This window comes from Schistocerca serialis, chromosome 8, assembly GCF_023864345.2.
Source record: "Schistocerca serialis cubense isolate TAMUIC-IGC-003099 chromosome 8, iqSchSeri2.2, whole genome shotgun sequence".
In the NCBI taxonomy this organism is placed as follows: Eukaryota; Metazoa; Arthropoda; class Insecta; order Orthoptera; family Acrididae; genus Schistocerca; species Schistocerca serialis.
In genome coordinates this window covers 563,452,710-563,596,888 of record NC_064645.1, presented here as the reverse complement: position 1 = coordinate 563,596,888, position 144,179 = coordinate 563,452,710, and the positions used below count along the sequence as shown (strand labels likewise).

Below are 144,179 nucleotides of genomic sequence, written 5' to 3'. Positions count from 1 at the left end.
TTACAGCTTCTCACATGTACATTTTACAAGTTTAACATGAAAATGTTACTCAGCACAGGATGTGGTCTGTTACTGGTGCTGTTGTGACTCGCCGATCTTTCAAAGTGCCGCCGCGCAGTTAGTTACGTGCGTCCTCTACATGCGGCGCTGTCTGCCAGCCATGGAGCAGCAGCCCCACCTAAGCGGCCAGCCAGCCAGCGACCGCTAGACTCGGAGTCAATTATGATTTGACTGTTAAAGTGTACACACGTCTTACTCTGTTTACTTCATCTGTGACTTACATGTATTGCGTCTTCCTTGAAATACATTTGTTGAACTTGAAGGTATAACAATTGGCGACGAGGATGGGATTTTTCTTTTCCATCGTTGACCCACATGTTTCCATGGCTACTTTAGAGCAACTATTGCAAGGTCTCATAGAACAGCAAACACTTCTCACAAATGCGATTCGTGATTTCGTCGCGGCATCAAATTCGGGGCGTCTCTCGTCGTTGTCTCTACTTCCTTTTCCTCCTTACGACAAGACGGCGGAAGACTGGTCTGATTACGAAAAACGTCTTCGACAGCACTTCTTGGCTTTTCATGTCGCGGACGAACAAACATATAAGTCTCTGTTCCTTTCATGGATTTCACCTCAAATGTATCGATCGGTTGCTGTCGCAGTTGGCTCCTTTGAAAGCTCCTGCGTCTTTGTCCTTTGCTGAAATGTGCTCACTTATGTCCATCTATTTTCAAAAGCAAACGCATGTGGTAGCCTCTCGTGTTGCCTTTTGTCGTTGTCAAGAACAACCGAATCAATCCTATCGCGCTTGGGCTGCTGAACTTCACGGCCTCAGTAGAAAGTGTCAGTTTGTTACTGAAGTTCACAAAGAATCCTACGCCGATTCCATGGTACGGGATGCTAATATCCGATCGGCGCCCGACAAAGAAGTTAGGCAACGTGCCCTTCAGTTGGCAAATCCGACTGTAGATGAAGTCCTATCCATCGCTAAGTCTTTTGAAATTTCTCGCGCTGCTGGAGCGCAAATAGAGGCATGGGGCGACGTCGGGGAAATACAACCTCTGTGCGATGTTGACGAAGCGTGCGGCGCGTCCCCGCCGGCCGACGTGGCCGCAGTACGCTCCCAAGCGCAGCCTAAGCCTAACCGTAAACAAACCTCTAAGAAACTGCAGCAAACCCCACGGCAACTTCCTTCATGTTCGCGGTGTTTTACGAAACATTCACGAGAACATTGTTCACAACGTTGGGCCGTGTGTCACAAATGCAAAAAAAGGGGTCATGTGTCATCCATTTGCAAATCCGACCGCATACATGATGTTCATGAACATGACGCTGATTCTGTGTTGTCTGTCAATTGTACTTCTTCCCTTTCAGGGAAGTTATTCCTCACTGTCCAAATACTTGGTCGAGATGTTCGCATGCAGGTTGATACTGGTTCTGCTGCCACTATCATCAATTCTCAGACATATCTTCAGTTGGGTTCTCCAGTCCTGTCACTAGGCAATTACGGACTTACAATAAACAGGAGATTTCTCTCTTGGAACAATTTGATGCTGAGGTATCTTACAAATTTGTCGTTTGCACTGTTCCCATATTTGTGGTCGACCATAGTAACTCGGAGAATCTTTTTGGTTTCGATGCCTTTCGCGTTTTTGGGTTCTCCATAGATGACTCTGTTAATATCGTCTCTGATGCTATTCCTTATGCTCAACTGGATTCCTTGTCGACGACATTTTCGTCCCTTTTTTCTCCTGGGTTAGGCTATGCCTCGACCTGAAGAATTGTTCACTAAACTTGCTGGAGGCCAGTATTCTTCTAAACTTGACCTGTCAGAAGCTTATCAACTTCCTCTCGACGCTGCTGCCCAGCAGTTTCTGGTCCTTAACACGCCTTTCGGCCTGTATCAATACCAACGATTGCCATTCGGGGTTGCCAGCGCCCCTGCTCTCTTTCAGCGATTCTTGGAACAATTATTGCTCACTGTCCCTGGGTGCATAAATTACCGGATGACATTGTTGTCACTGGCTCCACCACTGACGAACATCTTCAAAATCTCTGCACATTTTTTCATGTCTTACAGACTGCCGGTCTTAAGTGTAATCTTCAGAAATCAAAATTTTTTCAGGCATCTATCACGTACTTGGGGTTTCAACTCTCTCGGGAAGGTATTCGTCCGCTTCAGCAAACTGTTGCTGCGATCGATGCCCTTCCTCGCCCTACATCTGTTAAGGAACTGCAGGCCTTCTTGCGGAAAATAGCATACTATCACAAGTTTTTACCGTCTGCTGCTTCGGTGGCTCAGCCGTTGCATCGCCTGTTGCATAAAAACGAGCCTTTTCACTGGTACGAGTCATGCGATGCAGCTTTCCATAAATTGAAGACTATGCTGAAACAGGCCCCGTGCCTGGCTACTTGTGGAACTGGCCAACATCTTGTTCTTGCCACGGACGCCTCTCAATACAGGCTTGGTGCAGTCCTTGTGCACAGTTTCTCTGACGGTTCTGAACAACCCATTGCTTATGCCTCCAAAACGCTCACGGATGCCCAACAAAAGTATTCGCAAATTGAAAAAGAAGCTTTGGCCATTATTTATGCTCTTCATAAGTTTGGTGTTTTTCTCTATGGCTCCAAATTTCATCTTGTTATGGATCACAAACCACTTGTTTCCTTGTTTCAACCAGCAACGTCACTTCCCGACAAGGCTGAACACCGCCTCCAGTGTTGGGCTCTTTACTTGTCTCGTTTCAATTATGAGATTCATTTCCGGCCGACGGCTCAACATGCAAATGCTGATGCACTGTCTCGCCTTCCCATGGGTCCTGATCTGGCATTTGATAGGGACGAACTTTTGTGTTTCCACCAGGATGTTGCCGAGCAGCGGGTTGTGGACGGGTTCCCCATCACCGGGGATCGGCTGGCGACTGCTACGGGATCTGACCCTACCGTCTTCTGGGTTTTACGCTGTATTCCGAAGGGTTGGCCAGATCGTCTGTCTGCTAAGACTTCTGATCCGTTCCGGAACTACTATGCTTTGCGTTACCGCCTCACAGCTAGGGATGCTGTTATCCTCCTTTCCACTGAAAATGCTTCTTCGCGTGTTGTGGTACCTGCGTCTTTGCATGCTTCGGTCTTGCGCCTCCTTCACCAAGGGCACTGGGGTGTGTCTCGCACAAAATCTCTGTCGCGCTGTCATGTGTACTGGCCCGGCATCGACTCTGAAATCACACACATGATCACTGCCTGCAGCCCTTGTGCGTCACAGGCCGCCGCCCCAAAGTCATCTTTGTCACCGTGGCCTTTGCCTGAGAAACCCTGGGAGCATATTCATGCTCACTTCACAGGACCTTTTTTAGGTACTTTTTGGCTTCTCGTTATTGACGCTTACTCTAACTTTCCTTTCATTGTTCGTTGCACGTCGCCTACCACCGCGGCAGCCACCAATGCTCTAGCTCGCATTTTCTCTTTGTAAGGCCTTCTGTCTACTCTTGTTACTGATAATGGTCCACAATTTGCCTCCTCCGATTTTGCGGATTTTTGTGCCCATCATGGCGTCATGCATGTCACGGCCCCTCCGTTCCATTCACAGTCAAACGGTGAGGCTGAACAACTGGTCCGCACATTTAAGCCTCAGATGCAGAAACTCCTGACTTCTTCTGCTGCTGATGATGAGCTTCTCCAATTTCTGGCTTCTTACCGTTTCACCCCCATGGGTGACCACAGCCCGGCCGAGCTCTTACATGGCCGACAGCCCCGCACGCTACTTCATCTTCTGCGGCCTTCCACCTCACGGCTGCGGGTGCCTTCGCTTGGCCGGTTCATCGCCGACGACCTTGTATGGGTAAGGGGATATGGCAGGCAGCCAAAATGGAGTCCTGGCCGCATCTTACTACACTGTGGCCAATGCCTGTATGAAATCCAGATGGACATGGGTGTTGCAGTGCATCATTTGGAGCAGCTTTGGCCTCGTGTGCCAGCAACGCCTGTTCCGGATGCCACTACACCACCTTCGGCTCTACCTGACACTCGGGATACTGGAATCTCTCATTACTCACAACGCAGTCCTCTCACCATCATATCGGTGCCAGCACAAGAACTGACGCCACCAGGAGATGTGCCCATCCAGGAACCAGATGACCATCATCTGTCGGAGCAACTCTACTCGCCTCCTTCTCCTACGGATGTGGACACATCACCCATGTCTCCTGTTATAACAATCGGACTTGCCGCAATGGGCAGATTGGTGCACGGGGCCCCAGCAGATTCGACCCCCATGTCTCCTGTCATCTCGACCCTTTATCATTGGGGACACTTCCGTCCGTATGGGAAGCATCCTCCTCGAGACTTTACGGCCAGTCAAACAACACCTATGGACGTTAGCAATCTACAGGCCACCTCCATAAAGACCTGTGCAAAAACTTCAAAATTGGAGAAAAGTGTTGTGACTCGCTGATCTTTCAAAGTGCTGCCGCACAGTTACGCGCGTCCTCTACATGCGGCGCTGTCTGCCAGCCGTGCAGCAGCACTGCCACCTAAGCGGCCAGCCAGCCAGCGGCCGCTAGACTCGGACTCAGTTATGATTTGACTGTTAAAGTGTACACACGTCTTACTCTGTTTACTTCATCTGTGACTTTCATGTATTGCGTCTTCCTTGAAATATATTTGTTCAACTTAAAGTTATAACAGGTGCTGATAGACATTTCTGGTGACCTAGCAACATGAGGTCCTCTTGGGGATTTGGTGATAACAGATCATTGGAATCATTGCGTGTGTTAGAAAGGATACTGGGAGAAAGGATACTGCGGAGACATGGCTTAGCCACGGCCTGGGAGATGTTAACAGAATGAGATTTTCACTCTGCAGTGGAGTTTGTGCTGATAAGAAACTTCCTGGCAGATTAAAATTGTTTGCCGGACCGAGACTTGAACTCTGGACCTTTGCCTTTCGTGGGCAAGTGCTCTACCAGCTGAGGTACCCAAGCACGACTCATGACCTGTCCTCACAGCTTCTTTGGGCAGAAGAGCTTCTGTGAAGTTTGGAAAGTAGGAGATGAGATACCAGCAGAACTGATGCTGTGAGGATGGGCCATGAGTCGTGCATGTGTAGCTCAGTTGTTAGAGCACTTGCCCACGAAAGCCAAAGGTCCCGAGTTCGAGTCTGCATCCTTTTCCTTGCACAATCACTTATACAATTAATATTGAAGTCACCGCATATAACTAACTTTTTGTATTTCCTGTAAAGTGAACCAAGAACCTCCTCTAGCTTTAGCAAAAGTGTTGTGAAATCGGCGTCTGGGGATCTATAAATAACAACAGTTAGAAGTTTATCTCCATTAAATTTAACCACACCTGCACAACATTCAAACACCTTTTCAGTGCAGTACTTTGAAACATCAATTGACTCAAATGGGATGCCGTTTTTCACATACATGGCTACTCCCCCACACCGCAAAGAGCTCCTCGAAAAGCTGCCAGCCAATCTGTATCCTGGTAAAGGAAGCCTCTGAATTGTCTCCTAATTTAAGAAGTGTTCAGATATACCAATAATTTCAGAGTCAACATCTATAAGCAGTTCACTAACTTTATCTCTAATACCTTGTATATTTTGATGAAATATACTAATTCCCTCATTACTCGGATACCTAAGCTTTGTCAAAAGTGGTTCCTTTGTTAGAGAGACTTCCCTTAAGCAGGAATACCTATCAGCTGACTTTAATCTAAAAAACGTGCAGCTCTAACACCCACTGCTGCAGGAATTTTCCCATGAGTGATCCCACCACCCTCACCTATGCTGTCATCTATAAGCTTTGCCAATCTCCCCTTCCCATACCTGTTGAGGTGCAGGCCATGTCTAGTGAAACCCGTCCTGCTGATAGACTCCACCAACACCACTGAAATGTGACCCATGCTTTCTGTCATCAGCGCACCCCCAAGTCTCATGTTATTATGCCTGATGGTTGTATTAAGATGAGGCCGATCGTAACGCTGAAACAGTTCCACGAAATGCACATTCGTGTTGCCAGTCTGAGTGGCTATCTTTTCCAGGTCACCATCTATGTCATACTCCCCATCCCTATCAATACTATTACCAGCCCCACACACGATCACTACCTCATCCTCTTTAGTAAAATCCCTACATAACCCCCCTATGTTAACAGTCACCTGACCCAATCCTGCATTAGGCTTCACAATGCTGGTGACCTGGTACTCACTCCCCAACACTTCCTGCAACTGCTGGCCTACACCTCTGCCATGAGAACTACCTAACAGCAGAACCTTCTTCTTCCTCTTCGACTTTGCAACTGTCCTAGCCACCGTAACTGCTGAGGTCTGCTGCATACTTCCTACATCTACAGCTACTAGAAATTCCTCTCCACTAGACTCTGACAGTTGGTCATATTATTGCATACACCAATAGTAAAACTATCTGAAAATGTCAGTCATAAACTGCACCTTGTATTCCTGCTGATAGAACTGCTAAGGGGAAATTTGGCTGCTGTCTTTTTGGCAGAAACCTGTGGTAAGATGGTGGTGGTCAGTGAATACCATAAAGACACATTCTTCAGCGATGGGGGAGAAGGATTCTATCACCTCAAACATAGCAAGGAGCTCATTGTAATATGTGGCCCAAAGCTCCTGCAGCTAGGTTCATAGAAGAAAATGCCAGTGGCTACCATGAACCTTCAACACATTGCTGAAAAACAGCACCAATGGCAGATTGCAGGGGGATAGACATGTGGGGGGTGGCTAGAAGGGCAGCATTGGAGAGGTCTTGTTTTGTTAAATCAAAGCTGTCTGTTATTTGCACTGTGCAGAGTACAAGTCTGTTGCCTCTAGTGCTTGTAAGCCAGGTGCATTCCTCAGGTGACATTGATAGAAATTTGCAATTCCAAGGAATCTTCAGTGTTCTTTGAATGATTTGAGGCATGACTATTTGGCAACGTTACAAATCTTCTAATGCAGTGTCCCAGGAAGTTGATCTACAGAAAACCAAAAGCACACTTTTCAAGGTTGATAATCACTCCCATCCTCTGGAGGTCATTGCACGAGTAGATGAGGGTATCACCCAAGTATGCAAAGTGACCTGAGGTGCTTCACAGAATGTTATTGAGGAAGTGGTGCCAGGTCTGGATGGCATTGCAGAATCCAAACGACATAAAAATGCTTTTGAATAGACTGAAAGGCATGATTATCACTGTCGTTTCCATATCTCTGGGGTGACCGGAATTTGTGTGAATGTATTAGTGCAGTCTGCCATGCTGAACACAATTCTACCCAACAGGTTGTCACCGTAGCTGTGCTATAGAGGATCCAGATAACAGTTTGGAACTGCCTGGTGTTGAGGATGCACAAGTCACCGCAAGGGTGCTGAGTTCTATCCCTTTTGGAAACTAGGTGCAAGGCAGAGGCCCATGGGCTCTTTGAGGGGAGCAACACCCCATCAGTGATGGCTACCTCGGTTTTGGCCTTTGTGGCCCAGTGGAATAGTGGAAAGAGGCAGGGTTGGCAAGAAATCAGGGGTCCCAGAATCATTGCAGTGTGGTGCAGTGTATCATGGTGTACATCTTGGGGGAGGGGGGGGGGGAGGGGATTGCTGGAACAGCAAATAAGAAGGGGAAATTCAACAAGGAAGTTGGCAGAGGGGCCAGATTAGGAGAGTTGTTTGATGGAGCAAAGATTAGTGGAGTAAGACTGACATGGAATGGAATGGTGGGAGGTGGCATCGACAATATTGTTTTGCCAGGTCAAGAAGAAGGATACAGTGTGAAATAAAATCAGTGCCAAGGATGAGGTCCACACTGTCAGCCACAGTCAAAGTCCATGGGAAGCCTCTGCCAAGGCCTAGGATGATGGGTTGGGTGTGGGAGTAGCAGTTTGTGACTGCTGAGCCATTAGCTGCAGTGGGGAGTAGGGAAGAAGGTGAATGGTGGCCAGCAAAGGGCAATAACTGGTAAGGGAACATGGATAGGTCTGAATCAGTGTCAAGGAGGTAGGGTATCAAGGAGAGTGGGTCACCAGAGTGTATTATCCTTTGAAGTCTCTGGCAGTTAGCCTTAACCCTTTAACTGCTCTTGAGGTGTTAAAAGTGCGCACCTTTGTACCTGTCCCTGTGTGCTCTGAATGTGTTTACGCATGCCACCATTCAGAGCACACAGGGACAGGTACAAAGGCGCACATGTTAACACATCCAGAGCAGTTAAAAGGTTAATAAACAACATTACTCAAAGTCAGTTGTTGAAAGAAAATCAGTCAGAGCAATAAAACTTTGTGCAATGTGATGCCAGCACAGGATTAGAAAAGCAACAAATAATGAAGAGAATTAAAAGACCATGCTGTAAGAAAATGGAATTATACACAACGTTTATGATGAGAACACGTAAGTGACTGCTTTCTCATTATAAGGAATGTTTCCTTATGTGGTAGACTCAAATTAATGTGACTCACAGTTGGTGTGGTATGAATGGATTTTTCAACAGAATGTCATGGTTTGAGTACTCTCAAGGCTGGATTCCAAGCCTTACTTAGCTGGAAACTGCTGTATTTATCATGTAGATGAGTCTCAAAAGATGCTTCTAAATACAATCCCAGAACCTATTGGCCTGTTTTAACAACTTGGTCCTGTGTTGGTTGCTCCTGCAAAGGAAAATATATATAGATCACACAATTCAAATGATGCAGGAAATATATCCATGGCACAAGCTTTACATAGTTAAAGAACAGCCAATAAATTCAGATCTCCAAGCAATACAACATGAATTATAGTGGGAGCAAATTCTTAAAACAAGTGGAAACATTTCATGATTTTACCCATCAGGCTACATGATGAGCTGATAAATAAAGACAATAGATTCTAGCTAAAAAGAAAAAAAAGTCTGAGTTCTGCAGAAATGTAGGACAATGGGATGCCGCACTAACCATATGAATTATCTTAGAAGATAGGATGAAAAAAGGCAAACCTACATTTATAGCATTTAACGATTTAGAGAAAGCTTTTGACAATGTTGATTAGAAGACATTCTTTGAAACTCTGAGGGTAGTAGGAGTAAAATTCGGGGAGCATAAAGCTGTCTACAACTTGAACAGAAAATAAACTGCAGCTATAAGAGTCAAATGGAGTGAGACATGGTTGAAGCCTCTAATTCCATTGTTATTCAATCTGTACATTGAGCAAACAGTAAAGGAAACCAAGGAAAAATTTGGAAACGGAATTAAGGTTCATGGAATAGAAATAAAAACTTTGTGATTTGCTGATGGTATTGTAATTCCATCAGAGACAGCATAGGACTTTGAAGAGCAGCCAAATGGAATGGATAGTTTCTTGAAAAGAGGTTTTAAGATGAATATCAATAAAACTAAAACAATGGTGATGGAATGTAGTCAAATTAAATTGGTTGATGCTGATAGAATTAGATTAGGAAATGAGACACTAAAAGTAGAAGACCAGTTTTGCTATCTGGGCACCAAAAGAACTGATGATGGACAAAGTAGAAAAGATATAAAATGCAGACTTGCAACTCCAAGAAAAGCATTTCTGAGAAAAAGAAATTTGTTGACATCCATCTTCTTCCTCTTTACATACACCTGTATAAATTGAAGACCCTCACGGGGGTTTCTATCTGTCTGTTCAGGATAACCTGAGCAACCGCTATAGCGATTCTGATCCAATTTTCACTAATAGATAGCTCAATTTATGGTGAAGGTTTATGTATACAATTTACACACATTTTGTGAAAATTAGCTGAACCATGTGAAAATGATGGCAATGCCTCTATCAGTGAATGGCAGAACTCCTTGAAATCATGCATACATAGAGCATTGGCTGCCTGGTTGCAACAAATGGCCAGTATGAGCTACAGCTGCTGGGAGGCCAGTGTGAGCTAATGCCAACTTCCTAAATGACTTGTGATGCAGGACATAACAGATATTAATCTTACAAGCTTCAATGCCATGAGCATTCACTCCAAACTCCTGTTAAATATGGAACACATAACAGTAGTGTCTCCTAAGAACTTTATTGGGGTGTACTGCTTTAATCATTTAAGTTACATGAAAGTTATGGTACTCAGTTATGTATTATTGTTATTTATATTTTTATTATAATTCTATGCAGTGGACAGTAGACAGAATTATTTCTGTGCCAGACAATTCAAAGAATTATAAATACTTAGTGCTACTCATGCAAAGCCCAGGCAGGTCACTACTCAAACATAAATTTAAGTGGTAGGAAGTGTTTTCTGAAGGTATTTGTATGGAGGTAGCTTTGTACAAAAGTGAAACATGGACAATAAGAAGTTCAGAAAAGAAGAGAGCAGAAGATTCTGAAATGGGTTGCTACAAAAGAATGTTGATAATTAGTTGGCTAGATTGAATAACAAATAAGGCGGTACGAAACTGCATTGGAGTAAAAAGAACTTTCTGGCACAACTTGCCTAAAAGAAAGGATTGGTTGAGAGGACATATCCTGAGGCATCAAGAAATCATCTGTTTGGAAATGGAGGGAAGTTTGGGGAATAAAAATTGGAAATGGAGACCAAGGCTCGATCACAGTAAGCGGGTTCAAAATGGATACACACTGCTGTAGTTATGCAGGGATGAAGAGGTTTGCACAGCATAAACTGCCACAGAAAGTTGCATCTTCAGTTTGAAGACCTCAACAGCAACACCTTCAGCTCAACAAATAGGGCTTATAATCCTCCTATGAAACACATGTTCAGTGAGATCTAACAGAGATGCAATTAATACCATTTCCCCATCAATCTTGGTGATTGCAGAGATGTGGTATGAGCCTAACTTCCGAATTAGATCCTCCTTATGCAGCATAATTCCAGAAGACCAGATTGATGGGAAGGATGACACTACCTCATTCATCCACAAATTGAAAGCATACTAGCAATTAACAACAATGTGTACACTGTAAATATGATCACCATTGTAGCTCATGATAGCACACATAAAACCACTACCTGGCTAACTCACAAGTGTTTCATTATACTGTCGACTGAAATAAGTCACAGTGCAGAAAATTTTCTCACAGATTCAGGCACCTTACTTATGGTGATCGTAATGCTCACGTTACAGCATGGAGGTGCTAGGCAACAGACTGAAGTGATGTGGCACACTTCCATTAACAGAAGACCTACATCTTGCATAGTTAAATGGCATTTCACCCACAATGATAGCACCACTATATCAGATAAACTCAGTGATAATAAATAATGCCAAATAAGACTTCACTTACTGCAAAGGTAGGCAGAAAACAGGTAATCTTGGAACAACAAGTACCGGTAAAATTGAATTGTATGCCGACAGACAAGGACGAAATGTAGCCACTGAATTTTGGTGAACAAGCAGTCAGAATTTTAATTTTAATTGTACAATAAAACCAGCAGCAAAATTCAGTGCTGCTACATCAATGAGTCAAGAAAAAATTTCCTCATTGAGAAAAAAGGACTTTTCCATCCTCCTGGCAGGATCAAATGATGTTGCTAGGAACAAAAAAAACGATCTCTTAATCTCACTAAAAAGAAAACTGTATGAGCTGAGAGGAACAAATGTTATTGTTTTTTCAGTGCCACACCATTACGGCTTGATAGAATGGTCTTGTGTAAATAAAGAAATTGAAACTGCAAATAAAGAGATGCAAAATATTTGCAAGCAGTTTGAAAATGTAACATTTGTGAACATCAGCAATTTAGGGAAAAGATTTCACTCAGCACACAGTTCTCATCTAAATTTACTTGGAAAAAATGTAATAGTAACAAAAATTTTAGAACTAGTAAATAAAATCTCAAATGTGCAGTGTGATGATAGAAAAGTCATACCTCTCATGGACAGGAAGTGTGTGTTACCTGGAGACTCGAATGTGAAATCTGCTGTCAGTGAAGCTACACCTCTCCAAGAGAAATGTGAAATTTTATTAATGCAAGTGAACACAAATATTAACTATTGACAGAAAGGCACAGCAGTTGTGGAACAACAAACACCAGAAATAAGTGAAACAGCACCAGTACCATCATTATCATCAGAAGCAGCAACAATAGCAACAGCAACAGCAACAAGAACAGCAGCATCAGTAGCAGAACCAGCAACAACTGGAGCAGCAACACAGCAATGCTTAAGGAGTAGCCAAAGGAAAAATACATCTGTGTCATTCAGTGACAATTTTTTATGGTTTCAAGCCAAGAAGAAAATAAAAATATGAAAAACCAGCCTGCTAACTCACAGATAAGTCACAGCAACATCTTATTTTTAAACATTCAGGGTCTTGAAAGTAAAGTTGAAATTCTGTAGGAGTCATTGCCACAGAATAAGTATTCTTTCTTATGTCTATCTGAACATTGGCTTAAACCAGAACAAATACAATACTATATACCAGAAGCTCATAAACATGGAAACAGTTTTTGCACATCTCAGTACTATAATGGTGGTACTGTTATCTATGTTTCAAATGAAATAGAGTGTAGAGCACTAGATCTTAGTTGGGATGTGTAGAGAAACACTTTGAAATTACTTGGATCATATGTGATATAATGAAACTTATCATAGTATGTATCTACCGTTCCCCTGACTCAGATGATAAAACTTCTTTAGATAATTTAGACAATGTACTCTGCTACATAATGAAATGGAAACAATACGTAACTGTAATTGGGGGAGACTTTAATTCAAGCTTTGATGTAACATGTAACAAACCCAGTGTAAATACGTTACTGAATCTGCTAAGGCAGCACAACTTCCATCATGTAAATTCAGAACCAAGAAGACTAAAAGTGTGCTTGGATAATGCTTTTGTCAACTGTGCTCATGATATGTACTCCACCAAGGTAAAGGAATTTGTTTTCTCAGACCACTCCATGTTAACAGAAGGGTTAAGACATTTTATAAAAGGGGATGAGAGCAAGGCTGTACAAAAGTTAACAAAATCTAATACCTTAATATTAACACAACACGATCTCAGAAAACTAACACACCAGCTGAGCATAACAAACTGGGACAAATTATTTCAAAACTGTGATTCCAGTGCCCAAACAGTTTATGAAACATCCCACAATTACTTAACAGGTACTTTAAAACCCCACCTTGTTCAAAAGAAATATCATAAAACAAGAAAGGGTAAATTGTGGTACACCAAAGAACTGGAGAAGCGCCTTGCCAAAGTAAACAGTTCTAATGAAATTAAGGATCTTGAAAAAACCACTAAGAAACTGTAGAAGAAAGAGTTACAATTGGCAAAACAAAGATACAACACAAATCTATTAAACAATAACCGAGCGAGGTGGTGCAGTGGTTAGCACACTGGACCCGCATTCGGGAGGACGACGGTTCAATCCCGCGTCCGGCCATCCGACGGTTCAATCCTGCGTCCGGCCATCCTGATTTAGGTTTTCCGTGATTTCCCTAGATCATTTCAGGTAAATGCCGGGATGGTTCCTCTCAAAGGGCACGGCCAATTTCCTTCCCCATCCTTCCCTAATCCGAGCTTGTGCTCCGTCTCTAATGACCTCGTTGTCGACGGGACGTTAAACCCTAATCTCCTCCTCCTCCTCCTCTTAAACAATAGTAAAAGCCAATGCAAAACAGCCTGGTCAGTAATTAATACTGTTAAGGGTGAAGTCAGAAACTCTGACAAGACAGTCCCCATACCAGCAGATACATTCAACAAATATTTTGTAAGCTGTGCTGATGATATCAAAAAGTTGATCAGTAAACACAATGTAACATGTATAGATTATCTATAGAGTGCAAACATAAATCATAATAGGGCCAGATCATCACCGAAACACTTTAAAGAGGTATGCCAACATGAAGTTCTTAAAATAGTCAAAGAAATGAAAAATTCATACAGTACAGATATTTTTAATATGTCAGACAATCTATTGAAAGAAATCATACATTACATTACAGCACCATTAACATATTATATAAACCTGTGTCTTATATAAGGGGTTTTTCCTGATCCTCTCGAACTATCCAAGGTGTCTCCAGTCTTTAAGAAGGGTATCAAATCAGGTCCTGCAAACTACAGACCAATTTCACTAATTCCAGTACTAGGAAAAGTCTTTGAAGGCATAATATATCAGCAGATGTACGAGTACCTAGAACTAAATGATATGTTAGGTGCACCACAGTTTGGTTACAGAAAAAGAAAGTCAGCTATACATGCCATCGGGCTCTTAGTCAGAGACATTTTAGCAGCATTTGAGGACCATGCTCACACACAGGTAACATCATGTGATCTGAGCAAAGCCTTTGACTGTGTTGACCACTCACTTTTGCTCTCTGGACATGAGTACTAGGGAATATGTGATAAAAGTTTAAAACTCATCAAATCATACCTCAATAAAAGGAAACAGGTGGTGAGTTCAGGAAGTCGTCTGTCAAACACACTCGAGGTTCAACACAGAGTGCCACAGGGATCTAAATTGGGACCACTTCTCTTGCTTGTACACATAAATGACTTATCAGGAAATATAAATGTAAAGATGTATATGTAAGCAGATGATACAACTTTTCTATCTGTAAACAATGTATTTGATAACCTTGTAAGTGATATGAAATCGGCAAAAGAAAATGCAACATCATGGTTAAATGCAAATGGTCTGCTATTAAATGAGGAAAAGACCCAGAATATGTGGTTCAGTCTATCAAAGACTACAAAAATAGAAAAACAAAAGACAAAGTTTTTACATATCATACTTGACAACAATCTAACTTGGAACTCTCAAGTTGATCACATAGTGGTTAGGTTGTCAAGAGTTATATATTTGTAGAAGAGACTGATGTGTTGTGTGACATTGAGCACACAAGGACAGTGTATTTTGCCTTTTTTCAATCTGTTTTATGGTATGGGTTAATACTCTGGGAAAACAGCAGAAAAATAAATGAAATTATGGTGATCCAGAAGAAAGCAACAGAGTAATGGCTAAGGTACATAATAGAACACATTGTAAACTATTGTTCATTAAATATAGAATTTTAACAGTTATTAATTTATATATTCTTGACAGCATTAACTACATACTTGCTGAACTACCTAAATTAAGTGTAACAAATCAATGGCATGACTACTGTACAGGAATCTCTACTTCTCCGCTGTTGCCACAAAATAGATTAGCTAAAACTTACAATAGTCATAAGTATATGGCAATTAAAGTATATAACTAATTGTCTAAGAGTGCATCAATAAGGTCTGACAAATTATTGAAAGAAAATGTACATAACTTCTTGTTAACTAATCCATTCTATTCATTAGAAGAATTTTTAGAAGTTCCCAATATCAACTTAAATATGTAAAAATTTATTTTGTAAAATTAATAGGTTAAGTGAACTGACAAAGTCTATTGCATGTAATATAGCTGAATGACCAATAAAGAATCTGAATCTGGTTAATATTTCCATCTGTTCTCCATATCTAGTTCTGATATGTGACTGGGGAGACTTGAAAAGCTCACATGGTCACATCATTATCACTTCCTGAATAACTCTGATGATGAACTCACCTCCCCCACTCCAGATACCTTGGCCAGGCAATTAGAAAAGTGACAAAGCTAAGTATGAAGGTTATTTGATACAGTGGAACCTCGGACAGCAAGCATAATTCATTCCAGAATCTTACTCATAGTGCAAAACACTCATTAAGCAAAACAATTTAACCCCTATAAATTAATGTGAAATACAATAATGCATTCCATGCAGAAAAAGTACTAAAAGTTTTATCTTATTCATGCCATTTATTCAAAGAAAATTATACATACAGTATTATGCACTTTATTATTCATGATACACAGCTTATTATTTTTTTATTTGGAAGCTATTTATTGTCATTTGTTTCTGTCAATGCTTCAACGCGTGGCAAAAGTGCAACACAGCATTATCATCAAATACATTTGTAGTGCACGTAGCCAATACTTTATTGGGGTGATGATTTTTAATGTACAATGCAACCAATTCCCATGCTTTCAGCATTTCTCTTATTGCACCAGAAGATTTCTGCTTTGCTGTTACCCTCACCCTCCTCCTCCTCTGAAGAACTCCTGTCCACAACTTTCTGTTGTGAAAGACACTGCAACTGCATAAGCTCTTCGGTGATCATTTCTTGGCAGTGATCTTCCACAAGCTCATCAATATCATTGTTATCCACTTCTAGTCCCATGCTCTTAGCCAGAGACACGATCTCATTGACTAAACACTCCATAGGTACTGACTCAAATGCCTCAGAGTCACATTGGACAATGCACTCTGGCCAAAGCTTCTTCCAAGCAGAAGTGAGACTTCTCTTTGTAACCCCTTCGCATGCCTTTGCAATCATCTTGACGCAGGCTACAATGTTGAAATGATATTTATTTTTATTTATTTATTTATTTATTGTTCCGTGGGACCAAATTAAGGAGAAGTCTCCATGGTCATGGAATGAGTCAATACATGAAATTATAACACGATAGTAGAAACAAATAAAATGAAATATAAAAAACATATTCAGGCAACAAGTCGTAAGTTTAAATAAAGAAAATCAACAATGTAACACTGGAATTTGCTTAATTTTTTAGCTCTTCCAGTAGCTCCTCGACAGAATAGGAGTGAGCCATGAGGAAACTCTTCAGTTTAGACTTAAAAGACTTTGGGCTACTGCTAAGATTTTTGAGTTCTTGTGGTAGCTTATTGAAAATGGATGTAGCAGAATACTGCACTCCTTTCTGCACAAGAGTCAAGGAAGTGCATTCCACATGCAGATTTGATTTCTGCCTAGTATTAACCGAGTGAAAGCTGCTAACTCTTGGGAATAAGCTAGTATTGCTAACAAAAAACGACATTAAAGAAAATATATACTGTGAGGGCAATGTCAGAATAACCAGACTATTGAATAGGGGTCGACAAGAGGTTCTCAAACTTACACCACATATAGCTCGAACAGCCCGTTTTCGAGCCAAAAATACCCATTTTGAATCAGAAGAATTACCCCAAAAACTAATACCATATGACATAAGCGTATGAAAATATGCAAAGTAGACTAGTTTTTGTGTTGAACTGTCACTTATTTCAGATACTGTTCTAATGGTAAATAAAGCAGCATTTAGTTTCTGAACAAGATTTTGAACATGGGTTTTTCCACAACAGCTTACTATCTATCCGAATGCCTAGGAACTTGAACTGTTCCGTCTCGCTTATAATATGCCCATTCTGTCTGATCACAATATCGGTTCTTGTTGAATTGTGAGTTAGAAACTGTAAAAACTGAGTCTTACTGTGATTTCGCATGAAATTATTTTCCGCAAGCCACAAACTTATTTCATGAACTACATTATTTGATAATGTTTCAATATTACACACAAGATCCTTCACTACCAAGCTGGTGTCATCAGCAAACAGAAATATTTTTAAATCACCTGTAATACTAGAAGGCATATCATTTATATAAATAAGAAACAGCAGTGACTCCAGCACCGACCCTTGGGGAACGCCCCACTTAACAGTGCCCCATTGCGGCTGAACATCACTACCACTCTCAGTATTGTGGAGAATTACCTTCTGCTTTCTGTTCTTAATGTAAGAGGTGAACCAATTGTAAGCTACTCCCCTTACTCCATAATGATCCAATTTCTGCAGTAATATTTTGTTGTCAACACAGTCAAAAGCCTTCGTTAAATCAAAGAAAATACCTAGCATTCGCAACCTTTTATTTAATCCGTCCAAAACCTCACAGACAAAAGAGAATATAGCATTTTCAGTGGTTAAACCATTTCTAAAACCAAACTGTACATTTGACAACAAATTATGTGAATTTAAATGCTCCAGTAACCTTTTATATACAACCTTCTCGATAACTTCAGCAAACTCTGATGGCATAGAAATAGGTCTATAATTGTCAACATTATCCCTGTCTCCCTTTTTATAAAGTGGCTTCATTACCGAGTACTTTAATTGGTCAGGAAACCGACCACTCCTAAAAGAAAAGTTACAGATATGGCTAAGTACTGGGCTAACATACATAGAACAATACTTCAGTATTCTGCTAGATACCCCATCATATCCATGAGAGTTCTTGGTCTTTAGTGATTTAATTATTAACTCAATCTCCCACTTGTCAGTATCACAGAGGAGCATTTCAGGGAACAGTCTCGGAACACTTTTTTCTACAAGCGCTATATGATTCCCTGTTGGGATTAGGTTTCTATTTAGTTGACCTACTGTATTCAGAAAGTGATTATTAAATACTGTACATATATGTGACTTATCAGTAACATGGACATTCCCACTATGCACTGATTCTATATCCTTGACTTGTCTCTGCAAGCTAGCCACTTCCTTTACGACTGACCATATGGTTTTAATTTTATCATGAGACTTAGCTATTCTATCTGCATACCACATACATTTTGCCTTCCTAATAACTTTTTTAAGCACCTTACAATACTGTTTGTTATGGGCTGCTGCATTTAGATTTTGACTGTTTCTAACGTTTTGATATAATTGCCACTTTGTTCTACAGGATACTCTCATCCCTCCAGTCAGCCACCCAGGCTACCTGTTTGTGCTAGTACCGTTTTGAATGTTCTAATGGAAAGCAACTTTCAAAGAGCACGACAAAAGTCTTGAGGAAAGCATTATATTTATCGTCTACTGTATCAGCACTATAAACATCTTGCCACTCTTGTACCTTGATAAGGTTTACAAAGGTCTCTACAGCAACTGGATCAGCTTTCCTTCACAGTTGATAACTATATTTAACATGTGTTGCAGCACAAAAATCTTTTAGAGTTAAAATTTGTCCGTCATGATCTGAAAGGCCATTCACCTTTTTGCTAACAGAATGCCCTTCTAGTAATGAGGAATGAACAAAAATGTTGTCTATGGTTGTTCTACTGTTCCCTTGCACTCTTGTTGGAAAGAATACAGTTTGCATAAGATTATATGAATGAAGGAGGTCTACCAGCATCCTTTTCCTTGCACAATCACTTATACAATTAATATTGAAGTCACCACATATAACAAATTTTTGTATTTCCTATAAAGTGAACCAAGAACCTCCTCTAGCTTTAGCAAAAATGTTGTGAAATCGGAGTCTGGGGATCTATAAATAACAACAGTTAGAAGTTTAACTCCACTAAATTTAACCACACCTGCACAACATTCAAACACCTTTTCAGTACAGTACTTTGAAACATCAATTGACTCAAATGGGATACCATTTTTCACATACATGGCTACTCCCCCAAACTGCAAAGAGCTCCTAGAAAAGCTGCCAGCCAACCTGTATCCTGGTAAAGGAAGCCTCTGAATTATCTCCTTATTTAAAAAGTGTTCAGATATACCAGTAATTTCAGAGTCAACATCTATAAGCAGTTCACTAACTTTATCTCTAATACCTTTCTGAAACTCTCTCAGAGTGAGATTGGCAGCTTCAGTCAACTCAAGGCAATGCTTGAAGAGTGATTTAGTGCAGATCTTTGTAATCTGTTGGTCCATAGGCTGGAATAACAGAGTTGTGTTGGGAGGCAGAAATTGGATCTTGATGAACTGAAAGTCTTCGAGGAGGTGGTCCTGTAGGCCTGGAGATTGGGAAGGAGTTTTGTCCATAACAAGCAAGACATGGAGTGGCAGATTCATATCAAGCAAATATTTTTTCACCAAAGGACCAAACGCTTCATCGATACAATCACAAAAAAGATTGCATGTCACCCAAGCCTTGTTGTTGGACCACCACATCGCATTTAACCTGCTCTTCTGTGCTTTACACTTCTTGATGGCTCGTGGAGTTTCTGAATAGTAAACAAGCAATGGTTCAATTTTCAAATTACCACTCGCAATTCACAGAATAGCAATGTGAGATAGTTTTTCATTGGTCTGTGACCAGGCAATGCATTCTCCTCTGCTGTTACAAAGATACGTTTAAGCATCTTTTACCAGAATAGATCCATCTCATCACAATTAAAAACCTGTTGTGACAGATAACACTCAGAATCTATAAGCATCTTGAAGTTGCTAATGAAGTTCTCTGCTGCCTTTGTGTTTGAGCTGGCTGCTTCACCATGCCTCACAATGCTGTGGATGCCAATTCTTATCTTAAGCTTCTTGAACCACCTACAGCTTCCCTTAAACACTTCTTAGGCCACTGATGACCCTCGTGTCTTCTTAACAAGACCAGCAAAAATCATTCTCACCTTCTCACAAATTATTTTCTCATTAATAGTGTCATGTTGCAATTGCTTTTCATTTATCCATATAAGAAGCAACCTTTCGTCATTATCCAGAATATGAAACCATTGTTTATATACTTTAGATACTCTTGTAACTCCCTCTGAAGCATCTATCTCCTTAATCTTGTCCTTGGATGGTTCATTGATTTGGTGGAGGGGATCAAACAACATGCTCATTGGTCAAATCAGATTGGAGAAGGATGGGGAAGGAAGTCAGCCATGCCCTTTTAAAGGAACCATACCAGCAATCGCCTGAAGTGAATTAAAGAAATCATGGAAATCCAAATTAGGATAGCCAGATGCAGGTTTGAACCATTGTTCTCCTGAATGCGAGTCCAGTATGCTAACCAGTGCGCCACCTCACTCGGTCATTGTTATAACTGTGAGTGACCGACGAGCAGTGCACGGTAGAGAATGGAGATACAAAGCCACCAGGCAGCTGCGGGAGGTATCGCCAGCAACAAACAGACAGGACAGATGAACAAGTAGAGGACAACAGACACTACAATCAACCAGGACACAACATGAGGTAAGCAAGCAAGAACTGAGGAGATAAACACAGTGAGACAACAACAATGCAGGAACACCCCAAACAACAGTATGAATCTCAACACATGGAACTGGAATGCAGTAGGCCGAGATGCACACGCAAACTATGGCGAGTACCTGACCGCCAGGGTAGTGCCATGCAGCTGCCTAAATACATGACTGTGAGAAATGTGATTGGCTGTGGACTTCGTGTGGTATGGAGAGTGGCTTGCTTGCATGGCGAGGCTCACGGCGCAGGCGCACGCCAGAGCACAGAGACCCCTAGTGGGTAGCCAGGTCCATCCCTTCTGGTGCACATTCAACTTCCACACCTTCCAACCTTGTTCTACAGGATAGTGCAAACAGTTGATGTAGACTGATTGTATGTGTGTGCTAAATTAGCAATGCTCACACCAAGTTTGAGTTTTTCAGTGATTTCACGTTTCATTTCTAAGGTCATTTTCTTTCTCTTACGGTCATCTTCTTGTGGCTTTATCCTCAGGGACATTTCTAAGAAGGTTACTAAAATTTGCACATGAGAAACACTGTGTGAACACAAGTTTAGAAAAATGTGTGATCACAAGTTGCACGAAGATGGTAGCAGAAAGAGAGCTAAACCCAGCCTGCTGTATGTACTTAAGACATTGTTCATATGCTGTTGCCAATAATGGAGGGTGTTCATATTGTTGAACATTTCCCCCATTATGTGCGAGCGGCTGGTGATGTCACACTGAATCATCGTCACTCATCATGTGAACCATCACTCATTAAGCAAGTCATTTGTTTACAATTTCTTTTGTTCATTATGCAAACTGCACATTGTGGGAGGGCTCATTAAGAAAGGTTCCACTGTATGGGTAAAAGAGTAAATGACCACCTTCTTGAGTGTATGGCGTATTATTGGTTCATGGATGCAATGACTTCAAAGAAACAAATTCATCAACCTGCTTCATCTTTTTTAAGATGGAATTGGGTAGGAAGTATGCTTTTAGAAATTTCCTTTAACAATGGAAGATAGTTAAAAAATGGGGAATGCAGATCAGAAGGTGCAATAAGCTTATTTCATCAAAATATGAGGTGAATTAAAGGCAATGAAGATGAAGGGACAGTGGGTGAAGCATGTAACACCTGGGGTGTACCATCTGGTTTGGAGCCGAGTGGAAGGCTTAAACCAGAGGCTCAGACGATTCTGCGGAGATCTGGGGTGCAAATTTCTCAACCTCCGCTATCGGGTGGAGAAATGTAGGGTCCCCCTGAATAGGTCAGGTGTGCACTACACGCCGGAAGCGGCTACAAGGGTAGCGGAGTACATGTGGAGTGCACATGTGGTTTTTTAGGTTAGAGAATTCCCTCCCTAGGCCCGACAAGACACCTCCTGAGACGCGACAAGCTAGGAGTAGGCAAAATGCAACAGGGAATAACAATATTAATGTCCTAATAGTAAACTGCAGGAGCGTCTATAGAAAGGTCCCAGAACTGCTCTCATTAATAAACGGTCACAACGCCCATATAGTACTAGGGACAGAAAGTTGGCTGAAACCAGACGTAAACAGTAATGAAATCCTAAACTCAGATTGGAATGTATACCACAGAGACAGGCTGGACAGTGAAGGGGGAGGCATGTTTATAGCGATAAGAAGTGCAGTAGTATTGAAGGAAATTGACGGAGATCCGAAATGCGAAATAATTTGGCTGAAGGTCACGGTTACAGCAGACTCAGACATGGTAATTGGATGTCTCTATAGGCCACCTCGCTCAGCAGCTGTTGTGGCTGAGCACCTGAGGGATAATTTGGATTATATTTTGAGTAGATTTCCTGACCATGTTATAGTTCTGGGTGGAGATTTTAATTTGTGGGATATAGACTGGGAGACTCAAACGTTCATAATGAGTGGCAGGGACAAAGAATCCAGTGACATTTTTTAAAGTGCTTTATCTGGAAACTACCTTGAGCAGTTAAACAGAGAACCGACTTGTGGTGATAACATATTAGACCTTGGTGTCAAACAGACCCGAACTATTTGAAACAGTTAACGCAGAACGGGGAATCAGCGATCATAAAGCGGTTACTGCATCGATGATTTCAGCCGTAAATAGAAATATTAAAAAAGGTAGGAAGATTTTTCTGTTTAGCAAAAGTGACAAAAAGCAGATTACAGAGTACCTGATGGCTCAACACAAAAGTTTTGTCTCAAGTACAGATAGTGCTGAGGATCAGTGGACAAAGTTCAAAACCATCGTACAATATGCGTTAGATGAGTATGTGCCAAGCAAGATCGTAAGAGATGGAAAAGAGCCACTGTGGTACAACAACCGAGTTAGGAAACTGCTGCGGAAGCAAAGGGAACTTCATAGAAATCATAAACATAGCCAAAGCCTTGCAGACAAACAAAAATTACATGAAGCGAAATGTAGTGTGAGGAGGGCTATGCGAGAGGCATTCAATGAATTCAAAAGTAAAGTTCTATGTACTGAATTGGCAGAAAATCCTAAGAAATTTTGGTCTTATGTCAAAGCGGTAGGTGGATCAAAACAAAATGTCCAGACACTCTGAGACCAAAATGGTACTGAAACAGAGGGTGACAGATTAAAGGCCGAAATACTAAATGTCTTTTTCCAAAGCTATTTCACAGAGGAAGACTGCACTGTAGTTCCTTCTCTAGATTGTCGCACAGATGACAAATGGTAGGTATTGAAATAGATGACAGAGGGATAGAGAAACAATTAAAATTGCTCAAAAGAGGAAAGGCCGCTGGACCTAATGGGATACCAGTTCGATTTTACACAGAGTACACGAAGGAACTTGCCCCCCTTCTTGCAGCGGTGTACCGTAGGTCTCTAGAAGAGCGTAGCGTTCCAAAGGATTGGAAAAGGGCACAGGTCATCCCCGTTTTCAAGAAGGGATGTCGAACGGATGTGCAGAACTATAGACCTATATCTCTAACGTCGATCAGTTGTAGAATTTTGTAACACGTATTATGTCCGAGTATAATGACTTTTCTGGAGACTAGAAATCTACTCTGCAGGAATCAGCATGGGTTTCGAAAAAGACGGTCGTGTGAAACCCAGCTCGTGCTATTCGTCCACGAGACTCAGGGGGCCATAGACACGGGTTCACAGGTATAGGCCGTGTTTCTTGACTTCCGCAAGGCGTTTGATACAGTTCCCCACAGTCGTTTAATGAACAAAGTAAGAGCATATGGACTATCAGACCAATTGTGTGATTGGATGGAAGAGTTCCTAGATAACAGAACGCAGCATGTCATTCTCAATGGACAGAAGTCTTCCGATGTAAGAGTGATATCAAGCGTGCCACAGGGGAGTGTCATAGGACCGTTGCTATTCACAATATATATAAATGACCTTGTGAATGACATCGGAAGTTCACTGAGGCTTTTTGCAGATGATGCTGTGGTGTATCGAGAGGTTGTAACAATGGAAAATTGTACTGAAATGCAGGAGGATCTGCAGTGAATTGCATGGTGCAGAGAATGGCAATTGAATCTCAATGTAGACAAGTGTAATGTGCTGCGAATACACAGAAAGATAGATCCCTTATCATTTAGCTACAAAATAGCAGGTCAGCAACTGGAAGCAGTTAATTCCATAAATTATCTGGGAGTACGCATTAGGAGTGATTTAAAATGGAATGATCATATAAAGTTGATCGTCAGTAAAGCAGATGCCAGACAGATTCATTGGAAGAATGCTAAGGAAATACAATCCGAAAACAAAGGAAGTAGGTTACAGTATGCTTGTTTGCGCACTGCTTGAATACTGCTCAACAGTGTGGGATCCGTACCAGATAGGGTTGATAGAAGAGATAGAGAAGATCCAAAGGAGAGCAGCGCACTTCGTTACAGGATCATTTAGTAATCGCGAAAGCGTTACGGAGGTGATAGATAAACTCCAGTGGAAGACTCTGCAGGAGAGATGCTCAGTAGCTCGGTACGGGCTTTTGTTAAAGTTTCGAGAACATACCTTCACCGAAGAGTCAAGCAGTATATTGCACCCTCCTAAGTATATCTCGCGAAGAGACCATGAGGATAAAATCAGAGAGATTAGAGCCCACGCAGAAGCATACTGACAATCCTTCTTTCCACGAACAATACGAGACTGGAATAGAAGGGAGAACCGATAGAGGTACTCAGGGTACCCTCCGCCACACAACGTCAGGTGGCTTGCGGAGTATGGATGTAGATGTAGATGTAGATGTAGAAATGCTGCTATATCTTGAGAATGATGTTATTTGTGTCACAGAACATCATTGACACAATGAAGAAATACTAATATATAATATAGCATGTGATTTCTGACCAAAGACTCACCCTGTGATGCTCTCGTTGTTATTGCATAGACTTTATTGCTGGATATTCATTTGTAAAGAGTCTTTGTACACTTGGAGAAAGTTATAAGTTAAGTATAGCTTCTGTTTACAGTATTTACTTGTTCACTAATCACTTCTGCTCCTGTCCAGCTTTCCTGCGACAACAACTACTGCGCCACTCTATGTCTCACCTCTCCTCACCATTTGTATGAAGTAGTATACAACAAAGTGACACTGTCAATATTATACTAGGCTAACCATATATTTATTATACTACATTAAACTTTATGGCTGCTCCCTTTTAATTCCTTCAGCACATCCAGCACTTACTATATCTGTGCCCAATGCACATCTTTGCCCCTTACTTGGCTCTCTCCATGCTTCTAGCCTTCCTTAAACTCTAAAAAAATGTTTCTCTCCAGTATTTATACTTACTATGGCTACTGTCATCTTGGACTCTCTCCTCATATTGCTTAATCTCACAACATCTCTCAAGGGCCTCTTGCCTTGCTCGTGCACATAGAACTTCTAACGCTCTTTTCCATACTTACAAACTAAAAATGATACTCCTTCTTTCTTAACAAATTATCTTCAACATATCACCTTTAACACTACATGGTCTCAATCCATTAAACTCTTATGATTGACATCCCATCTGTCTAGCTGGTGTTTCCTTTTAAACCTTTGTTTTGAAACAACTTTCAGAACTTTGACCTTGCAACAACAGTTCCCCTTACACATTCCCAGCAAAATTGTCCTCACCAGAAAACTAAATATAGCACTGCCATTCATAAGACTTGGACAAGAAGTCCCATTTATTCCTTCCACTGTAACACTCATTACAGATTTAATTTCCCTCAAAATAAATGGTTTTCTAGTATTCCTACTCACCCAAAGCAACTTCCTGATGCCTGGTGGCACTATACCGTGTGAATTATGTCTCAATGTATTTGTACATGGTTTAACTGGTTTGTTCCATATGTCAGACTTCCGCGTGACAGCTCTACACTGCCAATAGCTTTCTGTTGCTGAAGGTTAACTTTGGCATGATGTTCAGTCAGAACGTTTCATTTGAGGCTCACGATGTATCCTATACCCAGTTTGTACTCATCGCATACATCAGATTGTGGGTATGCTGTAAACAGTTCACTGCAAATCTCAGCTAATTGGCTGATAAGGCTCTTGCACACTACGTCTTTTCACACTATATTCAGAACCTCTTGTGTGGACTTGAGATGTTACATACTGGAAACGGATAGCAAAAATTTTAACAACAGATATGGCTGTGTATGCATGTCCTGCTGCAATTATAGCAGCTGAATAGGCGAGTGTTGCGGCACCCAAGAGGGCTTTTTTTGACAGCTGTAGGGTCCATGCTGAGATCAACAAGCTTTATGGTGTCATGAGTAGGTGGTGGCACCTTTGAGGTATGATGACTGGCAGAGCTCAGAGTATGAGAAATCAGTCCTTTATGGTGCACTTTGAAGAATATACATCAGTGCTGACTTGACTGTATAGAGAAAATATCAAATACTGGAAACTCTAATAAAAACTAAACCCAGTCGGTGACAAGAGAAGCCACTAACGTGGTTTCAAAGACAAAATTAACATGAGAGTGTGAGTGAAGATGCACCATCACTAGGAGATTTAGTTTTCAAGTTATTTAATGTTAAATGCTTTAGATATAAAGTAATCTTTAAAAAATTAATAACTCACTAATGCCTTCAGGAATTTATGCAAATGTAAAGTCTATGTATAGGTATCAGTGAGTACTATCGAATTGTTATAGTATATTTTTTGTGAATATTACGTGTTTTAAATAACAAGCCAGAATGTACACTCCATACTTGAAAATTTGAATTTTTTCATAAATAACACATGAACAGTGACAGCACTAGCAGTATTAGCAATTAGGGATGTATGACTATAATTAATTTTAATTGTATAGTTTTATTGAATTTATAACAAGGCAAAATAGTGTCCACATGAACAAAAACAATATTTGTGATCAAACCATTAAAGATACAGAGAAACTACAATTGGCATTAGAAAGCTGGAGAAATTTGTGTCTCAAATTCATGAAGAAGACATATACCAGGTGATCAAAAAGTCAGTATAAATTTGAAAACTTAATAAACCATGGAATAATGTAGATAGAGAGGTAAAAATTGACACACATGCTTGGAATGACATGGGGTTTACTAGAACAAAAAAAAAAAAAAAAAAAGTATTGCTAGATGCGTGAAAGATCTCTTGCATGCGTCGTTTGGTGATGATCGTGTGCTCAGCCGCCACTTTCGTCATGCTTGCCCTCCCAGGTCCTCAGACCTCAGTCCGCGCGATTATTGGGGGTTACCTGAAATGTATCGTGATCGACCGACATCTCTAGGGATGCTGAAAGAACATCTGACGCCAATGCCTCACCGTACTCCGGACATGCTTTACAGTGCTGTTCACAACATTATTCCTCGACTACAGCTATTGTTGAGGAATGATGGTGGACATATTGAGCATTTCCTGTAAAGAACATCATCTTTGCTTTGTCTTACTTTGTTATGCTAGTGTGGTGTGTCACTATATTTCACACAATCAGGCTCTATCTGTGCGGTCAGGGGTTCTGTTACTGCATTCAGTGAATTATGATCCATGGGTTGTGATTTCTCACTCTCTCCAGCAGAACATTTTGTCTTTGTTACACCAGGGTCATTGAGGCATAGTCTGGAAAAAACAATGCACCTGTCATCATTGTACTTGGCATGACATGAATGTTCAGGTAGAGCAAATGACCTCTCATTGTAATATTTTATGTTCTCTTGGGCCCGCACCATAGTATTCTTCGGTATAAGATATTATGGAAATGAATGCTTCAAACCAGCTGGTTTGGAGCATTCATTTCCATAATGTTTGATTCTAATGTTTGTGTAGAACATCAATCAGCTCTAACGTAACACTTTTTGACTGGCCACATCCATCCAGACCATGGCAACACATCCATGTTGATTTCATGAGTCCATTCTGGAACATACAATGGCTGTTGTTGGTAGACCCAAATAGTGAATTTTCTTTTGTTGTCCCTATGGCATCCACCATAACTGTATGTAGAGTATTGGAGTATTGGCTGTGTCTTCTATTTTTGTCTTAAAGGTGTTCTTGAGGGCCGTGTGTCAGAGAATGAAACACAATTCACACCAGCCAATTTTTGGCTGTTTTCTGTTGCCAGCAGCACACACCACGTAACTACTGCACCTTTTCACCCTCAGTCTAACAAAAAAGCTGAACAGTTTATTCAAAAGTTCAAAAGTCACATGGAAAAACTCCGTTCCTCCCACAAATGGGAGCAAGCCTTAAAGATTTTTCTTTCCTCCTACCATTCCTTGCCACATGTTTGGAAATCACTGGCAGAATTATTACATGGCTGTCATCTTGTGCCCTGTTGCCTCTTCCCTGCCACAGAAACAATCTGTTCTGCCAGATAAGACAAAGTTCCAGCCACAGGATGAAGTCTTCTTTAAAGTTTTTGGTAAGAAACAGTTTAGGAGCATGATGTCATCATACAGGTCTTGGGCAATCATTTTACATCATTCAAGGTTCCATCTGGCTGCATCAAGACCCAGCATGCCAACGCGGTCTACAACAGCAGTTATATCTGTCTCTCTGCTAGCTGCAGCAAGCACCATCCAGAATGATGTCCATGAAGACCAACATACCGCCGCAGCCGATGCTATCACTGTCGCTGATGTCAGTGCCCATCTTGTAGGCTGAGCTGATGTCCTTGGAGGTACTGCCCCCAGACAGCCATCATGCCAACCCAGGAGATCTAGTTGTTATCCACCCAACAACAGTGTCTGCATCAGTGGATGTGGGCATGCACCCTGTGGCCAGTTTTTTGACAAGTGCTGCAAGTCACTCACAAGGTGGATACCACGGTGCAGATTGGGTGCTGCGATCAGTTCTCAATCCACTCTCTGTTTCCTCATCTATGTTCACATTCAGCCCTCCCCCACCACCACAACCACCACCATCACATGACACAGCACTACATGATGATAGTGAAGAGGTTTGGGGAGGAGGAATGTGGTATCATCTGAAGAACAAGGTTACATTGTACGGTTGGTAGCTTGCAATAGAACCACAAGTAAGCATAGTCGCTGCTAGATGCAACAACAAATTAGAAATTTGGCATAGACATGCCTTCAAGAGTTCCCTACTCCAACTCTGGAGAATGCTTACTTATGTCAGAGTGGAGTACCACTCAGCCCAGTCTGTAATCACTGCCGAAAACAACAGCATTGTCTTACCGCAGTACCAGTAGTGTGAGGGTTATATTAGACAGACTATGCAGCATAGTTTATAGACACTTGTACCATGAGAGAAGAGACTGTTGCCTTGTTCTGTATCAAATGATACAACAGTATTCAGAGATAGTAACGAAAATAGATGGCATTCCTGTGGCAATGGGTTGTTACAAAGTTAAGTATTTCATCTCATTCAAGTTATAATAAAGTGGGGTATTATTTTATATGTATTATAGAACTAACTCAGGCTCCTTCAGAAGTAAATTTCATCCAGCTCAACATTATTAGCAATAAAGTATATTTTGCCAATCATCATTATCGGTTCCTGTATTTACTGTATATTAACTTCCCTCCCCCCCCCCCCCTCACCCCTCCCCCCCCCTCCCAACGAACCATGGACCTTGCCGTTGGTGGGGAGGCTTGTGTGCCTCAGCGATACAGATGGCTGTAGGCTGTACCGTAGCTGCAACCACAACAGAGGGGTATTTGTTGAGAGGCCAGACAAACGTGTGGTTCCTGAAGAGGGACAGCAGCCTTTTCAGTAGTTGCAGGGGCAACAGTCTGGATGATTGACTGATCTGGCCTTGTAACACTAACCAAAACGGCCTTGCTGTGCTGGTACTGCGAACGGCTGAAAGCAAGTGGAAACTACAGCCGTAATTTTTCCCAAGGGCATACAGCTTTACTGTATGGTTAAATGATGATGGCATCCTCTTGGGTAAAATATTCTGGAGGTAAAATAGTCCCCCATTTGGATCTCTGGGCGGGGACTACTGAAGAGGATGTCGTTATCAGGAGAAAGAAAACTGGCGTTCTACAGATCGGAGTGTGGAATGTCAGATCCCTTAATCGGGCAGGTAGGTTTGAAAATTTAAAAAGAGAAATGGATAGGTTAAAGTTAGATATAGTGGGAATTAGTGAAGTGCGGTGGAAGGAGGAACAAGACTTTTGGTCAGGTGATCACAAGGTTATAAATACAAAATCAAATTGGGGTAATGCAGGAGTAGGTTAAATAATGAATAAAAAAGTACGAGTGCGGGTAAGCTACTACAAACAGCATAGTGAACGCATTATTGTGGCCAAGATAGACACGAAGCCCATGCCTACTACAGTAGTACAAGTTTATATGCCAATTAGCTCCACAGATGATGAAGAATTGATGAAATGTATGACGAGATAAAAGAAATTATTCAGGTAGTGAATGGAGACAAAAATTTAACAGTCATGGGTGACTGGAATTCGAGATTAGGAAAAGGGAGAGAAGGAAACATAGTAGGTGAATATGGAATGGGACTAAGGAATGAAAGAGGAAGCCGTCTGGTAGAATTTTGCACAGACCATAAGTTAATTATAGCTAACACTTGGTTCAAGAATCATAAAAGAACGTTGTATACATGGAAGAATCCTGGAGATACTAGAAGCTATCAGATAAATTATATAATGGTAAGACAGAGGTTTAGTAACCAGGTTTTAAATTGTAAGGCATTTCCAGGGGCAGATGTGGACTCAGACCACAATCTATTGGTTATGAACTGTAGATTAAAAATGAAGAAACTGCTAAAAGGTGGTAATTTAAGGAGATGGGATCTGGATAAACTGAAAGAACCAGAGGTTGTACAGAGTTTCAGGGAGAGCATAAGGGAACAATTGACAAGAATGGGGGAAAGAAATACAGTAGAAGGAGAATGGGTAGCTCTGAGGGATGAAGTAGTGAAGGCAGCAGAGCATCAAATAGGTAAAAAGATGAAGGCTAGTAGTAATGCTTGGGTAACAGAAGAAATATTGAATTTAATTGATGAAAGGAGAAAATATAAAAATGCAGTAAATGAAGCAGGCAAAAAGGAATACAAATGTCTCAAAAATGAGACAGAAAGTGCAAAATGGCTAAGCAGGGATGGCTAGAGGACAAATGTAAGGATGTAGAGGCTTATCTCACTAGGGGCAAGATAGATACTGCCTACAGGAAAATTAAAGGGACCTTTGGAGAAAAGAGAACCACTTGTATGAATATCAAGAGCTCCGATGGAAACCCAGTTCTAAGCAAAGAATGGAAAGCAGAAAGGTGGAAGGAGTATACAGAGGGTCTATACAAGGGCAATGTACTTGAGGACAATATTATGGAAATGGAAAAGAATGTAGATAAAGATGAAATGGGAGATACGATACTGCATGAAGAGTTTGATAGAGCACTGAAAGACCTGAGTCGAAACAAGGCCCCGGGAGTAGACAACATTCCATTAGAACTACTGACAGCCTTGGGAGAGCCAGCCCTGACAAAACTCTACCATCTGGTGAGCAAAATGTATGAGACAGGCGAAATACCCTCATACTTCAAGAAGAATATAATAATTCCAATCCCAAAGAAAGCAGGTGATGACAGATGTGAAAATTACTGAACTATCAGTTTAATAAGTCACAGCTGCAAAATACTAACACGAATTCTTTACAAACGAATGGAAAAACTAGTAGAAGCCAAACTCGGGGAAGATCAGTTTGGATTCCGTAGAAACACTGGAACACGTGAGGCAATACTCACCTTACAACTAATCTTAGAAGAAAGACAATGTTGACTGGAATACTCTCTTTCAAATTCTAAAGGTGGCAGGGGTAAAATACAGGGAGCAAAAGGCTATTTACAATTTTTACAGAAACCAGATGGCAGTTATAAGAGTCGAGGGGCACAAAAGGGAAGCAGTGGTTGGGAAGGGAGTGAGACAGGGTTGTAGCCTCTCCCCGATGTTATTCAATCTGTATATTGAGCAAGAGCAAGCAGCAAAGGAAACAAAAGAAAAATTCGGAGTAGGTATTAAAATCCAGGGAGAAGAAATCAAAACTTTGAGGTTCCCCAATGACATTGTAATTTTGTCAGAGACAGCAAAGGACTTGGAAGAGCAGTTGAACAGAATGGACAGTGTCTTGAAAGAATATAAGATGAACATCAACAAAAGCAAAACAAGGACAATGGAATGTAGTCAAATTAAGTGGGGTGATGCTGAGGGAATTAGATTAGGAAATGAGCAAAAGAGTTTTGCTATTTGAGGAGCAAAATAACTGATGATGGTTGAAGTGGAGAGGATATAAAATGTAGACTGGCAGTGGCAAGGAAAAGTGTTTCTGAAGAAGAGAAATTTGTTGACATCGAGTATAGATTTATGTGTCAGGAAGTCGTTTCTGAAAGTATTTGTATGGAGTGTAGCCATGTATAGAAGTGAAACGTGAACGATAAATAGTTTGGACAAGAAGAAATAGAAGCTTTCGAAATGTGGTGCTACAGAAGAATGCTGAAGATTAGATGGGTGGATCACATAACTATTGAGGAGGTATCGCATAGAATTGGGGAGAAGAGGAGTTTGTGGCACAACTTGACAAGAAGAAGGGACTGGTTGGTAGGACATGTTCTGAGGCATCAGGGGATCACAAATTTAGCACTGGAGGGCAGTGTGGAGGGTAAAAATCGTAGAGGGAGACCAAGAGATGAATACACTAAGCAGATTCAGAAGGATGTAGGTTGCACTGGGAGATGAAGTACTGGGAGATGAAGAAGCTTCCACAGGACACAGTAGCATGGAGAGCTACATCAAACCAGTCTCAGGACTGAAGACCACAATAACAACAACAACAACTTCCCTACAATGATGACCATAGTGGTGATGCTGGAGTACAGCAAATTTTGTTAGTTTTTCACCTATGATTTGCATACAACAATAAAATGCTACACACAACGATGCAGCAATGACAAGGATAACAGAATGTTGGACAGATCGTGCAAAATACTGACCTTCAGTGCTATCTGTGAAATTTTCACCAGCTCAGACACAGGATTAAAAAGTGAAAGTGTCACCCCAAAATGTCATGTGACCAACACTGTCAAAGGTATTACTGGATGTGATTAATAACCACAACAACAAGACTGACTCAGTCATTTTATTCCATACAATCATAGTGCATCACAGCAACAAGATTTTATTCTTGCAGTGCATCTGGTTTCTAATGATGGGCACTTGCTCATGTTATCCGTACCATCCATGCCAGTCACTGGACACACCAACCTGTTCACTGTCAATTACAGAGCCCAAATGGTTGGGTACGAAACAAGTACCATGGTTCCTTCTGCACCACAAACACCTAAGAAATTTTGTCCACTGAGCTTGTGCCCATGCAACAGGAACACAATATCTGCGAGGTTAAGTTCAGACATGGAACGATCCCCAAACTACCAACTTCCCAACCCAACCGTGCAGCCACATGGTTCCACATTGTTGAAGTGATCCTGCAGAGCCATGGCATTACAGACAATATATAAAAATCTGAAGCATTATTGAGCAACATTTCCGAGCATGTGCAGTTGATCAGAGATGTCGTAAGCACATCACACATTACATTATGAGGCACCTAAAGGTGCAATCCTACAATGCTTAGTTAAAACACCAGAACAACAGCTATGTGAAGTTATATACAAAAAGAAGATAAGATTGGCCCACAAACACTTTTGCAATTTTGAAGAAGTTGGTGAGCAATATTGGACCCTAGCATCATGCCAGACTTGTTCATTTGGATGCTACGATTACCTCCCTCAACTACAGTCAGTGCTAATTATGAGGGAACAGGACCCAGACTGATATCAAGCTAAATTACACAGACAACAAGAAGCAATTTCAAAACACAACAATACCTTGGATTTCAAACTAATCACCATGCCACAGCAGCCACATTGCAAAACAACTCTGGACAACAAGCCAGCACAAGTGTTGCCAACAACAGTCAACTGCAGGATAACGAGCCACAGACACATGAAGCCCTCCCTCCCATTGTAAACAATAACAGTGCAACAACTGGTATGGGTGCGCGGGCTCATCTTTGCTGATTACACACATGCTTCGTTAGCAGAGCATGGAACTGTCAACTTCTTACAAGTTCATTACCTCCGACAGTGGCCCACAATAGATGTACAGGACTGCCCAATGAAATCAAGATGCCTACTGGTACACAATGAAAAGAAACACCAAAACAGTTTGGCTACTTCTACACCCGAGTCCCAACTCCACGTCTTTGATCACATGTCAAGGAAGCAGTTCTTGGTGGATTCAGGATCACCAGTCACCTTCATCCCAGATAGAGCATCACTGGCAGTAGGATCTACACACACACAACTGAGAGCAAGTAATAATACAACCACATGGCAATTTGGAACTGTCAAATTAATGGTAAATCTTGGACTGGCAACAAAGTACACATGGTAGTTCATAATAGCATAAGTGTGTGAACCAACCTTAGGAGTGAATTCCTTCACCATTTTTACCTTGTGCCACAGCTAGTGACAAAAGTATTTAGGCAGACCAATTCAGGTGATACTGTATACGAATATGCTGATTGCACAGAAGAACTTCACACACCATATCTGCAAACTTCTACTCCAGCAGGCAATCTGAATCATGTACTATCAGACACGATAGAGAGATACAAAGCAGTCAAGCACTAAAGAATTCTACTATTCCAGGAGAATGCAAAACTTAAAACTTAGATACAGACAGCAGAAGAAGAATTACACAAGGTGAAAGGATAGCTCACAAAACTATAATGCAAACAGCAACAGCCATACACTTCAGCATCAACAGCAAAATCATATACCACAGCAGCCAATTCAACAGCTGCATTTGAGCACACCATGCTGAGAGCAACAGCCACACTCCTCGCAGAACATTCAGGTCAGTCAGTGCAGTATTCAAAATGTGCAAGTGCCCCCATTGTGTGATACTCGTATCAAACAACCACTGCACAGACAGAGGCCACAGCGGGGAGTCAAGTACAATACTTTGCATCATATACACACTGTACCCAAACTGTTGGTGCACTTTGAAGTGGTGCACTTAGTGCCAGGTAGACTGCACACAGCTAAAACTGTGACAGATGAGCAACTGTGTGCAGCAGTAGTGCAGCCATCAGACAGTTGGTGAGCCTCACCCACACATTTAGTACTGCAAAAAGTCAGTTCTTATAGACTTCATGTTGACCGTTGGGCTCTGAATGCACAAACAAAACTCAATACATATCCAAACCCGATTATCTAAGACATTAAATCACTAGTATGTGCCATCATTTTCAGCATAATAGACTGCAAAAAAGCATGTCTGCAAATTCTTACAGCAAGTGAAGACATGCCGAAACAGGCTGTCATCACTCCGTTTGGATTCTATGAATTTTTGTTTATGTTGTATGGGTTAAAAAGAACTGCACAAGCATATCAGCACTTCACTGACAAGCGTTTCATTATTCCAGTTTCCATTTTGCTTGTCTTACCTAGAGGACATCTTAGTTTTCTTGGCTTCACTGCATGAACATGAAGAACACCTCTGCAGGGTTTTTAATACTTTAGAGCAGCACAGCATGGTAATAAATGAATACAACTTGGAGTCGTTTTCTTAGGATGCCTATTAAATTAGGCAGGTGTCCACCCCATGTAGGAATGTACAGAAGTTCTGCAAGCAGTACCTAGACCTCCCAATTACTAGGAACTGAGGAGGTGTGTAGGGGCAGTGAACTTCCACAGGCATCATTTACCTCAGGCAGCAGCACTACTGGTACTGCTCACTGTGCCCCCCACAGGAGAAAAACAAACAGGGGAAACAACCACCGAAGTGGTCCCAACCAATGCAATGCACTTCTGACAACATCAAGCTATGCTTACAACTGGTAGTCACATCCCATACCTGATACTTTCTCTATCACAGCTGATGCAAGTGATACAGCCATCAGTGTGGTGCTACAGCAATTCGTTGATGGCAAGCAACAACCACCACAGTTTTCATTCACAGAAACACTCATGCACTCACAACACAAATGGTCACCATTCGATCATGAGCTGTTAACAGTATATGAAGCAGTATGCCATTTTAAGGCTGAAGTGGAAGGCAGACAGTTTACTATCTTTACAGATCGCTACACACAAGCAGAAGCAATAATAAACACAGGCAGTGACTGTTCACCCAGATGATTTCAACATCTTGACTCCATCAGTCAGTTCACAACAGATGTGCAGCACATCAAGGGAGCCAAAAATGTGGTGGCCAATTGCCTGTTGTGAATCAATGCATTGTCCATATGCATAGATTATGAGGAGCTTGCAGCAGCATAGGAACAAGACCCACAAATTCAAGAGCTTTTGTACAATGTAACACCAGTCTCATGTTCACGTGCTTGGAGAAGCAGATTTGGTGTGACATTTCAAGGGGCAGAGCCCATCTGTTGGCACCTTCGACTACGTGGAAACATGTCTTTGCTTGCGCTGACTGTCTCACCAAAGGGGACAATCCTCAGCGAAACTGGTAACAGACTGTTTCATGTGGCCAGGAGCAAAAAAGTGAGTGAAGTATGTCAGCAGAACAAAACAAGATGCCTCCCCAGCCCTGGGCCAGTTTGACATCCCTACAAGCAAACTACAACATATTCACTTAAACTTGGCTGGGTCCCTTTTAGAATTAAATGATTAGAAATACATTCTCTGACTGATAAATTGCTGGGTAAAGGCAGCACCAATGGCAGATAGTACCACAGAATCAATTAGCATTCGTACAACTGTGGTTTCTAGATTTGGATGTCCGTGCGTGATTACCACTGACCAGGGCCGTCAATCTGAGTCAGCCCTGCTCATGGAACTATGCAGGCTTTGTAGTGCAAGGCACTTTTGCACCACCACCTACCACCTCCAAAGCAACAGGTTGGTAGAGCAATGCCATTGCACTCTTAAGGCAGCTTAATGCCACAGGGGATAAGGTGCAACACATTTCCTTGGGTGTCATACTTCAATGAGGACTTGCAGGCATCACTAGCTGAAGTCATTTACAATGAGCCTTTGCATCTCCCAGCAGAATTTGATGAACCTATTGGACCACCGAGCATGTCAGAGTAACCACAAGTAGTGAGCAGAGTATGAAAATAGTCAGCAGAGTACGAAAGGCCCTCGTGCATTGTGACTAAGTGATATTAAAGAGACACACCAAATGATTGACACAGCAACCCTCATATTCAAGCTCTGTGGGGATTGCAGACTGCAAAGCAGTCAGAAACATTGCAAATGTACAACCCTTGACAAAGTAACCCCTCATGCATCCTCCTGAGGTGGGTTAACACAGACATTCTTTGCTTCCAGAGGTCTGGCTCTAACTATTGGACTGTAAATACAACTTTTAACTCGTGCAGTTTTCTTAGCAAGAAAATGTCTTTTATCAACTGCTGTTTCCATTTGCTTACTTCTAATACCTTCCCTACAGCGATAGCTACAGAAGTAATCCACTGAATTATTGATCCATACCACTGATGTAATTTGTAACAGAATTTTGGAAAATATAATGTGATCTTGGAAACAACTGAAATGCAGCTCCATGTCCCACAATGGTTTATAAAAAGAGTGTCACTATTTATTCATTTATACATTTTTTGGCTATGACAACTCACAACCAAACCGTCACCTTCCAATTTCACCACTTCGAGCTATGCTATCAGTATGTCTCCATGATCGCAACTGATGGTGATGTCACTTATTAAGGCAGAGCAGCTGTATCATGGACTTCTACATGCCCCGCTTGTGTAATAAGATGTTTAACATGAAAACCCCAGGTGAGTAATATGATGTCTGGATGTAAGTTGATGCCAATTTAAAAAAATAAAATTACAAAATAATAATTTTCATCACCTGTTGTTTGCACATTGCACTCCATGTTTCCCTCACTCTCTTTAGTTGTTTGGCAAAAAAACTACTAGCAGCAATGTCTACATCTATATCGATATTCTGCAAACCACTGTGAAGTGCATGGCAGAGGGTACATCCCACTGTACCAGTTATTAAGGGTTTTTCTCATTCCATTCATGTACAGAGTGTGGAAAAAATGATTGTTTAAATGCCTCTGTGTGTGTTGTGATTAATCTTATTTTTTTGATCACTGTGGGAGTGATATTTAGTGGGACAGTTTCCGTCTTTCTTTCAAAATGTCAAAGACACTCTCCACGGGTCGAACAATTCTGTGACCATTCATGCTGCCCTTCTCTGTATATGTTCAATATCCCCTGATAGGCCTATTTGGTACACACCCCACACACTTCAGCCATATTCTAGAGTGGGTGGCATGAGTCATTTTGAAGCAATCTTCTTTGTTGACTGGTTGAATTTCACTAGAATTGTACCAATAAACCAAAGTCTGCTACCTGCTTTACCCACAACTGAGCTTATGTGATTGTTCCACTTCATGTCCCTACTAAGTGTTACACCCAAGTACTTGTATGAGTTCACAGATTCCAACTGTGACTCACTAACATTATATTCATAGGATACTATTTTCTTGATTTTGTGAAGGGCACACTTTTACATTATTAAACCTATAAAGCAACCTGCCAATCATTGCACCACTTCGGAATCTTCTCAATATCTGACTGAATATTTGTACTGCTTCGTTCAGACTGTAGTTCGTTGCAGATAACTGCATCATCTGTGGAACATCTGTGCTTGCTATTAATATTGTTCACAAAATCATTAATATACAACACAAACAGCAAGGGACCAATCACACTTCCCTGGGGTATGCCTGAAGTTACTTCTACATCTGTCAATGGCTCTCTGTCCAAGATAACATGCTGTGACCTCTCTACCACGAAATCCTCAATCCAGTCACATATTTCATCTGAAACCTCATATGATTGTACTTTTGATAGTTAAGTGTGGATGTAGTACTGAGTCCAATGCTTTCCAGAAATCAAGAAATACTGCATCTACCTCACTGCCTTGATCCATGGCTTTCAGGATGTCATATGAGAACAGTGCAGGTTGGTTTTGACATGACTGTCTTTGAACTGAGAAGATGGTCTTTTAAGATTCTACAACAAACGCATGCCAAGATAATTGAACAGTAGTTTTGTTGATCACTTCTACCAACATTCTTGTAGACAAGTGCAACCTGTACTTTCTTCCAACTACTGGGTAGTTAACAAAGCTGTGAATTGGGTATAGAATCTGATGGGGAGTCTATTAGGTCCTAAGGCTTTGTTCAATTTTAACAATTTCAGCTGTTTCTCAACACCAGTGACATTGATATCTATTTCACTCATCTTTTCAGTGGTACAAGTATTAAGTTGGAGAATATTCCAGGGTTTTCCTTTGCAAAGGAACATTTAAAAACAGAGTTAAGTGTTTTTGCTTTTGCTTTGCTACTCTCAATTTCATTTCCAGTTTTGGCCATCAGTGACTGGACACTAACTTTGGTGCTAATAACAGCCTTCACATGTGACCAGAATTTCTTTGGGTTTTGTGAAAGATCATTCGATAATATTCTGCAATGATAGTCATTGAAGGTTTCATGCACTGCTCTCTTGACTGCCAAACACATTTCATTCGGCACATCTCTCTCTATAGCCATGTGCTTTGTTTTATACCTATTATGTAGTAGTTTCTGTTTCTTTAGAGTGACTGTATACCATTGAGGATCTCTCCCTGAGGAAAGGACTGTCCTACTAGGTAGATGTCTATCCAATGGATGGTCAACTATTCTTTTAAACTTGAGCCATACTTCCTCTGCATGCTTCTGTCCTGCACTCATTGAGGTATGACACTTTTTTTTCTCTGTCTAGTTTGCTGAACATAACAAATATTTCTGCTCGTTTTAGTTGCCCTTTTTGTGGTGTCACTGCCAGACACCACACTTGCTAGGTGGTAGCCTTTAAATCGGCCGCGATCCGTTAGTATATGTCGGACCCGCGTGTCGGCACTATCAGTGATTGCAGACCAAGCGCTGCCACACGGCAGGTCTAGTCTAGAGAGGCTCCCTACCACTCGCCCCAGTTGTACAGCCGACTTTGCTAGCGATGGTTCACTGTCTACATATGCTCTCATTTGCAGAGACGACAGAGTAGCATTGCCTTCAGCTATGTCATTTGCTACGACCTGGCAAGGCGCCATATTCAGTTACTATAATTACTATCTTCAAAAATGTATTCTGAACAGATAATATTGTGAGTCATGTACTGTCAAGAGCGACGTTCATCATTAATGGATTAAAGTAAAGTATCAAACTAATTACGTCCGCTTTCTGAATTCTCATTCCTTGTCACATTCCAGACCTCACATCAGTATAGTTCTTCCCTCCTCACGCCAGTCTGCGTGAGCTAAAATGCGTGCATTTCGGCCTCCACTCGTAACACGGTGTTGGCTCTTCTGCTAACACAAAACTGTGTGTCTTTGTATTGATTGGTGCTAAAACTAACTCAAGGTCACTGATACCAGAGTCAATGTGAACATGCTCAAAGAGGTCAGGTTGGTTTGTTGCCATTAATTCTAATATATTTCCATCATGAGAGGAGTTCTGAACTATCTGTTCTGTGTAGTTTTCAGAGTTGGCATTTAGTAACATCTCACAGGATGGCGTGTCATGCCTAACACTATCAAAACTATATTTACCACAACTGATTGTTGGATGATTACAGTATCATTAGGGAACTTATGTACAAGCAAACTGAGGTTATCCCTAAGTTTTTCAGTTACACTAGGAGGAGAATATGGTGGTCAATACAAGGGCCCTGTTATAATTTTTTTCCTGCCTTTGATACTTAATTTGCCCAAACAATTTCACAAGCAGCTTCAATTTCTATCTTGATGGATTTGAGCTGCTTCTCTACTGCAACAAATACACCACCTCCATTTCCCATTTCCCTATCCTCTTGGTATACACTTAAATTTTCCTCGAAGATTTCACTACTGTTAACTTTATCTAATCTGTTTTCTGTGCCTAATATTATGCAAGCTTTAGTGCTTTTTATGAGCACTTCAAACTCTGGCTTTTGTTGCAAATGCTTCGGCAGTTAACCACTGGGGTTTTGATACTCTCATCTGCAAGAGGCAAAAAAACTTTAGTGCCCCTCACACACAGTCAGCTACTTAAGTAGCTGCCTCTAATATGTAGTGCACATTTCCCATTTAGGAAGTCCCTACAACTCTCAACATTAGGCCTATGTCATAAGCCTAAGAAGTCACAGCATAGCTTGTCACAGAACCCTCAGAGGCTCTTGTTTAAGTCTTCCACTCAACTAAGAAACAGGTGGCCACATCCTGTGCTGTGAACAATGCTGCAGGCAGGGAACTTCATTGAAAGTCCTTGAGCAAGGCTGGTATTTTCAACCCTCTCTGCTAGTCACTCGAATAATCCAAGTATGACCCCATAGCCTCTACAACAGGCCCATTTGTTCCAATGACTGCCAGAATAGCCTCTTCAGCATGCTGAATGAGGTCTCCAGGCATACACACTGAGTGTACCTGGTGTTCTGTGCCATCCCTTGCTGCCATATCCAACAGATACCAGTATTTGTAATACGACTGAACTGTCGATTATTAATAGACCTCTACCATTTTGTGTTTGCATCCTCTTGGCATGGTACAGATCATGTTTCCTCAGAACAGGTGAACAAAGTTCCACTGGCTTAGTTTAAGTTCCAGTGAAAGACAACACCGTCCCTGTCAACACTGTACAGGACCCCTAGACCCAACATGCTTGATAACTAGGAAAATAGTATTCTTTTATATAGAAATTCTTTTGGTATGCACGCACGCGACATTTTAACATGCTGTTCTACTTATGGGCTATTACATATCCCATATTTAATATCCGGTATATGAAGTGACACATCATTTACAGGATGTCAATTAGCGAACGCGCGAAACAATCATTTCCTCCAGTTGTGATTCTGTAACTTAAGTTGCTTCCATTGTCGGCTAAGTGAATTGTTTACGGTAAGTATATGGGAAATCTGATGCGTATACGATGCAAAGAGTGATGATAAATTATACAACCGTGTACATTATTGACGAACCATTTACCACTGCATTTGAAGTCGATCTTAAAATCGCTTATCAAAATTTCTATAGACACAGTCTGCACATATAGTGAACACGTAACCAATGTGAAGGCCGTCGGTTAAGAATACGATGAAACAACTGAAAATTGCATCAATAATATCACGATCATCTCCAAAAAAAGGGATTCAAAATCTGAAATTTTTATGTGCGATATTTGCTCCGATCACTTCGCTGTGCATTTTCTCTGAGACATTGGTTTACTGTTAACAGCAGAGCAGGTCATTTCGTTTGGAAAAATAAATTTGCGGTATGGTCGATCATTAAAGTCGTGTACAATATTATATAAGAGAATGATAATGAATATATACGAAAAATAAGTTGCAAACACTGTCCCATTTCGTCGTATGTTTTTTATTGACATTTGTAGTTGAAGAAGCTCACTACCAGGTGGCAGTATAGAAAGTAGTTCGTTGATGATGTGTGGTACATCTGTTTCGTCAAACAAAACAAGATAAATACAGTGCACTTTGTTGTCATTCTTACACGGAACAACTAGAAATGCGGGTATAGTTTTCAATCTTGTTGTTCATACTTTGTATTCTGTCGAATAGTTATTAGACGATATGTTTGGAGCTACGTCATATGGATATGACAAGAGCATTCGTAAACATTAAAATTACTGAAAGTGTGAAAGCTTACAAAAATTAACGTCTTCTGTTATTTAACAGGTAGACAGATCGGACTAGCCGATGAGCTCCTGGTTCGTCTGAGAGCCTTAACATCGCAAGTTCTACAATGGCAGAAGGGTAACAAATACATTTTGAAAGCTTATCAACATTCGCCAGTGTGCATCGGGTTACTCGTTTCAAAACCGTCAATAATATTTACTTTCAGATATTACTGTATATTACAGTGTACATTTTGTAGATGGATTTTTATAGTAGTGTGAATTCGCCTTCCTTTGTAACATTTTATGAGGATGTTATTGCTACGAATTTGAATGACAGCGCTGTCCATTTCGTGCCCGTCACTGTTTTGTGTGTGTGGGTGTGTGTGTTTGTTTTTTAAATAAGAAAAACAAAGAAACGTTATGTGCAATAAGGTCGACAGAATTAATTTTGGTTGTTGGTTCCCACCTCCCCTTCTCCTTTTGCTTCAGATTCTCATCTTCACACACATTATGTAGAATATATTATTTTTTACACTCTTTATTCTGTAGGACATAAGGAGGTGAACATGATAGAGCCACAATAATTAAAATGTCTATAATGTACCATTCCATGACGGAAGTGGCAATTATTTCTGTTTTTATTGTTGTGTGAGGTGGAGGGAAACAGAGAAATGTGACATGTTTATTATTATTTTTCTGATAAAATGATAAAAGGCAACAGTCGTAGGTAGATATGAATGTCATGTATGTTAGTAGTGTTATTTGGAGTGTGTATTTCTTACCTTTTCCAAGCCTTGGAGTCATCTCGCCCATCTCTCTGCAGAGCACCCAATGTTTAATGCTGACAGTAAACAATAGGGTGACTTTGCATTTGTTGCTTCGACAAAAGTATTATCAGGTGCAAGAATTGTATTGTCTCTCACAAAAGCCTTCTTATTCAATTCGGCCCCTTAATCAATGTCCAGGTCCTTAAGTAAGCCATATCATCACTCATTGAGATTTAATAAACACTCTGAAACCATAATGAAAGGCAGATTTTATAAGTTAAACCTATAGGCATGCTTTTTCTGTTGCACCTGCGGTTATTGAAGAGGGCATTTATTAGTTCTAGAAGTCTTGCTAAGTCCCCCTCATAGTCATATCTGGGTGTAATATGCTGAATTGTCAAAATTGCTCTCCAAGATGTTTGAGGGAGAAGTCCTATCATTTCTTAATATAAAAATTCATGTAACCAATTTTTATTAGGTCATTCTTTTCCTTTTGCTGTTGCAGCTATATATAATTTTTTCTGTTGGCGTTCTTATTTCCAGCCAAAAGTAGGACACTATTTAATTACCACTGTTCACCCACGAATTTGCAATAGTGAGCAGTTGGAGAATGTAGATTCTGAAAGAATCAGTTTACTGGCTATTATTTGTGTTTGAACTCTCTCTCTCAACAGTGTAACTATAAGTTTTTCTGTTTTATACGACACATTATTTGATTTAAATATCTGTTGTCAAGATTTATTTATGTAACTCTTTTTCACAATTTTGTAAAGTTACTTTCTTGTGTTTCTCGCCACAACACAGTATGTCCACATTTCTCAGATTTCATTAACATTTTTCAGTTAAGTTATGAAACAATTGAAATGTCACAGAAAGTGAGAGAGCTAAACATGACTTGGTGTGACATGTAACTATGACTTGGTGTGACATGGATCACCAACAGCATACAAAATGTTGGAATTAATATCTCTCTCTCTCTCTCTCTCTCTCTCTCTCTCTCTCTCTCTCACACACACACACACACACACACACACACACACACACACACACACACACACACACACACACACACATGCATAGACTTCACATATCACAGAGTACAACAAACATAAATAAGAATGTATGTCCCACAATGCAGCAGGGTGAGCTCTGTGTCTCCATTTGATGTGAATTTGCACTTTGTCAGGGTGGAAATCCGAATGGAGGATATCGAGCCGTTGTTGTCTCAGTCTCCCATTAGATTGTTTACCATCCACTTTCAACGAAAACCCTTATTTTGTTGTTATATCTTGGTCTGCTCGAAGTACATATCCATGCCACAGCAGACGGTTCTCGCTCGTCTTCTCAACAACAGGTGCCACTCCATACTATCTGCAGATTTCACCATTGGTCATGTGACCATGACTATCAGGCCAGATGTACACCGAAGCATTTCAATTTCCATTGTAGCAAGTCATTTGTCCGGTTCTTTTGTTGCCATCCGACATTCTGCACTGTACTAGGCAAAGGGGTGGATTGCAGAGCGGTGTATCTCCAACTTGAGTTGGTCAGGGACTGTCATATCCCAGATCACACCAGCCATTGTCCACCATTTAAGTTACACACTGCTAATGTGGTTTGTGATGTCAGAAATGGGGAATTTGTCAGTAACGATTTTTGAGCCATGGTACTTGAAGTTTGTCGTTGCAAAGTTAATACTATCTGTCTTGACAGTGTCCTTATTATTTATATATGTTGTTGGGTATTTAGTTTTATTTGTTTGGAGGGATAGACCAGAGTGTTCAAGGTGGTTATTCCATGTTTGAACATGTCACTGAAGGTCATTCTTGTTTTCAGTAGTCAGTAGAGCATCATCGGCATACAGCATGGACCGATACTGAGGAGAACCTCTTAATGTTCTGTTTGCCCAGAATACATTAAAACTTGAGGCTGAATTGTATATTTTTGTTGTATTAGTATCAGGTCTCACATTGTCATTCCTAAACAGATTTAGATTGATAACCACACTGAAAAGAGAGATTAGAGTTTAAGCTCCGTTATGATTAGAGACAGCACACAAATTCAGATGGTAAATGGTTGGGAGAGGATATCGGAAGTGCTATTCAAAGGAACGATCCCAGCATTTGACTTAATTAGTTTCAGGAAACGACAGAAAACATGATGGCTGGACAAGGATTAGACTTCCACAATAACAGTCTAGTGTCTCAACTGCTGAGCCATCTGGTGGTGCAAAAGCATGGCATTTCTGCAGGCAGTTCAGAGGCAGGCTGCTAGATTTGTTATTGGTAGGTTTGAACATATCGCAAGTGTTACGGAATTACTCTGGGAACTCGGATGGGAATCCCTGGAGGGAAGGCAATGATCTTTTCAACGAATGCTGTTGAGAAAATTTAGAAAACCAGAATTTAAAACTTGCTTCAGAATGATCCTACTGCTGCCAACAACAAACATTTTGCATAAGGACCTCAAAGATAAGACACGAGAAATTAGGGCTAATATGGAGACATATGGGCAGTCGTTTTTCCCTCACTTTATCTGCAAGTGGAACAAGAGAGAAAACAACTAGTAGTGGTACAGTGTACTCCTTGTCACGCACTGTATGGATGTAAATGTAGATGTAGATTTCAGCTCAGAAATTATTCTCTGGGGAGAGTTTACTTTGTAGATCTAGTACAGCTTTTCATAGTTATCTATGTAGAATATGGATTGTAGTTAAGCAGAACAGTATAACAGTTTGCTTGAGCAGACAAATAAACATGTATTATTTAAAATGCATATTGGTGAACTGCTGCCCATTAAGCGCCGTAGTTGAAGAAAAATTCAGCTTGTGTCCCACAGCAGGCATTGCAAATTCAGTCTTGAGATGCATTTATTCAGTCCCACAGTGACATTGTGCTCCTTAAACCTCATGATAGATGATAGCACTCTTGGATGTGAAATGAGCTGCACATTAACTAGCAGAATCAGCCACTGCAGGTTCATTATGAAAAGTTTTGTGCTAACATCAAACTATGAATAATGCTAATCTGCTGATTATGTAAGCAGAAAACTCACTTTTCCATTGACACCAAGGAATGCGATTAGGAGTATTCATTTGATATGACCTCGTCTACACATTGTGAAAAGTAGAATTACAAATACGTGTTGAAACACCAGAGAAAATGTGAACAGCAGGATACACAGATATATGTCTGTCTGCTAACACCATGCAGTAATGCTGCTCAGGTACTGCTGAAGTACTGGGTATTCTTCCTGTTTTGCTGTCCCTTGTTAATAGGCATCGTTAAGCAGAAATTGAACTAGAATATCTGGAACCATGCTATTGAATGGAAACATAAAATTCCACGTCAGATAATGTATTGACTGTAACAAGAAACAAATAGCCTATACTATTTTTTTTTGGCACTGCTTGTTACGTGGAATAAGCATACATGGTGAGCAAAATTTGTTTCAGTTGAATGTATGACTGCATGTAAGCATTAGACGCAGAGAAGGGCACCACAAATGGTTACAGATTTGTTTAATCCAAGGAAGAGTGTCACTGAAGGAACTGAACTGGAAAACTACTGAAGAAGATGTAAACTATCTGGAGAAAGTCTATTAACAAAGTTTCAAGAACCAGCTTTAAGTGATTACTCTAGGAATATACTAAAACCCCCTACATATCACTCAGATAGGGATCGTGAAGATAAGATGAGAATTATTGCTGCATGCACAGAGGCATTAAGTCATTCTTTCCGCACTCCATACGTGAATGGAACAGGAAGAAATGCTAATAACTGGTACAATGGGACGTACCTTCTGCCATGCACCACATGGTAGTTTGCAGAGTATACATATGGAAACCAAATGAAGAAGCTTGCCCTCATGAAATCGGAATTTTAAGCAAAAAGTGTGTGTTTAGGCACTTCTACCAAAAATAAAAGTTGATTGCACACTGTTGCCACTGCAGAGCGAACCTATGTATTTCATTTTGTTTAACAATATTTACAGATTTTTAACCACACCTGTGGTAACAGTGTAATTATTTCCTTCTTAGCTTCTCTGTTCTTCCATGACTCTTCTGAAATATTGTTCTTCCTTATTAATGACTGAATCTGCTGAATCCACGCAGCTGCTCGCCATTAAAATCGCAACTCCATGAAGTCAACATGCAACAATTATCAAATTGGCATGAAGTGTACTTCGTGCCTGGATATGCAAAAGCTTAACATTTGAGCATAAATGTACATCTAAAGCACCATCTACATTCTCTGTATAAGGGAAGTTTTCACAGTGGGTTTCTCATTCACAGGTAACATTTGGATGTTGTTTGTTTGTTGGAAGATCGTCTTGTGCTTAGAGTTAGGAGGAGAAATCACTACAAAGCATGTGTCAGAATTCAGTAGGATTTGAACTTGTTTGCAGCAAGACGATCCAAATGGATTGTGTAAACATATGTTGAGCATTACGGTCTGCAAGTGGTGACCATTGTTCAGACTTATGGACATATCTGCCTGTGGAGGCTCCAAGGAGAATGAGCATTGCTAGATTGCTTTCATCATCATTATACAAGCCCAGCACTAGGGACAGCAAAAACCGACCAGTTAAAACTGATAGTGCTATTTTAGTTCTGAATAATGGTGTTTTTTGTTTTTTACTGATAACCCAGTTAAAATAAAAAAACAACATATTAACAGTTAACCATAGCAGCAATGCCAAAATTTTCATTTTTAAATAAACCTTTTTTTAATAATTTTTATTCATAAAATCTGCATCGGTGTGAAATATAATGTAATTATAGAAAATAGTGAAAGCCATTAGTGCTGTTTTAATAACAATGCCAACAGAAGTGAGCAACAAACACCCGGTATAAGAATTGCTAAGCATTGCTGACACAAGAAAGCCCCAGTTGCCGTGTGTCATGGCCTAAGGTACGCGTGTACTTGTAGTGTGCAAGACTTGCACCCACCTGGTCTACGCAGTAATTTCTCGCTGTCGTCGCCAGACGTCCATTGTATTACAGAATGGCACCAATCCTAGTATGGCAATATTTTTATGAAGCGACATAGCAATATACAATTGTGTCCCATTTCAATGAAATAATAAAAGAGGAAGGAAATTATGGCAACAGTAATAAATTAAAAACTTAACAATAATTGCCCCTTAGTATACATTAAAAATAAAAGGTAGTTGATCTGCTGCTTGTATCTACATAATGTGCCTCTCTATCTGCTTGTAGCCCTTGAAAGCTGATAAATTAACATGACACACAGAATTCTTCAACCTCTAACTTTTATTTTATTTGCCTCTTTAATTTTATATTTTTATTTTACACTGATGAGGCAAAACATTGTGATTACCTGCTTAATAGCTTGTTTGTCCATCTTTGGAATGAAATACATCACTGATTCTGTGTATCGGGGATTTGACAGTTTGTTGGTAGGTTTGTGGAAGTATGTGGTATTAGATGTCTATGCACAAATCATGTGGTTTGCATACATAACGGGCCACTGGTGCGTCTATGTGGTGATGGTGCCTGATAGGAACCCAGATGGATTCCATAGGATTTACATTGTGTGAATTTGGTCACTTTTATATTGCTGGAATATAACATCACCATTGGGGAAGACATCAAGCACAAATGAATGCGGTGGTTTGCAGATGTCAGCATGTCTTTGATTACTACCACAGGTTCCATTCAAATGCAGGATAATGACTCCCATAGTGCAATACTGCTCCCACCATTCTGTGTCCAAGAGCACAATGCATGTTTCAAGCCGCCGTTCACTTCAATGATTTTGGAGATGACAATTGACGTAGTGTAGCAAAAATGTGATTCACTAGAAAGGCTGACAAGTTTCCATTGATAGACAGTCAAATCCCAGTGGTCCCGTGCCAACTGCAATAACAATTGATGATGTTGTTGGGTCAAGATGTGAAAACATAGGGGTGGTCTGCTATGGAGTTCCATGTTCAACAATGTGCAATGAACAGTGTGCTCAAAACACTTGCGCTTGAACCAACATTGTGCCCCGTTGGCAGAGATGCCACAGATCACTATCTATCCTACTTTACAGGGCAGACAAAACTCCAAACCACATGTTCTGTGAAAAGTCATGGATGCCCAACCATTTAGAGCCTAGTGGTAGCTTGACTGTCCTATCTCATTCCGTAAATGCTCACAACTGTAGCATGTGAATGGTTGACCAGCTTCGCCATTTTCGAGATACTAGTTCGCAGGTTCTTTGTAATAATAATAATCTCCCCTTTGTCAAAGATGCTTATCTCAATGATTTTCCCCATTTGCAGCCCATCTCTTCATTAGGGTGATCCCCCATCCATATCTGCTCCACTTGCACACTTTCGTTACTACATCATGTGCCCACAATGCCACCAGATGGCATCCAATGTCACAATGGGCAGTGGTCATAATGTTTTGGCTGATCAGTGTGTGTATCTTGAAACTGAGGGAGTCAGAATTGTTCAATCTTTGTTCAGTTTCTACATTAATTACAGGAAATAATAAGAATAAATAACAAAAAAAAATCATTTATTTCAGAAATAAGTTATTTTAAGCAGTTTTAACAATTAGGTTAAACAAGTGCGGAAAAAAAGATATAATCATAAACTGATAGTTTCAGTGGTGACTGCCATCCCGAGCCAACCCATTGGCATGATGATGTCATGTGCCATTGGGTACACAACACGATCACTTCTGGTTTGAATATCCAGTAATTTTGCACCACAGTGGTTACATTTCTGATGCATTATTAAAGCCAAAGTTTGTGTGTCATTGTTGATGCCTCTCAAAGACAAATGAAAATGATTATTTGCTCAAGTGAGTGTCTAATTCACGTCAAAAGAAGCATCACTGGAAAAACAGTAAAGCAGATGCTACATTCAACCATGAAACTAAACACACTGTGTTGTACCATATCCAGGGAAGTTGTTACATGTTACAACAGAAAATTTTCCTACATAGAAACCGCCCATCAGCTACAGCCTACGAAATTGACAAAACTTATTACCCTACATATTTACGCAGCTTCTCAGCTGAAGATTCTGTGGCAGGATGTCAGTTTTATTGAAATGCGTTCTTGAAGAGAGATCATTGTACCACTGATTAGGAGACACTCTTAGGCAAATGTAGACAAGAATGGATGTATTGTAAATGTTACTCACCTTTGCTGTGAACAGTATGAATGATTCAGTGAAAAGTGTTTGTGGACAGTTTTATAATTGGCCCTCTTTCTGCAGTCTTTCAGCCAAATGGTGTGTGTACATTCCTCATTTGATTTGCTGCTCTTACATTGGCCATGTATGCAGGTAAAATTTCTGGGTTATAAGTTCCATGTGCTACGCAAAACAATTTTTTTCATATAGACGTAAACACATTTCAGCATCGTTGTGCTGTTGGCAGTGGGTTTTCAAATCTGCAAAATGTGAACATGTTTTAAGTGACAAATAATCCACAAAAATTAGGCCTAAACAGTTATTGTTTGATCTTGTCATCACCTTACTGTCACATTATAGGATTATGCGGGACCCACTGTACGGTACTTGGTACATTAAAATTATGTCTGTCCTAATTTTAATGAATGAGAACCATTTTTTAATGACACCATTCTCTATTTTTAACGAGTCAGTTTGTTTTCTGTGTTTTGTATTTGACAAAAGGCTTGCATGGCTATGACACTTGTGGAACCTTAAAATTAGAAAGCCTAAGACAGCCATAGGTGAGTTATATCTGACATTTCAAGAAAGGGAGAAACCGATCAAATAAAGATTACTTAAAAAAAATCAAAATAAAGATTTATAATTTTCTAGAACACATACATTATAAAATATTAAAATGTGGTGGCTAACTTCTGTTGCTAAGCAAAAGAACAAGTAAAGAACAGAAGATTGCCGAAAGTTAAATTTTGCTAACTAAACTTTGAACTTGCAAAGGTTTGAACGTGAGGAAACAAATATAAGTAATAATCTATCACTCATCGTAACATATGTCAGCTTATAACATATTGAAAGCCATGCATCAAATGATGTCGAACTTTTTCCCATATATTTTTCTTATATTCTCTTTGTGTCAGTGTCCTCCTTGTATAATGTTTTAATCTGCATTGAAATTATTGTTCTTCTTATACATGTGGCGTGATGTAATTGTGTATACTTGTGGGCCAACTACTGGCCTTTATGACAACTTTGTCCTTTGCAAGTACACACAGCATGTTTAGATGTCATGCTACATGCTGAGAGGTCACAGTCAAATCAGACCCACTGGACACACAAACATTTCCCAGCTTTAATGAGTTACTTGGAATTGTGTTGTATATAATTGACTGCAATTTCATTAAGCTTGGTGTTGTAACTGCGAACAGGACAGTCGCGGGGTAGCAATGACGGAAAGTACGGCGGGACCCGCGAGAGGCCTGCGAATGACACGACTGAACAACAGAGTCACAAGGAAACAAAGACGTCCACTCGTACACGAACCAGGAAGTAAGCAGTCTAGCACAAAGCGAGGTGAAAACCGACATAAGCGAGATAAGACTGACTGGCTGAGTGAGAGGCCGGCACTTAAGTACACTATCGGGGGCGCCGCTATTGGTCGCTGGGGCCATGTGTTCCACTGTGGTGCCCTCACACTAAAAGCGGGCCAGGAGGCGCACGCCACCACAGCTTACGGCGCGATGGTGCAGAGACCTCTATGGGTCTTTGATGTCAATGACGTCTGGCGTGGATTCAAATTCCGCAGCGCGTGGTACCAGATTTGGTACATTTGTTATCCTATATTATTGCTATTTTTATCTTAATAATAATTTTCCTTGTGTAACATATTTGTGTCATTTTGCGTAGTCAACTGAAACTACTCATCACATTTCAATATTTTATAATGTAAGCAGTGCAGACAATTATTACAAATAAAATTTTCTTGTTATTTTTTTGACATATCCTGAAGTGACTCACTGGACGGTCTGGGTTGCTGACATCTTATGAAGTGTTCGTATTTGTGTATCATAAGCCTTAAGGCATCAAGGTAGTCAGCCAACCATCTGTAAAAAAGCATAATCACCATTTGCAGATTAGACCTTAGGCCTGTTCTGACTGGACGACTGCTGCCTTAGAAGGCAGTATGACAGGACTGATCTGTAAGGTGCAGTCAAATGAAAATGAGATGATTGAAAAAGGTAAGTAAACTGTTTATTATTTCAGAAGTAATCGCCATAACTGTTAATAAAATGGTCAGTGCCCATATGGAAAGATGCTGTTAATAAAATGGTCAGTGCCCATATGGAAAGATGTTGGCCACAAAGGCTTCCCAACGAAACTTCGGCAACCTGGACAATATGTGGGCTCTCCCACAAATCTTCCGTACAGTCCTAATCTCTCCCCATACAATTTCCATATATAGAGCTGTTTGAAAAGAAGAAACCGATTTCAAACATTTATTGCTTACAAACTACAAAAAATAGAAACACAATTCCAACATTCTTGGAAAGAGGAAAGTTCAAACTTTCATGAATTTAATGCAAGCATCATGTGTTACACGACAAATATCAAAACAGTGGCTCATTTCCTGCCACATACGAAGCAGCTGGTCTCTCATTATTGAATTCACATCTTCAACAATGTGATGTTGCAGATTTTCAAGAGTGTCAGGCATAGGGGGATAAAAACATGGTCTTTTACATAACGCAACAGATAAAAGCCACGAGATGTGAGTTCTGGAGATGTGGGAGACCACCGGCAATGAAGTTCACCTGTGTGACGCCACTGAAGGATGTTGGATTGAAAGAGGAAAAGCAGAAGATGAACTTCATTGCTGTGGCCTCCCAGGTCTCCAGACCTCACACCTTGTGACTTTTTTATCTTTCGCGTTACTTAAAAGACCGTGTTTTTATCCCCCCTATGCCTGATACTGTTGAAAATCTGCAACATTGCATCATTGCAGCTGTGAAATCAATAACTAGAGACCAGCTGCTTCGTGTGTGGCAGGAAATGAGCCATTATTTTGATATTTGTTGTGTAACATATGGTGCTCTCATTGTATTCATGAAAGTTTGAACTTTTCTCTTTCCAGGGACATTGAAATGGTGTTTCTATCATTTGTAGTTTGGAATCAATAAATGTTTAAAATCTGTTCCTTCTTTTTGAATAGCACTGTATTTGGAGCCCTGAAGAAAAACATTCGTGGCCTTAGATTTGCTTTGGATGAAGAGATGCGGGCATGGTGTAGTCGTGGTTCCATAGGCAACTGCAACCATTTTTCATTGAAGGCATTGACTATCATGACTCACAATGGGATAAATGTATTACTGTTATGGCAATTACTTTAGAAATAATAAACCATTTACTTACATTTTTCCATCTTGTCTCGTTTTCATTTGACTGTCCCTTATTTTTTGGAAATTTGCTTTGTGACCATAGTCTTTCCCCTTGAACAATTCCAAGAAATTTTTGTCCTGACTTACATTAATCAAGTATAATTTTATAACTGTTAAGTAGAATTGCTGCTGGAATTGTAACATATAAATCTAATAACAAGACAATTTAATAAACGGTCTTTCTCTTTTATTGATTTATTCGCTTAAACTAGCTTTGAATGTCTTGAATAACATTGTTATACGTTTCCTTGTGTCCTTTCCTGGCTTTTTGTGTCAGTTTATGGACTAAAAAATTGAGAATCATACTTCATGTAAATAAAGGTCGACTCAGATATTTACCAGAAAAAAACTAACCAGCAGACACCTCCAAATGTTTTAAAATTCTTTAAATTCTTTAGTATGTAGAATTCACACCAAGGAGCCCCAGTACAAAAGAAATGCAGTGACAAAACACAGCAAGGAAGTTTACATGAAAAAGATAGCCTACAGCCCAGTTTTTTGTATATTAAGCATTTGAAAGAAAAGTACTAAACTGAAAATTACATGTAGACCCTAATCGTTTTTCAAAATATCGTTGGATGTGAGATCTACCAGTTACGCAAAACACTGTTTTTCTCAGTACCCAAACATGGTTCGGCACCACTGTGCCATCATCAGTGGGTTTTCATTTTTTTTTATTCTGCAATGTGGACATTTTTGTTAAATGATTATAAAATTATGTGCATTTTTAGTTCAAACAACAGATCATTTCTTTTGTAAATATCTTTACATTTGGTGTGCGTGAATTTTCTGGGTCACTTGTGTGTTAATTACTACAGGTAGCCTGTCATCTGCAACCAAACGATGTTGATGAGAAAATTTTTTGCTGGGACTTAACCTATCTTCTAGAATGTAATTCAGTTTTTCATGATGTTTTCGCACCTATATTCATTTTTACTTACGTTTTCGTGTGGCAAGTACTTCCATTCTCCACATAATGCTGAGGTGTTGTGATGCACATGTAACTATAACAATTATTTTTCACAAATAACATAGTAAAACACTTTTCACTTCACCAGAACACAGTGTGATTGTGGTTTGTTATGTGTCCCAGCCCAGCCAGTGTTCATTTGTTCACCAGAGTTCGGCGCCAAATTTGAATTTTGTTTGCATTTTATCTTTGTGTGTGTGTGTGTGTGTGTGTGTGTTTTTTTTTTTTTTTTTTTTTTTTTTTGTGTGTCGACTTTATCCGTTCGTGCTGTTTTTATTTGTAAAGTTCCTTTAATGTGTTAAATAGTGTGCTAGTGTGCCCTTGCAGAGTGTAGTGTATAGTGTACTCCTTTTAAGTCCTGTTTTCCTTCTGCTATTTTGTTGCCCAGCCGGGCATTCCCCAGCAAGCTCAACAACAAATACAGGAACACCTTAATGAAGCTACTCTCAATATACAGTTTAATAAAAATTGCCTAGCTAATAATGTAATTCCAGATTATATTAAGAATTCTGTAAATAGCATGTCATCTGCACCAAAGAAAGTGAAAAAGAAAGTGGAGATTTTGTGGCTAAAGCAAGAAATTAGGGAATTACGTGCTAAAAAGCAGGCGCTCAACACTGAACTTTACCAAACACATTTAGATTTGGCCAACAAATTTACAATACAAGCTCACTTTGAGGAAATAACAGAGAGAAAAAAGGCATATATTCAGAAAATAATGCAAGAAAAATGAGAGAAACACAACAGAAAACTCAACAGAATAATCAGCAGCACAAACACACCCAGTAAAAACAATCTCAACCAACAATACAAGTTCCATAACAGAAAAGTTAACCTAACTGACATAAATCTTACCAAACAAGAAAAGAGCCTACTAGAAAAAGGGCCAAAACACAACATTAACGCATACATATCACACAAAACAGTAGAAAATCTTACAACGGAATCAGAACACATCATACAGGAACAAGAAAGACTGAGCACACCAAATTTTAATGCAAACTTCACAAGAGAATTATTAGTTGCAGAAATAACACTGATAATCAGAAAACACAAATCCACAATTATTTCTAATCAAAAAACATCAGAGGAAGTCACAGCCAGCAAACTTAAACAAAAATTAAAACAGAGAAATGCCATAGTAACAAGAGCAGACAAAGGGAATATTATTGTAATTGTGGATGAAAAAGAATCCATAGAGAAAACACTAGATTTTCTCAAAGACAACCATATCACAAAACTGATCAGTGACCCAACAGCAAGATACCAGAAAAACATTCAACAAATACTGAGAAACATCAATAATACATTCTCAAAAGGACAGGTAAAGAGGACGACACAGAAAAATCCAAAAGCACCCACCCTAAATGCCCTACTAAAGGTTCACAAGGATAATATCCCATTAAGACCCGTCATTAACTTCCAAAATGCTACATCCTATCACCTAGCCCAACAAACACACACACTACTGAAAAAACTATTCATGTTTGATAACAACAGTAATCTGGAAAACTCAAAGGAGTTAATAGACAGAATCAAGAACATACACATACTGGACACAGCAACCCTCATATCATTCGACGTCACATCAATGTACACCTGCATTCCAATAAGTGAAACAATCAACATCATCACACAAAGATTAAAACAACAAGGAAACATACCAGACACACACATCAATGAAATACACTACTGGCCATTTAAATTGCTACACCACGAAGATGACGTGCTACAGACGCAAAATTTAACCGACAGGAAGATGATGATGGGATATGCAAATGATTAGCTTTTCAGAGAATTCACACAAGGTTGGTGCTGGTGGTGACACCTACAATGTGCTGACATGAGGAAAGTTCCCAACCGATTTCTCATACACAAACAGCAGTTGACCGGCATTGCCTGGTGAAATGTTGTGATGCCTCGTGTAAGGAGGAGAAGTGCGTATCATCACGTTTCCGACTTTGATAAAGGTCGGATCGTAGCCTATTGTGATTGTGGTTTATCGTATCACAACATTGCTGCTTGCGTTGGTCGAGATCCAATGACTGCTAGCAGAATATGGAATCGGTGGATTCAGGAGGGTAATACGGAACGCCGTGCTGGATCCCAACGGCCTCGTATCACTAGCAGTCGAGATGACAGACATCTTATCGGCATGGCTGTAACGGATCGTGCAGCCACGTCTCGATCCCTGAGTCAACAGATGGGGACGTTTGCAAGACGACAACCATCTGCACGAACAGTTCGACGACGTTTGCAGCAGCATGGACTATCAGCTCAGAGACCATGGCTGCGGTTACCCTTGACCCTGCATCACAGACAGGAGTGCCTGCGATGGTGTACCGTCATTTTTCGGATGTATCCAGGTTCTGTTTACAGCATCATCATGGTCGCATACGTGTTTGGCGACATCGCGGTGAACGCACATTGGAAGCGTCTATTCGTCATCGCCATACTGGCATATCACCCAGCTTGATGGTGTGGGGTGCCATTGGTTACATGTCTTGGTCACCTCTTGTTCGCATTGATGGCACTTTGAACAGTGGACATTACATTTCAGATGTGTTACGACCTGTGGCTCTACCCTCCATTCGATCCCTGCGAAACCGTACATTTCAAAAGGATAATGCACGACCGCATGTTGCAGGTCCTGTACAGGCCTTTCTGGATACAGAAAATTTTCGGCTGCTGCCCTGGCCAGCACATTCTTCAGATCTCTCACCAATTGAAAACGTCTGGTCAATGGTGGCCGAGCAACTGGCTCGTCACAATATGCCAGTCACTACTCTTGATGAATTGTGGTATCATGTTGAAGCTGCGTGGGCAGCTGTACCCGTACACGCCATCCAAGCTCTGTTTGACTCAATGCTGTACCCGTATCAAGACCGTTATTATGGCCAGAGGTGGTTGTTCTGGGTACTAATTTCTCAGGATCTATGCACCCAAATTAGGTGAAAATGTAATCACATGTCAGTTTTAGTATAATATATTTGTCCAACGAATACCCATTTATCATCTGCATTTCTTCTCGATGTAGCAATTTTAATGGCCAGTAGTGTGACAACCGTACTCAAGACCATAACATCACAAAATTATTTTGTATTCAACAAAGGATTTTATTCTCAACACTAAGGACTGCCAGTGGGATCAGCAATCAGTGGCCTCCTAGCTAACATATTCATGAACAACCTGGAGAACAGGATCTTCAGACACTTAATAAAACCAAAGAGCTAGAGAGTCATATATTGGTACTGTTATGTCGATGACGTAATATGCCTGATTGATGAACCACATACACACATAGAACAGCTACACAATGAAATAAACAACTTACACCCAGAAATTAACTTCACATTAGAAACAGAAACTAACAACACACTACACTTTCTAGATCTCACCATACAAAAAACAAGCAACAGACACAACTTCACAATATTCAGGAAACCTACAACCACAAGCACTACCATTCACAACCTATCAAACCACCTATTGACACATAAGCATGCAAACTTCAGATTCATGCTCCACAGATTAAACAGAACGCCAATGAACAAACAGAACTACACACAAGAACTAAACAAAATAAAACAAAACACACAGCAGTAGAAAATGGTTATGCTACCCATATGGTAGACAAGTTAAATAAAAAAATATGCAAACAATACAAAAATGAACACACCACACACACAGAAATCCCCACCTAGCACAGAACAACACAAAACACAAACAATGACTGCACACAAGGCACAACAGAGCAACAACACACACACACAAAACGAAATGGCACATACTCACCTACAGTAACAAGATTGATTACAGAGTAGACAACATATTAAAGAAACAGGGAATCCAGATAGGATATGGGACGGAGAACACAACACAGAAAAAAATCAGAACACAAGAGACACCCAAAAACAGCACAAATGGATAAAGTCTACACACACACACACACACACACACACACACACACACACACACACACACACACACACACACACACACACACACAGATAAAATGCAAACAAAATTCAAATTTGGTGCCGAACTCTCTGGTGAACAAATGAACACTGACTGGGCTGGGACACACAACAAACCACAATCGCACTGTGTTCTGGTGAAGTGAAAAGTGTTTTACTATGTTATTTGTGAAAAATACTTGTTATAGTTATGTGTGCATCACAACACCTCAGCATTATGCGGAGAATGGAAGTACTTGCCGCACGAAAACGTAAGTAAAAATGAATATAGGTGCGAAAAACTGAATTACATTCTAGAAGGTAGGTTAACTCCCAGCAAAAAAATTTCTCATCAACATCGTTTGGTTGCAGATGACAGGCTACCTGTAGTAATTAACACACAAGTGATCCAGAAAATTAATGCACACCAAATGTAAAGGTACTTACAAAAGAAACGATCTGTTGTTTGAACTAAAAATGGACAAAATTTTATAATCATTTAACAAAAATGTTCACATTTCAGAATTAAAAAAACAAAAAAAAAAAAAAAAACAAAAAAAAAAACATTGATGATGGCACAGTGGTGCCGAAACATGTTTGGGTACTGAGAAAAACGGTGTTTTGCATAACCGGGGGACCTCACACCCAACAATTTTAACTGCAAACACAGCCAATACAAGGGGCTGCAAATCAAAATGATGGATATTTCTAAATATCGTTTGCTGATGTGCATGTGATACTGCTGTGAGCTGTGTTGCATTCATTGTGGAGTAGCAGGTCTTCAATTGCAACTCCATCAGCAGCAAGTATTTGTTATCACGTATTTATTATTTCTGGAAGATTATCAAAATTCCTTATGTTTATAATATTTATATGTTCTGGAATAATAAATATTTGTATAAATATCAGCACTGTCCATCCAGGAGCTCAGTTCTGTTCCATTTGTATTTGAGGTCACTAATAAATGTGCTGTCAGTGCCAAGTGTTGTACTTAGTTGAAGATCCTCCATTATAATTTGGAGTTAATTGTTATTGCAATGAGATATTGTTTGGTCCATATGCTGGGTACTTCACAGTATCTACCTCACTGTGGGCCTAATTAGACAGTATAAATGCCGACACCGACTCAGGGAGCAAATGGAATACAAACAGTACATTATTCAAGAGGCCCGTATATTCAGGAGACCAGTAGATTCCAAGCCAGCAGTAAGTCAGCTGCACACTAGGCATTCATGAATGTTTTCTGAAGATGCTGGTCGGGATCCAACAAAATGAGTAAAGGAGACGACCGAGTTGCCAAATACAACACTTGGATGACATGATGTGTTTGGCAAATGTGTACTTTTACTTGGATGTCACAGCCCAGTACTGGCTTGAGAACAGTGATGAGAAGTTCAACAGCTGTGGCAAATTCCAGGCAAAACTGAAGAAAACATTTGAGTGACAATCAACAGCAAGTCTGTTTAGCAGAAGAGTTGAAGAACATGGTCCAACATGATGGTGAAACAACACTGTCTTTCATACTGACTGTTTCGGTCCTTTGCAACATTCTCAATCTGAATATGACAGAAGCCAATAGGATCACCATGTAGATGAAAGGAGTTGTAGAGCACATGTACCAGGCTCTTCTGGTGAAACATGTCACAGCCACGGAACAATTCATCAAGTTGGACCAGTGCAGTGAGGAAATGCAACAGAAAAGAGTCCTGAGTGTGGTCCCTGTCGCAGTTGTGGAAGACCACTATTACTTCACCTTTTTCTTATGCCAGGTAGTAGGAGAAGAGCTGTAGCATTTTATGACAGCCAGACATGTTGAACCTTCTTCTTCTTCTTCTTCTGTAGTGGTCAATCCAAGGATTGGTTTGCAACAGCTACAATGACAGCTTGTCTCCATTCTGTGTGTCTTTCATCTTTTCTCTTCATTTCTTTATACGTGTTACATCCCACATCTTTCACGATTTGATCAATGTACCTCAGCTGTAGTCTTCCTCTTCGTCTTTTTCCCTCGACATATCCCTGTAAGATTGTGTTCAGGAGTCCTGTATGTCTTAATAGATGGCCTGTAAATTGCACTCTTCTATTAACAATGAAACTCCAGAAGCTTCTCTTCTCATCTGCTCTTTTCAGAACCACTTCGTTTGTGACCTTGTTGATACATTTTATTTTGAGCATGTGTCTGTAGCACCACATTTCAAAAGAATTTAGCTTCTGGTCTTCCTCTGTCCCGGGAGTCGATGTTTCACACCCATCTGATTTAAAAAATCACACACATATGATTTCAAAAATCTTTTCCTGATTTCAAGGCTGATTCTCTCAGATGTTAAGATGTTTTTCTTCTTGTTAAAAGCAGCCTTTGCTTGAGCAGTTCTACTTATCACTTCTGCCTTGCTCCTTCCATCCCTGGTAATATTACTGCCCAGATAAGTAAATTTATCAGCTTGTTCAAGCAGTTCATTGCCTACATGAACTTGGACTTTCACTTGATCTTTTTCGTCGCATGCCATTACTTTTGTTTTTGCTTTATTAATTCTCATATCATATTCTTCCCCCATAACTTCATCCTTTCTATTCAGTAGGACTACAAGATTGTCATCACTTTCAGCTAGGACAGCTATATCATTGGCATATCTTATCATATTTATTCATTGGCCATGAATTACTACACCTGCCTGTGAATTTTCCCTTACTTTTTTCAGCACATCTTCAATCTATAGGTTAAAGATAATGGGGGATAGTAAGCAACCTTGTCGGACACCTTTCCTTACCTTCACCACTATTTTTTTTGTCCGTCCACGGATAACTGCTGTCTCGTTTTTGTACAGGTTCTATATAATTTTTCTATCTGTATAGTCTATTCCTACTTTTTTGAGTACCTCAAACATCTTATCCCATTTAACATTGTCAAAGGCTTTCTCTACATCTTCGAAAGCTATGTATATTATCAGGTTCTTATCTAGACGTTTCTCTATTATTTGTTTTAGAGAAAATATTGCTTCTCTAGTTCCTCTATCTTTCCGGAATCCAAACTGGTCTTCGGAGAGTGTAGCTTCGACTTTTTGTTCTATGTGTTTTAGGATAATTGAGGTTACTATTTTAGGGGCGTGAGTAACTAAGCTGAGCGTCCTATAATTTTCACATCTTGTAGCATTTGCCTTCTTTGGAATAGGGATCATAATGTTTTTCTCAAAGTCTGTAGGAATTTTACCCAGCTCGTACATGTTGATAACAAGATTATACAACTCTTGATTCAGTTTTGCTCCTCCAGATTTCAGAAGTTCAGCTGGGATATTGTCTGTACCAGGCGATTTGTTGTTTTTCAATTCTTTCAGAGCTAGTTCAAACTCTTCCTTTAATATAGGTTCACCTATGTTGTGTGCATCTACTTCTGTTTCTTCTTCCATGATGTTTTCAGACAGTTTTGGTCCGCTGTACAGTTTTCCTATATATTGTTTCCATCTTCTTGCAACTTCATCATTGTCATCCAACATATTGCCATTTTCATACATCACGGCCCTACACTTGTTTCTTCTGTTAGGCCTTGTCAATATTTCCCTTTCTCATGTTGTCCTCAACTGAAATACAGAGATCATCAATGTATTTTTCACTTGGTTGTTTTGCCTCTCTGTTGATTCTGTTTTTCAGACTCTTGTATTTCTCGTGGTCTTCCCTCTTCACAGAATTTTTTAATTTCCTTCTTTCTTCCATCATATTTAGTAGGTCATGTTGAACCAAGTACACAATAAATAGCAGCCATGAATGTAGAGCCCATACATAATAGAGGTCCTTAGCACCAATATCCAAGACCAGTCGATTGACCATGTAGAATTGACTGGGCCAAATTGGACTTGTCAAACAACCCCAACACCTGATCAACATAGGTAGAGCCAACTCCTCTGCCTATTGTAATGCCTGCAGAAAGACACACATTTGCAGGATGGAGGACAACACACTGGTCCCTTTTCACTGTGGATGCCGTGGACATGTCCACTACTGCAGAGAGAAAAGAAGTGTGTTCAGTGGCTTACACCACAAAATGACAAGCAACAAAACAGTCGTATTCATCCCAGTCAACTGAAGACAATTATAGTTTATCTATGGGTCAAAGCTTATCACCATACTTTGCATAATGTTACATCTGAACATGCCATTGTCATTCCCAGACACCCCACACAGGTATCAGCTTCTCAGCTAAGCACTGAATTCAGGAAAACTAAGCAAGGCCACCATCTAAGGAGGTGAGGGCACCACTGGCGAAAATTCTCCATGGATGATAGTTATCAAGATGGTAGTAAGTCTCATTGGTGGCCAACTTGATCAGTTGCTAGTTGACTGAGGGGCTTCTTTTTCTGTAATGTCAAATGCTTGTTGTCCCCATCTGAAGAAGACTGTGTTTCATAATATGAAAGTGACTGTACTGAAGGTCACAAATGGGAAATAATCCAGTCAACAGGAACATATATTGGAATAATAATTGCCAGTGAGAGAATATGACCCTTTAAATTTGTTGCACTTCATGGAACACGGCAACGTCGAGGACATCATTCCTTGAATGGTTTTGTAAGTGCTACTTCTCTGGAGAATGGAAAAGTTGTTGATGTTGAGTGCTTATCTAAGTACTGCCACACGTGCCATGGTAACACTGAAAGACATATTGAACATCAGTGTTCTAAGAATTATGATGGTTACATTGGAGATATGAGGTGTGATGGAGCTCTAAAAATATTTCAGAGGTCAGTGCCTATTTATAATGTTAGATATATGAAGTACCTAGGTGATGGGGACTCAAAAGCTTTCAATAAAATTAATGAGTTCGATGGTGATACCTTGGGAACAAAACTAGAGTGTTGTGGACATGTGCAAAAGAGGAGGGCTGCTAGATTGAGGAAGCTACGAAGAGAAATGAAAGGAAAATTGCTGTCTGATGGAAAATCTCTGTCTGACTGTGGCAGATTGACAGAAACTGAAATAGGCCTCCTTCAGAGTTATTTTGGACTGGCCGTTGGATGAACTGCACCTCCAAACAATGTTACAGCAATGACAGGGTGTATACGACCCGGGACAACCGGGAGATCTGGGGGAAAACCCGGGAATTTTTTCATCCGGGAGAAAACTGGGAAAAACACGGGATATTTTTAGAATTCTGGAAATTTTTCATTGTTTTAGTTTTCAGTTAAATTTTTGTAATTTTGACAGGTAAGAACCGATACTCTAACAAAGAATATTACTGTATCCAGCTACTGCAGAACAATACTTCAACAATAAAATATAAGCGAGAGAAAAAAAACGAAAATAACTTAAATTGCAAAGGAAATGCGCCATATACAACAACGACACACAGTGCTCATGCAAGCGTCTGCCAAATGAAAATGTGTCAGAGTCTTTAAGAAGACTATGCAGTGCTTCATAACAACAAATTGCCTCCAATGAGTGTGAAGTCGCAATTGTTTACATTCGATTTGTTGTAGCAGTTACGTGCGGGCTCATGTGCAATTGAGTCACGTTTGAGTAGTAGGTTCTCCCACTTCTGGCTACAAGAATGTGGTTGTTGGCTGTGAAAGCAATCGCAGCAAGCAGCTAGATGCTACCAGGAAAAGGGGGCGCCAAATTCATATTCTTGAGGAAAAAAATTTGTTCCACAAAGTGCCTAGCATCCAGCGCACGTTTGTCTATCAATTATTCATATAATTTTGAAATGCTTCCCTGTTAGTTTTTGAACATTTTTGAACACGTATTAGGTTGATTTCTGAATGAATCAAAAATGACTTTTGAATGCATGTCTCTGTCAGGAGAATCCTCGTTGCTTCTAGAAATAAACTTTCCGCAGAGAAAAGGGGACGGGGCTATACGAGCTGAGCGGAGTAAAGCCGAATGGATGAATGCCAATCGCTGTCTGATTATGTGGTTGATTGGGTTTGCGAATGATCAGCATTGTTATAATTACTAGCGAAATCCATAGATTCAGACTACCAGAATGGAAATAAATGACTGACAGGAATAACAGGTGAGAAAGTTTACGTATTATCTTCTCTGTGTATCCAAGAAAATGAAATTTTGACCGAAAATTTTTGGCCAGATCGCTACACTAGTAAGGACCAGCAGTACAGTCCCCGGCTAGCAACCGCTTAAGTTCTATCCTGGAAGTAACGTTATTAACTAATAGGCAATAAAGAATTCAGATTTTTCTGAAGAGTTCTTGTACTCTCGATTACAAATAATCCCATCCGTTAATAATTGTGAGATTTTTTTTATGAGGGGCAGGCTGTCAAACCGGCCGAAGGGGAGCAGGAGAGGCACCACAGGACATTTCAATTTCGACTCTCCTGAATATAGTTTGGACATGCGGTAGAAAAATGCTTTATGAAGAGGCGTGGCACTGCACTTTGGCATACTTACGACCAAATAATATGTCTTACATTTCCTCGAATACATATGTTTTGTGTTTCAGACTTTTCAGAAAGATGTGCGCTACAAGATAAACATATTTTGAAAATTCGATTTTTTGTAGTATTGACCAGGTTCGCAATGTCGTAGATCCGGGGCTGATGCGCAGAGCAGTCTGAGTTATAGTTGGTAGTCTCAACGTGATCCGTGTTTACATTTAGTGATTTTGCTGTTTCCCTTTCGTTTACTCCCACGTCAAATGAAGACAAAACGGATATCTGTGGCCGGGAGCTATGAAACGAATTAAAACACATTCACATAATTACGGAAGGATGAAATATGTCACTAGTTTCAGATTTTATTTTATTTCCACCTTTCTGACAGTCAAGCATTAATCGCCATGCAGAACAATGAAGTTAGTTTTGTCTGTTTGCTAAAGGAATTTGACCTTTGTTAACCTTTTCCGCAGAGGCAATGTATTTGAAATGAAATGTTTAACTCCACAGTACTGGCTAGTTTCAACTGTTCGCTGCATTTCAAGTGCACGTTTTCATTTTCTAGCACGTATGGCATTATTCCATAATAAAGAACCAAACATGGTATAATACAATACTGGTGCTCCAAGAAAATTTACGTCCCGAAAACCACACTGAAAAGTTTAATATCAGGTCGAGGTCTACTTCATTGGGAATCTGGACATTCGAATGTGCCCTTTAAGTATGCACTTTAAATGTGCACATTTTAATACGGTTTACGAAATTCCGATGCTCTTGCAGTTTCCTCTGAGGTCTTGTTTCTTTTATGACATAATGTATGATCTTTCAATGTTTTACACGTACGTACATATGGGCTTCCTACGTCATGATAGCTACCCAAGCGCTGTGTCGCCTGTTATCTGCGCTCTCTGGCAACTGCTGAAATGAACCTATTTCTAACAGGTCGCGGGAAAATATTGCGATTAGTGGTTTGAAAAGCGTTACTTTCAAAGTAAATATCCTTTTACGTAAGTTGCACTATGTACAAGAATGTACCATTAACCCTTAACTACTCTGGCCATTCACAGGAACACAATTACTATGGAGGGGTCTCACAGACCACATTTTTCTATTTCATATATCAAATTGGAATTTTGCTGAATATATATAGTTTCTTGACTTCCAGTCATTCATTACACTTCTTAGAGGTGGCTTTTGTAGAAATTGGATTTTTTTAAACACTGTGGTATTTTAAACACTTCGACAATTAAAAGAAAGCGAAATCTGGAGTATATTTTTATTTTATGAGTTACGAAAATAACAGCAGATAGTTAGCTCTCTACTCACGCACAGATTTTCATCAGAGGGATTATATTACAAATTGGCAATATAACTAGGTGGAAAAAACCGACATGACTTACGATAAATTGTGTGCGAAGTCAGCTTTCAGTTTACGACTCACTTTGCAATGTAGAGGGAATATTTCAGTCCATAAGTCTATGAATGGAGAAACTTTGCCACCATTTTACTTCTTAAATTACAAGTAAAAACTAAATACTTGTTCTCATGTGCCATTGAATCATGCTTTAGTCAATTTCCACCTGCAAACACTTCACGCAGACCTTCCTGGAACACTCCAAACAAATCAGAACACCACGCTGTTGACATGGATACCTTGTTTTCCTCTTCAGACGAGGAGGGCAAAAGGTGCACGTTTTTCGAATTCTTCTTTCGGTGTCTGAGGCTCATCTTGCAAGTGAAGACATCTGTCTCACATAACACACGTTGCACAGAAGGCCTAGCTTTCCCCGCCATGGAGAAACAGTAGAATGCAGTAAAAACGTGGCAAGCAAACACTATGGTATGTCTGTGAGACCTCTCAAGGCTAATAATTATGAAACAAAGAGCAGCAAGAATGCTGGCACATGTAGCTTGACAGCCAGTAGGAAGGTACATGGAAGAGTCCATTTGGCTTTGCAGGGGTGTGAGAAACATCTCGGCACAAAAATTAGCAGCGGTCTGAGAGACAGTCGATAGTAGTTAAGGGTTAATTTATTAAAACACACAGCATTTGACTCTCATTTAAAAATCAACTCTTTGATGACGAGCCATTTAGAAGAATTTCGAACCCTGAAGATCAGACATTTATGTCATTATTAAAAACTTTACTGCCACATTTGTGTGATATATCTTAAAGTGTAACACGCACAAAAAGATGAACTGTATATGCAAAAGCTTAGCTTATCATGCAGCTTGAGACCAATATTATATGTGAAAGCTGTCAATCAAGTCATCCAGTCAGTAATTTATGGACTTGTAATTTGATGTAGAATCTGTATCATGATTGTCATTGTAATGAAGTTTGCCGTATGTGTGTTTATGACTTGCAAACAACTTTTGAACATTCACATAGTACTCCCTAAATTAAGAATGTGTTGGATGTGGAAAATCTTGGATTACATTTTACTTTCTGTGTGCTGTCTAAAAATTTGGATGTATCACTTGTGAACTGAGTTCTTTAGATACAAATATTTTGTTTTCTCTTCTAGGGGTGGAAACTGGTGGGATTCTTGGTATAATGCGGCTAAATCCAAGGTTTGTACATTATACAGTTTTTCTCACCAGTGTGACACTGGATAAAAGTGTTTTTTCTTGTACTACTGAACATGTTTTACAAACAATAAATTTTGATTCGCATAAAATACAAACTCACTTAAAATCACTATCACACTCCCATTTTCATTCAGTTTCACTTATACCCAGTTTATAAGAATGAAAATGTCAACTACGTTAATGTGAAACTCCACTCACGTTAGCCCTCAGCAGTCTCTTGTCTTTGCTAAGAGCAAATCATGGAAGTAATGGGATTCCATATGTTATCCAATTCATATCTGCTGTCCTGGTTGATAAGGTTTTCTGGCATGCCTGTTTCCACATGTTAGTTAATAAAGGAACCCCAAACCATTGTGACAGGAGTCAAAATTTTTATTTTATCATATTCTATTGCATACCCAGTGGCTATACACATCTATAACAGATAGTCATAAAAGGCAAGTGCCGATCGGTGTTCTGTGCAATATTCTTGCACAGTGCATGTGATCTGATCTGTACAAACCATACCACATTGGCAAGGCATTTTATAGACTTCATTTTTCCCCAATAATAAATCATCTTTCACCAATCCAAGGCAATTTGCAACCTTAGTTGGGGGATGGGAAACCACTTTAAGTTCTTGGAAGATGGTGCTTATCTTGATCAAGAAGTAATCACCACACAGAAGGAAAGCTGTGGATATTGTTGGTATATTCTCTTAATGAGTGTTGAGTTGTGTTGCAACAGAATGTCCATTAATTTGGCCTTTTTCATGGGGCTACACTAGGAAGGCATTTTATCTGGTTCCACTGTTCTTTTCTCAAAATCTTTCATAAAAAAAGTTGGTCTTTCCATCATAACCTTGTCATTTTGTTCAAAAATGCCTTAGCAAATAGAAAATAGGGTGAGGTAAGAGCATGCTGGAATAAGGTTATAAGGTCTGCCTGAAATTTATTGCTGATCAATGCCAAAAACACTGAGTGAGATCCTTGTAAAAAGCGAGACTGCATCAAACTGCACAGGGCACCTGTGAGTGCAACCCACCAGAGAGCGGAGTCACATTTCTGCCACAGGAGGCATTGCTCACTGTCAGTGTGATCGGCCTTAAAATTACGATCCCAGTGCACATGCCAGCTTGCATAGCACACTAACAGATTGTACGAGACGAATGATTGATGGCAGTCTTTGATGGCTGACCTGAAGGTGATATATATAACCACAACCTCATGATGTGCAACATATCTAAGAAAACGGCAATTAACAGTCTGAGGCAGAACTAAAATCATATCTCTTTGTTCACAGCACTTAAGCCTAACCTCTACAAACAAACTCAAGACAGAAAATTGCCAGTTTCAGTGGTAAAAGCAAACTGTAATTTCTCATTGCCATTGGTTACCTGAAGCTATCCTCACACTGGCTACACAGGCTGCCATGTTGCCAGCCGATAAGCAACCTGGTTGGCACTTTGTTGCAGATTATAGGCAATACAAGCAGATTCCAATCGAAAAAAAGAATGGTAGGAAGGAAAAGTAAGAGCAAATGAAAAAGTCAGTATGATGATGAAAATGATGTGGTAATGGATTACAAAAAGAAATACCTTTAAACCAATTAATTGAATAAAAATAATAGTCAAAATTTTTTGATTAGCTTTAGAAGAATAAAAATTTCACAGCATTTGACAAGATTCAAACCTGTGACCTTCCACACATCAGGTTAACACACTATCCACTGTTTTATGCCACTACATGGCAAATGGTTGTTGTATTTGATTCAGTCACAATCATTAATTGCAGACTTCAAAAATCTGGCTTCTCACAGTGTCATGTGAAGAAGGATCCAGTAGTGTTTGGCTAATGCTGTGTATGAAACTTGTATATTTCGTTAACGTGTGTGTGTGTGTGTGTGTGTGTGTGTGTGTGTGTGTGTGTGTGTGTGAGAGAGAGAGAGAGAGAGAGAGAGAGAGAGAGAGATGAAATAAAAGGGCCACACCCAGGATTCCAGATCCAAACACATCAAAAAAGAAAGCTGGACAAGGAACTGGAAGTGAATTGACTAATTTTTGTGGCTTTTTGCAACTGCACCTGTTTGGGACTGACTCTATTAGGAGAAAACCATCTGTTGTTGTTATTGATTTCTGCATTAGCCACCAGAAAGATCGTGAGAGGCGCACATCAGCACGGGGCGTTATGGACAGTAGTTGCTGCAAGTAAAGTCCCATCCACCAGAGGGCATGTAAGAATTCGGCCACGCCCTCTGTCGGCAGAACAACAACAACTCAGGCAGCACGGGCCGTGCCCAGTCAGTTTCACATCGGGCATGCCTAGCAGACAGTTCCCAGTCTACACTATGTGAAGTGCGATGGACAACTTGAATCGTATTAATACACAATTGGCGACGAGTAGGGTCGTTCTTTCGCGTGTTGCGTCGTTGTTCTGGTTTCGCAGCTTATCCATGGCATGGAGGATTTAGTGCGGGTTTTGGTTGAGCAGCAGACGGAGCTCTTGGCAACCATGAACCAAGCGCTTCCGGCGTTGCTCTCCACGCAGTCTGCTCCAGCGCCGTTCCCTCCTCCCTTTCCCCCGTATGACGAGACGGCGAAGGATTGGGATGCATATGAACATCGCCTTCGGCAGAATTTCCAGGCATTTCATGTTGCCGATGCGGAGGTATGTCGTGCTCTTTTCTTGTCTTGGATATCTTCCTCGCTGTATCAAGTGTTGCGGCAGCTAGCGCCATTGCAGGAACCCTTGTCCTTGTCTTTTGACGCATTGTGTTCATTGCTGTCTTCATATTATCGCCGCCGCACGCATGTTGTGGCAGCTAGGGTCGAGTTCTATCAATGCAAGGAACAGCCCCATCAGTCTTACCCCGCACGGTCTTAGTCATAAGCGTCATTTTGTCACGGAGCAGTCGCGAGAGTCGTATGCCCACATTATGGTGCAAGACGTCGTCGTTCGTTCGGCCCCTGATAGGGACGTCCGGCAACGGGCCCTGCAGTTGGAAGACCCTTCCCTTGAGGAAGTCCTGTCCATTGCTCAATCGTATGAAGTCTCTCACGCCGCAGGTCAACAGTTGGAAGCGTGGTGCGACGTCGCGGCGGTTCAGGGCGGTGCGGCCGCGTCCACTACGTCCGGGGTGGACGACGTGCGTGCGGTACAATCTGGCCGTTACGGCTGCTCCTGCATGGCGCGTACACAGAGTTCCGGCCGCCGGCCCCTGTTACTGTCCTGTGCGTCGTGCTATATACATCATGATCGGTCAGAGTGCCCCCAGCGTTGGGCCGTTTATCGCAAATGTAATAAAAAAGGACACATTGCTAAAGTTTGCCGCTCAGCCTCAAAAGAATCGAAGGAAGCAGGTACAGAGGACATGGACGTTGACATTCAGGAAGTTTCATTGGGTCAGGCTCCTGACGCATCGGCACACAAACTCTTTATCGAGGTGTCGGATCGGTCGCGCCGATTACAACTGCAAGTAGATACGGGCACGGCAGTTTCCTTGTTGAATGCACAAACCTACTCCAACCTTGGGTCACCCCTGTTGGCACCAGTTCACTGGCGTCTCCGTGGTTATGGTGAACAGTTCATTCCCCTCCTGGGTCAATTCACTACCGAGGTTACTTACAAATCAGTCACTCAGCCTCTTACTTTTATTGTTGTCAGTGATGCAAGCTCCGCTAACCTTTTTGGATTGGATGCCTTTCAAGCTTTCGGTTTTTCTATCGCAGACACCATACAGTTGGTCTCCGAAGATGTTCCCTATCAATTATTGGAATCTTTGACCTCTGGCTTTAAGGTTAACTTTGAGGAGGGCCTGGGGCATGTTTCAGACTTTGAATCTCCCTTAACGTTGAAGACGTCAGCTTGCCCGCGTTTTCTACACGCGAGGCAGATCCCCTTGGCTCTCTGCCCTCAGGTAAAAGCAAAGCTAGACCGGCTGACAGCCCTCGGGGTCATTCTTCCCATTTCTTCTAGTGAGTGGGCTTCGCCCCTCATTATTGTCAGGAAACCCCTGACAAAATTATGTCTTTGTGCCGATTTCAAGGCCACCATTAATTCCCAATTGGTTGTGGGCACCTATCCCTTGCCTTGTTCTGATGAATTGTTCCCGCCGTGGCAGGAGGCCAATATTTTTCGAAAATCAATCTTTCAGAGGCTGATCATCAGATACCACTTGATGAGGACTCCAAACGGCTGGCCTTCGGAATATCCAGTGCCCCAGCGATATTTCAGCGTTATCTTGATCATGTCACGTCGACAATCCCTCATTGTATTAATTACCTGGACGACATAATTGTCACAGGCAGCAGCATGAAGGAACACTTGCACAACCTTCGAACTCTCTTTCTCAAATTCAGGTCCGTGGGCCTGTGTTGCAACCTGCGTAAGTGGAACTTCTTCCAGCCGTTCATTGAGTATGTGGGCTACACCATCTCTCAGCATGGCGTCGAGCCACAAGGAAGTTTGGTCCAAGGTGTCGTCGACCTTCCTCGGCCCGCTTCGCTGAAAGAGTTACAAGCTTTTTTAGGCAAGATTGCATATTACCACTGGTTCATACCCAGGGCTTATACCATAGTCCGCCCCCCTGTACTACCTTCTGCGCAAGGGTGTTTCTTTTGATTGGTCGCCTGCATGCGAGCGAGCGTTCACCTCGTTGAAGGGCCTCCTCGTGTCAGCACCTTGTTTGGCTACTTTTGACCCCAATAAGCCGTTGGTCCTGGCTACAGATGCTTCGCAGTATGGGGTGGGTGCAATCCTGGCCCATTGCAACGCGGATGACTCCGAGCAGTCACTGGCGTTTGCGTCTAAAACTCTTAGTCCCGCGCAGGTCCATTACTCCCAGGTGGAAAAGGAGGCTTTGGCCATTGTCTACGCTGTTACTAAGTTTCACCCTTTTTTGTATGGCACGAAGTTTCAGTTAATCACTGACCATAAGCCATTAATATCATTATTTGGCCCCACCTCTCAGATTCCGGATAGGGCGGCCCACAGACTGCAGCGCTGGGCCTTGTTCCTCTCTTAAGTACCATTATGACATTCATTTTCACCCTACCGGACAGCATGCCAACGCCGACGCTCTTTCCCCTCTTCCGATAGGGCCGCATCCTAAGTTCGATGAGGAGGAGATTGTGTTTTCATTTGGATGTGGCATCCTGCCAAGCGGTTGATGGCTTCCCAATCACTAGTTCTAGAGTCGCCAGGGAAACAGCAGCTGACCCGATTCTCCGGCAAGTAGTACACCTCGTTCAGCAGGGGTGGTCGTCCCGAACTCCAGGCCGGGCCTCGGACCCTTTTCGTAATTATTTTGTTCTACGAGACCGCCTCTCAGTCTTGGAAGGAGTTCACCTGGCTACCGATGATACAGCTCCTTGCGTGATTGTTCCTGCAAGTTTGTGTAGGGAGGTCCTCATGTTATTACATGAGGGGCACTGGGGTGTTTCCAGTACTAAAACCTAAAACCTTTGCTCGCAGACATGTGTACTGGCCCGGTATTGACAGAGAATTGAGCACTTGATGGCCGCCTGTTCCCAGTGTGCGATCCAACAGGCGTCTCCCAGGTCAACATTCTCTTCATGGCCTCCTGCAACCCAGGCATGGGAACGTGTTCACATAGATTTTGCGGGCCTGTTTCTCAATGGCTTTTGGCTCATTGTCATTGATGCTTATTCCCGATTCCCATATGTGGTTCGCTGCTCCTCAACCACTTCAGAAGTTGCAATCCAGGCACTCGCAAAAATCTTTTCTGTGCAAGGTCTGCCAGTATCGGACAATGGACCTCAGTTTATTTTACAGACCTTCCAGGATTTTTGTAGGCACTTCGGTATTTGGCACGTTTGCTCTCCCCCCTTTCATCCACAATCGAATGGGGAAGCCGTGCGCATGGTGTGCACATTTAAGACGCAGATGAAAAAGTATGTGCACGAATTTCCTGTGGAGGAGGCGATGACGTTTTTCCTGACGGCATACCGGACCACACCGATGGGAGAACACAGCCCCGCAGAGCTTCTCCATTTGCGCCAACCTAGGACTCTGCTGCACCTCCTCCAGCCTGGTCCTCGCCAGTCTTCGCAAAATGGGGTACCCAGCTTTCCACCGGGTGTGTCGGTCTGGGCACGTGGGTTTGGTCGCAATCCACATTGGATACCGGCAGTGGTCCTGCACTGCAATGGCCGCCGGCTCTATACCTTGCAGGTGGGGGACCAGGAGGTACGTCGTCACCAAAATCAGCTACGTCCACATTTGGGCACCCACCATCTGACCCCCCCAGGCGCCGGCTTCCCCATTGTCGGCACCTGTGTTGTTTTCTCAGGGGACGCTACCGCCCCTCCCACTGTGATTCTGCCACACTGCGATGGTTCTCAGCCTTGGCTGGCACCGCCATGGTTAGAGATACCCTGGCGAGAGCCGGTCCCCCTCGCAGGCCCGGTTTCTCAGGAGGCTGGTTCACCTGTGGTCATGCCTTCCCCATTGTCCCCGCCACTGGGTCTTGCCCCTCCCAAGGTGGAATGGGATCCGGAGTTAGACAGCTTATCGTCCATTCTGTCCTGGGCTCCGGTGGTGGGACGACGGGGGCCTCTTCGTGTGGGTCACTTCCAACCGTATTCGAAGGTTCCAGCGTGAGGGTTGGCAGATCCCCCCCGACTCCAGCATTCCAGTGGACGTGGAGGTCATCGCTACTGCACGACACTCCACCTTCCGACACAGTGGATCACAGTGGCTTCACCCCCACCCCCCCCACCCCCCCCTCTCCGAAGGAGGAGGAGTGCAGTAGCCACCAGAAAGATCGCGGGAGGCGCACATCGGCACGGCGCGTCATGGACAGTAGTTGCCGCAAGTAAAGTCCCATCCACCAGAGGGCACGTGAGAATTCGGCCGCGCCCTCTGCCGGCGGAACAACCACAATTCAGGCAGCATGGCCCGTGCCCAGTCAATTTCACATCGGGCATGCCTAGCAGACAGTTCCCGGTCTACACTATGTGAAGTGCGACGGACAATGTGAATCGTGTTAATACATTTTCAGTCCAGAGACTGGTTTGATGCAGCTCTCCATGCCACTCCATCCTGTGTAATCCTCTTCATCTCCTAGTACCCACTGCAATGTACATCCTTCTGAATCTGCATAGTGTATTCATCTCTTGGTCTCCCTCTATGATTTTTACCCTCCATGCTGCCTTCCAATACTAAATTGGTGATCCCTTGATGCCACAGAACATGTCCTAGCAACCGATCCCTTCTTCTTCTAGTCAAGTTGTGCCACAAATTTCTCTTTTCCCCAATACTATTTAATACCTCCCCATTAGTTAAGTGGTCTACCCATCTAATCTTCAGCATTCGTCTGTAGCACCACATTTCGAAAGGTTCTATTCTCTTTTTGTCTAAACTATTTATCGTCCATGTTTCATGTCCATACATGGCTACAGTCCACTCAAATACGTTCAGAAACGACTTCCTGACATTTAAATCTATACTCGATGTTAACAAATTTCTCTTCTTCAGAAATGCTTTCCTTGCCATTGCCAGTCTACATTTTATATCCTCTCTACTTCGACCATCGTCAGTTATTTTGCTCCCCAAATAGCAAAACTCCTTTACTACTTTAAGTGTCTCATTTCCGAATCTAATTCCCTCAGCATCAGCCGATTTAATTTGACTACATTCCATTATCCTCGTTTTGCTTTTGTTAAAGTTCATCTTATATCCTCCTTTCAAGACACTGTCCATTCTGTTCAACAGCTCTTCCAGGTCCTTTGCTGTCTCTGACAGAATTACATTGTCATTGGCAAACTTCAAAGCTTTTATTTCTTCTCCGTGGATTTTAATTCCAACTGCAAATTTTTCTTTTGTTTCCTTTACTGCTTGCTCAAGACACACATTGAATAACATCGGGGATAGGGTACAACCCTGTCTCATGTAAATAGCCTTTTGCTCCCTGTATTTCCCCCTGCCATCTTCAGAATTTGAAAGAGAGTATTCCTGTCAACATTGTCAAAAGCTTTCTCCAAGTCTACAAATGCTAGAAATGTAGGTTTGCCTTTCCTTAATCTGGGTCATTGTTGCCTCACATGTTCCAACATTTCTACGGAATCCAAACTGATCTTCCCCAAAGTCGGCTTCTACCAGTCTTTCCATTCATGGGTAAAGAATTCATGTTAGTATTTTGCAGCTCTGACTTATTAAACTGATAGTTCGGTAATTTTCACATCTGTCAACACCTGCTTTTTTTTGGGATTGGAATTATTATATTCTTCTTGAAGTATGAGGGTATTTCGCCTGTCTCGTACATCTTGCTCACCAGATGGTAGAGTTTTGTCAGGGCTGGCTCTCCCAAGGCTATCAGTAGTTCTAATGGAATGTTATCTACTCCCGGGGCCTTGTTTCGACTTCGGTCTTTCAGTGCTCTTCAAATTCTTCATGCAGTATCATATATCCCAGTTCATCTTCATCTAAGTCCTCTTCCATTTCCATAATATTGCCCTCAAGTACATCACCCTTGTATAGATCTTCTATATACTCCTGCCACCTTTCTGCTTCCATTCTTTGCTTAGAACTGGGTTTCCATCTGAGCTCTTGATATTCATACAAGTGGTTCTCTTTTCTTCAAAGGTCTCTTTAATTTTTCTGTAGGCCGTATCTATCTTTCCCCTAGTGATATATGCCTCTACATCCTTACATTTGTCCTCTAGCCATCCCTGCTTAGCATTTTGCACTTCCTATCACTCTCATTTTTGAGACGTTTGTATTCCTTTTTGCCTGCTTCATTTGCTGCATTTTTATATTTTCTCCTTTCATCAGTTCAATTCAATACCCAGGGATTTCTACTAGCCCTCATCTTTTTACCTACTTGATCCTGTGCTGCCTTCATTGTTTCTTTACTCGTCGCCAATCTCTTCCCATCCTCGTCGCCAATCTCATGCCATCCCCGTCGCCAATCTGTTGTGACGTAACAAGACTGTTACGCCACACTGAAGTAGCCGAAAGAAAGGCACGCGTACACACACGCCGACTGGCGTCAAGTCTGGAACAAGATACGTTATGACTGCTATCAAGAAAATACGTAGCTTTGGAATATACTTAACTTTATTTACTCCTTGTGATACATCTCTCTGGACTATACAAATGAGACTCGTAAGATACATGCACTGTTACAATTGGCACCTTGCTAGGTCGTAGCCATGGACTTAGCAGAAGGCTATTCTAACTGTCTCTCGGCAAATGAGAGGAAGGCTTCGTCCGTATTGTCGCTAGCAATGTCGTCCGTACAACTGGGGCGAGTGCTCTATCGTATATCGAGACCTGCCTTGTGGTGGCGCTAGGTCTGCGATCACACAGTGGCGACACGCGGGTCCGACATGTACTAAATGGACCGCGGCCGATTTAAGCTACCACCTAGCAAGTGTGGTGTCTGGCGGTGACACCACATTCCTCCCCCGCAAATCGGCGAACGGTTGTGGGATAAGGCTTCCGCCCGCCGTGGGGAGGACCCCATGTTGACGTATGCGATGAGGTGGGGAGCCTAACAACAGGCGAGGCTGTGCCACCCGCACCCGGCCATTCGGTCCGAGGGGATCTAGGAAACGCCTGAAAACCTAGTCCAGGGTGCACGTCAACATGCGGTGTATGCGCCCGTAATGAGACAGGAGGGGCCGAAGGGTCGACCTCCATTGCGTCGGGGTACCCGACGCGCGATGACGTCATGTGGTCTGGAGCGGGCAAGAGTTCCATGGCGGAGGACGGCCGGTCACGGGAAGCGATTGGCGGCGCGTGACCCAGGGAGGCGCTCGGCGGCTGCAGCGAAGCGTCCACTGCGGGCGGCGCCGGCGGGAGAACAGGCGGCGGCGGCGGCTGCTGCGGCGGCGCGTCGCCATGGGGCAAAATGGAAGGCATCGTCGGTAACACCTGGGGATGAGGCGAGCCAGTAGATGGGTCCCCAGCGCGCTGACCGGACGGCACCGTCGCTGAAAGCAGACGGGGAGCGGCAGAACCCGTGCGACGACAGAGGCGCAGCTGATTGAGATGCCGACGCACCTCACCAGAGGCCCCCAAAACCAAATACATCGCGCGGCCGAGGCAGCGAAGAATGCGCCCTACGAGCCAACGCCGTGAACCTCGATAGTTGCGATAAAATACAACGTCGCCTGGAGCAAAAGCAGGAGTCCGCCGCTGCACAGGAACCTGATGCGGCGGATGCAGCAAAGACATCAAAGTTCGATGAGGACGACCGTGGAGCAACTCAGCCGGCGAGCGACCATCTCGGGGCTGAGAGCGATACGAGGACAAAAAGAGCAACAAAGCGTCCTCCCGAGAATGCGACTCTTTCAATTTCAACATCTGTGACTTGAAAGTCCGGACCAATCGTTCAGCGGCACCGTTTGACTGAGGCGAAAACGGCGTGGATGTCAGATGTTGAATACCATTGGCCTGGCAGAATGACTGAAATTCTGCGGACAGGAATTGTGGGCCATTGTCGAAAACAATAGTCTGCGGAAGACCTTCAATGCAAAAGATAGCAGACAACGCTTGGATGGTGGCGGAGGACGTCGTGGAAGACATCCGGACAACAGAACTCTTTACTCGTCGCCAATCTCTTCCCATCCTCGTCGCCAATCTCATGCCATCCTCGTCGCCAATCTGTTGTGACGTAACAAGACTGTTACGCCACACTGAAGTAGCCGAAAGAAAGGCACGCGTACACACACGCCGACTGGCGTCAAGTCTGGAACAAGATACGTTATGACTGCTATCAAGAAAATACGTAGCTTTGGAATATACTTAACTTTATTTACTCCTTGTGATACATCTCTCTGGACTATACAAATGAGACTCGTAAGATACATGCACTGTTACAATTGGCGCCTTGCTAGGTCGTAGCCATGGACTTAGCAGAAGGCTATTCTAACTGTCTCTCAGCAAATGAGAGGAAGGCTTCGTCCGTATTGTCGCTAGCAATGTCGTCCGTACAACTGGGGCGAGTGCTCTATCGTATATCGAGACCTGCCTTGTGGTGGCGCTAGGTCTGCGATCACACAGTGGCGACACGCGGGCCCGACATGTACTAAATGGGCCGCGGCCGATTTAAGCTACCACCTAGCAAGTGTGGTGTCTGGCGGTGACACCACAGTTTCAATCTCTCAAAGGTACCCATTCTTCATCTATTTCTTTCCCCCATTCTTGTCAATCGTTCCCTAATGCTCTCCCTGAAACTCTCTACAACCTCTGGTTCTGTCAGTTTATCCAGGTCCCATATCCTTAAATTCCCAAACCTTTGCAGTTTCTTCAGTTTTAATCTACAGTTCATAACAAATAGATTGTTGTCGGAGTCCACATCTGCCCCTCGAAATGTCTTACAATTTAAAACCTGGTTCCTAAATCTCTGTCTTACCATTATATATCGTCCAGTATCTCCAGGCCTCTCCCACATATACAACCTTCTTTCATGATTCTTGAACCAAGTTTTAGCTATGATTAAGTTATGCTCTGTGCAAAATTCTACCAGGTGGCTTCCTCTTTCATTCTTTACTCCCGTTTCATATTCACCTACTACGTTTCCTTCTCTTCCTTTTCCTACTATAGAATTCCAGTCATCCATGACAATTAAATGTTTACCTCCCTTCACTATCTGAATAATTTCTTTTATCTCATCATACATTTCATCAATCTCTTCATCATCTGCAGAGCTAATTGGCATATAAACTTGTACTACTGGGTAGGCATGGGCTTCGTATCTATCTTGGCCACAATAATGCATTCACTATGCTGTTTGTAGTAACTTATCCATGTTCCTATTTCTTTATTCATTATTAAACCTGCTCCTGTGTTACTCTTATTTGATTTTGTATTTATAACCCTGTATTAACCTTACCAGAAGTCTTGTTCCTGCTGCCACCAAACTTCTCCAATTCCCACTATATATAACTTTAACCTACCCATTTCCCTTTTTAAATTTTCTAACCTACCTGCCCAATTAAGAGATCTGACATTCCAAGCTCAAATCCGTAGAACGCCGGTTTTCTTTCTCCTGATAACAATGTCCTCTTGAGTAGTCCCCACCTGAGATCTGAATGGGGAATTATTTCACCTCCGGAATATTTTTCCCAAGAGGATCCCATCATCGCTTAACCATACAGTAAAGCTGCATGCCCTCGGGAAAAATTATGGCTGTAGTTTCCCCTTGCTTTCAGCCGTTTGCAGCACCAGCACAGCAAGGCCATTTTGGTTATTGTTACAAGGTCAGATCAGTCAATCATTCATACTGTTGCCCCTGCAACTACTGGAAAGGCTGGTGCTCCTCTTCAGGAACCACACGTTTGTCTGACCTCTCAACAGATACCCTTCCGATGTGGTTGCACCTGCGATACGGCTATCTGTATCTCCAAGGCACGCAAGCCTCCCCACAATTGGCAAGGCCCATGGTTCATGGGGGGGGAACCATCTACAACTTGTGAAGTGTCAACTCTCAAGTAATTTTAACTGGACGTTAGTACTAAACTATTCACTTTAATGGTTATGGGAATTACCTTATGTTTATGAGAAATCAGGTACTTTGAAAAAAGCCATGCACCTCTTCATACACTATTCACTGCTATTTCATCTAATACTTCAAACAATACATTTATATAATTTTAAACAGAACTCCAACAGTTGTCGATACAGTGGAAACCTCAAATGCTTACAAACATTGGAGTTAAGTGAAATTTACCTCCTTTAGTGCCAGTATTCTGATAGATTATTGGAGAAGTGGCTAACAGGGTATTCTTTAACTTTGCTTTTGAATATGTGGGGAGTTTCAGTATCCTACCTGATGTCTACCAGCAACATATTACAGACTTTCACACCATAATATATAACTTTATTCTGAACCCTAGACCGACATACATCGTCTTCTTGAAAGTTCTTTACTTTTATTATTTTGGATACGAATTGCAGGATTCATCATCAAATCACTCATTATGAACCACAGATATCATTAGGGAGTTAATACATGATAATTGCAAGATCCCTGAAGAGGTCTGTGCTAAATATTTGGTTGTCAGCTTTATGCAGTATTTCTGCATGCTCCTTACAGGACAACAACACATCTCATCATTCCTCAGCACTTAAGTATCCAGTTTCGTTCCATATTGATTCTTCTGGACGATTATCATAAATTTTTGTCTACTCTTCATCATTACTAAATTGTGATCAGAGTCTATATCTCCTGCTGGGTATGCTTACAATCTGATACCTGATTTTGAAATCTGTCTGACCATGATGTAATTCAGCTGAAAACTTCCAGTGTCTCCAGACCTTTTCTAAGTATAACTCCTCCTCTTTTGATTTTCAAGCACTATATTCACTATTACTAGCTGAATCTAACAATGGAAAATCCAGGATGGAATATGACAATATTAAAGAAAGGATAGTTGCTATTCAAAATAGGCCTATAGTGGATATGCTGAGTCACAGATAAGCACAACAAAAAGGCTGTCAGAAAGTAAGCTTTCAACCATAAAGGCCTTCATCTGAACTAGACAAAATACAAACACACACCCACACACGCATATTCAAAGCAATTGCAAATGCAAAACCTAACTCACACACACATGACCACAGCCTCCAACTGCTGAGATGTGACTGCAAGCAGCAGTGCATGATGGGAGAAGCAACTGAATGGTGATAAGGAGAAGGCTGGGATGGAGGGAGGGAAGGATAACAGAGTAGGGGTGGGAGCATACAGGGATGAGGTGGAGTGAGGGTAGGGCATCTGAGTGTAGATGCAGTTGGGAGGTTGGACAGAGGGTGCAGTGCTTGCAAGGGGAGGAGGGAGTAGCTAAAAGGAGAGAAGTAAAAAGGCTGGGGGTGTGTTAGTGGAATAGAGGGCTGTGTAGTGCAGGAATGGGAACAGCGAAGGGGTTAGATGTATAAGGACAACCATAATTTGTTTTTATCATCAAAATTTCCCCTGTAACTAATTATAAATTGTAACATTGAAAAATCTTGGGTGAAGTAAGACTAATATGAAAGAAATAATATGAAATAAGAGAAGTTGGTATTCACTACATAGAGAGTGCAGTAAACACCTGTCTCAGGTGGAGTGGGTAGTGAGGGTGCAGATGATGCTGGGGGGGGGGGGGGGGGGGGGGGAGATATAAGGGTACGGGTGGGGGAAAACGCTGTTGTGTTGCCTTCTGTGGGAGCATGCAGGGATGTGGTGGGGACAGGATTGTGGGCTGCTATGGTTGTGTCAGTATAAGTTGATCCCTGATGGCTGCAGTGAGCAGGAAATGGCAGCTTGAGCTGCTACCTCAACCAGTAACATAAGGTTTTGTAAACACCTCTATGGCAACACCTCAGTGTTGTTACAGCTCTGCACATGGCTTCTGTTGTAGCCTGCAGCCATATCACTTTGCAGTTGAAAGATGGAAACAGTGCTGCAAGCTGTCAGGGATCATCTGACGATGTCTCAACTATCGATGCAGTATCGTTAGGCTGTGCTTGGGTGATTCTGGGGGGAGGTGATGGTGAGAGGAGGTCCGGAGAAGTGAAATGACTATGCAGGTGAACTGGGGATCAGAAGATGTTTGTGAGGTTAGTGTGGGAGAAGGGAAGAGGGTGGAGGCTGGTGGGGACAGGCCTAGCAAAGGATGAAGTCAGGGGGTTTATAAAAATGAAGGTTATATTGCAGGGAGAGTTCCTGTCTGCACAATTCAGAAAAATTGGTGTCAGTGTGAAGAATCCAGATGGCACAGGCTTTCAAGCAGTTGCTAAACTCAAGCATACCTTTTAGTGGAGCACACTCAGCAACAGGGTAGTCCAGCTTTCTCTTGGTCACAGAGTTTGGCAGTCGCCATTCAAGCACAGAGATAGTTCGTCAGTGGTTGTTCCTACATATAATTCCACCCAGTGGTTGCAGTTAAGTTGGTAGGTGCACATGGCTCCTTTCACAGGTGTCCCTGCCTTTGATGAGGTAGAAGACGCCCGTGGCAAGACTGGAGTAGCTGGTAGTGACAGCACATATTTGAAAGGTCATGCATCTAGATTTAATATAGGAATGGGAGCCATGGGGCAAGGAGTTGGCTATATGGGTGGAATAGAGATAGATAAGGATAATATGTAATTTGAGTGGGTGACAGAAGACTGCTGTAGGAGATGTGTTGAAGGATATTTGTCATTTCAGGACACAATGAGATGCCATTGAAATGTTGTTGGATAATGTCATTTAGTTGCTCCAGTCCTGGGTGATGTTGAGTCATGAGATGGGTCTCTCCTTTGTGTCCGGTTAGTGGGTGTGTGGCGGGTGGTAGTGGCAGGGGAGACAAGTTGCAAAGGGCAATTTCTATCCGTGAAGGACTCGCCAAGACCTCTGGCACATTTGGAGAGAGATTGCTTATCACTGCAGATGTGGCAACCATGGGTATAGGAGGGACTCTTGGTGTGGAATGGGTTGAAATAGAGATATTGCTGGGGGTTTGTTGGTTTGGTGTGGACGGAGGTACTGGCGGAACCATCTGGTACATTTCAATATGCATTGAACTCGTGTCCTCCTTTGTTGTACAGCTATTCACATTTATTACCAGGCCCATTAATTAATTCAACTTAGTTTCTAGTCAATTATCCACTTCAGTTTTACTTGGAGCTACTTTGTATCCTCTTCCTGTCCCCTTTCCTGATTGTAAATTGATATTGTCCTATGTCTTTCAACTCGTAATTTACAGTCTATTCCTGGAAATATTCTAGTTGTATCCATTTCACATCCTTACAAATTGTTACATGCAGGTTGACTGATTCCAGTTGTGGTTCATTGATATTGTAGTTGTAAAGTACTACTTTTTTGGCGTTGTGAAGTGAACATTTTTACATTTCTTAAGATTTAAAGTGAGTTGCCAATCTATGCACCACTTCGAAACCTTGTCAAGATCTGACTGAATATTTATGCAATGTAACTGGATAGATAAAAAAATCTACTCACCAAGCAGTGGCAGGAGGGCACATGTATATAAAGGTTAAGGGAATTCACAAGCTTTCAGGGTCAGTGGTTCCTTCTTCTGGGAGGAATGCTGAATAGGCAGGAAGAAAGATGAAGAAAAAAACAATGGACGATATTTAGGAAATGGAAAGGGTTTGGAACAGTCCCCTAGAATCCTGTGTCAGGGGATACTTACCAGATGGGATGAGAAGGAAGGACTCTTTCCTTACCTTCTCATCCCTGAACATGTAAATCTTTCTTCTTGTTTTAGTTCCCCTTAGTATTTTGGTAATTATTGTTGCCTCATGGTGACTCATACCTGTTTCACTGTGGACATCCTTAAATGGGTCATGTCTATATGAGTCCATTAAATGTAAAGTGTTTTCATCATATGTGGGTTTCTGAACATCCATTCTTGACATTTACTGTTGTTTCACAGGATGTCATGTTGTACTCTCCACTTTCAAAACTAATTTTCTCCAGTTAATTATGGGATGCTTAAAGTTTCTGACAATGATGATAGTGTGATTGGGAAACATATGTATTAGTGAACTGAGATTCACTCTTAAAAGTTTCAAGTTGCACTTGGATGTGAGTCTGATAGTTGGTACAAAGATACATTGTTAGAAAAATCTATTTATGATAATAGCACCAGTGTGCTAACAGCCAAAGTCACCACCTCTTGAAACAAGTGACCACACTTCACCTTAAAAAGCCCAATATGTCCCATAGGCAACAAATCATCAAGTAGCCGTAAAAGGCTGTAAGGTAGCACAATTTACATAGTTGATATTCGTACTCTTAATTTTATTTTGTGTTCTAAATGACAGTTCGTTTCTTAGGATCAATGTCTTTATATGTATTTATTTCTGTATGTATTATTAACTGGAAATCACTATGTAGTGCAAATTAATGCATTAACTACTTTTAGCACCTTTAATAATGATTTCATTTTTCCATGCAGTCTGCAGAAGTGCTGGAGTTTGTTAAAAGAGACTTGGATGAGTTTTCAACAGCTGTCAAAAGTGAAGCGAGTAATGTTGTCACCAGCACTACCTCTGCCCTGAAAGATAAGTTGAAGGCAAGTACTACGTCAGTATTCACATTTGAGAATTTAACCTTTTTTGTATGTGCAATAGATGTTCTCACCCATGTGGGGTTCCTACAGTTGTCACCGCATCCCACATTCGTGTTGCTACTGATGTCTGTCTCCCCATGCTTCCTCATCTTCTTCTATTTCTCTTTTTCTTGTGGTCTCTCTTACCTCATCTAACCGGGCAACCTTTGGTCTTCCTCTTCTTCTTTCGTGAGGATGGTACATAGAGATATTCTTTGGACAGCTGTCATCTGTTGTTCAGTTGTATTTCCATACCAGATAAGCTGCCTTACTTCATACATACATACATTAATCCTTGTTCCATAGATCATGAATATGACATTTCGTAATGATGCGGAACGTGTCACTTTAACATAAGTTCTATCTGTGATGCTTTCATCAGTCTGGGCTATTTACCTAATTATTGTATTTCTGATATGATCTCACTGATGTGTTCTACACAATCCTCTGAGATATTCTATTTCTACAACTCTCAATTTGTTTTAATTTTTTCCAGTAAGCTCCCAGCACTCCTATCTGTAAGTCATCATTGGCTCTACAATACTTCTAAAGAACATCTTCCTTACTTTGCAACTGAAAAGACCATAGCATAGGATTTAGCTTCTGGATTACTACTTTCTCATGGGCTATTTGTTGTATTTTCCATATGATTGTTCTATCTTCTGATGAGAGTTTAAATTTGTTACGTGCCATTAAGTTATTATCTTTCCTACATTTTCTCCACTGTACAGATGTTCAGTTTAAAAAAATAAAAATTATTCTGTCCTCACTTACTGTATTCTTCAAATAATTTTATTAGCATAAAGCAGGTATCATCCTTTTCACTGGCCATCACTACCAAATCATCTGCAAAAAGCAAGGTACACAAACATTGAGTCTCTGTTATCTGAATGCACATTCTCACATATTTCCTGTTCCGTAAGTCTAAGTGTTTCTGGAACAATGTAGAAGACAAACAGCACCCTTGTTTTAATCCTCTTGTAATTTTAAAAGGCTGTGACAAAATTGTATTCCCATTTTGTTTAGACATTCTGCAAACTTTTACAGGTTGCATATACTTCTAGCATATGCCTTCCTGAGATCTATGAATAACTGCACATGTTCATATTGAAAGACCATGAGTATTTTCCTCTGTTCCTATTTTTTGTGTTTAAGTCCATTTTGTGTAATGAAGAAAATGCTAGGAAAAAGGTACTATCAGATTGTAGCTTTGATTTCAACTGTGTGGCTTGCCTACATTGCTCAAATGGTAAAAAATTGTGTGCAAGAAACCAAGAACCTTGTATGGATCCTGATCAGCCAGTGTATTGTTCAAGCGTGCAGACTGTTAGAGATTTGTAACCTCCAATATTTTTCTGGCATCTTCACTTTATCTTAAAAGATTTGATTTTCAGTGCTTGCTGCACGTACACCAAATGCATGCATATTACTACAGTTTTAAATTTGTTGCGCCAATTTTAATCATTTGACACTAGATTGTTTTGAGTAGAAGACACATGGTATAAGGATTAAAGGAAACCACTCACCATGTAGTTGAGATGTTGAGCAATCAACAAGCACACAAGCAAAATTAAGTTGTCACTAAACTTTCAGGTAGAGTACTCCCTCAGAGTTAGCAAAAAAAATGCACCCCCCCCCCCCACTCTCTCTCTCTCTCTCTCTCTCTCTCTCTCTCTCTCTCTCTCTGATGTGATGCCCTCACCATTTAGTCCCATAAACCCCGTCAATTAATCAATCTCTCTCTCTCTCTCTCTCTCTCTCTTTCTCTTTCTCTTTCTCTTTCTCTCTCTCTTTCGTTTTGCCCTCACTTCCCCCAACAGATGAGAGAAGTGAATGAATGAAGATGAAAATGTGGCAATAATTAGAGTTAGCAAGCTTCCAAGCTATAGTTTTGAAAAATCGTGAGTTTTTCCTTAACATGTGGAAACAACAGAATTTTGCGATAGGAAAGAGAAAAAGGGATGAATATAGAGGGTTAATAACTATGGGTGAGCGGTTTGTGTGTAACTGCCTTAGGTAGAAAATTTGGTTGGCTTCCAGTTCCACTATAGATTTTTCCTTCCAAGGAAGACTGAAACAGTCTGTTCTCAGTTTGATTAGGTCATTTGAGGAGCTTATGGAAGGAGACATAAGCTGCCATTAATGACTGCAAGATTGCTGTAGTAATTACACTCCACTTCAGTACAGCTTAAAATGATGTCTTGTGCAGAGTATGAAGCTTTGGTAAAGAGAGAATAGGTAGAAGTTGTGATGATATAAGCATGTGATGCTTTCAATAAGTAAGAAGTAGATCAGAAATGGCAGTTGATCATTTGGTCTTAAAGGCATGTAAAATTTGCCCTCTGAAGTTTATTTCCTTATCATTCTCCCATCTTCTGAGAATTGGGAAGATAAGATTGTGTGTGTTTCATTCATTGTATCCCTCTGTTACTTGTTGTGACACCCTACTTTTATGTGATAGCATGCCTAATCTCAAGATGAAATTACTTTGCAGCTTCAAAGTTGGACACATGTTAGTAATGTGATCTATTTCAGGTGGGCGTGGTGTTAAAAAATTATCACCTTCATCTGTGTTTGCCAGTGAAGATCTTCAAAGACTCTCTTATATGAATTTCTTGCTCCATGAGATGGGTACACAAAACACTGTCATAACAATATTAAAAAATATTTTTAACAGTGTCATTAGTAATGAGGGAGTTCTCTCAACCCTTTCAGACCAGGAATTGTGTTGGTACACTCTCAGTTGACTATGTTCTTATTGGCTATATGTTAAAAGTTAAAACTGTGTGCTAGGCTGGGTAACAATAAAGGTGTCTGGCCTTAATGCAAAGTACACACACACACAAAAGCCACAAGAGCTGGCTCACTGCTCCTATTTGTCATTGGCTCCTCTCTGTTCCTTTCAAATTGCATCATTTTCTGTTATACCTGTTGGTGTTGGTGGTGGTGTTGGTGTTGGTGTTGGTGTTGGTGGTTTGGTGGCGGGCTGAAGGTTGTAGTGGTAACTGTTTAATCAGTGCATCTGCTGATCTTACTTTTCTTCCCATATGCCATACACCTTCACACAGTTGTATTTGTCCACCTCATTCATTTTTCTGTTCTCTTGTCCCAAGGCAGCATTCCAACTGCAGTAATCCATCCAGACACTATTCTACAGCTGTTTATTCTTTATTCGGTTCTACACCACTGTTTTAATGTGTCCCGCAAAGACGAAGACTGCTAATTCAAATTTTGTATATTCCCAATCAAGCATCAAACAGCAAGGAGTTGCAGGTGCTATGACATGTAATTTTTTCCTCCCATTTACAGCTGGATGAACCAGAATCAACAGCGAACACAGTGAAGCGTAGTTTCTCGTCATTCCTGGGCCAGATGAGTAATGTGCTGAATCCAAGTCCACAGGATGATGACGAGGAAGCAATTGTCATATTTGATGCCGAACCTGTCCCACTTACAAAATTTCAGGTCAGTTCACACTTGCCAAGTATATTTACTTTGAGATTTGTGTTTGTCACTTTTTCTAATTTTTATATTTTAAGTGTATTAAATTGCATTCTATTTAGATAAATTAGAATTTTTCTGAGCTGTTAAAAGAGACGGTTTAGCACAAGTTTAAGAAGAGGAAAAATATTTCCCTGTTAATTTTCTGACCCATTAATGTTGCTTTTTGATTACTGCAGGAATTTCATTGCAACAACAAATTTTCTAGTTCAAAATAAACATTTTCATAAAAAAACACAATTTAGTATTTCACTAGCATTTATTCAATAGTAAGTACATTGATGATCACCCAAAACTTCACACACTTAAACAACTATAGTTCATATTGACTTGCTGAGGTTGTTATGCAGAATTCAAGTGAGAGACATCCCAGAGGTTTTTGCCAGATCTTAGCAAATGACTGTTTAGTGTGCAGCAAGTGCTGTTCAGAGTCCAAAATGCTAAATGCCAATGACATACAGATCATTGCTTACTACTACTAACAGTATTGTATGACAACACCCACTCCCCCATATTTCATGGTTGTATGTATAGCCGTAAGATGGAGCATCTTTATATTATTGAAATAAACTTCTACAGTATAAGGAAAACATAGATTGTTACTCACTGTAAAGATGACATGTTTAGCTGCAGACAGGCACAACAAAAAGACACTTACACAGTAGCTTTCAGTCAAAATCTTCCTCAGAAAAGGGAACACACACACATTCATTCACACAAGCAAGCATACGTCACGCACACAACTGGCATCTCTGGCAGCTCAGACCAGAATGCAGCTATCATGTAGAAGGGAAGCAGCAGTCGGGAGGGGGATGGGAAGGGGAAGGGATAACATGCTTAATTTCAGTGGCTGCTTCAGTACCCGAGCCATCTGGATCCTTCCCTCCACCACCAGCTTTTCTGATCTGCGCAGATGGGAGCTATTCTTAAAACACGTTCTCTGCTTTTGAAATGATCCCAACCTTGCCTTACAGTAACGTGTTGTTGCCACGCCATCCACCTTTTCCACTCCTTCTGGTCTATCACCTCCTCCCTGTTCTTGTCTCCTCACCCTCTTTGTGTGGAACCCTCTACCAGCACACCTGCCCGTCTTCCCCTTTCCCCCACACCTCTCCTTTTTTCCCCCTCCCTCCTTCAAAACTTCCCGCCCCCACATCCTCCCAACACTGCACCTGTTGGCAGTCTAATCCCTGAACAATCCACCAGAGAGCACCCTTCTCTTCTCCCTATCCGTACCGTGCTTTCCCTTCCCCTTTCTTGCCCCTTCCGGGTTGCTGCTTCCATTCTACATGACAGTTGCATGTTGCATTCCAGTCTGAGCTGCCAGAGATGGCAGTCACATGTGGATGAGGTGTGCTGTCTTGTGTGAATGAATGTGTGTGTGTGTGTGTGTGTGTGTGTGTGTGTGTGTTTCCTTTTCTGAGAAAACTTTGGCCAAAAGCTAATGTGTAAGTGTTTTTTGTCGTGCATGTCTGCAACTCAGTGTACCATCTTTACTGTGAGTAGCAAGCTGTCTTTTCCTTATAATGCTGATATTCCAACGGGAGTTTCCATTGTTTGAAATGACTTCTGTCTATTAAAACTGCAACACCACAAAGATGGCCTACAACAGAGATAAAATTGGCAAGGAGTGTACATCATATTTGGATATGCAAGTAGTAAACATTTCAGCACTATCACACAAGATAAACAGGAGTAATGCCATCTACATTTTGTGTGTAATGAACAACTGAACCGTGGTTGTTGGAATGAGGCAGTGGCAGGATTGTGGCTTATCGAGACCGTGGGTTATCGTTTTGAGAAATCACTGGTCATATCTATGGAGATCCCACAACCGTTGAGCGACTATGGAATGAACCATAACTTAAGCTCTCAACACCTCATTTTTGCTCAGTTCCATGACAGGACTGAGACATAACACTTCAGGGTTCAGCTCCTGGCATTATGGTGTGGGGCACCACTGGGTACTCAACAAAATCACCTCTCTCACACACATAACAGTATTACTATATTATAAATGTCAAAAATTTTGACATACTTCTATATGAGAGTAGAAACAGAAATTAACTGCAAGGATGCCAGTAACAATAAAAGCAAGAGAAAATAGTCAGGCACTGGCTTCTGATAAAAATATGTCACAGAAATTGTCCCCCCCCCCCCCCCCCTTCCCTCTCTCCCCTCCATACTTCCCGACATGCCTCCTTATTCTAACAGATCAGGAAGTGCATGCTAAACAGGAGCACAAAATCTACGTGCACCTTACTTATAAGTGGCTGGCATTTGTAGTGGGATGTACATGCCTTCATAATAAATATAACATTATCATTGGTCTGTATGAGAAATATTCAGGCATATAAAATACTATACTTATTAATTATAAAGTAAGTGTTTTTGGTTTGCGTCGAGGATGAAGTGTGGTGTTATAACAAATCAAGTAAAGCCCATTTGCAGAGAGCCCAACACCATTTGGAGTTGGAATTAAGGAGCATCACTGTATTTATCAGTGCCAACAAGAAGGAAATGGGGGAATTCCAAGACTTCATAAATTGTGCTACAGATTTGACACTGTATTTCAGAAATAAATTTAGTTTCTCCAAACAATAACTGGGGCCAGAGACTGATATTTTGTAATCGCCTTCCAAATTCCAGTAATTCAAACAACATAGAAAAAAAGGAGAAAAAAGAACTAAAGCACTTGCAGGTACGAATATTGCCAAACTGAACATTATTTTGTGTTGTTTTAAGTCAGCAAGATGCTGAACCTGTTAAGCTAGAGGTGTGTGTGGTATGCATGCAAAGGCGAAAAAGCAGTTACAAGTTACAAAATAAATTTTGTAGGTACAAAATCTACTCGCTAAGCAGTGGCATGAGAAAACACATATGAAAGTAATGGAAATGTGCAAGCTTCTAAAGTCATTGACTCCTTTTGGCAGATTTATTATTTTCTAGAATAAATTTGGTGTTACTAAACAACTTCTGCAACTCTTTGCAGAGTTCTTCTATGTCTTAATCAAAGTGTAAGCATTTTGGTGTGTAGGTTTGAATTATTTCCATTGAATATTTTTTGGTTTCTTTTTTAACACAAGTCTTGCTAATCTGTCTGAGATTTATTCAGTATCTGCAATATTTTTAATTCTTTTATTTATAGTGAAATTTGTATCTAAATTTCCTCCCTGCTCTGTTCCTCTGTAATAAAACACATGTCCTGATGTATCTAGTTGGTTTCCATTTTTTGCCACCCTTCTGATAACCCTGCTGTATCCTATTTGATCATCCACCTCCACTAATCTTTCTTTGAATTCGTAAGTTCTGCAGTGTATTGCTGCTAACTATGCTGACAGCAGCCTTGGCTCATCATGAGTGTCTCCCAGTCTCAGAGTGTGGGATCAACACAAGAAGTCTCCATTCAGTACCATCATTTAACAGTCATTTTGTTTATATACAGCTTGTTATGTATTCAAAGCTAGTCTGAGAGGTTGTAGACATTTGCTTACCATGTTGTCTGCTGTATCTGAAGCCTGTCAAAATGGCTACCTTTTAGCTGCTAACGGGTGCATGTTGTGAAATCTTTATTGTTATGGTGCTATGACCATACCAATACAAGTGCTGCATTTGCTTGTAAATCAAATTGTAACATCCTTTAGAATTTTAAGTTATTTTTCTGTGCAAAGTAATTAACCACTTTTGTATGTATTCTCTCCTGAAAACTGTTGATGGAGACTGGCTCCCCCTGAATTTATCTCAGTCTTGGTCTTACTCGCACTAGTTGTTTAAGAGGGATTCTGGAGTAGTTGATGCACTTCAAGTTTGTCTGAGTCACAGAGTCCAAGAAGCTCTAGAGTTGATTTTCCTGTCAATTTCAGTTCAGCTGATCTTACTATGGACAGCAAGTATTTCATGTAGTTTCTGACCTTGGGAAGTTTCCCTTATGGAACAGGCCAGGTAGAATTCTATTGTACAATACAGTACTGCTTGGAGCACTCTATTTTGAGGACTTCTTGTAGTAATATGTCTTTTCATTGTGAAATGTTATTTTAGATACTGAATTTGTAATACCCATTGAACCATTTATGAGAAAGACAACACGGCTCCTCAAAAAAATGTTGTACTTGTAAATGTGTTCATTGTGTTGGTTGACAGCAAATTGCACAAAAATAAAGTCAGCTTCTAAATTGTACAAAAGTAAAGTCAGGTTCTGTTCTGTTTGTTGATAATATTGTCTTTGAAGTTAGGGTGATTGCTGTGTGTTTGTTGCAGATGAGTTTTCTTTCCGCTTTTGCCTTTCTGGTCATACGTTAAACTAGTTTTCATTGGAAGGAGGAATGGAGAGATAGTACTTATGTTTTTGAATCAGTAGTTGAGTTGAGGCGCGCGTGTGTGTGTGTGTGTGTGTGTGTGTGTGTGTGTGTAGTGATGAGACCAGGTGGTGAACCACAGTAGAGCAGGAAAAAATATTGGTAGAATATGTCTATGAAGAACATGAAGGCAGTTGAAATTACAGCTGATTATGAGTGTATTCAACTTGTTTTTTCTTCCTGTGACTAGTCCGATTTCCACATTCATGTTTACAAGTCGATTTTACTGTATTATGTGAATATATTTAGACACACAATGGATTTAAATTGTTGAAGCTTGTATAATGCTGAATTTTCAAAATACCTTGTCATTTTATTCATAGATTATTTTTTCATAATGTGTACATTTTATTTATCAAATACAGGACATGTAATTGACACTCTCTTCTGATATACAATGTAAAATTTTCAGGCTAAATTGCATTCCATAATTCTTGACCCCAACACTTTTATTACTGACCCTGATGAGAAATATACTCAGCAATATGAAGCTTGGTTGGAAATTATTGAAGATCAGTTAACTACAGAGCGACTTTCTAAGTTGATGGCAGCAAGTCCAGATTTGCATCAGCAGTACACAAAACTTGTTCCAGAACAGGTATGTCATGCATATTGTCCTTCTGGCACTTCTGTATGATTCTTGTTAAGTAAGTGCTGTCATTTTTTTGTAGCAAATCATTCAGTTTTGTTAAATTCTCTCAGTTCTTCTTACATTAATTTGTTTCTTATAGAAAATGTCACTCTGCAGCCTCTGATAAAAGTAATGTCTATATCGTAGGTGTCCCACATATTATTCTGGCAAAGGTACCTATTCCGGAAAGCGTTGCTGGAAGATGAGGAAGCAAGAAGAGAGGCACTTGAAAGAAGAGCTGAGAGAGAAAGAAAAGCAGCAGAACAGTTCCAGTGGGAGAAAGGTATGTGAAACCCGCTTTTGTGTTCATGCTTATTTTCACATGTATTTACTAGTAACTAGAGCCTGTGCTTCAAATAAAATTAATAGCACAAATTTCTTACACACAACAGAATATCTCATCAAAGTAAATAAAATTTTGAGCACTATATCATCATTTACATAGTAAATAACATAGACAACATGTGACATCAGATAACCTTCTGTAAGAAATGGACCCGTAAGGAGAACAGGAGTGGTTGAAGGTAACTGTAAGGTGCCCTAAATTAAGTAGGCAAACTTCGTAGTGACTTGGAAATTTGACTGGTTGAAGATAACTAAAGGACATATACTACTCAGACAGGCTGTTCAGTGAGATAGGCACTGTACAATGTGGTCTCAGTTGTTTTCCTTTCCTTTCCTTCCCAATTGCTTTAATAGTGAATTGCTGCCCTATGAAAGTGCAGAGTAATTACTTCATGTACAGATAAAATCAAGTAAAGTAGAGGCTCAGGAAAGATTTTTAGTAAAAGTCTGGATTTTTTAAACCCTTGTCTGGTTTATGGTATTTTAGAAGATGCATCTTTAGAATGATACTAAATAAAGCCCTTGAAATATACTCTTGTTACATCATCATCTTTCTTCTTACCTGTGTGGTCGCACTGAGGGTGCGTATTGAAGTAAATGCATTTAGTAGGCTATGTTACTCAGTGAATAAACTGCTTCTCAACTGATGTGAAAAAAAAACTTATTTTAATTTTTGTAATATTAATGGTGCCAGGAAGTGTACAAGTGACTCACTCAATATGAACCACACACTATGGATACACTTGTATAGATGAGCTACATTAGACAATTGGTCAGTGAAATCACAGAATAAAAATGTGTTTCACATGTTTTCAGCAGTTTTTCTAGACAAAACTAGGTAACTGTTTTGGAAAACCAAAAATGCAAAATTCCACAAGAATATAGAAACCTGTGCAGTAAATTATACAAACTTGTGGGCTAATTTCTCTATAGTGTCCATTTACTGTGATCTACTTAGCATTATATATGCTTTGACCGTGGCAAAATGTAACAAGTGATTACAACATAATGACATCATACTGAAGAAAACTTATGAAAGGTGAAGGTAAGTAATATGTTTGTTAAGAAATACAGCACAGATAGGCTCACTGACAAAAAGCTGGCCAATATGCACACTATTTGTGGTGTCAGTGAATACAGTGAAAGAGCAGCACAATGACACTGGGCTGTTTCCACAGCAACACCAACCATGTCACAGCACTGTTGCATCTATGAAGAGGTGTTCTGTGTTGTAAGATTTAGTGATCCCATATTACAGATTTATTAACTGTTGTCAAGGTATTTTATAGAAACAAAGGTAATTGGGGTAAATCATAACTACAAGATAAATCATAATTACATTATTACATGTAACAGCCCATCAGAGAGCACTGAGCCATTGTAGCAAAAACTAAGAAAGTATCCCTCAAAAAGACTCAAATTGTGTTGGAGTTCTGGTTCAACCCTTATTTAGAGGGTGCACCTCCTGAGAGTCATCAGGCACATTTACCCCAGTGTTTTGGCAGATATTTTCAGTTTCGTTTTGACAATATGCGCAGGAGTCAGCCCAAACAAATACTGCTCATCACATCCCTCATGCTTTGTCCAGTATTGACAGAAAGTGTCTGTCTGTTTCCCATTACAAACAAAATTATTTTTAAATTTGAATTTCACATTGCATTTGACAGAGCAGTCCCCAAATAATTCTAGTGTGTGATACTTGTTTTGTCTAGACATATAAAGAGGGACAGTAAAACACAAGGAGTAACCAGAATACTCCTTCAGTGTCAGCACCAACCTGGCCCGCACTGACTGCTACCACGGTAAAGCAGTGCTGCTCACTTCCTGCTGGAGGACTGGCTATTCTTCACATTTTACTGTACCAGTTAGTACCTTTTGATAAGGGTGAATGGGCACATAAAATTATGCTTCAAAAATAATTTTGATTGTAACGGAAAATAAATTGATGCTTTCTATCAACACTGAGCATCCCATGAAAAACATAATGAGCAGTATTTGTATGGTCTGACTCCAGCTGCACATTGCAAAAATGAAATTGAAAATATCTGCCAAAACACCATACTAAATGCGCCTGATGACTCTAAGGAGGTAGAAATATAGGGTGAACAAGAACTCTACTGACAGACTTTCAGAATATAATTTTATGGGATAGATAAAAAAAATTCTCACCTTGTGGGAGCAGGACAAAACGTATATAAAAGATGTCAAAATGTGCAAGATTTTGGAGCCAATTTCGTCTGTCTTTTGGCAGAAGGGCTGAAGGGAAAGGAAAGGGATGAAGAAAAAGGACTGGCGGGGTTCAGGAAATGGGGAGAATCATGGCAAAGTTACCCAGAAACCTGGTCAGCAGAGACGTACTGGATGGAGGGACATTTCCATAACTCTCCCCATTTACTTGCCACCAGTGCGAGAACAGCTCAGCATAGTGTTGTCTTGCCGCTCTTCTGTCGCATTCAGTGAACCCATACATGAGGTTTTTTCCTTCATCCATCTTCCTTTCCCTTCAACCCTTCTGCAATAAGAAGGAGCCACTGTCTCCAAATGCTTGCCCATTCCAATATCTTTTGTAAGTGTTTTCTCCTGTTGTGACTTGGTGAGTAGATTTTTTACCTGTCCAATTAAGTTATATTGACGAACTTTCAGAAGTTTTTCAGGGATACCTTCTGAGTATTTTGGTATAAGGGAGTTACTGAATTTTATTTTGTTTCTTGCCCGAATTAGCTTTTTATCTGTTTTGCACTGAAAATAGTGGGTAGTACTTAAGGTGTCAACCGTACTGGCAGTGTGTCTTGTTTCTATTCACTCATAGTACCTGCTGTTGATATGAATAATGCCCTTCTTACCTCAATGCCCATAAGTTTCCAGCTGGCCGGTGTGGCCGAGTGGTTCTAGGCGCTACAGTCTGGAACCGCGTGACCGCTACTGTCACAGGTTAGAATCCTGCCTCAGGCATGAATGTGTGTGATGTCCTTAGGTTAGTTAGGTTTAAGTAGTTCTAAGTTCTAGGGGACTGATGACCTCAGAAGTTAAGTCCCATAGTGCTCAGAGCCATTTGAACCCTTAAGATTCCGTTCATGCATTCAGTACTGATCAGTTCTTTGTAGGGTTTTGTTGTCCAGCAGTTGTGCATTAACAGTGATACATATCAGTACTATGGTTAGATTTGCTGATGAAGAGTTGGCCAATATTCACATCATGTGTGGCTTCACTGAATGCGATAGAACATCAGCATAACATCGCCGTGCTGAGCTGTTCTTGCACCTGTGGCAACCACTTCACAGTACTTTTGAGTCTGGAAGCTCTTGCGTTACTGTTGTATGCATCGTAAATTTTAGTTATTGCTTATCATAGACTTCTTCACTGTTGTGAAGGGTATTTTCACAGAAACAATGATGACTCTAGGTACAAACTGAATATATCCCAATTACATTTTTACTCTTTATTGAGCTGCCAGAGACCGTAGGTCTCTTATACAGAAATACTCTGGTCGAATTCCTAAACAACATCATAAAGTTTGTCAGTGGAGTTCTTGTTCATCCTGTGAAAGAAACTCCATGTTTCTCAAGGAATCTGATGTAAGTTGCCTAAAACACGCTAGTGACAAGACCTAGAAAATTTGACTGTTACATACAGTCTTATGACTACAGTCAGTTTTCCTAACTCGAAGTTCTAGCACAGTAATTGACAATATTGTTAGAAACCAAGGGAAAGCAAATAATGGGGTAAAACTGTGGATGGTCCTTCTGATCGTGATGGGCGAGAATTAAACTTGTGAAGAAATGGGGATATGATTCAGGGTTTCAAGTCAGGCCTCCAGTATGTAGAAGGGGGACATATCTTTAATGATAAAGGTTCCAGTTATAATTTGTCTAACAACAAAATGAAAGGGATCTGCAAAAAAAGGGGGGGGGGGGTCACGTTGATGAAGATATCTTGAAACAAAAAAGAGAACTGTAAGGAACCAGTAACTACACCCTTACCAAAAATAACATTTACAAGCGATGGAGCCAAATGATATTGAATACAGTCTCAGCTCTGTCACTCAATAATCCAGTGCATTACTGTAGTGCCAGACTTCCTGCAGTTTGTATTGTTCACAGATGAGACCTCATGATGGTGTTCTCACCTACTACAATGGCCCTGCTTGAAGTTTTGAGAATCCCTAGGGCACACTTGTCTCAGATCAACCCCACTGATTTTGTCAACTTGCAGGCTGTTGTGTTAAAACCTCAGCTGATAGGACCTTATTAGCTGCCACTTGTTCATTGTGTAAATTCCCTGGTGCTCATCCACAGTGTGCTGTTAAAATTGTTGAGATTTGCAAGAGGATGCAGTTTTGACATGATGGTACCATATCCCAATTTGACATTAATATTAATGAAAACTTGACCAACAAATTGTTTTTACCATGAGATTACATTAGGATGCTGGCATAACCCCAATAGGAATAGAAGATGAAGTGGTTGATAGGATCCTAGTTGTCTGTCTCCTTGTACAACAGGCAACTATGAAAGTTGAGAGTTTTATGCCCATTGGAACACACATACCAAAACTGGTAGTAAAAAAAAAAAAGAGTAAATTAAAAAATATTTATTCATATTTGACCATTAGTTTCCTGTCTCAAACTGCACCATTTAGGACCCTGTATCACGTGTGTAAATTTAACTATAAAGATTTGAGACACCTTTTATATTCCACCAAAACAATATATTCATGTACCCCTGACCAGTTAAATCATCGTAAATAGTACTGTGCACTATTAAGCAAAGTAATATATATAATAGAGGGAAACATTCCACGTGGGAAAAATATGTCTAAAAACAAAGGTGATGTAACTTACCAAACGAAAGCGTTGGTATGTTGATAGACACGCAAACAAACACAAACAAACACACACACAGAATTCAAGCTTTCGCAACCCACGGTTGCTTCATCAGGAAAGAGGGAAGGAGAGGGAAAGACGAAAGGATGTGGGTTTTAAGGGAGAGGGTAAGGAGTCATACCAATCCCGGGAGTGGAAAGACTTACCTTACGGGGGAAAACACTCTCGCGCGCGCGCGCACACACACACACACACATATCCATCCGCACATACACAGACACAAGCAGGCATTTGTAAAGGCAAAGAGTTTGGACAGAGATGTCAGTCGAGGCGGAAGTAAAGAGGCAGAGATGTTGTTGAAAGACAGGTGAGGTATGAGCGGCGACAACTTGAAATTAGCGGAGGTTGAGGCCTGGCGGATAACGAGAAGAGAGGATATACTGAAGGGCAAGTTCCCATCTCCGGAGTTCTGACAGGTTGGTGTTAGTGGGAAGTATCCATATAACCCGGATGGTGTAACACTGTGCCAAGATGTGCTGGCCGTGCACCAAGGCATGTTTAGCCACAGGGTGATCCTCATTACCAACAAACACTGTCTGCCTGTGTCCATTCATGCGAATGGACAGTTTGCTGCTGGTCATTCCCACATAGAAAGCTTCACAGTGTAGGCAGGTCAGTTGGTAAATCACGTGGGTGCTTTCACACATGGCTCTGCCTTTGATCGTGTACACCTTCCGGGTTACAGGACTGGAGTAGGTGGTGGTGGGAGGGTGCATGGGACAGGTTTTACACCGGGGTCGGTTACAAGGTTAGGAGCCAGAGGGTAGGGAAGGTAGTTTTTAACTGTGATTCAAGAAAGTATTCAATGTAATAGTATTAAAATCATTAACTCATTGCCAGATATTATAGGTTATCATTTCATCATTTAAAAATAAAGCATAGGTATATTTACTTGGTAAGACATTTTCTTCTGTACTGATTTTTTTTTAATCGAATAAAAGTATAACAATAGTAACTTATTGCAAGATCATTTCAACTTTCCCTGACAATTTTTGGGATGTTGAAATACCATTACTTACGTTACATTTTCTGGGTAATTAAAAACTAATATGGTGATTAAAAAATAATATTTTTACGTTTTCCTTATAGTTTTGTAGTAAAGTACATCTATTATTCACCTCTACAGTCAGTTTCTTCCATTTCTGCAGATACTTCCAGTGGATGGCAGTCGCTTAAAATGTAGATGACCTCCTATTAAATAGCACATGTATTTTTAAAAAATTGTTGCGCCACTTCTGTTGTAAATATACATTTATATAAGGCTAAAAAGCATCTTATTTGTCATTATTATTTATTGATAACACATGCCAGACCACCATCCATCAAATTAAAAGAAAACCTGTTGAAACTGGTGAATGGCAATGCCTATATTGATTCAGTAATGTTGCTCCATCAGCTTAGAAAGGTGAATTATCCTGTTTAATGGGGATTTTATTGTTTCTACCTAAGTTTTGCCCCTTCAAAATAGGTTCTACATTTAAATGGCTTTCTTATGACAGGACATTCATGACAAAATTTAAAAAGGACAAGGAATACTGTAAATATTATAAACATTGGTGGGATTTCTGTTGGGTTGTAGCCCAAGGAAACACTCTCATTTCTGTAATACTCAGTATATTTCATACAGACGTCCACATTACAACAAATCATGTAGCGAACTGAACAATCAAGATGGCATGGGCCGTTAGGTTCAGAGTCAAAGAACTTGCGGTGTCGGAGCTATGTAGTTTGTACTTGTCAATGCCACACAGACCTCCCCTGCGCCCCAGCCCCCCTGCTCCACAGTGCGGAGTACGGTTTGAGTGCAGTGGAATGGGGGCGTGTACAGCGGTGTAGGTGATGAGGGAGATGGTAGTGATTTGATGGGGATGCCCATCTCCGGAGGTTGTTGCAGCAGGGACCACGCTGGGAGATCGATGTGGAACTTTTGTAGGTGATGTGGGCAGACGAGGCATTGGCCCGCCTGTGAAGATGGAGCAGTGTCAGGAGTGATTGTGTCCCCTATGTGATCGGCTGGCAGCATTCGAACTGTAACCCTCCCTCAGGGGGTTACGTAGCTCAGAGAAGCATGTAGTCAACCCAACGCTGGAGTGGTTAATTGACTGACGAACTGGGCCCTGGTTGGGTGGGACAAGTTGTCTTGCAGCAGGATGAAGATGTGGTTGTCATTAATGAGGATATTGACATCCTCCACACGTTTGGGCGGTACATAAGTTTGTAGAACCACTAGAGACAGTAGGGGGGAGGACGTAGAGAGGGCGAGAACCCAAGGAACAGTTTTGGTGTCGCAGACGCATGTTCAGGTGAGGGCTGCAGTGGTCCTCAGTGCTGAGAGGCTGCATAATGTCGTCAGGTGTGAAAGTTGCTGGTTTGAGGTGTCCCAGTTTCACGCAGTGGAGAGAAACAGTGAGCGGCAAATCATTAGCCCGGATGTCCATCGTGTTAGTGGTACGGTTTATGACCTCATATGGGCCTGAATATGGTAGGGCAAGTGGGGCCCGGACAGTGCTGTTCCGGAGAAAAACAAACTTGCATGAAGGTAGATCAGAGGGCACATAGGAGTCGGGGGAGTGGGGGGATATGGCTGGACAGGGGGACATGGAAATGTTTGCAAAATGAATTCGGATCCAGCTTATGATGTCGGGAAGGAGGGTGGGTTTGTTGGGGGAGGTAGGCTGTAACAGCTCCCCAGGGAAGAGGCCAGTGTTTTCACCACAGACGAACTCATACGTGGTGCTCTTGATATCTGGTTTGTATGGTGACCATAGGCCGAGGAGTACCCACGGGAGGGGCTCGGTCCAAAGACAGCCATGAAACTGCAGTGCTGTCTTGAAAGTGCGATGCCATCATTTTACCAGTCTGTATGGTTGGGGGTAGTAGGCAGTCGTGTGACATTTGTTGATACCCCACAGCTGGCAGAGTTGGTCAAGGAGTGCTGATTCAGACTGCCGGCATTGGTTGGTGGTGACTGTAGTGGGGCAGCCGAAGCAGGAAATCCAGGAAGAAACAAAAGCCTTAGTCACGGTTTCGGCTGTTATGTTGGTGAGAGGTACGGCCTCTACCCACTGAGATAAACGATCGATGCAAGAAAGAACATAACAGAAGCCCTTTGAGGGGGGGGAAGGGGACCAATGAGGTCTAGGTGTATGTGGAGAAAGCAGCCAGATGGACTGTCAAGTTAGCAGACAGGTGGAACAGTGTGCCTGGTGACATTGTTGTGCTGGCAGGTGAAGCAGTTCCGGGTCCAGGTCTGACAATCATACGTTGTGTCTCATGACATGAATCGTTCGGATATGAGGTGTGTCAATGTATTAATTCTGGGTTTTGCTAAAGAATGTAGTCTGTCAAACACTGAATGGTGGCGAGGGGAGGGGGGGTGCCGGTGGAGAAGTCACATCAGACTTCCTTTCCAACACCGGTGAATTTTGATGTAGTGAAAGACAGTGAAGTGGAGGTGCTGTTGACAAGTTGCCGTGTATCGTCAGCCTGGTTCTGTAGGGGGACAAGCTCGGAAAGGTGGACGACTGTTGAGATGGTAGTAATGCGCGAAAGGAAATCTGCAACGATTTTTTCGGCAACTTTGATATGGCGGATGTCGGTAGAGAACTGAGAGATGAAATCGAAATACTGAAAGCATTGGGGGGGGGGGGGGGGGTTGAGAGGAGAGTTGCATATGGCATCTGCTATTGGTTTATGGTCGGTGAGGATGAGGAAAGGTCGGCCCTCGACATCAGAGCAGTAGTGTTTCACTGCCTCATAATCTGCTAAAAGTTTGCGGTCAAAGGCTGAGTATTTTTGTTGGGCGGAGTGAAAGTTTCTTCAAAAAGAACTGAAGCGGCGTAACCACATCATTGTGGTGGTGTTTTAGGACCGCACCTACCGCAGAGTCACTGGCATCCATGGTGATGAGAGTTCAACATCCGAGATTGGATGAGTGCGAGAGAGTCTTTCAGGGCCTGGAAGGCTATGCGCATTGGTTCCGTCCACAGAATGGGGCGCGTCCCTGAAGTTTGGTTGCTGGTGAGGGTGCTAGTGAGGGCAACCAGGGTGTTAGCTGCTGCAGGCAAATGACAACAGTAGTAGTTTATCATTCCTAGGAACCAACAGAGCTCTATGTATGCGGTATGGAGTGACATGGATAAGATTGATTGCACCTTCGATTCAGGGGGATGTATACAGGTGGCCGAGACGGTGTACAACAAGAATTGGACATATTGTTGACGCAATTGCAGTTTCTCAGTGTTGATCTTGACCCTGTTTGATGAGAGAGTGTCCTTTACTATCGTGATGTGGAACTCATTTTTTTGCGTCATCACTGAATACGGACCGACAGTGAGGATACTTTGGGAGAGGAGACGGCCGTTCAACCTCTATATGTGTTTGGGTTCGTACACTGGGGTGGTCGGCACAGGTGCGATATGCAGTGCCTCAGTGGGCAAAGAGTGCGCCTGCTGAGTGCCAGGTGGCGCAGTACTCTGGGGGTCAGAGCTCAGCCTGCCCGTGCCTGCAGCCAGGCGAGCTACTGGTGCAGGAGTGCCAACCTGTTGTGCGAGCTCCTGCTGGTGGCACTGGTGGGGGAGCAAATAGACCTGGCCAGCCATCTGCAGATGTGAACCGATGGATTCCAGGGAGTGGGGGAGGAGATGAACCTGGAGATCTGCAGGCAGTTTTGATAACCACGCCGACCACAGGGTTTCGTCTGGCATCATCTGGTCCCTGACCAGGAGCTGTAACTGGTGCCAAAGCTGAGATGGGGTGTGCTCGCCGAGATGTTTCTCGTACAGTATTCAAAGAATGACCTCTTGTGGGAAACACTAGAGGTGCTCAATGATAGTCTGTTTTGAAAAATCGTGTTTCGAAGTTAGCGGCGGCATCAGAAATAGGTCGCAGATCAGGTCTGTGTGCCCGTGCAGTTGAGTCATGAGGCACAGGAATTCTGAATTGTTGTTGATGTGGTACAGTTTGAACAAGTTCTCCACCAGTGTAAACCACATTGCTGGGTTGTCCTCGGATAGCGGGGACAGGGTCGGTAAGCAGCCTGGTGGTGATGACAAAGGCGGAGCTAGTTCTGTATCTGAGTCCCTTGTATCATGTGGATGCTGGACCGGCACAGTCAATGCAGATGGCACTGCATAGGTTGCGAGCGAACAGTCTGTCGGAGCGGATGAGAATGGTACCGAACCACTAGTAAATGATGCTGTAGAACTGTCCGATGCAATGTTCGTGGCCCGGAAGTCCGATGCGGAAGGCATGGCCAGCACCACGTGAAAAGCGAGTGGGTGAACGGCTGCAGTCAAAATCCCTGCAAGTTTACTTGTGGTAGTTGGGGGGATGGAAGACAACACCATTCCTCACAAGCATCTTCTAACTAAACTGAGTGCCTATGGAATATTGCCCCAGTTGTGCGGCTGAATTCGTGATTTCCTGTCAGAAAGTTCACAGTTCGTAGTAATAGACGGAACATCATCGAGTAAAACAGAAGTAATATCCGGCATTCCCCAAGGAAGTGTTATAGGCCCTCTATTTCTCCTGATCTATATTAACAACATAGGAGACAATCTGAGTAGCTCTCTTAGATTATTTGCAGATGTTGCTGTCATTTACCGTCTTGTAAAGTCATCAGATGACCAAAACAAATTGCAATATGAGATCTGTGTGGTGCGAAAAGTGGCAGTTGACCCTGAAAAAGAAAAGTGTGACGTTAATTACATGAGTACTAAAAGAAATCTGCTAAATTTCGATTACGCGGTAAGTCACACATGTCTGAAGGATGTAAATTCAACTAAATACTTAGGGATTACAATTACAAATAACCTAAGTTGGAACAATCACGTAGATAATGTTGGGGGTAGAGCAAATCAAAGACTGCGATTCATTGTAAGAACACTTAGAAGGAGCAACACATCTACTAAAGAGACTGCTTACACCACACTTGTCTGCCCTATTCTGGAGTATTACTGTGCGCTGTGGGATCCATATCAGGTGGGACCGACAGATGATATTGAAATAGTTCACAAGAAGGACGGCTCATTTTGTGTTATCGCGAAATAGGAAAGATAGTGCCACAGACGTGATACATGAATTGGAGTGGCAGTCATTAAAACAAAGGCATTTTTCTTTGTGACAGGATCTTCTCATGAAATTTCAATCACCAGTTTTCTCCTCCGAGTGTGAAAACATTCTTTTGGCACCCACCTACATAGGGGCAAATGATCATCACGATAAAATAAGAGGACCCAGGGCTCGCACCGAAAAATTTAAGTTCTCGTTTTTTCTGTGTGCCGTTCAAGAGTGGAATGGTCGAGAGACAGCTTGAAGGTGGTTCATTGAACCCTCTGCCCAGCACATTGTTCACATCAGGTGAGACCGAGCGGGGTGGCGCAGTGGTTAAACACTGGACTCGCATTCGGGAGGACGACGGTTCAATCCCGCGTCCGGCCATCCTGATTTAGGTTTTCCGTGATTTCCCTAAATCACTCCAGGCAAATGCCGGGATGGTTCCTCTGAAAGGGCACGGCCGACTTCCTTCCCAATCCTTCCCTAATCCGATGAGACCGATGACCACGCTGTCTGGTCTCTTTCCCAAAACCAACCAACCAACCACATCAGGTGAGGTCCCTTAAAGTGCACTGAGGGGCCGAATGGTCACTGGGGACAGAAACGGGCCTGTAAATGTTTGTGATATACACTTGACATTATCCACTCTGTAAACCAGTGAAGTGGCAAAGCACTCAGGTGCTTCAGGAGCCAATCGGTACATGTGATCTGTCCTAACAAAGGCGAGGTTGTACACGGCACTGTTGTAACGATTGCCCGGCGTCTGATACATAGTTTGTGCATGAAATGCAGAACCCACATCAGCATGATGAAATGCAGGAACATTGCTCTCCTCATTATCATTTTTGAAATGCACGTGCCACTGCACACTCACTGCAGAGGCAAAACCTGAGTCTGCAGTCACTTGTTGCACTGTCAAATGGTGAAAGTGTAGAGGCAATGAGACTGCAGGAATGTTTTGTAGAATCCAAATGGTGGTGAAGTGATGAAATGTCCCGTTGTAGGTGCAGGAGCTTCGATATCCATGTGCTGCACAGCAGGATACATGTCCAAGCAGAACGAATTAAGGCATAAACAAAACTGGTGCGGTAGATGCAAAAATACTTGCACTACGAGGAAATGGCGTGCGAATTCTTGCTCAGGTTTATCACTATGGGATTGCTGTTGGGTTGTAGGCCAAGGAAACACACTCATTTCTGTAATACTCAGTATGTTTCATACAGACATCCTGTTACAACGAATCATACAGCGAACTGAACAAGCAAGATGGCATGGGCCGTTAGGTTCAACGTCAAAGAACTTGCGATGGCGGAGGTGTGTAGTTCATACTTGTCGAAGCCACACATTCAACATGTAGCCATATTTACATATAAATTTGTGATATGAATGTAAAATGACTCATTCCACATCCTTATGATTTATCGAGCAAATGATCCATGGAACGTGAAACTAACAAACACTCAATTAGACACAATGTGTAGTGTAAGAACTAGTAGATTTATATTATTTTCACTGCTTTGCTTGCTAATGAATGAAGTACGACGTGCAGGAAGCCAACTATAGCTCATTTTAGTAGAATCTCTAGTCATAAATCAATGTAAATTTTTCCAAGGCTCATCAGAATTTGTAATAAATATTAGTATTATTAATGTTAATTTCTAGTAAATTAATGCTTTTGTCAGACTGTATCAACTTTTTGTAATTATGACTGAAATAAGTGTATTAATGGCATCATTTAATTTGAATTAGTTCTTCACAACAATGCTTTCACTGGACTTCTTACAGAACAAGACTTTGGACCCAACATAGAGCTTTCAGAAGAGGAGCAGATACGCATATTACAAGAATATGAAAAAGAGTGTGAAGAAAAAAGACTGAAACAGGATCAGGAGACCTTGCTAGATTCCAGTTTTAAATTCAATCACTACTCAGATATAAATGGCAGTTTGGTACTTCCAAGCTCATCTTTAAAAGGGGCAGATGTTGACATTGTTGAAACAACAGATGACATCAAGAGAGGATTCTGCGACAAAGACTCAGATGATATTGATTCATTAGAAAAGGACTGTATTGGAATGTTGCAAACTAGAGAGAAAAAGGACATGGTTGTAGTTGGATATTCTCCAAGTGGTCATACTTCATCTTGCTCTGGTGACAAAGGTGTGTAGACTGATAAGTGTTATTATTTATCTTAACAGTTGTTGCAGTAAAGGAAATACTTGAATACAAACAGTGGAATGATTGAAGGTAAGCTCTTACCATGTAGTGGAGGTCCTTGAACCCTAGATGCTGAGTGAGGTGGCACAGCAGTAAGACTCTGGACGCACAGGGAGACAGTGGTTCAAATTCCAGTCCAGCAAATGAGGTTTAGGTGTTCAGTGGTTTCGTGAAAGTGCTTAAAGAAAATGCCGGGATGGTTCCTTTGAAAGGATGTGGCCAGTTTCACTTCCTGTCCTTCCCTAATCTGAGCTTGTACTCTGTCTCTAATGACCTCATTGTCGATGGGACGTTAAACCCTAATCTTCCTTCCTTTCTTCTGTAACATTAAATTCATGCTATACCTTATTTTACACGCTGCAAGACGCTATTGGGTATAAGACGTACCACGATTTTTTGGCAGTTATTCAAAAAAATAACATTTTTACCATCTTTATTATTAGATTGCAAAGTCAGATTTAAAAAAATAATCTCAGTTTATAAAACTGAACTGACCTTTAAAATCCCTGAAAGTCGTCATGTGGACTTTCTTCTTCTTCTTCTTCTTCTTCTTCTTCTTCTTCTTTGTCGTCGTCGTTATCACCATCACCATCATCATCATCATCATCATCATCATCATCATCATCATCATCGTCCTTTTCATATGTGAGATGGTTTTCACTGCCACTGCCATACTTTTGAAATATTTAATAATAATGTCTTCTCTCACACTAGGCCACGAGTATTTTGTCACTGACACACTTGTTTGATTGTAGGTCATTTTACACCTCCTTTTAGGCATGAGTTCATGTTGGGTTTCATCCGTCACCCATTTTTTTCCAGTCCTCTCTTGTATACACTTTAAATGGTTTATTTATCGTGACATGAAGAGGTCGCAGTTGTGAAATTCTCACAAAATAACAGCAAGTTCTGTATTTCCGTGCCCCAGCTTCTCTTTCACCGAATTATTCAAATGGCCATGAAACTGATCTTGCACAGAAATAGAACTCTTCTTCAGTAACGCACCTTTAATTCTCTCCCACATTCTGTTCATCTATAATTGCATACCAGCGTCATCCATGCAGCTCTTGCCATGTACATGAACACCACCAGCTGGTGAAATTTCTGAAGGTTTTGACATTGTTTTGTGCTTGAAAATGATCATTGAATTAAGTTTAGTACCATCAGCACAGCATTAAAGTACAACAGTGTAGTTAATTTTTTCATGTCCATTTGTTTTTATAGTTACAATTTTAGTGCCTTTCGTGGCAATAGATCTGTTACTCAGCACATCCAATGTCACAGGAGTTTTATCCATGTTCGCTATTTGGCTTAGTTCAACATTAGTTTTCTTTCAATGTTGAATAATAAGGCATTGGAAAGACAATATTTCCTCTTCATACTCTTGTGGCATTTTCTGAAATATTTTGGTTTTAGTTTGCATGCTAAGTCCATCATGCTTCATAAATCTGTAGCAATAGCTGAAGAGTGTGTATTTGAATAATTTTTGCGTTAATTCCACTGCCATTTTGATGGCCTCCCTGAATCCGTTTTAATGTGTCATCTTCCAGTTTTGGCCATTTTGCATTCAGTCCTCTATTTGCACATTTAGTCTTCCTCATTTTTTTCGGTTCTTCTTCAGTAGCCTGCCAGTCGCAAATGGTTTTTTCTGTTCATAGAGGGCCAAAATGCCATTCAGCTGCTCCGTTTCCATATTCTTCTGCATATACTGTAACTTTTGATTTATAGCCTGCATCCTATGAATACCTTTTACTTTTTTCCATTTCAAAGCTAGCTACTAACAAAAATATTATTCTGTTAACGATACACAAATCACTTACAATCTAGGTTCACCGGGACTGTAGACTGCAATGATGCATCATAGGCTAGGCAGTGTACTGGGTTTGCGTTGGCTGTTCGGGAGGGTAACAGTGTTAGCAAACTTGTGAATCCCCGCGTCACACTGGTGCACTGCTGCTGCCAGTTGAATCCAGTGTTGTCAGATAGAAAGAGGCTTCCTGTGGCATGGAATATATGACCACTTTTAAGACTGATGGAAATTTTAAATTGAACACTGGACATTTTTACATTAATTTTGAGTATGAGATGCACCTGAATTTTGAAGGCAATTTTTCGATGAAAAAAGTGCCTTTTATAGTCTGTAAAATATGGTAGTGGACACTTTAGTGTTCTAAAAAAAGGCATGCTCAGTGATCTCTGTCTTTTCCTTTGTGTTTCAGCTTCTTAAATTCTGATATGTTTTCTGTTCACCACCTCATCCTTGTTGTGAGTGAAAGGTTTGATGTGAAGACAGGTGGCATGTAGTTTACAAGCTTTGGGGTTGTTCCTCTAGCAACAAACATCCAACAAGCAGGTGTTTTATCAGTGGCTGGTGATATTAATGTCCTTTTTTGTATGTCTTGCTGAATTGTGATAAGCCTAAGCTTTGAAGTGTTTCTCTAGGCTTTGCAACTAGTGTTTAAGGAGAATTAACTGATCTTGTCATCACGCACATAAAATTTGAACAAAATATCTGCAGAATTTTTGTTTCCATCAAAAATCATTATTTATTGGTCAATATTAATGTTGTTGCCTTAAGAGTACTCCCTGTGAGATTATATGTATTTATACCAATGCCTTTTCCAATCTTTGAAACACTTACGGAACATTGTTACACTTCTTTTTGGCTCCAGTAATAGGATGAAGTCACATGTGTTTGTTTATTGAATACTGGTGCTGAGGCATTATAAAGTTGTTTTTGTAAGAAGAAAGGAAAAGAAAAATTATGAACAAACATTAAAGTGTAATCTGGAACACTATCATGGTGCAATTGCCATGATTTGTTTCACACAAACCCAAGAATTTTCCTTGGAAACTTTCATGCAAATGCAATAAAAGTTCCATGTTGTGTTCTCTATTCGCTGTGTGACATAGTGGCAAAACTAATCTCTACACCATTAAAATCAAAGAACATAGTAAGCCTGCCCTTTGTAAAGGATCAAACTTACAAATGCCCCTCCCCCCCTTTTATTCTTCCAATCTTAGGCCAGTAGGAAGCTTACGTGGGGATGATTGTGTCTTGGTTTTGAAATTACGTTCATCACCAGTTACTTCTCATTTGAGCATTTGTTGATTCAGTAACTGCAGCTTGACATTCATTTGACACAGCTTTTGGTCAAAATTCAACAGTCTCAGCACAAATTTTGCTGCCATAAGTTGTATGCTCAACACATCTAAAAATAATTGTCTGGCATGAGTGACACAAAATGTGGACAGCATCAGCAACCTCTATGTAATGATTTGGCACCGAGACATATCAGTCGCAGAGCAATGAATTCAATGAGATCGCACCAAAGGGGTTGAAAGCTGGGGCAGCTGGCCTAGATCCCAACACCTTGCCCACATGTTTACAGTGGGGTCTGCAGATTGCAGCTGGGCTTTCCTGTGTCATGCATGCAAAGGCTGCAGCTCATTTCTGCAGCTGGGTGATCTGGATTTGTATATTCCCTACACTGGCACCTTAGCCTCGTGTCTTGCTACCTGCTCTTTTCTGGTAAACAACTGTACAGCTTGGTGAGCCGCTGCAACTCCCTACTGTCACACCTGAAGATGATGAGCACCTCCCTTGTAGAATATTGCACAGTTTTCACGATGCTTGAGAACCTTTCAACTCAGTAATCATGTTCTTCATTTTTTGGGGTTTTTGTTGTTTGCTAATGTGCTGGGATGTTGAAAGCTCTCATTATTTTCAGCATCTTCTCTGACTTCTTGGAAACATTTGTAAATTATTATTTGGTCCAGACAATATTTACTAAAGTAACATTGAACGTTTTTGGTGTGGTGGTGCAGTTTTATGCCTTCGTAAATTAAATTGAATGCAAATTATTTGTTCCATTAAGTCTACAGACTAGATATCAGTGAGCATGCCAAAACAAATGCTATCTTTTTGACAGTTGACTGGAAAAGCAAACATCCAGTAGGGTCGCCAAGTCAAAATGTATTTCGAGCCAAGCATGCCAACACAGTAACAAAAAATTGTGTCTATTGAACCCAAAGTGAAACAAATCTTTTCTCCTCCCCCCCATCCCCCTTCCCCCTTCTCCCTCAAGCCTTGTACAGTCCTCTCATTTATTATTTGTACCTGTGACTGTGAGGCAGTTTTCTCGAACAGACAGAGCCTTTTGTTGCAACATACATGAAGTGTAAAATTTCTTTCACATTTCATCTTCCATGCTAACATCAGCTATGATTTACCATAAATAAATTACAGTTTTTTGCTACCAAATGAAGTGTCATAGTTGTTAAGACACTGTACTCCTATATTGGAAAAGCCATGTTCAAATCTGTGTATGGCCATCCTGAGTTAGGTTTTCCATGGTTTCCCCAAGTAATTTCAGATGAATAGTTTCTTCAAACAGGCTTCAGCCAGTTGTCTGCTCCATACATTTACAGTCAGAGGATTGTACTTAATCTTCTGTGACCACAAAGTCAACAGGACATTGAAGCCTAGATTTCATTTTTCAGTTTCAGAGCTGACAAATATTTTGTGCGACTAGGTTCTGGGCACATGTGGCAGTATTGGTGCAACAACAAAATTATTACTCTTCCGAAAGTTTCCCGTATACTTGCTCAAAGAAGTTGTATTGTTTGGGTTGTTGGATGTTTGAGTCCAATAAAGCACCCCTAAAACCTTCAAACTCCTTATGTATTTTCACTGGTAGCTAGGAAGAACTGGAAGAGACAGATTGAAGGCACACTTTAATTAAAGAGCTCGATCCTGAAGGAAAGAGATGGTTGTGCACAGTTTTTTCTGAGATAAGACATCAAATATAGGAAAAAAAATTGGGATTTAAAAATTAAAATAAAAGTCAAGACTGAAAGAGTTACTGCAAGTGAAGATAATGCTCTAACTCTTCGCCCTTCCACCATCCATTCCCATCTGTGGCACCAAGTCTTATTCAGGCTACTATTTTCTCATTCTTGTTTATGTTCCTATCCACTGTTCAATGCCTCCTGTATAAAATGAGTGGAATATCTTTACTGGTTCCAGTGTTTGTATCTCAACAATTGCTTTTATGTTTTTTACCCATTTAAAGTTTTTGGTATAGTAGCTTTTAGTAGATTTGCATTTTTTGTGGACAAAAGGAGGAAGAAGAGTGTTCCTTACAGCGTGTGAGGTATATTAATTCCAACTGACATTCCTGTGATTCAACTTTGAGGTGAAAATTGTTTGACTTGATGGTTGCTACTATTTTAAATATGATGTGGTAGTCTGTTTGCTTTCTTTGTTTAAGATGTTTTACTTTCATAATTTTGCATAATAACTTCAATAATGCTGCATGTCTCTTCTGGTGTTTTATTTCGCTGTCAAGAGTGAAAACTGAATTGCTGTTTGTGTCACTATGTTTTGCATGCATAAGAACAAGCTACCCGAAGTGATGGTGGCATGACACTAACAGATAGTTGGCTGCCATACAGAATCACTGGTTTTGTTTCTAGAGAGGCGGTTGAGTGAAAAAGAATGGGTAAATGTAACTGTAATTAGTATTGTTTATGAATTTCAAGAATTCTTTTTTAGTTTCAAGCTTTGTATTTTTCACTAGCAAATATTTTCTAGTCCAGTTATTTTATTGCACTATAAAACTTTTTTTTAATCTGACACTTAATTATATTTCATGTTTCTGAAGTTAAGTGCTGTTATGTAAATAGAACAATACTTGAAAATAAATTTTTATTTTAAAATCCTGTATAATCATTGAATCACTTTATTTTTTTCTCTTTCACATAAGTTTAGTATTTTTCTGTTACACAAGTGCTGCAAAACACACAAGGCATAAAAACAGAAATGTAAAATCATCAATTGCAATGTGCATATAATTTTTTAGAACTTATGTAGTGAAAATATGCATGCAAAGAAAAAAGCCTGAAATGGTGGAAAACATAAATTAAAATGTATTCAATTTGGAAGTATTTAGTTATCCTGATTTGGGAAATAAGTAATTGGACTGTGACCATGTGACAGTGATAACCCTAACTTTCAAGGTGACACTATATATTTCAGGTAATCTTGACACATATTGAATGCCTGGGTTCACCCTTGGTCTTTGGCTCTTTTTTGTTAGTATTCATCAGATTTGAGCAAAAATGTAGTATTTGCTAATGTTTGTATCATAGGAAAATATTATTCATGATGTGAATTATGCCAGAAAAGCTATTGCTTGATGTCTGTGAGCACCTTTAATAGAATATGATGACTTTATTATAATATCTGTGTGTAATCAAATAAACTTTTGGCCATTTGATATAGGATCTCCTTCCTTGATCATTGTTGTCTCTGTTGAGTTGAATTAGTGATACAAATATCAAATTAGTTGGTCAAATTAAAAAGAAGACAAGTAATTAATAAGTTCTCATCATACTGTTGAACAAGGTGAAAGACGGTAATGTGTATCGTAGTTATAACGTGAACTATAAATTGAATAACCATATCTCAGATGCTGAAATTAGAACTAGAGGAGCTGTATGTATAGCAAGATGTAGGTTGTATGATGGGACAAAGCAGATGCTACATGTTACATACACTTAATTAATATCAAACATCTTCAGTGGTGGTAATATCTTGAATGTTATTCATGGAGGGTCATATATCACGAGAACAAGTTATCTGTCATAGTAAATGAGTTTTTGCAGTACTTTTATTGAAAATTGTTACTGCTAAACTTTTATTGTGACAATTTTGTAATAAGTAACAGGAAATTCACAATATTACTTGAAGTGAACATGCCAGGTATTTCAAATTACTACAGAGAAAAGATACATGCTTTGAGAAGGTATTGACATTTACGAACAGATGTAATAGTCTGTGCATTGGGAAGGTCAAGTGATATAAGATTATGAAAGCTCTACCTGTGGTTGCCATAGAAGAATAAGCATTTGTAAGTCTTTTGTAGTTGTAAGTTGTAAAATCTCAAATTATTTATATAAGAATGTTATAAAGACATGTTGATAGCTGAACGTGCAAAATAAAAACATACAATGTTGATGGGTGTATTTTAAACTGTCACATATATATCTTTGATTAGAAACACTCTGGCCATCCCAGCATGGTCATTCCTAAGCAGACTGCGAGAGTGTGTTGATGCCATAATATGTGAAAACTAAACTAGTTCTATAGCAACAGTTTTTTTTTCCAGAGAGTTATATTAGCATACTCACTCTTTCTACTGTGATGGAAGATGTCAAGTACTGAAAACTGGGCACTTCATTAATTTTGGGATGTTGAATGACAATCCGAGGTTAATGTGCACAGTGACGTTCACAACCTTTATGATATAAAATCCTGAAAGAAATTACTTCATGGCACAGGGTAAAAGAAAACTGGGTTAATCAATTTTAGCCACAAACAAACACACTCTTCAGAGTGACTGAACACACTTTACCAGCCCAAGGAAATGGTCATGCCTCACCCCTCCACTGCTAAGGCCTCCTCTGCTGTGTTAAGAGTTGTTATATTTACAAGCAGTATCAGGAGAGGAGTAAATCTGTGTAGTGTCAGGTACAGTTGAGCACAGTGCAGTGTGAAAATGAGGGCCTGAAACCAGTTGTAAAAAGCCATTATAGTTGCCTTTAGTCTAGATGTGTTGTTCTCCTTCACCAGAATACTCACCTACACGTAACAATTTTAATTGCCATCCTGGTTGATTCCAGATTGTACAGCATCCCCTATACAGTTCTGTCTAAACTCCCAAAAGACAATTTGACAGTCCAGTGATTTTGGAGTGATGATGGGATCAAAGAGGTAGTGCATTGTATATCTTGTACTATTCCCAGCAGATAGAGTATTCAATCATCTTTCAGGCATACATCTGAGACAGCAATATTTCATCTTCTGATATTTCAGATATTAACCACAAAGCAGTCTTCAGCACAAATCAATGACTGAACTAAAACTACGTGATGCAGTGGTATACTGCAGAGTAAAATATGCCTGCTTTACATATAAGACAGCTGACACAGTAGTGGCAGTCACAGATAAAATTTGTGTATCGAAGAATAAAATAAAGCAAGCACCAAGTCAGCAAATGCAAAGTGCTCACTAATTACGTGATTCATGATTGAAATGTGTGACAGTGCTAGAATTCGAGGTATTCAAGACCTAGAACAATAATTCCTCTGACAGTAGAGGTCTGGAATGAATGACTTCCACCAATTGTGGGGCCAGAAACCCTGTTGTCATTGTTGAGCAGATGGTCCGCCAAATGTATTTCTACAGCTTCCATGACCACTGAATGCCAATAGGATGAGGCTGTGACCAGTATCTTGACTTTCTTGTGATCCATGGAATGCCCAGTGGAAGTGTGAAGTGCAGTCACTTCCAGTTTGTTGGATTTGTTAGCCCTGTATAACTTTTACCAGTCTAAGAAAGAATTTCATGAACACCCATCTTCGCAAAACCAGGTCAGTTTTCACAGATATGTGAAGAGCTGCTGTCTTAGCCAGCTGGCAGAAGATCACATTCACTTTATGCTTCTTCATTGTTCTGACAATTTCTGAAGAAACATTTCCCACATATGGAATAAAGGCTGTAGAATCACACTTCTTTCTCCTTCACCTTCCTCTTTCTCTGGATGGCCTGATGTTTGCCTTGTAGATCTCTCCATTTTTATTGACAGCATGAAAGACAGACCCGTTCGCCTGGAAGAGGTCATGGTGGAAGTATATTTTAAGAACTTAACCCATTTAATTGCTCCTGCAAATATATTAAATGTCTAACAAGTAATAAGTATAACATAAAATCATTTTATGATCATCTGATCAATTTTTATCATTTGCCCAATAACATAAAATGTCTGAGAGGTAATAAATCTAACAGAAAATAATTTCACCTGAAAAACAACTAGTCCATAAATAATTTTTTATTTAAACATGTGTAGCCTGTAAAAGAAAAAAGAAAAAAAAACACTATTTTTAAGTGCAGCTCCATGAGTAGGTCTGAAAAGTAACATGTTCATTAATATTACATTTACACCAGTGTGCGATTTAGGGACTTATAAATTGACAACATGTAGCTATCCACTGGAACAAATAAAGTGTACATACCCTATAAACTGATTGGTTCCACACCATTCCGACAGAATGTTGTTCATATGATCTGTGGAACATGTAACTAACAAACAATTCTTTCCAGTGTGCTAAGTCGCTAGCTTTTGTCTCTTTGTTCATTTAAAATTGTATTTTGAACAATGTTGTTATAGCTACTTCATACTGACCTTAGAGAAATGTTAAGAAAGCTGAGTATGCAAGTATAAGTCCTGTTGTTATTCTTAAGGCACACGTGTAAAATTCACATAGACCTTTCTTTTTTACCATTATCATGTGAAACTACTAGTTACTGTATCAGTATGTCTTTCATTGATTCTGAAAGTATTTATTGTAATAACATATCTTAAAGAGAGTAAAAAGTCATGGTATCACTTACGACATAGGATGCATATGCTTGTTGTTGAAGTATATGCACAAAATAATTTGACATGTAAAATCACAACCAAATTTTTTATTGTCAACTTTTGGTTCCCATTACTGGATTACGCCATGCTTTATGCTGTTAACCCAGCTTACTGCAGCCCGCGATGTTCAATACAGTAATGAAGTTTGAGGTAACATTTTTGCATGTGCAGATTATTTGCATTAGATAGTAGTTGCAGGGGCAACAGTCTGGATGATTGACTGATCTGGCCTTGTAACATTAACCAAAACGACGTTGCTGTTGTGGTACTGCGAACGGCTGAAGGCAAGGGGAAACTACAGCCATAATTTTTCCCGAGGGCATGCAGCTTTACTGTATGGTTAAATGATGATGGCGTCCTCTTGGTTAAAATATTCCGGAGGTAAAATAGTCCCCCATTCGGATCTCCGAGCGGGGACTACTCAGGAGGACGTCGTTATCAGGAGAAAGAAAACTGGCATTCTACATATCGGAGCGTGGAATGTCAGATCCCGTAATCGGGCAGGTAGGTTAGAAAATTTAAAAAGGGAAATGGATAGGTTAAACTTAGATATAGTGGGAATTAGTGAAGTTCGGTGGCAGGAGGAACAAGACTTATGGTCCGGTGAATACAGGGTTATAATTGCAAAATCAAATAGGGGTAATGCAGGAGTAGGTTTAATAATTAATAAAAAAAATAGGAGTGTGGGTAAGCTACTACAAACAGCATAGTGAACGCATTATTGTGGCCAAGATAAACACGAAGCCCATGCCTACTACAGTAGTACAAGTTTATATGCCAACTAGTTCTGCAAATGACGAAGAAATTGAAGAAATGTATGATGAGATAAAAGAAATTATTCAGGTAGTGAAGGGAGACGAAAATTTAATAGTCATGGGTGACTGGAATTCGACAGTAGGAAAAGGGAGAGAAGGAAACATAATAGGTGAATATAGATTGGGGCTAAGAAATGAAAGAGGAAGGCGTCTGTTAGAATTTTGCACAGAGCATAACTTAATCATAGCTAACACCTGCTTCAAGAATCATAAAACAAGGTTGTATACATGGAAGAATCCTGGAGATACTGACAGGTTTCAGATAGATTATTTAATGGTAAGACAGAGATTTAAAAACCAGGTTTTAAATTGTAGGACATTTCCAGGGTCAGATGTGGACTATGACCACAATCTATTGGTTATGAACTGTAGTTTAAAACTGAAGAAATTGCAAAAAGGTGGGAATTCGAGGAGATGGGACCTGGATAAACTGGCTAAACCAGAGGTTGTACAGAGTTTCAGGGAGAATATAAGGGAACAATTGATAGGAATGGGGGAAAGAACTACAGTAGAAGAAGAATGGGTAGCTATGAGGGATGAAGTAGTGAAGGCAGCAGAGGATCAAGTAGGTAAAAAGACAAGGGCTAGTAGAAATCCTTGGGTAACAGAAGAACTATTGAATTTAATTGATGAAAGGAGAAAATATAAAAATGCAGTAAATGAAGCAGGCAAAAAGGAATACAAACGTCTCAAAAATGAGATCGACAGGAAGTGCAAAATGGCTAAGCAGGCATGGCTAGAGGACAAATGTAAGGATGTGGAGGCTTATCTCACTAGGGGTAAGATAGATACAGCCTACAGGAAAATTAAAGAGACCTTTGGAGGAAAGAGAGCCACTTGCATGAATATCAAGAGCTCAGATGGAAACCCAGTTCTAAGCAAAGAGCGGAAAGCAGAAAGGTGGAAGGAGTATATAGAGGGTCTATACAGGGGCGATGTACTTGAGGACAATATTATGTGAAGAGTTTGACAGACCACTGAAAGACCTGAGTCGAAACAAGGCCCCGGGAGTAGACAACATTCCATTAGAACTACTGACGGCATTGAGAGAGCCAGTCCTGACGAAACTCTACCATCTGGTGAGCAAGATGTACGAGACAGGCGCAATACCCTCAGACTTCAAGAAGAATGTAATAATTCCAATATCAAAGAAAGCAGGAGTTGACAAATGTGAAAATTACCGAACTATCAGTTTAGTAAGTCACAGCTGCAAAATACTAATACGAATTATTTACAGACGAATGGAAAAACTGGTAGAAGCTGACCTCGGGGAAGATCAGTTTGGATTCCGTAGAAATGTTGGAACACGTGAGGCAATACTGGCCCTACGACTTATCTTAGAAGAAAGATTAGGGAAAGGCAAACCTACGTTTCTAGCATTTGTAGACTTAGCGAAAGCTTTTGACAATGTTGACTGGAATACTCTCTTTCAAATTCTGGGGGTGGCAGGGGTAAAATACAGGGAGCGAAAGGCTATTTACAATTTGTACAGAAACCATTTGAGCAGTTATAAGAGTCGAGGGGCATGAAAGGGGAGCAGTGGTTGGGAAGGGAGTGAGACAGGGTTGTAGCCTATCCCCGATGTTATTCAATCTGTGTATCGAGCAAGCAGTAAAGGAAACGAAAGAAAAATTTGGAGTAGGTATTAAAATCCAGGGAGAAGAAATAAAAACTTTGAGGTTCGCCGATGACATTGTAATTCTGTCAGAGACAGCAAAGGACTTGGAAGAGCAGTTGAATGGAATGGACAATGTCTTGAAAGGAGGATATAAGATGAACATCAACAAAAGCAAAACAAGGATAGTGGAATGTAGTCGAATTAAGTCGGGTGATGCTGAGGGAATTAGATTAGGAAATGAGACACTTAAAGTAGTAAAGGAGTTTTGCTATTTGGGGAGCAAAATAACTGATGATGGTCGAAGTAGAGAGGATATTAAATGTAGACTGGCAATGGCAAGGAAAGCGTTTCTGAAGAAGAGAAATATGTTAACATCGAGTATAGATTTGTGTCAGGAAGTCGTTTCTGAAAGTATTTGTATGGAGTGTAGCCATGTATGGAAGTGAAACATGGACAATAAATAGTTTGGACAAGAAGAGAATAGAAGCTTTCAAAATGTGGTGCTACAGAAGAATGCTGAAGATTAGGTGGGTAGATCACATAACTAATGAGGAGGTATTGAATAGAATAGAGGAGAAGAGGAGTTTGTGGCACAACTTGACAAGAAGAAGGGACCGGTTGGTAGGACATGTTTTGAGGCATCAAGGGATCACCAATTTAGCATTGGAGAGCAGCGTGGAGGGTAAAAATCGTAGAGGGAGACCAAGAGATGAATACACTAAGCAGATTTAGAAGGATGTAGGTTGCAGTAGGTACTGGGAGATGAAGAAACTTGCACAGGATAGATTAGCATGGAGAGCTGCATCAAATCAGTCTCAGGACTGAAGACCACAACAACAACAACAACAACAGTAGTTTTAATAGACAGCTGTGCCATTTGTATGAACGTTATATTTGACTGAAGAAATAATTTTCTGATTGTCATCCATCTTGCTTAACTTATTGTACTTATCTCCACATTCATTCTGATAAAATTGTAGTCTTGAACAGACAACGTTACTTTTTAGCCACCCCAATTTCTATTTCTTCCATAAAAGAATGGTTTCATTGTACTACCTGCTTTTTGGTAGATATTGGATCATATAATAGCTCATGAGACAAACTTTGCTGTTCCACGTGCAGTTACATGCTGTCTCTTTCAATCACAGCCTAATAGCAAAATTTGTCCACCTCTTCAAGAGCACCTCCTTCGTCCTTTTTTAACATACTTATTATAGCAACCAATCAGCTTCCATTTCAGTAAGCAACTGACTCTATTCCTGTTTGTATTTGGTGACCATTAGTCAACTGCAGCAAATCAATTTTGTGTCTGTGACAGACGATTCGTATACTGAGACAGTCCTTTCCTTTTCCCACTGCCTCCTCAATATACAAATTAAATATCGGTGGTCACAACCCTGCCTTGTACCAATCCCATGTTTGGCCTCTGGTACCATCTGTCAGTACTGAACACCCACACATGTTTCTCGTAAAGAGAATGCACAGATACTTTATTCCTGTAGTTGATACCCCACTAAGAATGGAAAAAAATTTACTTTTTCTACATTGTCAGAAGCCTTCAATTCTCCAAATACAATGTGTGTTTCATTATTCTTTTCCAAAATCTTCCCTCTATCATTTGCTTCAGTACTGTACACAGCGGCTTGTGCCAGGGACGCTCTACCACTGATAATCTTGTGTCCCTCGAGTCTGCCATCCGAACAGCCTTTTCCAGATGCAAACACCTTGTTGCCGTCTTTTTTGATTTACGAAAAGCGTATGACACCACCTGGCAACATCATATCCTTGCCACATTATATGAGTGGGGTCTCCGAAGCCCACTCCCAATTTTTATCCAAAATTTCATGTCGCTTCGTTCTTTGTGTGTCCAAGTTGGTGCCTCCCATAGTTCCACCCCCCCCCCCCCCTCCCCCCCCATATCCAGGAGAATGGGGTCCTGCAGGGCTCTGTACGAATGTCTGTCTATTTTTAGTGGCCATTAATGGTCTAGCAGCATCTGTAGGGCCATCCGTCTCACATTCTCTGTATGCAGATGACTTCTGCATTTCGTACTGCTCCACCAGTACTGGCGTTGCTGAGCGGTGCCTACGGGGAGCCATCCACAAGGCACAGTCATGGGTTCTAGCTCACGGTTTACAGTTTTCTGCCGCAAAGTCGTTGTGTTATGCACTTCTGTCGGCATTGTACCATTCATCCAGAACCAGAACTTTAACTTAATGATGCTCCGCTAACTGTAGTGGAGACATATCGATTCTTAGGACTGGTTTTCGATCCCCGATTGACTTGGCTTCCTCACCTTTGTCAGCTTAAGCGGAAGTGCTGGCAGCACTTAAATGCCCTCCACTGCCTGAGCAACACCAACTGGGGTGCAGATCACTCTATGCTGCTGCAACTCTACAGAGACCTTGTTCAATCCCGCCTTGACTATGGGAGTGTGGTTTATGGTTCAGCGACACCCTCAGCATTGTGTTTACTCAACCCAGTGCACTACTGTGGCATTCGCCTACCGACAGGAGCTTTTACTACAAGTCTGGTGACCAGCGTCCTTTTGGAGGCCGGAGTCCCTCCATTGCAGGTTAGGCGTTCACAACTGCTCGCCAGTTACATTGCACACGTTCGTAGTTCTCCAGTGCATCCCACCCACAGCGGTTCATCTCCCGTGTCAGCGCCAAGGTCAGGGCTTCCAATTGCAGTTTGTGTCCGATCCCTTCTTTCCGAACTGGAGTCCTTGCCTTTACCACCTATACTTTGAGGTCCATTCACATACACCTCCATGGTGTACACCTAGGCTGCACCTTCGCCTGGACCTGTCACATGGTCCAAAGGACTCAGTTAATCCCGCGGCTCTCTGCTGCCATTTCCTCTCGATTATTGACATGCACCGAGGCCACGAAGTAGTTTACACCAACAGCTCAATGACTGACGGTCATGTCGGCTTCGCGTATGTCTGTGGAGGACATATTGAGCAGCATTCCTTGACCAATGGCTGCAGTGTTTTCGCTGCCGAGCTGGTGGCTATATCTGTTCGTGCCCTGGGAAGTTGTTTCTTCTGTGTACTGACTCCTAGAGCAGCCTACCAGCTATCAACCAGTGCTACCCTCATCATCCTTTGGTAGCAACCATCCAGGAGTCCACCTATGCCCTGGAACGGTCCGGTCATTCAGTGTTGTTTGTCTGGACCCTGGGTCACGTCGGAATACCAGGCAATGAACTTGCCTACAGGCTGGCCATACAGGCTACGCGGAAACCGCTTATGGAGATCAGCTTCTCTGCAACTGACCTGCATTCAGTACTACATCGCGAAGTGGCGTAACCTCAGCATGCACAACAAACTGCGTGCCATTAAGGAGACTACGAATTTGTGGGAGTCCTCCATGCGGGCCTCTCGCAGGGACTCTGTGGTTCTCTGCTGGCTCCACATTGGCCACACTTGGGTGACACATGGCTACCTCCTGCACCGTGATGACCTACCTCAGTGTTGGTGCGGCGCCCAGCTGACAGTGGCCCATATCTTGGTGAGCTGTCCTCCTTTGGCTGCCTTGCGACAGACTCTTCTGTTATCGGACTCGTTGCCATTAATTTTAGCTGGCAATGAGTCATCGGCTAATTTAGTTTTACGTTTTACACGTGACAGTGGTTTTTATCATTCTATATAAGTTTTAGTGCATGCCCTTTGTCCCTTTGTGTTCTCCACTCTAATGCTTTTAGGGTGGATGTTTTAATGTGTCACTGAGTGGCTGGCTTTTCCTTTTGAATCTCGTGGTCAGCCAGCCACTGCTCTCTTGTTTTTTCCCCTTCTACCTGTTTCTTGCTTCTCTCTGTGGTTTTCTTTTCCTGTTTTGTCCGTAGTAGTGTTGATTGTCCTTCTGTCGTTCTCCTGGTTCTTCCTTTCTCCTGTTATTGTGCTGTGCATCTCTTTCTTTCCTTCTTTCCCTTGTGACCTTGCAGTTTGCCCCCCCCCCCCCCCCCCCCTCCCCCTCCCCCATTTTAAGCCAACAACAGTACCGTACACAGCTCAGATTACAGTTGATGAAGTTTACAACTGCTTTATAGTAAACATTTTAAGTCTTAATATTATAGGGACCCATATTACGTGAGTTCAGAGTAATGAAACTGAGTGAGGTGGTGCAGTGGTTAGCACACTGGACTCGCATTCAGGAGGAAGACTGTTCAAACCCACATCCGGCCATACAGATTTAGGTTTTCCTTGATTTTACTAAACCACTCCAGGCAAATGCGAGGATGGTTTCTTTGAAAGGACACAGCAAATTTCCTTGCCTATCATTGCCACATTCCGAGCTTGTGCTCTGTCTCTAATGACCTCTATGTTGACAGGATGTTAAACCCTATCTTCCTTCCTTCCTTTTCAGATTAATTAAAATGACCTAGTGTCATAAGTTGACTTGTGCACTAAATGAAACATTACATGTAAAATTCCCTGAGGTCCTGCTGAATAATAAGCTAAAATGCAGTTAACGCAGGAATCAAAAAGATCAGTTCAACATGTTATGCACTTACACATACCAGTGTTGGCATGAAAACCAGGATGTTGGTTTATTTCACATACTTTCACTCCCTGCTGTCTTACAGGATTATTTTCTGAAGCCATACAGCTAAACTAAAGAAAGTATGCACTCAGCAAAGGTGAACAGTAGGAATACTGTCAAATAGATAACCGAACATCTTGGAGGGACCTTCTCAGATGTAACGGAATTTTTACACTTCCCAGTACTACATTTACCTCTTAAATTGTGCGTTACTAAAATCAGTTTCAGATGAATTATGATTTAAGCAACCATAAATCAGTACAGGAAAATAATTTATGTGTAAAATTTTCTGTCTTGTGTAGGTTCAGAGTGGGAGTATGTATTCTGGTACAAATGTGTTGATTGCCTTCCTGTCTGGTCATTGCTGTAGTCTGATATCTGGTCTAAAAGAATAAACCGAGAATCTCTGTAAATCCGAAAGAAAAAGAATCATGTACCTGGTGGTTATAATTAAACTTTCACAACTTAAACCATTGTAGATGGGGAACTATTTACAGTTGGGTACCCAACTTTATAAAAATCATGTTCAGACTGAGTGCTGCACAGTTTGTGTTATTAGTAGTATTAGGTGCCACTACTGGTATTCGTACCCCAAGGAACATGGACATGCAGCTTGAATAGCACATATTACTGTGATCTGCTTCCCAATCATGTGGCCCCTGTTCTGTGGGGGAGAGGTGCTTCGGACTATACCGTTTTGATGGATTTCCACCTCACATTGTTCTTGAGGTCACTCAGTCACTCCATAAGACATTAGCGGAAAACTGAGTCATTGGTTGATCATTCCAAATTTCTTGGGCACCAAGATCACCAGTTTTGAATAGTACATGTGATTTCTGGCTGTGAGGTTACCAGAAGGACAGGGTTTATCAATGGGATACTGACACACATTGAAGGCTGAAGATGAGCGTAGCGAGGGAGATAGCAAACATCCCATCTCAGATATTTCAGGCAGTTGTAGAGCAATCTCTAGTGCAGTTCCGGGCTGTCATTGATGCGTATAGTCATCACATTGAACATAAAAATGGTACTCAATTAACAAAAGTGGAAATTAAAATGTAACAATGGAAAATCCAGGATGGAATAATGGGCAAGTGAAAAACAGGAAAGAGGATAGACACTGAGTATAGCGATGTGCTGGAAAATAGTGACAAAGGAAAACATTACTGGGTTACAGGATTTGAGAAAAGCTGTTAGGCAGAATCAAACAATTGAAAATCCAGGATGGAATAATGGCTAAGTGAAACACAAGAAAGAAGAGAGAGGATGGACATTGAGTACATTAACACATTGGAATTTAAATGCATTAATAGCAAAAGTTTAATTATAACCACCCTGTAATTTATTAGACACTTTATTTACAGATTATCTTATTGTATGCATTCAAGAATTTAAGATATCCCCTAACTGCGTGAGAAGTAAATATTATCATTGTAAACTGTCCTCTGTTCTTGTGGCACATTGATAACTGTTGGTGTGTGATAAATATCAGTCTGGTCATACAGCTATGCGAGGACAATGGTGGGAGACAAATAATGGCTATTTAATAGAAATGAGGAAGCAGCACAGTTCCTTTTGTTTCGTTCCTTCCTTTCTTTTTTCCCCAAAGTAACTGTTTTTTTATTTAATTTTACTGTGTGAAGTTGAAATTAAGATTAAGTAAACAACCTAGATATGCAAAGATTGAGATACTTGCACAAGATATTCTAGTGTGGAGAGCTGCATCCAACCAGTCTTCATTCTGAAGACAACAGCAACAACAAGTAATCCCAGAGGGTTCTCCATCATAATATGATCAAATGGCAGACAGTGAATGAACGAGTGAATGAAAAGCTGACTTCCTGCACCATTCCCGTGATCAGTCTTAAATGACCTCAGCGGCCATGGAATGTCAAACTATAACCTTCTATTTTTTTCCCAGTCACTGTTCAAAAGTGAAATTCCTCAATGTTTTTGCTGTTTTGGTGAAACCACAGTGCACTTCACACTTACCAGTCATCTGTAACACACAAATTTTAATGCACACAACTTCTTCTACATTAAAAACATCCACTCTCACTGTTTGATTTCTCCAGGTTGTAACTGTGCCACAATAGTCATATCCTTTGGTGACTTGCAAGTACACAGTATTTGAGTTGAAGCTCTTCGTACCTTTTGTATATAGTGTGTATTTTCCCAGTGACTCTCAGCCAACACTCACCTTCTGTCTTTTGTTGTCACCAGTTTGCGCAGTCCTATCGCATTAGAGATAGAGATCTGTTGACATGGTCACATTGCATTTTATTTGTTACCTTAACTCCTCTTTCTGTATGGGCTTGGCTTCCAACAGCCTATTATTTGAAACAAATGGACGGAACAAACTGGCACCACTTGTTAGATTCACAATGTAGTTGCTGAATAGACTATACTGTCTAACACTCTAAACTTGGCAGATGTTAATGTCATTTGGACTCTGTCTGATTGCACCAACACCAACAAAACTGTATAATTTTTGTAATGCATATCTTTTTCATGGACTTATAAAACTTGTACAAGGCTTTCTCAACTTTCAAGAAAACTCTTGTTAACAAGATTTCTGTAAAGGCTAAACAAATGTTGCAGTTGAGTGTTGAAATGTAAGATGAGTGTAGTACTATGGCGAAAGTTAATTGAAGAAGAAAATACTACTAAGACTTCTGGATAACCACAGGGTGTCCAAAAACAGGCTGATGTCTACAAAAATGGGACAGCCTTGTACAAGGACAGATCTGCTGTCAGTAAAAGACAAGGCTGTTATTACTGACAAATATTCCCTGGATGTAGTGTAATTTATACATGGAAAATAAGTGGAGCAAGTTCGCATTCCCCCTTTCATCTCATACATCCTAGCTTTCAGCTGCTGTTTAAAAAAATAATTTCAACACACATCAAGACAACTCCAGTTAATGAAGAATTCACAATTTTAACATTGCTATTTTTGTTTCAGAAAGTAATGATGATGACTGGGAAAGAGAATTTGACATTGAAGAGAGTGATCTTGAGGCAACAACAGAACAAAAAGGTGTCGAGAGTGTTTCTGGGCGATAAACTATACATTTCACACTATTATAAATCATGGTTGTGCCCTGATATATACAGGAACATGGTACCTGTAACATTATGGCTCCATCTACTGAGTTTTATCATATGTTGTTCAGAAGCAAAAATGATATATTCATTTAACTTCTATGGTTATTCTTTGTTATGCATGAAAGACAATATTGTCAATTTTCTTTCCTCCGATTCAACAGATGAACTGTGTATACAGACAGGAAGGTCTTATACAGTGCAAATGCTCACTTGTTTATAGAAAATAATTTCTTTTCTTCTGTGTTTGTTTTTACACTTGTGTTTCATATTTGTAGATAGACATTTTTAAGTTTTTTGTGTGAATTTTAAAATTTATCTCATGGATTTTATCCTTTGTTATGTATGTTAAGGAGCACAATTTTTTTTTATATGTTTATTGTTTTGTTACTGGAGACATTGTTTATCAAATGTTATTTGCCTGCTTTACTGTTTGTACAAGAAATATTTTAAATGTTAATGAATTGTCCTAGCAGAAAGCGTTACTGGACAAAATATGTATGACAGTTGTATTTGTACAGATATATAAAATAAATCTGTAAAATGTTTGTGCATGCTAGATTCTTGATTGCAGAGACATCATGTGGGCGGAATTTCTGAGTTTCTCAATACCTCTTCATTCCTTGATCTAAAATTAACTTGCAGGAAGATAGTAGATCTAATATATGGTACTTCATCATCAACTGGAACATCAGTGCTTACCTCCTATACTGAAACTTCTGGTATAGTCATTACTCCATGAATAGCAAAGTAGAGAAGTACATGCGTACTGTCAAGATAAAACATTCCCAGACATTTGGCTCTAGTTATTGTATTCTTCCCTTCTATATTATAACAAGATGATGCAAGGCTACAGCTCACCAAATAGTTCAAGTGCTGAGTTGTTGATTGGAACATAAACAGGACTGGTTGCTATCTTTCAGAGGAAGAGGCAGCAGGCACACAGGATAAGAATGCATGTTTTTTAATGTGCTATTTTCACACAAAAAAGTGTGTCAGTCTGGGCACCCATGGTCAATGAATCTACAGTGGCAGATAATTCCTTGCCCACTATGCTGAGGGTCTCACTAAGATCTCCATAGACAGGCATTAGGCACCCAAACCTAGTCCACCACAAATAGCTGTCAAGGAGAACACCCCGCCCCCTCCTCCTCATCCAACCATTGTACCATTGCAACCCCAGGCTGGGATTTGCCAGAGCTTCAACTACTTATCATCATGCCCAGAACTGAGGGGTAATGGAAATGCCATGTGGCTAGGGCCTCCCGTCGGGTAGACCATTTGCCTGGTGCAGGTCGAGTTGACACCACTTCGGCGACTTGCATGTCGATGAGGGTGAAATGATGATGATAAGGACAACACAACGCCCAGTTCCTGAGTGGAGAAAATCTCCAACTCAGCCCCGGGATGGTTCCTTTGAAAGGGCATGGCCGATTTCCTTCCCCATCCTTCCCTCACCCGAGCTTGCGCTCCGTCTCTAATGACCTCATTGTCGACGGGACGTTAAACACTAATCTCCTCCTCCCCTCCTCCTCCAACTCAGCTGGGAATCGAACGCGGGCCATTAGGTATGACATTCCATCGCGCTGACCACCCAGCTACCAGGGGCGGACAACTGATGGTATCCGACCCCAATCATTTCCACCCATCACAAAGTTGTATTCCGCCACCCAGCCAATCTTCATACCGGGGTCCATCCTGCCACACCTATTCTCAAAAACTCCTTGCCACATGGGTCGTATCTCTGTGCATGCCCCACATGCAATATTTGTTGATACACCCTCACAGCATGCCGTACTCGAATTCCATCACAAGAATCCTATCCCATCAGAGGCGAAACATAATCAGTACCTTCACTGCATGATAGCAGTGGTTATGTTACTGATGATGACAGTGTCACTAAAACAAATTTAGTAAACAAGGTTTTCTGAAATTCCTCCACCAAAGAAGATGAAGTAAAAGTTCCAGAATTCTAATCAAGAACACTGCCAAAGTGAATAACTAGAAGATATCCTCAGTGTAGTGAAGCAGCTCATATCACTTGTAAAGGCAAGACGTTTGGTCCGGATCCTGTACAGTTAGGCTCCTTTCAAAGTATGCTGACACTATAGATCCATACTTAGCAATCATATATGACTGCTCACTCGGCAAAATATCCATACTTAAAGGCTGGGAAGTCGTGCAGGCCACACCAATACCCAAGAAAGGAAATAGAAGTAATCCACTGAGTTATGGGCCCATATCACTGGCTTAGATTTTCAGTAGGATTTTGGAACATATACTGTGTTCGAACATCATGAATTACCTTGAAGAAAATGATCTATTGACAAATAGTCAGCACGGATACAGAAAATTATCATTCTTGTTGAACACAACTAGCTCTTTATTACAAGATATCAAAAAGGGATCTCACAAACACAAACATACACACAAAATTCTAGCTTTCGCAACCAATGGTTGCCTCGTCAGGAAAGAGGGAAGGAGAAGGAAAGACAAAAGGATATGGGTTTTAAGGGAGAGGGTAAGGAGTCATTCCAATCCCGGGAGCGGAAAGACTTACCTTAGGGGGAAAAAAGGTAAGTTTTTCCCCCTAAGGTAAGTCTTTCCGCTCCCGGGATTGGAATGACTCCTTACCCTCTCCCTTAAAACCCATATCCTTTTGTCTTTCCTTCTCCTTCCCTCTTTCCTGACGAGGCAACCATTGGTTGCGAAAGCTAGAATTTTGTGTGTATGTTTGTGTTTGTTTGTGTGTCTATCGACCTGCCAGCGCTTTTGTTTGGTAAGTTTCATCATCTTTCTTTTTTAGATATATTTTTTCCCACGTGGAATGTTTCCCTCTATTATATTCATATCAAAAAGGGATCTCAAATTGATCTCATAGTTTTAGATTTCCAGATGACTTACGAAACCATTACTCACAAGCAACTTCTAATGAGATTGCATGCCTACAGAGCATTGTGTCAGTTGTTCAACTGGATTCATAATTTCCTGTTAGAAACATCTCAGATCATAATAATTTCCAGGTCATTGACTAAACCTGAAATGATATCTGACATTCCCATAGGAAATTTTATAGGTCAGCTGCTGTTCTTAATCTATATCATTGATCTAGAAGACAATCTGAGGAGCCGACTTAAATTGTTAGCAGATGATTGTCATTTATCATCTTGTAATGTCATCAGAAGGTCAAAACCAATTGCAAAATGGTGTAGACAAAATATCTTTGTGGTGCAAAAGTTGCCAATTGACTCTAAACAGTAGAAATTGTGAGGCCATCCATGTGTGTACTAAAATGAATCAGTTAAATTTTGTTTGCACACAAAATCAGGGAAATTTAGAAGGTTGGAGCAAACAGTGGTAACTCCATGTTGGAATATCAACAGTATTGCAAAAAGGATAGATTGCTAATGATCTTGTGTGCCTGAGGTGTACTTTGTGTGTGTGTGTGTGTGTGTGTGTGTGTGTGTGTGGGCGCGCGCGCGCGCTCGCGTGCGCGCTTTTCTGAAAAAGGCTTTGACCAAAAGCTAAATGTGTAACAGTTTTCTATTTTGCGTGCTTACAGCTCAATGTGTTGTCTCTAGGGTTAGTAGAAATTTGAAGGTTGTCAATTCAACTAAATACCTAGGGATTACTATTACGAACAGCTTGAACTGGAATGATTACACAGATAACGGTGAGGGGAAAGTGAACGAAGAATCCGTTTTTTTGGTAGAATACTTAGAAGATGCAACAGGTCCACTAGACTGCCAGCACTACAGTTGTCCATCTTCCTACATAGTACAGTTGCAATTTATGGGATCTGCATCATATCAGATTTGACAGACAACATCAAAAAAGGTCAAAGAAGGGCAGCTCGTTTTGTATTATTCGGAAGTATGGGATCTGCATCGGATCGGATTGACAGACAACATCAAAAAAGTTCAAAGAAGGGCAGCTCGTTTTGTATTATTCTGAAGTATGGGATCTGCATCGGATCGGATTGACAGACAACATCAAAAAAGTTCAAAGAAGGGCAGCTCGTTTTGTATTATTCTGAAATATGGAAGAGAATGTTGTGGATATGACATGTGAGTTGGGGTGACAATCATTAAAACAAAGGCATTTCTCATTGTGAGAAGATCTTTTCACAAAAAATTTTCTCGAAATGTGAAATAGGGAGGAATGATCTTGGAAGTAAAAGAAGAGAAATCAGAAGCCGCACAGAAAGATTTAAGTGTTCATTTTTCCTGTGAGCTTTTTGAGAGCAGAATGGTAGGGAAATAGCGTGAAGGTGCTTTAATGAACCCTCTCCAGGCACTTAGCTGTGAATTGCAGAGTAGCTATGTAGATGAGGCAGGGCTATTTGTGAAAGCAGTCACATATCAGCTTTCTGTCATTTGTGCACAGCATTTTGTGTGAGAATGGCCATCACCCAGGTGTCAGCTCAAATGAACAGCCACCCAGAAACTGTGACCAAGAGCAGAGTTTACTGACCAGTAGTACAACACACTGCTGAACAAAATGTTCTAGATGTCAGCAGCTGCTTCAAAAATCATGTCATTTGGTTTCTTTACCCCCCTCCCAGTGCCAGCTCATGTGAGTTACATAGATGGGAATTGTACTTGCAACACGTCCTTTGATCCTGCAACCCTACTTGTTCATTGGTGCCAGATTCCTGTGTCGTTCACCTTGTTGCCTCTCCATCTCCATCTGCTCAGCTGCAGTGCTGGCAGTATGTGATCAGCTGGAATAATGTAGCTGTATAGGTGCTCATTCAGTTGATGTGTCACTAGTGAATTACAAATTTTCTTTGTAGTACTTGTCAAACTCCAGACTAGATAAAATCTTAAATATTGATTCGATAGCGTTGTCTACTAAATCAACATTTGTTGGGAGTTACAGTCAGAATTTATTGTAAATTGACTATACATCACACAAGAGATTAGTAGTTAGCGTGTCTTTATGTTAGGCTGACATCCAGTTCAGAGAGTGACATTCAGTCACCTAAACAAGATCCTATTTCAAACAGGTTCAACATACACCGACATTATTGTAATACGAGGATTGACTGAAAAGTAATGCCTCCACCTTTGTAACTCTTCAGCTGTTGGCAGCATTGGTATGCGGCAGTTACTGGCTTGTTCCGTAGCCTCTTCTCTACAGTTCCAGTTGGCAGCAAGCCTTAGCATAGAACGGTTGTGTTGTTACAACGTAAGGTATGGAAACCTGCGCAGACGGTCAGTCAATGCGATTTAAGCAACATGCAGACACTGAATTCTTGACATCAGAAGGTGTCACACCAAATGAGATTCATCAGAGAATGAAAGCAGTTTATGATGATTGTGTTGGTGTGTGTCCTGTGCATCTTCATTCTCATAATGCGAGATGAGTTCCTGGCAAAGTTCAAGTCTGTGCACTTTCATTTCAGGAGTCAGCATCCGGCGTACCCATCGTGCACAGATATTCTGATAGCCAAGCAAAGCAATAATGTGACCCACACATTCGTGTGAAATGCTGATTGTGCTTGCAATTTCTCTCTGAGTGATACGATGATCATCCTGACTCAATCTGTCAACATTTTGCTTGTGAAACTCGGTGGTCGCTGTCACAGGACTTCCAACTCTGTGTTTGTCACGCAGGTCAGATGTTCCTGCCTGAACGTCTTTAAACTTAATCACCCAATGACACACAGTACTCACATCAACACAATCACCACAAACTGCTTTCATTCTCTGATGAATCTCCTTTGGGGTGACACCTTCTGCTGTCAAGAATTCAATGACTGCATGTTGCTTAAATCGCATTGACTGACGTCTGCACAGGGTTCCATACTTTACACTGTAGCAACACAACTGTTCAATGCTAAGGCTTCCTGCCAACTAGAGCTATAGGGAAGAGGCTACGGAACAAGCCATTACCTGCCACACATAAATGCTGCCAACTGCTGAAGAGTTACTAAGGTAGAGGCATTACTTTTCAGTCAACCCTCATATAAAGTTCAAGTCATTGATATTCCTTGGAGTTGTGTATGACACAACATTCTCTTTGCTGCACTTGTGATGACAGTCAAGCACAGTGCCAGAGCTCTCACTGCACTTTGAAGCCCATAAGTAATACCTCAGACATAAATAGAACAACCACAACAGAACATGCTCTGTTATATAAGTCTTCATACCTAATAAAGATAGTTCCAGCTCTCGAAATGATTTTCCTAATCAACTTTACCCAAACATATTTATTTTTTATTTATTTACGTTTATAGCCTTCATTGGACCACTCTAACCAACTTTATACAAAGAATTTTTCAGTTTCCTGTCATCCCAGTACTACTTCATTCTCTCGGATCTCATCCTTCTTTCTTCATCAAAAATCACCCTTCCTATTGTCTGTTTGTTGATTCTCGTTGACAGTCTGGTTTGTTTGTCTGTGTGTTTCCTGATTTTGTCAGTTTTGTTTCTTAGGTCTTCCAATGTGATCTGTAGCTCATCCATATCTTCCTTGATTTCTGTAATCCACTTAATGTTGCACTTACTATTCCACAATTTTTCTATTATTCTCTTTATGATCCTGTTCTCTGGTGTTATGATTAGATGTCCAAAAAATGAAATGCATTTCTTCCTGATTGTACTCATTACCGGTTCTATTTCCTTGTAGACTGTTTCATTTGTAGCTACTCTCCACTGTCCATCTTTCTGGTACGATTTGTTGATGCACGTTCTGATGAGTCTGCTCTCTGTTTTGAGTATTTTGTCTATTTGTGTAGCGTTAGTTGTTTTGAAGATGGTTTCCCTTGCGTATGTTATTTCTGGTTAAGTGACTGTTTTGTAGTGCTTTAATTTTGTTGCTATTGACAGGCTCTTTTTGTTGTAAATGTTCTAGATGATATATTGTGCTCTAGTCAATTTGTTTATTCTGTTATGCCATGTTTTCTTTTCATTGAAATTATATTTTATGATTTCTCCCAGATGTTTAAATTTATCTACAATTTTCATTTATTGGTTTCCTATGGCAATTTTGTTTATGAGTGGTGGGTCAGTTAACATGATAACTGTTTTTTCAAAGGATATTCCAAGACCAATTTTCTGTGCTATCTCCTGTAGTGAGATAACTTGTTGTTTGGTTTCCTGAATACTGTTGGACGAGAGAGCAAGTTCATCAGTAAATCCTAGACAATTTAAACTTATGTTGTCTTTGGGTCTTCCAATTTGGATGTTCTTTGGGTTAATCTTGTACCATTCCATCATTATGTATTCTAAAGCACAATTGAACAGCAGGGGTGCCAAGCAATCTCCTTGTCTTAAACCTGTTTTTATGATGAATGGCTCAGAGGGTTCTCCCCTGAACTTGACTTTTGATACAGTGTTGGTTGAGGTGAGTTCCATCAATCTGATTAATTTTGTATGGAGCCCGAAATTTCTTAAGATTTTTAACATTGAAGGTCTATTGGATAAATTCATATGCTTTTTTAAAGTCCACGAAGGTTATTACAAGAGGTTTATTTTGTTTCTTGTAATATGCTATGGCTAATTTTAAAGTGATGATCTGTTCAGCACAGCTTCTCCCAGGTCTGAAGCCTCCTTGGTATTCACCTAATTCTTCCTCTAGTTGCTCTTTGATCTTCTTGTATAGGATTCTGGAGAAAATCTTGTATGTGCAGTCTAAGAGAGAGATACCTCTAATTATCTGGGTTGCTTTTCTCTCTCTTGTGGAGTGGGTGGTTTATGGCGGTGGTTCAATGTTCGGGAAATTTTCTGTTGGTCTTCTCCACATGCCTTATAATTTTTCATCTCTCTGAGTGCCATTTCCACCTCTTGGATTGTTGGACAATTTATGAGATCAGGTGGAGTCTTGATAGGTGTGTCTGTATTAATTGCTAAAAGTTCCTGGGGTTCTTCACAATTCAAAAGTTTACTAAATGCTTTTGCCATGATTTCAGTGTTTTCCTAGTTGATATGTGCCATTTTTCCATCTTCCCTTTTCAGCATTAACATGGGAGGAGCAAATTTTTGTAATTGTCTTCCAAACATTTTGTAAAAGTCTCTGGAATTGGTTTTATGGTAATTTTCTTCTATTGAGTCGATTAGATCTTTCTGTGATTGTCTCTTGGTTTGTCTGATAATTTGTGTGAACGTTTTCCTGATATTTTTTTAGGTTGGTTGCATTTTCTTCTGTCTTGTGTGTTTGAAACATTTAACCATGCATGACGTCTTTCTTCATGATTTTTGTCACTTTCTGAGTTCCACCAGACACGTCTTTTACGTGGGTTCAATGGGGCTAAATTTTCTGCTTGTTGCCTCAGAATTTGAACCAGATCTTCCAAATTATCTGTCAGTTTTATGTTTTGTGTGACTTCTCTATATTTATCATTTCTAATTAAATGGTGAGGATCGAAGTTTCTCTTTCGTTTATTGCATTTTGGTTTCTTTTTTAATGGTGTGAACTTAATTTTGATTTTGACAATGTAATGATCTGAACCTGTATCTACCCCTCTCAATACTTTAACATTGTAGATTTTTCTGTGGAAGAATTTGTCCATAAATACACGATCCAGCTGCCATTCTCCTTTTCTCCAATCAGGATGTTTCCAAGTTTTATGTTTGTTTGGCCTCCTTTTGAAGTATGTGGACTTTGAGATTAGTTTGTGTCCCCTACAGAGTTCAACAAGTCTTTGGCCATTCTTATTTGTTTATGTTACTGTAAGCTTGTTCATTTATACATCAGACTAGTGTGGAATCTTCATTGTAATCGTTTTTCTTTTCTTACCAATAAAATAGCAGAAAAGCTCATACTCTGTCACCTGCCACCCACCTATAAATGAACAAGCAACAGACTACTTAACCAAATTTAATTAGTAATAAATTAATGTGAAAACAACATCAGTTATTTACATTACAACTTTTCACTGTAGTCCAGTACATCTTCTCTTTACAACTATATGTTACAGTAGTTTACATTAATTTTTTTCCTGGGTCAACATAAGTCTGTATGTTTTACATACAAAAATGTATATCTATGTAATTTGTTTTGTTATCACACAATCTTGCAAAAGTGACCAGTTGTGTAATTAAGTAAACAAATAAAACAGGTAGCTCATTTGTCCCATGGTATATGGCAGTTCCATATAATATTTAATAATAAGATTGCCGAATTCTTCTTTGAGAGATTTATGATTGTTAACAAAGTGTCAATAATGTAGGAAAATACAGATTGCTACTTACCATAAAGAAGACACATTAAGTTGTAGACAGGCACAATTAAAAGACATACATAAAGCTTTTGGCCACAACCTTCATCATTAAAAGAGAGACACACACCATTCGTACGCAGAAGCAAGTGCACCTCATGCACACATGACCACCAACTCCAGCATCTCTGGCCAGAATGCAACTATCATGTAGGATGCAAACAGCAGTCTGGACGGCGTGGGGAAAGGGAAGAGATGGGTAATGTGCAGGTGGGAAGAGAGACAAATGCTGTCTGGTGGAGTGTGCGGGGACTAGAATGCCAACAGGTGCAGTCAGAAGGTTATTGGGAAGGGAGCTGGGAAAAAAGGAGAGGAGCAGGGAGAGACAGGTGGATGTGTTGGCAGAGGGCGACAAATAAACAGGTTGGGAGATGAGAATGAGGAAGAGATGATAGGTCAGAGGGGGTGGAAACTGTTGTGTGGGGACAGTATGTTACTGCAGGTTGAGGCTAGGAAAATTACAGGAGTGGAGAATGTGTTTTAAGGATAACTCCCATCTGTGCAGTTCAGAAAAGCTGACAGTGAAGGGAAGATTCCAGATGGCTCTGGTAGTGAAGCAGCCATTGAAATCAATTATGTTCTCTTCAGCTGCATGCTGTGCCACAGGGTGGTCTACTTTGTTCTTGGCCACAGTTTGGCTGGGCCGTTTATCCTGGTGGACAGCTGATTGGTAGTGATACCAATATAAAAAGCTGTGTAAAGGTTGCAGCATAGCTGGTAAATGACATGGCTGCTTTCACAGGTGGCCCGGGTCCTGATGGGATAGGATGAATGTGACAGGACTGGAATGGGAAGTGCTGGCAGGGTGGATTGGGCAGGTTTTGCATCTGTCTTCCACCGGGATATGATCCTTGTGAGAAGGGGTTGGGAGTGGGAATGGCATAGGGATGGACTAGGATGTTGAGTGGACAACAGAACACCACTGGAGGGGTGGGAAGTATCTCAGGTTGGGAAGTACCTCGGGTAGGATGTCTGCCATTTCAGGGCATGATGATAGGTAATCAAAACCGTGGCTAAGGATGTGGTTCACTTGTTCCAGTCTGGGGTGGCACTGGGTGATGAAGGGGACACTCATTTTGTGGCTGGTTCTTGGGGGTGGTGGGAAGATTGGGGGTGTGAGAGGAAATGGCTTGGGAGATCTGTTTGCAGACTAGGTGTGGTAGGCAGTGCCTGTCTGTGAAGGCCCTAGGGAGACCCTCAGCATATGAGCAAGGGTGTTTTTGTCACTGCAAATATGCATCCCTTGGTGGCCAGGCTGTATGGGCGGGATTTTTTTGGTGTGAAAGGGATGACAGCTGTCAAAATGGAGGTACTGATGGTGGTTGGTGGGTTTAACGTGGGCAGATGTGTGGATGGAGTCATCAGAGAAGAGGAGGTCAACATCACCACATGAAGTGGATGGGGGAGAAGGTGTTGACATTGTGAAGGAACGAAGAGGGGGTGTCTTGGCTCTGAGTTTTATCCTACCTCATCATGGGCCGGGCCACCTGTGACAGCAGCCATGTCATTTAACAGCTCTGATGCAATCATTGCACATCTTTTTATACTGGTATGACTACCAACCAGCTGTCCACCAGGATGAACAGCCACTGCCAACTGTGGCCAAGAGCAAAGTGGACCAACCTGTGGCACAGCATGCAGCTGAACATTATGCAATTGATTTCAATGGCTGCTTCACTACCCATGCCATCTGGATCCTTCCCTCCACCACCAGTTTTTCTGTACTTCACAGATGGGAGTTATCCTTAAAACATATTCTCCGCTCTCCCATAATTATCCCGGCCTCAACTTTGGTAACATACTGTCCCTACACCCTCCAGCCAACATTTTCCATCCCATCTGCCCTGTCATTTCATTCTCATCCCCCATCCTGTTTATCTGCAACCCTGTGCCAACGCATGTGCCCAGCTTTCCCCACTCCTCTCCTTTTTTGCTCCTTTTTTTCTCCAGCTCCCTGCCCCACAAGCTCCTGACACTGCACCTGTTGGCATTCTCTAGTCCCTGCACACTCCACCAGACAGCGTTTGTCTCTCTCTCCCCCCACCCGTACACTGCTATCCATTCCCCTTCCTTGCCCCATCCAGATAGTTGCATGTATCCCACAAGATAGTTGCATTCTGGCCTGAGAGGCTGGAGTTGGTGGTCATGCGTGCATGTGGTGTGCTTGCTTGCGTGTATCAATGTTGTCTCTCTCTCTTTTCTTATAAAGGCTGTGGCTGAGAGCTTTATGTAAGTGTCTTTCAATTCTGCCTGTATGTAACTTAACGCGCCAGTCTTTAAATGTGTGAGTTTAAGACTAGTACGGTAAATCAACATGTATCATTCTAATCTTATTATGGTATGTACCAGTTCCGCCTGCTTTTTTTATTTCGTTTGTTGTCCTTGGTGTCGATGTACTGCGTTGCTACACTGTCTTAAAAATTGGTTGTGGATTCTGACATTGACTATCATAAATAATGTAGCCGATAGGTGCACAGTTGCGTTTCACAGTACTTTAATTTCACTGTTCACAACCCCCTAATAATACACAGTTATATGGCTAGTGCACTACTGTTTAACTTTCAATAAGCTTCATTAATAGTGTGCAGGCAAACCTCCACATACTGCTACAATAGTCTACTATTGAATGTCTACAAGCAGTAAAAACCTAACCACAAGTTCACAGTTCTTGATGAACAGAAAGGTATGTATGGAGCAGACACTGTTTTTGTGTTTGCACATGGCCTAATTGTTTAACACTTACTCGACTGTAAAGTTGAAGCATTGTTGTTCTAACAAACACACGTTCCTCGTCTGAAACTCAGCCATGTAGTGACTGTCTCGTGAGCAAAAACCAGGCCCTTATATATCCTCACAATAATAGGTACTGAACTTAAATATTGTTGGAAGTTAAAATTACAGAAATTACAATTAAAACTTACTTTAAATGATTGACTGAATGCATCAAAAAATTGGTTCTTTTTAACAGTTTCTTCTACTCCAAGGGTTAAGCCAAATTATTTGTTTAAATCATGAAATTAACAAATATTATTATGCAAACAATACTTTTGACAAAAACTATTAATTACTTTGGAATTAATTCAGGGCTGGTTTTGCTGACATGTTTTCGAATAGAGCCAAATAGATACTTTAAGATTACTAGTATTTCATCTTCCAAATGTTTATGATTGGAACAGAATTTATATTTGTTTATATGTCAACAATAGAATTTAAGTTATGAAACAATTACGGAGTGTGAATGAAAGTTAGTAACTAGGAATGTTGTTGTTGTTGTTGTTGTTGTTGTTGTTGTTGTCGTCGTCGTCTTCAGTCCTGAGACTGGTTTGATGCAGCTCTCCAGACTACTCTATCCTGTGCAAGCTTCTTCATCTCCCAGTACCTACTGCAGCCTACATCCTTCTGATCTGCTTAGTGTATTCATCTCTTGGTCTCCCTCTACCATATTTTCCCTCCACACTGCCCTCCAATACTAAATTGGTGATCCCTCGATGTCTCAGAACATGTCCTACCAACCGATCCCTTCTTCTAGTCAAGTTGTGCCACAAGCTCCTCTTCTCCCCAATTCTATTCAATACCTACTCATTAGTTATGTGATCTACCCATCTAATCTACAGCATTCTTCTGTTGCGCCACATTTCGAAAGCTACTATTCACTTCTTGTCTAAACTATTTATCGTCCACGTTTCACTTCCAAACATGGCTACACTCCATACAAATACTTTCAGAAACGACTTCCTGACATTTAAATCTATACTCGATGTTAACAAATTTTTCTTCTTGAGAAACGCTTTCCTTGCCATTGCCAGTCTACATTTTATATCCTCTCTACTTCAACCATCATCAGCAATTTTGCTCCCCAAATAGCAAAACTCCTTTACTACTTTAAGTGTCTCATTTCGTAATCTAATTCCCTCAGCATCACCCGACTTAAATCGACTACATTCCAGTATCCTCGTTTTGCTTTTGTTGATGTTCATCTTATACCCTCCTTTCAAGACACTGTCCATTCGGTTCAACTGCTCTTCCAAGTCCTTTGCAGTCTCTGACAGAATTACAATGTCATCGGCGAACCTCAAAGTTTTTATTTCTTCTCCATGGATTTTAATACCTACTCCAAACTTTTCTTTTGTTTCCTTTATTGCCTGCTCAATATACAGATTGAATAACATTGGGGATAGGCTACAACCCTGTCTCACTCCCTTCCTAACCACTGCTTCCCTTTCATGTCCCTCGACTCTTATAACTGCCATCTGCTTTCCGTACAAATTGTAAATAGCCTTTCACTCCCTGTATTTTCCCCCTGCCACCTCCAGAATTTGAAAGAGAGTATTCCAATCAACATTGTTAAAAGCTTTCTCTAAGTCTACAAATGCTAGAAACGTAGGTTTGCCTTTCCTTAATCTTTCTTCTAAGATAAGTCGTAGGGTCAGTATTGCCTCACGTGTTCCAACATTTCTACAGAATCCAAACTGATCTTCCCCGAGGTCGGCTTCTATCAGTTTTTCCATTCGTCTGTAAAGAATTCGCGTTAGTATTTTGCAGCTGTGACTTATTACACTGATAGTTTGGTATTTTTCACATCTGTCAACACCTGCTTCCTTTGGGATTGGAATTATTATATTGAAGTCTGAGGCCATTTCGCCTGTCTCATACATCTTGCTCACCAGATGGTAGAGTTTTGTCATGACTGGCTCTCCCACGGCCGTCAATAGTTCTAATGGAATGTTGTCTACTCCGGGGGCCTTGTTTCGACTCAGGTCTTTCAGTGCTCTGTCAAACTCTTCACGCAATATCATATCTCCCATTTCATCTTCATCTACATCCTCTTCCATTTCCATAATATTGTCCTCAAGAACATCGCCCTTGTATAGACCCTCTATATACTCCCTCCACCTTTCTGCTTTCCCTTCTTTGCTTAGAACTGGGTTTCCATCAAAGCTCTTGATATTCATGCAAGTGGTTCTCTTCCATTTCCATAATATTGTCCTCAAGAACATCACCCTTGTATAGACCCTCTATATACTCCCTCCACCTTTCTGCTTTCCCTTCTTTGCTTAGAACTGGGTTTCCATCAGAGCTCTTGATATTCATGCAAGTGTTTCTCTTTTCTCCAAAGGTCTCTTTAATTTTACTGTAGGCAGTATCTATCTTACCCCTAGTGAGATAAGCCTCTACATCCTTACATTTGTCCTCTAGCCATCCCTGCTTAGCCATTTTGCACTTCCTATCGATCTCATTTTTGAGACATTTATATTCCGTTTTGCCTGCTTCATTTACTGCATTTTTATATTTTCTCCTTTCATCAATTAAATTCAATATTTCTTCTATTACCCAGGGATTTCTACTAGCCCTCGTCTTTTTACCTACCTGATCCTCTGCTGCCTTCACTACTTCATCCCTCAAAGCTACCCATTCTTCTTCTACTGTATTTCTGTCCCCCATTCGTGACAATTGTTCCCTTATGCTCTCCCTGAAACTCTGTACAACCTCTGGTTCTTTCAGTTTATCCAGGTCCCATCTCCTTATATTCCCACCTTTTTGCAATTTCTTCAGTTTTAATCTACATTTCATAACCAATAGATTGTGGTCAGAGTCCACATCTGCCCCTGGAATTGTCTTACAATTTAAAACCTGGTTCCTAAATCTCTGTCTTACTATTATATAATATATCTGATACCTTTTAGTATCTCCAGGGTTCTTCCACATATACAACCTTCTTTCATGATTCTTGAACCAAGTGTTAGCTATGATCAAGTTATGCTCTGCGCAAAATTGTAGCAGGTGGCTTCCCCTTTCATTTCTTAGCCCCAGTCCATATTTACCTACTATGTTTCCTTCTCTCCCTTTTCCTACTCCCGAATTCCAGTCACCCAGGACTATTAAATTTTCGTCTCCCTTCACTACCTGAATAATTTCTCTTATCTCATCAGACATTTCATCAATTTCTTCATCATCTGCAGAGCTAGTTGGCATATAAACTTGTACTACAGTAGTAGGCATGGGCTTCGTGTCTATCTTGGCCACAATAATGCGTTCACTATGCTGTTTGTAGTAGCTTACCCGTACTCCTATTTTTTTATTCATTATTAAACCTGCTCCTGTGTTACTCTTATTTGATTTTGTATTTATAACCCTGTATTCACCTGACCATAAGTCTTGTTCCTCCTGCCACCGAACTTCACTAATTCCCACTATATCTAACTTTAACCTATCCATTTCCCTTTTTAAATTTTCTAATCTACCTGCCCGATTAAGGGATCTGACATTCCATGTTCCGATCCATAGAACACCAGTATTCTTTCTCCTGATAACGACGTCCTGTTGAGTAGTCCCCGCCTGAGATCCGAATGGGGGACTATTTTACCTCCGAAATATTTTACCCAAGAGGACGCCATCATCATTTAATCATACAGTAAAGCTGCATGCCCTCGGGAAAAATTACGGCTGTAGTTTCCCCTTGCTTTCAGCCGTTCACAGTACCAGAACAGCAAGGCCATTTTGGTTAGTGTTACAAGACCAGATCAGTCAATCATCCAGACTGTTGCCCCTGCAACTACTGAAAAGGCTGCTGCCCCTCTTCAGGAACCACAGATTTGTCTGGCCTCTCAACAGATACCCCTCCATTGTGGTTGCACCTACGGTATGGCTATCTGTATCGTTGAGGCACGCAAGACTCCCCACCAACGGCAAGGTCCATGGTTCATGGGGGAGAAACTAGGATTAGTAGAAATAAGTTAGAAAATCAAATACATACATAAAACTAGATCTGGTGTTAAACTATTTAAAACTAAGGGCCAATCTTTCTCTTTTATGAAAATGCAGATTCTATTCATGTATGTTATTGGTAATTGGCTGAATTTGAAAAAACGAATTTAAGGAGGCAGATGGCAAAACACGAGGGGAATTAAAATCATCCCAGCTTGCTTTGTGACATGTAGTGACCACCTATAGAAAGTAGCTACCTATTGAAAGTTATCTATTTGTGTTAGACTGCCTTGGGTAAGTCTTGTTATAACATCCTGTATAGAGTGGGTACAAGGAAGGGTTCACACAATGGAACTATTGCATAAGATAGAGAGAGGATAGAATTTGCACCCCAGTAGGACAAGAAAGGAAGAGCTATTGCATCTGTTATGTATATTCTCTTACAGGTCAGACGTTGTACTTGAAAGTCGCTTGCCCGGTATCTGCAGAGAAATATGACATTGCAGTGCCCATGTTATTCTAATTATAATGCAAAATTCCTTTGGATATGCATGCATGTCCAAAAGAGCAGGCACTGCGGCAACTACAGCTGTTACAAAATACATTAAATGTATTCGCAACTGCTGTAGAATGGAGTGATAACAATGAAAATTTATGCCGCACTGGAGTCAAACCCGGATTTCCTGCTTATTGCGAGAAGTCGCCTTACCATTTGGCTATCCATGCACGACTCATGGCCAGACCCAAATGTATGGTTGACGACACATGGAAGTTTGGGTCTGGCTGTGAGTCATGCACAGATAGCCAAATGGTAAGGCGACCGCTCATGATGGTTGTCATTATTCGTAATTATGAATACATTTAACATATTTCATATCAGCTGTAGTTGGCACAGTGCAGAACATTGCATCTTGAATAGAATAACACAGTCACTGCAGTATCATATTTCCTCCGATGCACTGACACTGTGTGAAACTTATTCATTGTGGAGCAGAGCGGTATGTTTTGCTGTTCACATCCGACACATTGCACTGCACTAAATCTCTTGTTGGTTTTGCACAGTGCAGTCGGTGTGGACACCTTGCTCAAACTCACAATTATGCAACCTTCTTGTCAATTTGACAATGCTACACCAGGCCGCACTGGCCATGTAACCACAAGGATCAGTAACCAGTCACATTCGTAGCTAATAATGTGGATACTTTTCTCTATACAGCTATATTTTTTAAGTAAATTTGTGATTGCTGCTCATGTCCTGACAGTTAAGATATTATCTAAGAGCCATGAATATGATGAAGAGAATGGTGTGTTTAATAAAGAGTGAGAGGAGCAATTCCTTTTTGTAGAGTGTAATGGTAAACCAATATGTCTTTGTGTCAAATGACATTGTCGATGTACAATGGTAGTAATCTCAAATGCCGTCAAACACTAACTACAGTTGTTTCTGGAAAGAATTTCCTCTAGGTTCTCAGTTAAGGAACGCTAAGTTGTCATTAAAGGAAAAATTTAAAAGGCAGAGCAGGGTTATGACCTTGTCTACCAGGAAAGCAGATTTAACAACCAAAACTGGCTTCGTCTTGGCTTTTAATATTACAAAATCAAAGAAACCTTACAAAGAGGTAGAGTTTTTCAAGGTCAGTACTGTGCAAGTTGTTCTATTCTAGATCCCAAAAATAGGATACTACAAAAACTGCCCACTTCTGGACATAGAACAGAGAGGCTGGTTTGTGCTATTAGAGATGATACTGTAAGCAACATGGAAAAACGGTAGCTGACTACTAC

General features: G+C 40.9%; 1 protein-coding gene across 1 annotated transcript; it reads left to right on the top strand.

Annotated features, from left to right (window-relative positions):
* The first annotated feature begins 42,601 nt into the window (after positions 1-42,601).
* LOC126416048 (BSD domain-containing protein 1-like) lies at positions 42,602-126,841 on the top strand. Its single transcript, XM_050083519.1, has 9 exons — positions 42,602-42,738; positions 42,903-42,980; positions 67,810-67,855; positions 84,759-84,875; positions 88,221-88,376; positions 93,180-93,365; positions 93,546-93,681; positions 106,468-106,842; positions 126,330-126,841. Exons 2-9 carry the CDS (start codon positions 42,970-42,972, stop codon positions 126,428-126,430), a joined length of 1,128 nt encoding a protein of 375 aa, XP_049939476.1. The 5' UTR covers positions 42,602-42,738; positions 42,903-42,969; the 3' UTR covers positions 126,431-126,841.
* Positions 126,842-144,179: the final 17,338 nt, after the last annotated feature.

Bases quoted from the DNA above. Each gene is read 5' to 3' on its own strand.
- LOC126416048 (XM_050083519.1), top strand. The intron at 84,876-88,220 runs GCAAGTACTACG...TCCCATTTACAG, and splicing joins CCCTGAAAGATAAGTTGAAG to CTGGATGAACCAGAATCAAC. The intron at 88,377-93,179 runs GTCAGTTCACAC...TAAAATTTTCAG, and splicing joins TCCCACTTACAAAATTTCAG to GCTAAATTGCATTCCATAAT.